The sequence below is a fragment of the Molossus molossus genome, unplaced genomic scaffold (assembly GCF_014108415.1).
Source record: "Molossus molossus isolate mMolMol1 unplaced genomic scaffold, mMolMol1.p scaffold_m16_p_11, whole genome shotgun sequence".
NCBI lineage: Eukaryota > Metazoa > Chordata > Mammalia > Chiroptera > Molossidae > Molossus > Molossus molossus.
The window spans coordinates 15937698-16081876 of record NW_023425346.1 but is presented as its reverse complement, the minus strand read 5'-3'; the positions used below and the strand labels follow the sequence as shown (position 1 = coordinate 16081876).

The following is a 144179-nucleotide window of genomic DNA, read 5'->3' as shown; positions in this document are numbered from 1 at the left end:
GCCCATGATGAGCCTTATGTATAAATTCCCTTAATAAACTTATACTGTAATACTGGAGTTGTCCACCTCTTTCTTTGGGCACTAGCCCCAAGAAATTTTACATGACAATGATAAATGAATAAATATAGATATATAGATTTGATGGGAGGTGACTATAATACAGAGAATTGATTCCATGGTGACCATGTATTGAGAAGCCAACTGGGGATGCTGAGGCAATCCAGAGATTAGCAACGGCAGGAAGCCGTTACCACTTCTAGGTCTGAAGGGACAATAGAAGGAGGTGGCTTTAGCCAAGCTTAAACCTGGAATCACCTAAAGTGAGTTAGAGCTAAAGTAAGGACTGCCCAACAGAAGCTGGGAGCCAAGAAAGGCTGTCTGTAGGAAGGAGGAAGCAGCTTGCCTTTCCCCTTCTTCCTCCCAGGCTAAGGTCAGTGCTGTCAGTGAGCCCACTGGCAGAGACTACCTGACCGCCAGCGCTCAAGGGAGCCTGGGAATCATAGTTCCCTTTTACAGGGGGAAGGGCAAGGGGAGAACAGTGCAGAGTTGACCATCTGTTTGTTACTGATTTGAAATTTTGTTATATTATGATCAAAGATTGTAGGCTATTTGATAATGATTATTTGATAACTCACTTTGTGACCTAGGACACAGTCAAATTATGTAAATGTTCTACATGTTGTTGAAAAACATGTATATTCTCTATCTTTTATATGTGTGCAGTGGCCCATATATGTCCATCAAATTCTGTTTGTTAAGTGTGTTATCCACACAATAAAGATACATCTTTATCTATACAACTATGTGGCTGACACAAAGTTTTTGAAACAAGTTTATTAAAAATCCCTCATTGTGATTGGGGATTTATCAAATCCCATGTCAGCTATATGGGAAATAGTCTATAAGGACCATGAATAAAAATAATTGGAAGGTTGGCACAGTGGTCCAATTCAGAAATGATGGTAGCCTGGCCTAAGATGGTAAGAATGTAGAAAGAAAGGGAAACAGAGAAATTAATGTTGATTCTGGCTCAGGTAGCTGGATGAATGTTCACATGCATGGACTGCCACTGACCAGCATTTTACCTTGCCCAAATTACATACACTCTCTGGACTTAGTTTTTTTTAATGTATAAAAATGGGTATAATAAATTGTATTTCATAGGATTATTGTTACGGTGAAAAGAATTAATATATGTAAAGCAATAGCACGATATCTAAATAACTTTAATGTTTTTATTATTACCAACTAAGATATAGTTAATGGAGAGAAGTTTGAGTTTGAGGTGGGAAATCAAGATTTCCTACTGAGGCTCATTATATTTGAGTTGTTTTATAAGTTATCTTTCAGTGAGGAGGGTCTAAGTCATCTCCGCAAACACTGCTATGGTATCAAAGAAGATAGAAGTAACAAAAGACCACTGGAAGGTCAAAGGCAACTTTCAGGAATTGGCAGAACCAAGGGAAGATTTTCTTAAGGTGGGGAGAGTGGATCATGGTTTCAGGCAGAGAAGAAGGAGCTATTTCAGGGGGAGATGCAATAACTGCCTATGTGTCCCTTCCTGTTGGAGTTTTGTTTTGCAGTGTTATGATGTGTTGTTGTCTGGCTTGGTTCTGGGTAAGGAAGCTGGTCTTCTCCAAAAGGCAGTAGAGGAGCAGAGCTCTAGAAAAAATGACCATAGTTAACAGAACAACATTAACTTACCTTGTGTGTGATTTATCATAGGATTAATATGCAGATTACTCTAGTGATAAATTGTTAAGAAGTCTGTATTAAGCTTTTGGTACAATAGGCAAAAGTGATTAACTTGACAAAGATTCATGAGCACATATGTTTCCAGCTTTGAGCTACTATGTGGAATAAAGACTAAAATTATGAATTTCATAGTATGCACTGTCTTGGCAGAGTCTGGTTATGTATGACTACACCTCTCCCACATGTTTGCACAGGCTTAGGAATTTTCTTATTAAGGTTGTTATAAAACTGTTGGCATACAAATGCATGAAAAAATATTCCCAGGCATATTAAACTTGACTTAGAATTATGTTTCCCCCTTCAACTAAGTTAGTGCCAAACATTTCCTGTTCTATATTGTTAAGGAGGAAAACATTACTTTTCTTTTTATTCCTCACCTGGGGATATGTTCTTATTGATTTCAGAGAGAAAAAAAAAAAGGAAGAGGGAGAGAGAGATAAAGAAACCTCGACTGATTTCCTTTCATACACACCCCAACCGGGGATCGAACCTACGACCTGGGTATGTGTCCTGACCAGAAATCAAACCCATGACCTTTTGGTGTGCAGGATGATGCTCCAACCAACTGAGCCACACCAGCCAGGATGAAAAACATCACTTTAGGATTATTGTAATCGCAGCCACCTTTCATAAACCAGTTTTAGATCTATCACAAATAAATTATAAGCTAGACTTAATTATGAAGCCATTAACACACTTCACATAAATAGAAAGGGAAAAAAAAAAAAACAAGTTCTGTGTAAAGACAAAAGATTTAACATGTACCTTCTTGGCACCCCACTGACACAACCAGTGAAGGCAGAGTTGAGGGCTGAAGCTCAATGAATGGAGAGAGTTGGAGAAAAGATCATCTGAAAAGTAGTCGAATACATAGTGATAGAACAAGCAGAGCTGAGAAAATTGAATCCAATCAAGCAGTAGAGAAAACTAAGGACTAATCCAATTTGCAGAATATCCAAAGACTTAGAAACTAATGACAGCAGGTACTTTGTGGAAAGAGGATAAAAGTGGTGTGCATTCAATAAGGAGTATTGGGAGGAAGTCTCTTTTAGAAGGTATTGGGTCCCTATACTCCTCCCCAGATCCATGCAGCATCCATGCCCCTTCTTAACTGACAAAGAGTGACGGTTCATTTTCAGAATGAGATCAAATAGATGGTGTGTATGAAAGCATACCAGTGCAGCTGAGGATGAGGGAACTATACTAACAATAGGGGATTAAATGGATGCATGCATGTAGCTTTGGAGACATAACATGCCACATCTGGTTTTCTCTGTTCTGAGTCCAGGACACTGAAAACTAGATTTTCACCTTCCTGACAAGACACTGAAAGAGTCTTTTTGGGGGAAATATGGCTAATTCATGATGAAACACATGACATTGAAAAGATACTGAAATTCAAAGTTCCCCATTAAACAGCCCATTCTGATGCTCCTACAATGGAGCTCACATCAGACCAGTGTCTCATATCCTCAGAGCTTCTAGCCAGTGTTCTATTGTCTCATTCCTAAATACTGTTGGATACAAAGACTGAGCTATCTGAGGAAAGCCTTTAACCTTGAAGATAAAAAATAAAGAGAAAAAAGTAATGTTGAAGAAATAAAGGTAAGATAACCATCCAAAACCTCACAAAGAGAAGTTACTATAACCATGAAACAAGAACAGAATTCCACCCCAATATAGAAGAATAAATAAATAAATAAATAAATGGCATATAATAAAAACATAAAGAAGGTGTTAGAAATTAAAATAATAACAGAAATGACAGTTTTTGATAGAAAAGTTGAAATATAAAATTGAGAAATTTTACTAACACAAAGAAAAAGAGCTGGAAAATAGGAGATAGAAACTAAGGCAATTAAGAATTGATCAAGGAAGATTAGCATTTTCAAAAATAGAAAATGGCCCTGGCTGGTTTGGCTCAGCACTTGGAGGGTTGGCCTGTGAACCTAAGGGTCATGGGTTTGATTCCCAGTCAAGGGCATGTACCTGGGTTGCTGGTTCAATCCCTAGCCCGGGTCAGGGTCGTGAGGGAGGCAACCAATCAATGTGTCTCTCTCACATTGATGTTTCTCTTTCTCTGTCTCCCCTTCCCTTCCTTCCACTCTATTTAAAAATCAATGGAAAAGTATCCTTGGGTGAGGATTAACAAAGAAGAAGAAGGAGGAGGAGGAAAGGGAAGAGCAGGAGGGGAGGGTGAGGAAGAGGAAGAAGGAGGGGGAGGGGGAGGAGAAAAGAAAAGTGCAATGCATCACATAAATCTCTTTGGCTGTGTCTACCATTTTTGTTCACACCAGCCCAACCTCCCAAGTGCCAGCACATAAATCTCTTTGCATAGGGTTTTTTATGGCCACCAGTGCCTGATCTACCTATCATGTGTTGACTCTCTTTCTTTCTTTCTTTTTTTTAACCTCACCTGAGGACATTTTTCCTTTTTTTTTTTCAGATAGAGTGGGAGGGAGAGAGAGAGAGAGAGACATGGACATGAAAGGGACACATCAAGTGGTTGCCACCCGCACGACCTAGCCAGGACAGGGGACAAACTGCAACCGAGGTACGTGCCCTCAGCGGGAACCGAACCTGAGTCTCTCTGGACCACAGGCCGATGCTCTAACCACTGAGTCAAACCAGCCAGGGCTGGATATTGACTCTTTCTGTCTTTGTGGAAACAGCCTTCAGTGGATGATTGGCAGGCACTGACTGCCAATTACTGATGAAAGTACTCTAATTCCCTTGCACCTATGGGTGGGATAACTGCAGTGCATATTCTTCACTTGCTCCCCAAACTCCCCAACAAGATTATACTTAATAGCCAAGGCATTGACTTGATTGATAATGAACACTTTTATTGGCTTCCTTTATTTTGGTCTCGATTCTCTACTCCCCTACTGGTGTTTTCTTGTATCACCTCCCAAATAAACGGCCTGCACTCAAATGAAAAAGAAAGAAACAAGCAAAGAAAGAAAGAAAGGGATGAAGAAAGGAAAGAGAGAGAGAGAGAAAGAAAAAGGAAACAGAAAAAGTGGAGGGGAGGAGAAAGTTAATAATCTGTTTCCAGACTGAAACATTTACCATGTGAAAACGGACTCAGGCTAACGCAAGAACACTGTGAAATTTCAAACACTGGAGTCAAAGAGAAGATCCTGCAAGACTATAAAGAGGAAAAAAATATCCAGGTCATGTACAAAGGATCAGCAATTAGTGAGAAAAAACAATGTTCCCCCATACTTAAAGACAATTGTTTTTTAGTCATGGTAATCAGTGGCCATCAAAACTTGGTTTTTAACTTATTTAACCTATCAAAGTTATCTCCCTTCAATGAACATGACTTTCCAAGCCAACCAATCTGCATCAGTCATTTGCTTCTGAACGCCAACCAGTCAGGGATAGACTCACTCCAATAAACACACCAAAGGAACTATAATTTTATAGATTGTGGCAACCCAAGGTACTAGAAAGAATGACCGTAGGAAGCCTCTGAAACTCCACCAGTCCCTGAATTCCATGCTTCCCAAAACCCAAGACAAGTTCAGCAGTCTGCTCTGCTTGGAGAGACTGAGCCTTAACAACATAGCTCTCCCTTACCACAACAAGCAGTAAATTCACCTTTGTCCTTGCATTTCAGATATTGTATGCTAGTCTGATCATCCTTGGACATAGATTAATTTTTAACCTCTGAACAGGAGCTTTGGAAGCTACAAAGCAATGGAGAAAGGCTTTCAAAATTCTGAAGGAAAATTATTTACAACCTAAAAGTCTACCCCCAATAAAAATGTTGTGTAAATATGAGAATAGAAAAAAACATATATTTTTGAGAAAGGTCCAAGATGTGGAGTAGGTGGAAACTGCACTCACCTTCCTAGGACCACATCAAAATTATAATTAACTTACAGAACAATCAGCCTGGATACCCATCTGAAGAGTAGTTGAGCAGAAATCCTATAACTAAGGATTTACAGAAGAAGCCACCTTGAGGCTTATAGAAGGGGCAGGGACATGAAACAGGCTGGACCTGCACCCAAGTGCAGTGGTTAGGAACCCAGAGGGATATCTGAGCTGCAGAAGTCCCTCCTGAGGAGTGAGGGGTCTAAATACTATGCTGGACTCTCCCTCTCCCCCCCAAGACAGGAACAACAATGCCAGGAAGAAGAGCCCACACATAACATTTGCTCTAAAAATCAGCAGGGATTCCATCTCCCTGCCCCCCCCCCCCCCCAAGATAGAAGATTGCTGGAAACCCTGGCATCCTCTTAAAGGGATAGCACACAAACTTTCATTTCCAGGCAGTTACCCTGGGTTCTGGCAGAGGGATGGCAGCTCAGGAGGTGCCAGAGTCACATAGGGAGAGACAGAGGTGTGTGGCTTTGGGACAAGGGCTGGAGGGAAAGCTTCCAGTGCCCCTGTGTTGAGTCCTGCCATAGCCTCCATCTTTCCTGGATTAAGCACTCCCCCCACAAGGCAGTAACCTAGTGAGCTACACTAGCTCTATCCTGACAACTCCCTGAGGTCCTGCCCTAACCAACTCAGGCATGGCCAGAGACTGTGCCAGCAGCAACTATCCTGAGCCTGCATTGCAGTATTTCTTAAAAAACTCTCCAGGAATTCTTGTCAAGCTCAAGGGGTGTCAGAGACACACAGGAAGAAACTGTTTTCTGGCTTCAAGGCAAGGGCCATCTTCTTGCAGGTTTGATGGGCTCTACATTTCCTGTGTTAAGCCTTCCCTATGTACGGCCAAATCTTAAATCTGCTTCAGCATGGGGAACTTGACTAGCTCCATACTGACAAATCCTTGAGACCCCTTGCCCCACTGCAAAAGTCTGCAGGCCCCAGGTGGGTGGTGGCTGGCCTCAGTGTACCCTAAAACTCAGATCCACCACTGGTGTTGAGTTTGAAACTATATTAATCTGGTGAACACCACTTGGTGACTCCCTGAAAACTTGTCTCATGTAACTTACATACTGCCCAAGGCTCTCTCATTGGCTGAGGCTAACAACCAGCCAGCAGTCAGCAGTTGGTCTTGGGGTGCCTTGGGCTTTTTGCTAATCTGCCTCAGGCCCAGTACTGGTGGCCTCCAACCTTGGTTCACAGCTTGGTCTCTCCCACATTCCACCAGGTTCAGCAGAAGAAGCTACCAATTATAAATCTCTTTGTAACCTGAACAAGTAGCCTGGGGCTGGTCAAAAGCAGCATCTGACATTGATCTGCACAACAGTCCCTCCAAAGGCCCCAGAACCAACACATCTTTGGGATGGCTTCAGACCACCACAGATCACTGCCCAATTATTTCACAAGCAGTACACCCAAAGGGAGATCTTGGTAGGCACCAGACCCTGCTGGGACAAATTCCACTCCATGGGGTCAGCCTCTGCATAGCAGCTCATACACTATGGTCATGGCCAGTCCTCACAACAAGTTAGCCTTGATGATCAACCCTACCCATGGCTGTGCCTACAACAATCAAGGCTCAACAAGAGGGCAGGCATAACACACACAAGGGACACTCCTGGAGCACCCACATGATAACTGCTACATAAGACAATCCTAAGAAGACTAGAAGACATAGCGGATCTACCTAATCCCCAGAAATAAACAGAGAGGCAACAACAATGGGGAGACAATAAAATATTCCCCAATTGAAAGAACAGGAGAAATCTCCAGAAAAAGAACTAAATGAAATGGAAGCAATCAATGTACCTGCTACAGAGTTCAAAACAATGGTTCTAAGGATGAAAAAGGAACTTAGTGACAACTTCAATAGCATAAAAAAGGACATGAAAATGAACAAGTCAAAAATGAAAAATATAATAACAAATAAAAAATACACTAGAAGGTATCAATAGCAGGTTAAATAAAGCAGAGGATCAAATCAGCAATTTGTAAGACAAGGTATCAGAAAACACCCAATCAGAGCAGAAAAAAAATTATGAGAGTTTAAGGGACACATGGGACAACATCAAGTGTAACAACATTTAACTCACAGGGGTCCCAGGTGTAGAGGAGAGCAACCAAGGGACTGAGAAGCTATTGGGGAAAATAATGACTGAAAAGTTCCATAACCTGGTGAAGGAGAAAAACATGTAAGTCCAGGAAGTGCAAACACAAGATGAACCCAAAGAGGCCCACACAAAGACACATCATAATTAAAATGGCAAAGGTTAAAGACAAAAAGAATATTAAAAGCAGCAAGAGAAAGACAATTACTTATAAGGGATCTCCCATAAGACACATAAATGTTTCAGGTCAGAAGGGATTGGCATGAAATATTCAAAGTAATAAAAAATAAGGATCTAAAACTAAGACTACTCTACCCAACAAGGCTATTATTTAAAATTGAAAAGATAAAGAGCTTCCAAGACAAGAAAAAGGTAAAGGAATCTATCACCACCAAACCAGTATATATCAGGATATATTCATATCCCTGATGAACATAGATGCAAAAATTCTCAACAAAATATTAGCAAACTGAATTCAGCAATACATTAAAAATATCATGAACCCTGATCAAGTGGGATTTATTCCTGGGATAAAAGGCTGATTCATTATCCACAAATCATTTAAACATGATACACCACATAAGCAATATAAAAGATAAAAATCATATGATTATATCAAAAAGCTTTTGACAAAATCCAGCACACATTTATGGTAAAAACTGTCAGCAAAGTAGGAATAGAGGGAATATATATCAACATAATGAAGGCTATATATGACAAGTCCATACCCAACATCCTACTCAATGTGCAAAAACTAAAAGTGTTTCCATAAAGATCAGAAACAAGACAGGGATATTCACTTTTATAACTCCTATTCAACATAGTATTGGAAGTCCTAGCCACAGCAATCAGACAAGAAGAAGAAATAAAAGTACCCAAATAGAAGGGAAAAAAATTAAAACTGTCAATACTTGCAGATCACATTGTACTATATAAAGAGAACCTTAAAGATTCCATCAGAAAACTATTAGAACTGATAAATGAATTCAATAAAGCAGCAGGATACAAAATAAATATTCAGAAATTGACTGCATTTTTACACACCAATAATAAACTATCTGAAAGAGAAACTAAAAAAAAATCTTATTTACAATTGCATCAAATAAAAATATAATACCTGGGAATAAATTTAAACAAGAAGGTAAAAAACCTATACTCAGAAAAATTTTAAGACATTGAAGAAAGATATTGAAGAATATACAAATAAATGGAAATATATATCGTGCTCATGAATAGAAAGAATTAAAATGCCCATACTACCCAAAGCAATCTATAGATTCAACACAATCTCTATCAAAATTCCAATGGTGTTTTTCATGGAATTAGAACAAATAATCCAAAAATTTATATGGTACCATAAAAGACCCTGAATAGCCACAGCAATCTTGAGAAAGAAGAACAAAGTTGGAGGTATCATGCTACTTGATATCAAACTATAGTACAAGACTATAGTAATCAAAACATCATAGCACTGGCAGAAAAACCTACACATAGATTAAAGAAATAGTCTAGACAGCTCAGAAATAAACCTAAATGATCAATTATCTATGACAAAGGAGGCGAGAACACACAACAAAACAAAGACTCTCTATTCAATAAACAGTGTTGGAAAAATAGGACCGGTACATGCAAAAAAATGAAACTAGACCACCTTTATACACCAAATTCAAGAATAAACTCAAAATAAATAAAGATTTAAATGTAAGACTTGAAACCATAAAAATTCTAGAAGAAAATATAGGCAGTAAACTCTCTGACATTTCTCTCAGCAATATTTTCTTCTGATATATCTTTCTTCTGATGTATCTATAAGAAAACATAAACAAATGGGTTTCCATCAAACTAAAAAGTTTTTGTACAGCAAAGGAAACCATAAACAAAACAACAACCTACTGAATGGGAGAACATATTCACCAATGGTATATCCTTTAAGTGATTCATATCCAAAATTCATAAGGAACTCCTACAATTCAACATCAGAAAAGCAAACAATCCAATTAAATCATGGACATATTCTGGCCAATGTGGCTCAGTGAATTGAGCATTGGCCCATGGACTGAGAGGTCTCAGATTCCTGGTCAGGGCACATGCCCAGGTTGTGGGCTCTATCCCCCACAGTGGGTATGTAGGAGGCAGCTGATTGATGTTCTTCTCTCACATTAATGTTCCTATCTCTCTTTCCCTTCCTCTGTCTCTAAAAAGAAAATCAATAAAAAGATATTTAAAAATAAATAAAAAATGGTCAGAGGAGCCCTGGTCTGTTTGGCTCAGTGGTTTGAAAGTCAACCTGCAGAAGGAAGGGTCATGGGCTCTATTACTGGTCAAGGCCATATACCTGGATTGCAGGTTTGATCCTCAGCCCTGGTCGCGGTCATTCGGGAGGCAACCAATTGATGTGTCCCTCTCACGTCAATGCTTCTCTCTCTCTCCCTCTCTCTTCCTTCCAGTCTATCTTAAAAAAAAAAAAAAAAAAAAATCAATGGAAAAAAAAATGAGCAGAGGACCTGAATAGACACTTCTCCAAAGATGACATATAGATGGCCAGTAGACATATGAAAAGATGCAAATTACAACCACAATGAGATATCACCTCACATTAGTCAGAATAGCTATCATCAATAAATCAAGAAACAGGTGTTGGCTAAGATGTAGAGAAAAGGAAACCTTCATAAACTATTGGTGGGAAAGCAGATTGGTGCAGCCACTATGAAAAATAGTATGAAGTTTCCTCAAAACATTAAAAATGAAACTGCCTAATGGCCCAGCAATTCCACTTCTGGGTATATATCCAAAAAAACCCAGAACACTAACTCAAAAAGATATATGCACCCCTATGTTCATTGAAGCATTATTTATAATAGCCAAGATATGGAAGCAGCCCAAGTGCCCATCAGTTGATGAGTGGATAAAAAAGAGGTGGTACATGTATACAATGGACTATTACTCAGCAATAAAAAAGAATAAAATCTTATTTTTTGTGACAGCATGGATGGAACTAAGTGAAATATGTCAGACAGAGAAAGACAAATACCTTATAATTTCACTTTTAAATTAACTATGTACGGTGCCAGGCGCATACTTGACTTATTGGGGAGAATCACTTTGTAAATTATATGATTGTCTAACCACTGTGCTATACACCTGAAAATAATATAAAATAATATTGAATGTCAACTGTAATTGAAAAATAAAAATTTTAAAAACATGCCTAAGGAATCCCTTTCTTTTGGTTGTAAAGGCTATGTGGGCCTGGTGATTGTTAGTGTGTGAAATGTCTGTTTTAGTCTAAACTGTATTTGACCATTCTCCAACAGTACTGTGATAACAGTTCGGAAGTGTCCACTCATAAGCTGCAGAAATGTTCAATTAGTCAGTTTTGGGGATTTGACTTCCTTTGTTTTTCTTTCTGTCTGCTTTCACTTTTAAAATAGATAATTTTGCTTAAGGTATTCATAATTAAAATGAGAAACCCAAATTAAAAGATCATAACATGTAGACAGGATGTTTAAAAAAATACTTTTCATGCCCTGGCCAGTTTGGCTCAGTGGTTGAGCGTGGGCCTGCGAACCAGAGAGTCCTGAGTTTGGTTCCTGCTTGGGGCACTTACCACAAAACAAAAACAAAACAACAAAGTTTTAAATACTCATTAAAACTTTATTTAAAAAAATACTTTTCAGGCATGCAACATCTTAAACAATTTACTTTTTATATACCTTTTCTTGGGAAGTCACTGGAAGAAAGCAAGCAAGAGGAAGATAAAGGTTACTAGAAACAGGGAATCCAAAATAGGAAAAAAGCAAAAGACAACTTTCAGGATGATGATGAAAAGAGTCCCAGTGTTATCATTGGAAGTAGAGTTCTTGGGGTGCCGTGAAGAAAAGAATTTCCTGAGGCTCTCATGGGAGGATGTGGTTTAGTGGAAAACTTTACTGATGGTGTAAAATTAAGAGGGTTCCCCTCCAAGATCCCATCTCCTTCTGTCTTGCCATGGAAGAAGTTCGATCTTGCCTTCAGCAGGGCCAGAATTAAGGCCACTGCCCAGAATTTCTGTTCCATATTAAAGCACAGTCCAGTCCAGCACCTGGCTAGCTTAGCTTGTGTTCCCAGCTGCAGTCCATTGCATGCGGGGTCTGCACAGCCATGGGCCGTGCAGCTGCTTAAGCCACATGGCTTTGGAGAGAGAACAGGTGAACACATGGGTAAGAATGGGTCATGGGGCAAGAGAGTGAGAGGGAACATGGCAGGAGAAAACTCTTTGGGGATTTTAACCTTCCAAATTTTGCTTGCTTTCAATGGATTCCACCCCTCAGCTAATCCATTGTTTCCCAGGCTAAACTGAAAGGCAAGCACCTTCCCTACATCACCCTGACTTCACTGTGCATGTGCCTGTCTCTGCCTTTGTTTGATCCCTTCCCCCCAATGATATGCAGGGAATGGACTGGTAGTTCCCTGAGAAGTGTGAAGCTGTAGCTTCCTGGTGAAGCTAACCAGATGACCATGGGTATAATGTTTGGCCTTACCTTTGCTTTCTTTGTATTATTAATATTAATAAACTGGCTAATTACAATAATAACACCAGGAGAGTAGTTATACACCAGAGCAAACCAGTCTACCTTGTGGCTTGTATCAGTTATTTAGTACTGCATAACAAATACACCCAAAATGCAGCAGCTTAAAACGCCCATTGATTGATCTCTTAATTTTGTTGATGATCTTGATGATCTTAGCCAGCTTCATTCATGCATCTGTGGTCGGTTGGCATTTCAGCTGGGGATGACTGGTTCTAGAGAGCTTCACACATGTCTGACAGGTGGCTTGGTGGTCACTGGGCCCTGGGGGTGACTGGGGATGACTGAGTTATGTTTCTCTGCTCACTCAACAGGCAGCAGAACTCCAAGAGCCCAAAATACAATGATTTTTCAAACTTCTACTGTGTCATGTTTGCTAACATTTCATTGTCCAAAGCAAATCACATGGTCAAGCTCAAAGTCAAAGTGGAAAGTACACTCAGTTACAGAGCAAGGCAGCATGGGCACAGGAAAGAGAATTGCTGTTGGCCATTTTGTTATCAGTCTATCACAGAGCTCATCAGAAGTTTCCAGGAGAAAATTCTTTAGGAAGATAAAATTGGTAAAACACACTTGATGTGTCTGAACTTGTTGAGAGATAATTTAGACAACTGTCATAGTTTGGTGTTGAATTCATGGTAAATATTAAGATAACTAGGCAAAGGGAAAAACAGGCAATTGTTAACTCTGAGGATAAGAAAACATTGTTTAGCAATTTAAAATAAGCATAGTTTGCAACAAATTTACTGGTAATTAGTGTTTACTTAGTCACAAATCAGACAGTTAACACTGAATATTGAACTAATCAACATTTCAGTTTGGCTGGTTAAGGAGAAAAATGAAATACAAAAAGTCAGAACAAATGGCAGGAAGGATGAAAAAGAGCTGAGTCCTACTCTTCACTCTTCTTTCTGAATGGCAAATCAAGAAATCACATCTACAACTAGAAAGTCAAGAAGTAAAAATGAAAGAATGGACTTCCGGTCAAGATGGTGGCATAGGTAAATGCGGTATTGCCTCCTCCCATAACCACATCAAAATTACAGCTAAACTACAACACAACCATTGTTCAGAACTGCCTGACATCAAGCTGAATGATAGTCCTACAACTAAGAAATTAAAGAAGTAGAAGCAGCCACATCAAGATTGGTAGGAGGGGCGGAGGCAGAAGGGCTGGTCCCACACCCATGTGTGGCAGATAAAAATCAGGGAAACCTCAACTGAGAAGGTCCTCCCAGAGGAGTGAGAGGTCCCCGTCCCACACCAGGCACCCTGCTTAGGATTCCAGTGCCAGGAAGAGAAGTCTCCATAACTTCTGGCTGGAAAACCCAGTGGGAACTGAGGCAGAGGGAGGCTGCGGCTGCTAGAGCCCCAGGCAGCTCCTCTTAAAGGGCCTGCACACAGACTTACTCAGACATGTTCCCTGTAAGTTTGGAGGGGAGGTAGTTTGAGGGGTGCCAGAGTCATACAGGGAAGAACTAAGCTGTTTGGCCTCAGGATGAGGGCTGGAGAGGCAGCTTTCTTCTGGACAGATGTGCTGGCGGAGGTTGATGTTCCTTTGGTGAGCCCTTCCCTGGGGCAGCAGATGGCCACCAGACCTGGGTCTCCAGCAACCTGGCTCACACTGTTTGCCCCAACCCTAGTGATTCCCTGAGGCCCTGTCCCACCCAACTTTTGGGCCCATTCAAGCTGTTTCCAAAGGCTTTACCATAGGATTGGCCTGTCTTAGATCCTGTTTCAGAGTTTCCTAAAATCTCTCAACCAAGCAGCATCTGGTCACAATGAGCTCCATACCTCTTATAAAGTGGCTGCAAGCCTGGCAGTAGAAGCAACCAGCCTTGATTCAAAACTTGGGTTTTCCTGGGTACCTCCAAGCCCAGCACAAGAGATAGCCATCAGCAGATCACTTTGTCACTTAAGCCAGGTGGCCCCAGATAGAACACAGGCAGTGGCTGACCTTGCCCTACAGCCAGCACACCCAGTAGACAGCTCCAGACCACATTGAAACACCACCACTCAACCACCTCTACAAGTCACACACTCAAAGAGTGAACTCAGTGGGAATCAGAGCCCTGATGAAGTAAGTCTTGCTCTGTGTGGTGGGCCCCTATACAGCTGATCCTCCAAGGTAGTCAGAGGCCAGTGGTCATTGGGTACAGCCAGTTTCACAGCTGATCAGCCTGAGTAAATCTCTCCCATTGACGTGACAACAGCAATCAAGACTCAATTACAACTGAAGGGTATACAGTCCACACTAGGAGTGCACCTCGAGGGCCCAGCTGGGGTGATCAGGGAGGCTGTGCCACTGGATCCTACAGGACACCTACAACAATAGGCCACCCTACGAAGCCTAGGAGATACAGAAACTCTACCTAATACAAAGAAACAATCGCAGGGAAGCAGCCAAAATGAGGAGACAAAGAAACATGTCCCAAATGAAAGAAAAGAGCAAAACTCCAGGAAAAGAATTAAACAAAATAGAGATAAGCAATCAATCAGATGCAGAGTTCGGAAAACAGGTTATAAGGTTGCTCAAGGAACATTGAAAGAACTTAGTGAGACCTTCAAGGAACTTAAGGAGACCTCCAAGGAACTTAGTGAGAACTTCAACAATGTAAAAAAGAACCAGTCAGAAACGAAGGATGCACTAACTGAAATAAAGAATAATTTACAGGGAATCAATAGTAGAGTAGGTAAAGCCAAGAAACCATCAATTTGGAATATAAGGAAGCAAAAAATGCCCAATCAGAACAGCAAAAAGAAAAAAGAAATTTTAAAAAATGAGGATAGTGTAAGGAACCTATGGGACAACTTCAGGTGTGCCAACATTCGCATCATAGGGGTGCCAGAAAGAGAAGAGAGAGAACAAGAAAATGAAAACCTGTTTGAAACAATAATGACAGAAAACTTCCCTAACTTGGTGAAGGAAACAGACATACAAGTCCAGGAAGCACAGAGATTCCCAAACAAGATGAACCCAAAGAGGACCACACCAAGACACATTGTCATCAAAATGCCAAAGGTTAAATACAAAGAGAGAATCTTAAAAAGCAGCAAGAGAAAAGCAGTCTGTAACCTACAATGGAGCTCCATAAAACTGTCAGCTGATTTCTCAAAAGAAACTTTGCAGGCCAGAAAGAAGTGGCAAGAGATATTCAAGGCGATGAAAAGCAATGACCTACAACCAAGACTACACTATCCTGCAAAGCTATCATTTGGAATTGATGGAATCAAGAGTTTTCCAGACAAGAAAAAGCTAAAGAAACTCGTCACCACCAAACCAGTATTATATGAAATATTGAAGGGTCTTCTTGAAGGAGAAGAACAAAAATATGAACAATAAAATGGCAATTAATACATATCTATCAACAATTGAATCTACAAACAAAATGAGCAAGCAGAACAGAAACAGATTTATAGATACAGAGAACTTTTTGTTGCTTGCCAGATGGTTGGGGGCTGGGGGGCTGGGTGAAAAAATGAAGAAATTATGAAGTACAAATTGGTTGTTAGACTGATGAACCTCAAAGGGAAGGGGAGAGCGAGGGTGGGATAAGATAAACCAAAGAACTTCTCTGCACATATGCATAAATAATGGACACCGACAATAGCGTGGGGAAGGCTGGAGGGGAGTGAGATTGGGGAGGAGGGGGTTAATGGGGAAAAAAGGGGGGACATCTGTAATACATTCAACAATAAAGATAAGTTAAAAAAATGCAAGAATGTTACCTAGAAAAATTAGGATAAATACCAAAATATCAGCTAAAAGAGGTAAAACTGATGCCTCTGGAAAACAGGAAATGAGTAGACAAGGGCCTGTTGTGTTTCACAGTAAGTCTTGGAGAACTATTTGTCTTCAAAAGTTTGTGGATGTTAACTTAAATACAAATTAAACAACAACAACAACAAAAAAGTAACCAGCATCTTTAATCTAGACTAATAGGCAGTAATCTCTAATACCAACTGTCAAAAAGCAAAATGTGGACTAGTTTGTAAGCTATTATTTTTGTTTTAAAAATGGAGGAAGTGGAAAATATAAATATATGCTTTTATATACATAGAATAATTAATCAGCAAGTTCTGCTATGTCTACCTTCAGAATAAATCCCGATTCCAACCCTATCTCCCTCCTCCATCACCCTCATCCACGGGAACGCAGTCACCTCCTGTCTCACTAGGCTGTTGGCCTTCTCGTTGCTTCACTGGCCTCCCTGCTTTTACCAGTCAGTTTAGTCTCTACACAGCAGCCCAAGGAATCCAATTAAATAACAATTTCATGACTTAATCTCCCATTCAGAACCCTTAAAGTTTTTTGCTTTGTTTTGTTTTTTTAACATGTTGAATAAAACCAGACTCCTCATCAGGGTTCCATAGCCTCATGTGATCTGGTTCCGACCTCATGCTCACCTTGTTCTTGTCCACTCTCACCTCAGAATCTTTGCAACTCACGGCCTCTCTGCCTAGAATGCTTCCCCCAGATATCTGTGAGCCTGGCCTGTCACTCGGATCCCTGCTCAACTGTCATTTCCTCAGAGACTGTTCCCAGACCCCTCACTGTGCCCTCTCTTCTTCAACACTATCTATCATTGTGTATCACCTCATCCTGATTTATTTTTCTTCATAGGACGTATCACCACTTGACATTTAAATATATTTAATATTTAGTTATTTATGCATTGTCTCCCCCAACAAAATGTAAAATTCCATGAGGGCAGCCATATTTGTCTGTTGTGCTTTTTGCATTTATTCCTAAGCACCCAAGACAGGGCCTCAGGCAGAGTAGCTGTTAATTTCTTTGGAATAAATTAATAAGCAATGAAATATGCATGCAGGATTAAAAAAAAATATTTCTTGTGGGTGCTTTGGGAAGGAGAACTGGAAACTTGAGTGTCAGGGGTGAGAGAATAAGGAAGACTTACTTTTCACTTCTTTAGGTCCCATGACCTTCAAACCTCACAGCAGCCAGAGTCCAGCAGCAATCTCCAGTGCTGCACACCAAAATGTTCCACAGGGTGGAAAGGACAAATGTGAGAACATCCACTTAGGATTACTGTTTTCCTAAAGAAAAAAGGCATTATTAACATCGCATTCATGGATTTCAAGTACATGTATATAATTTCTAAATTATATGACAGCCCCAGTTAGGAGGTGTTTGCAATCCTGCGCACCAAGGTTTTTCTCCTCAGCTTCCTGTGGGTTCTCCGATTCAGCTCATCTCACTCCCTGCAGGCATTTTAGCTTATAACCCTTTTCTGACTCTTTCTCCATTCAGCCAAATCATTTGTGCCCAACAGCAGTGAAAGTGCTGAATTTTGGTGATAGTTGACTTAAGAACAAAAAGATCGAGTTCAGAGGCATCCCTATCTTAACACTACTCTTACTCACTCAATCCTGTTGAGTGAGGTTAACAGAAATGGAGTAGATGTGGGCACAACCATGTTTAACTGGAAAGGGTGTCCCTATAAATTATAGTCCCTCGGGTGTGTCCTGACTGAGAATAGGCTAGGAACCGCTGATCTGTAGTCCACAAGTTTGTACCTTGGTACTATAATTACATACAGTCCTTTGGAACAAATATATTTATAGTCCCATAGGCACTTCTAGTACGGACTCCTTTGTGTACAGTACTTCTGTTCCTCAGAGTATTGTGTATTGAGAATATTAAATAAAAACTTGTTGGTTGAGTGATCAACATAAAAAGCAGGGATACTGCCATTAACTTATAATTATTTCACCACGGTTTGCATAGTTAAGTATATAGAGATAGTAAAATATACACACACAAACACACGTATGTTCATTTAGTAAAAGCAAGAAGAGTGTCTCAATCATTTTTGTTTTCCCATAGTGCATAGGGAAATAGCTTTGCTATAAGATGTATACCACAATAGCTGGATAAATGGATGAATAAATGAATGGATAATATCCACAGTATCCACCTTGATAATAATCATAGATACTATTCATTAAACATTAACTGTGGACTGTCCACTGGGCTAAGTCCTTATGATCATTTTCTCTTTTAATAATTATAATTATTTAATATTTACAATAATTACATATGGGCAGGTTTTTAAAATATTATAAGTGAGAAAATAGGGCTTAGAAAGATGAGAAAAGTAGTCCACTGCTCTACAATTGCTAAATGGCAGATTCAGGATTCAAACTCAAATCTAATCCCAAAGCCAGTGTTCTTTACTAAGCAAAACCAAAAATAAAACAAAACAAAATATCCTCTGGATGAAAAGATGTTGACATTTCTCCAATAAAATATTCCCATCCAATGACTTAGTTGTCACTGAAAATAAACTATAAAATCAGCATATTCTACAAGAGCAGAAGTTAAAGATATTATTAGCAAAATTAATAGGAGGAAAAAATGAAAGGTACTCGGAGTAGAACTCAGAATAGGCTTAAGAATATGGCCTAGCAAAGTTAAAACATTCACATTTTAAAACTTAACCAGAAGCTAGAGATAACCTTGAAAAACAGTAAACAACTGGAAATTGTTACAAAAACAGGAAGTTGCTTCTTGGCCACTTCTATTTATTGTAGATAAAAAGTAATAATGAAACAATTTTCTTTCTTTTTTTTTTTTTATCTTCACCCGAGGATATTTTTGCATTTATCTTCAGATATAGCAGGAGAGAGAGTGGGAGAAAGAGAGAGAGAGAGAGAAACTTCAATGTGAGAGAGACACATCGAGAGGTCGCCACCCACACAACCCCAACCAGGGCCGGGGACAAACTGCAACCGAGGTACGTGCTCTTAGCAAGAACCGAACCCAGGACTCTCTGGTGCACAGGCCGTTGCTCTGACCACTGAGCCAAACCGGCCAGGGCAAGAATTCTGTTTTATAAACAAGATTAAAACTCCGGTTTCATTCATCCAGCAGGAACCTTTCCTATTTCACCAAGGCACTGTTGGGTGAAAAAGACGTAAACAGTTTGTAGGCTTAGGCACCACTCACAAGGAGTTCATCATCCATTGGGAGAGCTGAGGAGTGCACACATGGCTGGAAGAGAATTCTAGGTCAAGTGAGGCCCAGCTGGTGGGTCCTGTCAGCCCAGTGGGAATTTTGGACTGATGGCTGTCAAATGGGAGCTTTGGAGCAGCAAAGGGTTAAGAGGTCGCTCTATGCCCAGGCTTCATATACCACTATGCTCTGTGTGCTCACCACTGAGAAAAAGAGATGTGGTAACCAGAGTCCTTCCTGAGATAAGATAAAAAGCTTAAATAAATTAATCAGAATTGCTCTGAACATGATAAGATAAGGGGTTTAGATGACAGAGAGTGAGGCAACTGCTGAATAAGAAGAGATACACATATTTCTCCAGTAGAGAAAGGTTATGTAGTTCAAGGCAACTTGTTTATTAGAAAGGAAAATATGCTAATTAGATCAAACATTGAGTGGTGTGTGTGTGTGTGTGTGTGTGTGAGAGAGAGAGAGAGAGAGAGAGAGAGAGAGAGAGAGAGAGAGAGAGAGAGAACAAGCAAAACAAAACCCTAAGCTGGTTAGCAAAGAATTAGTGAGGTAATGTGATGGAGGTTTTTAGTTTACTTTAAATGTTCTCATTTTTTTCTAATTGAAGAAATATATTTCTTCCTTGTGAAATTTGTAAAAGTTATAGGTCAAAGTAAAGTTGCTTCTGGCCACCTCCTGTCAAAATTTGAGCATGATGCAAAATAAAAAAAGAAAAGGTAATAATAGTGAACATGAAGTACGGCAGCAATAATCACATGAACTCCCTTTTGCCAAGCAGGTGCTGTACTAGATATTATTAATTCATTCAGCAATGTTTTGTGAGCAACTACTAAAAGCCAAAGACTAGCAATACAACAATGACCTCAAATAATTCATTACCACCTCCGTCCAAGCCTGGCATCATTTTTAACATAAACTGATAAGGAAAGCAAAACTGAGAAAAATTAAGCAACTCATTCAAGGTTGCTGGGAGAAAAGTGATGGTACTGGGATTTAAATCTTGGTCTGTTTGTCTTCTAAGGCTGACCCTCCTTTCACTACTACCCAATTGTTTTCAAATCATGTATTCTAAAAGCAGTCTTTGAAAACATTTTTTTAATAAAAATAAAATTATCACATTATAGCCCAATGCAGAAAACTGATAAAAGTGAAAGCATTTCATCACCCCAATAAATTTAATTTAAAAAATAAAAATAAATAAAAATTTAAAAAGTGGAAGCCTTTTGGTTCATTCACTGGCCTACCTATAAAAATACATTTGTTTCAGCCCTGGCCGGTTTGGCTCAGCGGTTAGAGCATTGGCCTGCGGTACAGAGAGACCCGGGTTCGGTTCCCGCTAAGGGCATGTACCTCGGTTGCAGTTTGTCCCCGGCCCTGGTTGGTCGTGCGGGTGGCAGCCACTCGATGTGTCCCTTCACATCGATGTTTCTCTCTCTCTCTCTTCCTCTCTCTCCCTCCTGCTCTAGCTGAACAAAAAATGGAAAAATGTCCTCGGGTGAGGATAAATAAATAAATAAATAAATAAATAAATAAATAAATTTGTTTCTATCAAGAAGACTGGATGGAATTGCTTAAGGATTAACACTTCAAAGGCCCAAGTCTTCTATTGTTGAAACAACATTAGGGATAGTGGCCAAACATTAATGTTGATAGAGATCATCAGAGCAAGTGGATTCCAAACCTAAAAATGCTTGGGAATCAGATTCTTGTTTCCCTCCCACAAACTCTAAACTCACTGGTGCTCTGAAATCTGGAGTCGTTAAAAGCTCCTCCTCCGTAATCAATGATCTGCTGGATTTGAGAAGCAATTATAGTACAACTCTGATTTGTTTAGTGATTTCTCTTTACCTTTCTGTTTTCTACCCATCCTCCCAATATGAAAATATTTGACCAGACTTGTATAATAGAGCCACTTTAGGGATGCCCAGCATTTGTAAATTATCCTCCTGAAATGCCTTGCTTTCCTCCCTTTTGCTTTGACTTTCATTTCTACCTACCCTTCAGTTACAAGCCCCATAATCCTTTCTAGAATAATGCAAGTCTATGATTTCTACCTCCAGTGTTATCTTTGTTCCCTAGTTACTGCTTTGATTTCTCATTCTTGTTGGTGAAATTTAATACTCTCTTTCAGGTAACACCAAGCCTATTTGTCTCCGTACCTGGGCTTCTCTTTCTGATGGCTGTGTCTGGGCAATGCTCTATGTCCACATCCATTGCCCTACCCATCTGCTCAGATCAATCCTGGCTCCATGGATTGCATATGCAGCAATTATTTTTACAATTTTCCCAGGAGCCACCATCCAAAGTCTGCTTATTTCTAGTCATGAAAAGCTTTCTTCATGAAAGAGCCTGGCCAGTGTTGGAGAGTAATGATTTAGAAAAAAGATTCTTCCAGATTTTTAGCTAAAACTAGCTATCCTATATTTTCTGCCCATTGGTTCTTCCCTCCAGAATAATGTTTCTCCATTTGGTCACCTGGGAACTAATTAGGAATGCAAATTCTTGGGCCCACTAGAGATCTATTGAATAGAAATTCTGGGGACAGGGCTCAGCAATCTGTATTTTTATAAGCCCTGAGATGATTCTGATGTACTCAAGTTTGAGAACTCCTGAATCAGAAAGCTGACTGCTCCTGGACCAACTTTCCTGGACCAACTTTCCTGGACACATTTAGTTTGATCTGGAGTTTTTAGTCACATTGATGCTACAATCTGCTGGTCTGATTCTCAAAAGACACTTTACCTTTTCTGATATAGTGTATCTCTTGGTCTAAGGGCATAGCATTGGTTATATGCTTTTGAGGGGTGGCAACAAGTGTACTTTCAGGTTTGTTTTTTTTTTTTTTATTTCTAATTATATAAATTATAACTAAGGTTTTTCTGGGGATGAAAATGTTTTTAGGCAAAGTTTGACATCCACTGGTCAGTTATGGAAAACAGCCAATATTTCTAGCATAAACACAAAATATTAGATCTTGATACTCAGTGTATCCTGTAAATATTTAACTGAGAGATGGTTTGCAAAACATGAGAGATATGATGGTTAGATGTGGCCAACATCAAGCTTGGTTAAGCAAAAGGACCTCCTGAGGGGCATGAAAAGTATGTTGAATGTTGACAGATGGTAGAAATACAATTCTTCAGGCAGAAATAGGGATAAGGTTAATGTTGAAGGTAGATGTTGAAATAATCAAGGCAGTTTAGTACATTGAGTCAGGACACTGGTTTTGAAATCAAAATGCCTAGAATTCTGCTGAAGCTCTGCTATGTGACTGGGCTTCACATCTGTAAGGTGGGAGTTATAGGGGTACCTCCAGGTAATGAGCGGAATTCCAAGATGGCCTCAAGATTTCTGCCCATGGTGTGAATGCCTCCCCTCTTGAGTGTTGGATGGCATCAATGAATATAATGGAATACCACTTCTGAAATTAGGTTATTAATCCGTTGCCTGGGAGTCAAGTAAAGAGAAATAATCTTGGGTAAGCCTGACATATTTGGGTAAGCCTAATCAGGAAGAAGGCGAAGACTCAGAGAGATTCTCCTACTCTACCACTGCCATGGAAGAAATCAAACAGACCATGAGGCAGAGACACATGGCAAGAACCTGAGGGTGATCTCTTGGAGTTGAAAGCTGTCCCTGCTGAGAGCTAGCAAGAAGGCAGGACCTTGGGCATCTTGCTGAAAGGAATTGAATGCCACCAACATGCAGTGAACTTGGAAGAGGACCTCAGATGTATTGCAGCCCCAGCTGACACCTTGGTTTCAGTATGTGAGATCCTGAGCAGAGGACCAGGTAACCTGTACCTAGACCCCCCCTGACCGGCCACAGAAACTGTAACAGAATAAAGCTGTGTTATTTTAAGCCACTAAGTTTATGACAATTTGTTATAGAACTATAGGCAATAGAAAACTAATGTACTACCTCAGAGGGTTTTAATAAAAAGGTGTTTCTAAAGTACTTAACATAGTGCTTCACATATAGTAAGTGTTTAATAAACCCTAAGTTAAAAACATGAGAAATGGTTTCAGATGACCAGATTTGAGAAAATAAGGCAATGAGAAGCAAAGGCCCCATGAGGAAAGCAGAAGTCACGTGCTGCTTTGTGAGGGAGCATGGTTAGTGATGCAGATGTGGCCAGAGGGAGAAGGCCTCTAGCCTCATGCTCTTTGGGGGCAACTTGGTAATACTGGAGAGATATAGCAGACCCAGGGGCAGGAGACTTGAAGCACCAGTGGAAGAAGTCGCCATGAGGTAGAGACTTAGGATCTCTGCAAGGCCACACTCTTTGGGACAGGAAGAGTTATTTCTCCTTTAGAAAGATAAAATATTGTATATGGGTCATTGTCCCAACTGTGAGGCCTGACAGTGAAGCATTCAGTAAAATTACTTCTTGATTAGCTGAGCATTGAGGTAGGGTTTCTCTCTCAGACTCACCCAAGATGCTATCCAGTGACTGATGCCTTCTCCTTGCTCCACCGACAAACACCTAACTTGACACCTGGTGTGTCTTTGCCCTAAACTCACCTTGCCAATCAAATGGACCCCATCATCTGCTCTCTGCCATCTTATTAAGGACCTGATCCTGAACTGACCTAATCCAAACCTTACCAGTAATGCAAGATGATTTTGACCTCTTTGGAACAACTTTAAGCATGTTCCATCACTTCCCTGGTTATACTTGATTGGGTTCTTGTTAGTCTGATTCAACATGGCCCCTTCAAAAAAAGAACACATATTTAGGAATTAACTGAACACAATTCATTGGTGGAAAGCTTTAAGATGGCTTGAACTTAGGAGAATCTAGATTAAACTGTCAAACTTAGTTATTGAGAACAAACGACACCCTAAGTACTAGATCAGATATTATGGACATTCAGAAAGTGAGAGGCATAGTTCATCTCTATCTACCCTATTTGGGAAATAAAACAGAGCATAAAAAATTAACAACACAAATCATACATAATAACTTAATATGGCAAAAGAAGACATGTTACAAAAGAACACATGGCTGATTACCAGAAAAAGGGTCAGGATAGTAACTTCCACACAAATTCAAGAAGGACCAAATTATTCTGAGCTTTATGCATCAGGAAACATCGTGGAGAAAGAGGAAATGTTTGATCCATATTTTAAAGTGTAGGCAGTATTATGGGCTGAATTGTGTTCTCCCCCCACCCCCATCCCCAATTAGAATGTTGAAGTCCTAACCCTCAGTATCTTAGAATGTGATTATATTTGGACATAGGGTGGGTATTTAAAGAGGTAATTAACTTCAAATGAGATCATTAGAGTAGGGTCTAATCTAATACAACTGGTGTCTGCATAAGAAGAGAAAATTAGGACATAGACACAGAGGAAATCATGTGTGAGGACATGTGTGGCCTTCTACCTGCCAGAGGCCTCAAAGAAAATCAGTCTCACTGATATCTTGATCATGGACTTCCAACCTCCAGAATCATGAGAAAATAAACTATTGTTGTTTAAGTCCCCAGTCTATGGTGCTTTTTTATAGCAGCCCTAGCAAATTAAGACAAGCAGGACCTGCTATCATTTGCCCTTTTCATGCAGGGGAATTAACTGAGTCTATCAGACAAGAAGGGAATAAAGGGGCAATAAAAGAGATTGGATAAAAACAAGATAAATTTCAGGAAATGGTATAGATAAAAATACTGAATAAAAAGTGGACAGTGATTGTCACGGTTAACTTTGTAGGGGAAAGAGTATCAAGATTACTTACTCTAGCAGAGATTCTCTTGTTTTGAGTTAACGGGGGAGAAAACTTCGTGAACTCAATGACAAAGAGGCAAGGAGGAAGTAGGAGGATAGGACTTCCAGGGAAATCCATGAAGGTACAGCCCAAAGGTAATGAGAAGCACACAGGAGGGCCTAAGTTACTGAAAGCAGAAGAATATAGAAAGGGAAGTAACATGAGTCCTGAGATGAGGGGAAGTAAAATGTTCAGAATCTAAGGAAGTAAAAGGAGTTTGAAAGCAGCCTAGAAGAGCTAAAAAATAACCATTACACATATGGGTCAAGTGCTATGTAAACCAGAAGCAGGTCATTGAGATAGCATTAGATCACTTAAGGTTAGAGTCACAGTGTGTGGAGATCAGAAAAGAAAGAAATAGAGTGTAATTTTAAAACAAGAAACAGAGTAATATGGGAACAAAGACTAGGTTTGGGCACCTACTTTTAAAACATTTTATGGATCTCTGAGCCAATAATTTCCCCACTTTGCACCATCTGAAACCAACCAAAATGATAAAATAACTATGAATGGAGGCAAAAAGAGTACACATTCCTTTTTGTCTATGTTGAATAGATTAGATGTAATCTACCCAAGGTGGAGCTTATGGAAAAGCCAGTCACCATACAGTCCCTTTTGGGGAAACCACACAGCCTGTGGCTCCCACTAAGAGGGTAGTCGTGTTTCACCAACTCTGCTACCCTTTCCTAACCCCCCAAACCCCAGTTCTCCCACCTCAGCTGACTAAAACTAGGAATGTTCATGCAACCCCAAGGCAACCAATTTTTAGGTGGGTTTATAGCTTATGAGGAGGTTGGCATAGAGCTTTTATTCAAATAGGGATATTGTCAGGCCCGCAGACACTATCTCCTAGAAATCTGACATGGAACTGACAAATTGTGAATAAGTTGAAGTTTTGAGTTATTAGAAAAGTTGAGGAAGCAGTTATGAACAAGCAGAAGTCGAGGTAAGCCAAAATCAAAAGGTATTTATTCATAGGAGAGTTGAGAAACTGGTGACTAAAAGTAGGAATGGTAGCTGTGCAGATGAAGGGATGCTGAGTCACCGCAATTACAGGCTCCCTGAACTGGCCAAGGCAACGAGGTGACTCAGATGCATGACTCTTCACTGCATGCCTTTAGTTTCTGAGTGACTGCCAGTGTCCTTGAGGCCCAGATCCATAGCTTTCCCTGAATTCCCAGGAGGTTCTTACAGTCCTCATTTCCACAAATATCCTCACAATACCCCTACTTCCATCACCCAAATGAACCATTGTTCTTTGTAGTGAAAAGATATGGACAAACATCTCAATAATAGTATTGGCTAACATTTATTTAACACGTATTATGTGACAAGAACTGGGCTATTAATTTTACGTGTTCAACCTTATTTAATTTTCTCAACAATCTTTGAGGCTCTATTCATATTCTTGCCAATTTATATGTAGAAAACCCTAACTTAGAGAGGTTATCTCACTTATTATTCGGTGGCAAAGCTTGTTCTGAATCCAAATCTGTACAACTTCAGAGCCCAAACATGTAATTATATTTAACTCCTATAAATTACTCTCTTTCTTTGGGATCTTTTTGGACTAGATAGTGGAAATCAACTACTCCAAGTCATAAAATTTGAAATGCGGTGATAAGAACTAGTAGAATAAGGGCAAAAAATTATTTCTATAAATATCATGTGCTATAAAATAAAATAATCATATATCTTGCTGAAATTTAATAACAGAGAAGTTCTGAAAAGTTCCCTCAAAGGAAGAAATGCTGAATGGAAATTAATTAGTAATTTCAGACGTATAATATGCTAGATGTATTACTGTATTTTAATAAATGTTAACAGAAAATATAAATTTTTCTAATTTAATTATAATCTTGGTTTCCCTAATTTTCCTCACAAAGTCTTAAGCTTCCCAACAATGAATTCCCTACAAAGAGGTTTTTAGAAACCAAACTTAGATGTAAGAGAGACTATTTTGCATTAAAAAAAAGAGAAATGAAACTGTAGAGTTTACACAATTTATTTGCAAGGAAAAGAAGCTGTGAAATATAAAGTGCAAGATTCCAACTCTTTTAATTATACTGAAGTAATACTTAAGATTTGTTTCTCAAAAATTGGAAATTTTGGCAAAGGTATATGAAGGATATATCTATTTGAAATGAATAATAATGCTGAATATATATTAGCCCTAGGAGGGCATACATTTTTAAAAAAATTTCCTTCACTGCTGGATTCTTAGAAGCTAGAATAGCTTCTGATATATAGTAGGTACACAATAAGTCTATAAACTAATGAATAAATGACCCAGACTCAAAAGACAGATTTTTGTCTGAATTCAATCTCTATAGTGATACATAAATTTGAGCAAGTCATTTATTAAGGTATTTTATTTACTTCTTGATTTGTGAGATTTTTGTTTGTTTATTTAAAAGGTATTAGAAGAAGATGGGATTTATCCTTCTAAATATCAAAATTAACAATATGAGACTGGTATGAGAATAGGTAATAAATCAGTGAAACAGACTAGAAAGTTTAGAGACAGATTCGTGTGTGTGTGTGTGTGTGTTGCTCCACCAAGATAGCCCACAAGATCACTATGTAAAATAAAATAAATTGGTTTGGGACAACTGGCTATTGTTTAGGAGAAAAAAATAATGTTAATTTCCTCTTATGCTATATTCTAAGCTAAATTTCTGATAAGTCAAGGACCTGAACATTTTTTAATAAAAAAGAAAATTATGAAACTACCGGGAACAATATTCACAGAAATGTGAATTACCCCAGGGTGATAAAAGTCTTTCTCAGTGTAACATTAAATCCATAAAAATATTAACATGTAAACAATTATAATTGTTTTACATTTAAAAGTACTATACACAAAGTTGGAGGTAAATGGCAATCAAGAAAATAAATTATAACAGAAAATAAACAATCATTAGCTATGCCCTGGCTAGTGTAACTCTGTTGCTGGAGCATTATCCCATGCACCAAGGGGTCAAGGGTTTGATTCCTGGTCGCACACCTAGGTTTCGGGTCAGTCCCTGGTTGGGGCGCAGATGTGAGACAACCGATTGATGTTTCTTTCTTACATCAGTGTCTCTCTCTCTCTCTCTCTCTCCCTTTCTCTCTCTAAAATCAATATACATGTCCTCAGGTAAAGATTAAGAAAAAAATCATTAGCCATAATATAGACTGCTATAGGTCAATAAGAATCAAAAACAACATATAGCACAGTAGGAGAACAGGAAAATGGAATAAGCAGAAATTTCAGAGAAGAAAAATCACACAAATGGCTAATACACATATTAATATATGTTTATGGTAAAGACACAAATGACCAATAAACATGGAAATTCATTGATCATTAGTATAAATTAATATAACCTTTTGCAGGCCATCTTGGCAACATGTCTCAATAGAATTGACATAACTAAAAATAAAAGTGTAAGGAGAGAGTACTGGTTTTTAATTTAGACAGTCTGATACTTACCTCTGCTATTTACCAGCTATGTGACCTTGAGCAAGTTGCTTAGTCTATCTGAGCCACAGTATGTGCATTGAAAAGAAGAGGGTGGCCCAGCCAGTATGGCTGCGTGGATTGAGTGTCATCCTATGGACTGAGAGGTCCAGTTCGATTCCCAGTCAGGGCACATGCCTGGGTTTTGAGGTCGATCCCCAGTAAGGGGCGTGCAGGAGGCAGCTGATCTATGTTTCTCTCTCACATCAATGTTTCTATCTCTCTCCCTTCCTCTTTCTCTAAAAAAGCAATAAAAACATATTTTTTAAAAAGAAGAAGATAATTGTGTCTCTAGGGCTTGAGGGAGGTTGGAGAAAATATATATATACAGACTCTGGCACCTAGCAGGAATTCAATGAATATAAGTTCCTCCTAGTCTTTCTCTCTTGTCCTCCTTTCTCCCCTCCTCCAAATCCCCTGTCAGTTTTTATTAAAATGAGGAATGAGTCCAGCTCCCCTTGAAAGAAAGTCACAGTTTGGTTAAGGCATTTTATATGTAAGACAGGGAGAACTTTCAAGGAAAGCAGCAAAGCAAAGTGTTATAGTGAGTGAAGAAAACAGATCAGAAAGAGCAAATTGCAAATGAAGATTTGGCAGCACCAAGATGATGAAAAAAATTTAAAAAGTCAAACAAGAATGAGAGTAACACCAAACCAAAAACTATAAAAACAGATAAAAAGGTGAATATGTAATTATGCACCTTGGAAGGCAGGATAAAATAAAGTGTGGTATGGAATTCGGAGGAAAAATTAGACACATGAAGATGGTACCAGACACTGAGGCTAATGACATTACTTTAAATTATTTCTGAACTTATGAAAGTAATATCACACTATCAAAACTTTAGGGAAGTAGAAGGTAGAAAAAATACTCCCACACTCGATAATTATCATTTTAGGTTATTCCCGTGTAGTATTTTTTATGGACTTCTTTTTAATTGAGATATATTTCATGTACCATACAATTCACTCTTTTAAAGTATATAGTTCAGACATTAGAGTATATTCACAAAGATGTGCACCCATTACCTCCCTCCAAGTCTACAACATTTTCATCAACCTCCACCTCCCAAGAGCTCCATTAGCAGTGACTCCCTGTTGCCCAGCCCTGGGGCCCCTGGCTGTATTTCACTATGTATTTGTCACAGGCATGCCTTAAACCAGTTGAACTGGCTTCCTTGTTTAACTTTATAGTCTATCAGAAACAAACTTTCCATAAATAGATTAATAGTTTTCAAATTTTTGTAGAGGGAAATCTAAATTTCTAAAATGTTTACAGAGCATAAAAATAAAAGAAAACAAACAAAGAAAACCAACTAAAGGGTAATTCTAGGATATCATTTGAAAGACAAAGATATGCCCTGGCTGGCATGGTTCAGTGGTTAGAGCGTTGGCCCATGGACCAAAGAATTGCGAGTTCGATTCTGGTCAAGGACACGTACTGTACCTCGGTTTCGGTTCGGTCCCTGGCCCTGGTCATGCAGGAGGCAACCAACTGATGTGTCTCTCTCACTTTGATGTCTATCTCTCTCTCCCTCTCTTTTTCTCTCTCTCTCCCCCTCCCACTCTGTTTGAAGATAAATAAAAAAAATATCCTTGGGTGAGGATTTTTTTAAAAAAGATGAAGATGTAAATAATGTATTAACAAGCAGTAGAAGTAAATAGTAACTTGAACAGATTATTTAAGAGAGGGACATTTTGGGGGTCTGATGATCTTACTACCGTGTTACCTTTAAAATAAATTTTAACCAAAACATGTTTACAAAAAAACCCCACAAACCAACAAAAATAAAATGGTGCTAAAGCACTTACTACAAAGGTTGATAATGTTTTGCTCCTACATTCCAGCCCTACCCCACCCTTTTGTCTCTCATTCAAACCCTAGACCCATACTTGAGAAGCAACCAAGTTTAAACTATTAACAACTACATTTTTTAAAGTTCTTCTGGGTGGTTACTTCCCTCTCTCAATAATATAATCATACTTCCACTTCTTTATTTATCGAGCAGACAGATGATCTGAAGACTTCCTTCCCATTCTGATAGATGAGATCTTAGCTCACTTACCCCTCCCCCCTTTTATATGAATGTCTCACTATTTTTAATTCCTCTCTTGCAATTTTAGGTAATGCACTTACTTCCGTTCTTTTTCACAACTTTCTTAATATATGTACCTTTGTTTCTTGTTTCATTAACTATAACCTGAATCTCTCTACTCCCCACTTTGTGTAGGTCCCTTCCCTTTCCACTTTCAAAACTCTCACACTGCTGTTTTCTGTAATTTCAATGAAAAAGTCCAAATGACCAGCACAATGGAATAAGAAGTTTTAAAAATAAAATTTTTAAAAAATTGTGAAATATTTCATACACACAGACAATAATAGAGACTGATTTAAGAACACCAGCATTCACCACTGAGCTTTACCAAATCTTAACATTATAACATATTTATTTGCTCCTCTTTTTAAAAAACATTGCCAATCCATTTAGGGCTCATATACTAATTACTGACTCTATTTCTCTTCCACCCTAGCATTTATGATTATATCAAAACCTCTTATTAACTCAGTGCTTTTTATTCTAACACATTATGTATTTTTGACACATACTTTGGCATCCATATATATCATATATTAATAATGACATTTTCAAAAGTAAAATGAAAGCTACTAGATTGCAGAGCATGCCGTTTTGCTGAGGAAGATTCTTAATTTTATCATTTGAAGACATTTACAAATGCAGAAAAAAACATAGCTAATAAAAACACAGATGAACCCAACCCATCTGTTGTGGCTCAATGGTTGAACATCAACCCATGCACCAAGAAGTCGCCAGTTCGATTCCTGGTTGGGGCCCATGCCCAGGTTGTGACCCCAGTCCCAGTGGGGGGCATGTAGAAGGTGGCCAGTCAATGTTCCCTCTCATTGATGTTTCAGTCACTCTCCCTCTCCCTTCCTCTCTCTCTCAAATCAATAAAGAAAAAAAAATACATGTGGACCCAAAATTAAACAATGTTCATCATATTAGTTTAAAATAAAGGAATATTCCTGCCCTGGCTGGTTTGGCTCAGCAGTTAGAGCGTCGGCCTGCAGTCCAGAGAGACCCGGTTCGGTTCCTGCAAAGGGCATGTACAGTTTGTCCCCGGCCCTGGTTTGGGTTGTGCGGGTAGCAGCCACTCAATGTGTCCCTTCCACATCAATGATTCTCTCTCTCTCTCTCTTCCTCTCTCTCCCTCCCACTCTATCTGAACAAAAAGTGGAAAAATGTCCTCGGGTGAGGATAAAAAAAAGGAATATTCCTGAAAAGTTAATTTTTCCTTTGGACCCCTTGGCAGTCACATGGGTGGCTTCTTATTGACTCCAAGGAACAAGGCAACTTGTCCCAAAGTAGTTTATGTAAATGGTGATAGAAGAAGAATGCGGAAAGACTTTACTCTTTAATGGATTGCTATTTCCAACATAACTGCAACAGCACTGTTTGTATAGTGCTTTATATTTGCAAAGTGCTTTTGTGGCCTGATAGTAGCAGGATGTGCGGTGAGCTTCCACTAGGACTGCCCACTCTCCAGGAGTGGGTGTGGAATGCTGAAGGTCACAGTAGGTAGGGAGGGCACTTACTGGAACTGCACAAAAAAGGTAGTGTCTTTGGTCCAGTTAAGGAATCGTTACCAAGTGACAAGACTTCAAACTCCTCCTGTTGAAACGTAAGAAGCAAAATCTCTTATCCTTAGATCAGTGCGACTCCAAGACCGTTCAAGGAGGGACAGCATTAGAGAGGTTGAAACTGAGAACTCTAGCACATAGACCGTTAACAGAAAATACTCTTGAGGGCAATCAAAACAACAGTGCAGGGCATAGAGCATCTCCTCCCAGTAAAGACAGCAGCACTTTCCAAAATGCAAGCCTGCTTGGAAGTTGCAGGATTGCAGGGAGCTTTGAAAGTAAGAACAGGGGCTGCACACTAACCCACAACTCGGGGCCTTTCCGGGTGTTTCTTCTAAGGGATTCTAGGGCATGCTGCTGAGTCACAGGCTGCTAATGCTGGTGAACTATACAGCAAGCATGGTGAGGAAAATACAGAGCAGAAAATAAAGATGGGAGTCTTAGACAGGAAGAAGGAAGGGAGTTTGGGGATTAATGTATGTAATAATATATATAAAATGCATACGGATGCCAGTTACAGTTTATTTAGAAGAAATCACCATTTATCTCTATAATGTAGAAGAAACATAGCTTTGAGCATATTCAGACACTTGGACATATGTCAGAGAAGCAGGAATAAGAGTCACAAAAGAAAGCACACTGTTTCTTTTTTTTTTTTTTATCCTCACCCGAGGACATTTTTCCATTTTTTTGTACAGATAGAGTGGGAGGGAGAGAGAGGAAGAGAGAGAGAGGGAAACATCGATGTGGAAGGGACACATCGAGTGGCTGCCACCCTCACGACCAACCAGGGCCAGGGACAAACTGCAACCGAGGTACACGCCCTTAGCGGGAGCCAAACCCGGGTCTCTCCGGACCGCAGGCGGACACTCTAACCGCTGAGCCAAACCGGCCAGGGCAGCACACTGTTTCTAATATACACACATACACATATATAAATACACATTTGAAAAATACAAATTTGTGAATAAGTTGAAAAGATCATTTAAGAAATGAAAGAATTAGGACAGACCAGAAACACCAATGAACTCCACCCTTTGTTTCATTTCCACAAAGTCACTGCTGGCTAGAGCGAGCAAGAAGACCCTGATTAGCATCACTATTACCCACGTGAAGCCTTGTCTTAACTCCCTCCCCCGTTACAGTTGACCAGTCTCCCTTTATGACTTTTCATTTTGAGTCTTCTTTAGCAGCAGTCATGATCATGATGTATTGCACTCTGTACTTCATTTGTCCTTCCCACGAGGCTTTGAAGTTCTTAGGATAAGGACTGTGTTCAGCTCACCTCCCATCTCTGGCTTCTGCTGCAGCATTTGGCCCTTGTATGCACTCCATACACGCGTGTAGAAGTCGAGCCCCTGCCTGTCACAGAGAAATCAGCTGTCCCATTGAAGCAACTTCTTTCTACCTTCCAGTCCAGTTCTCCCAGGTTTTCCTTTAGGCAGAGAATCAGCATCTGCCATGTCGTGTTCACAGGGGCTTTCCTTTACTTCCTTCTATAAGGGAATAAAGGTCACAGCTTTTCCAAAGAAGCTAAGACAGTAATTCCCCCTATGTGCTGCTAAATAAATTAGAGACCCAAGACTGAGTGTTGAGTGGAAAAGCTGGGAACTTGACCCAGAGGCACACATCTACGAACCCTTCAGGGATGAGATTTGGGAAAGGAGAAAGGGGGTAGATCTTCTAAAACAAAAACACCCAAACTGTTTCTGGGTGATGTTGTTTGGCTGGCAACATCTACATTTGTTGTTGCATAATTACAGGGCTGATTAGAAGGGTCTTCTTTGGGATTATGGTATGTACGTGTCTCATAACCTTGCCTAATGGGGATTATGTCACCCACTCAGGTGTCAGCAGACGCCCTGATTTCAGCAGACTTGGTAGGGTGGTCAGGGTTTAATAATGTCCACAAATACCCTGGGTAATTGTTTGAGGGGAGAGTTCCCATCTCTATTCTGTCAAGAACATCCACACCATCCCTTGTCATATAAGCTGTGGGTGATTTCGACAGTCTTCCTAGGAGGTAAGGAAGAGGGATGAACACTCGTCCAATGCCTACTGTATGGCAGGAGCATTGCTGCACTTAGAAACTTCACAAATGATATTAAATGGATATCACCACTTTATGGAGGATGCCACACAGCTATAAAGTGGTAAATACAGGGTTCAAAGCCAGGTCTAGTCTGGCTTTAAAACTTTGGCTAATTCCCCTGATGCCTTTAAACTGTCCCCACAGATCACAGTGGCTCTCACACTACCATGAGTGACTTGGTAGTAGCTGGATATTCACCCCAACCTGGGCTTTTTATTATGTCTTACAGGTCTTGTGTAAATTTGCTAAGTGAAAGACTCAAAATTTGGAAAGCAAGAGAACTGACCAGCAGCATAAATTGCTCTCTGGTCAGAAGAAAAGAGAAAGGAAAAATTAAGTGAAAACTAAAAGGTTGAGAATATTTAGCATATAAGAAACTCACTAACCAAAACTAATATTTATTTTACTGGTTTTGATAGTAGAAAAAGCACTGCGTAAAAACACACGATACAGAAAATGCCTTTTATGATAGAATCCACTGAAATTCAAATGAGGAAACCCGCAAAGCATAAAGTGCTATATAGTTGTGAGGGATTCTTTATGTAAGAAGAAACTTTTTATGAGAGAAGCTTGAAACATCCGTATTTTTGCCTCTCCTTTGAGAGCTAGAGAGTTTCTTCTCGCTGAAGAAACGAGTTGGTTTGTTTTCTCAGTTTGGCAAGATCAGGTACAGAACAAAATTAACCTTCAGGAAAGAGAACTCTGGATCTATACGAGACTCATAATCATACTCTGAACTGGGGCCAAGAAGGCTGAGTATAACTTTGTAAAGTATTTCTAGAAAAAATACACAGTGAGTATGATAAAGCTGTGTAATCTAAATTAAACATTAATGGCATGCCTGGAGACTTTGTACTATTGAAATATTTTTATTTAAAAAATCAATTTTTCAATTCTATCTCTCATAAGCATTCAATCTGATTCTGTTTCAGTTCTTTCTGCCCTGTCAAGTCCTCCCCTACCACCTCTCATTCATTTTCTCTTCAATCTTACATTGGCCATTGTACTTAGGAGAACAGTTATTTTACTATTTCTTTCTCCTAGAACTGTTTCTGATTCTTGAGGTATCAGATCAAATACTTTCCCTTTCCCTGTGAGTCTGAGTACACATTGTTACTCATTCCCTTTATTTTTCCCTTCTCCTTATTCCCTGTCCCTATCCCTACCACCTTAGAACTTCAAGTTCACACTGCAATTTCAAATAGAAAATGTTTTGCTGTTCTTCCCATAAGAGAGCTTAAAATGCCTCTAATTACAGTTTTCCCATCCGTTCTCTCCTTTGCAATTTAGATGCAGCATAACAGTACTGTTTGCTTAACTCTCTCCTCTCTGATTTGTCATTTCGTTTTGATAGATTTCTACCTTATGTGAGTCTTGCCTAAATAATGGTCCAGCACTCTGCCTGCGCCTAAAAGAACTGCTTCACAGGCAAAGCAAAATGGCCATAGAGCTGTAGTCACAATGGGCGATGCTATTGAAACAGTGCCAGGTTGCTAGTCAACGCTTGGTTGAAAAACCAATTTCAGTTTTTAACCATTGTTTTTCTTTATTGATTTTATAGAGAGAGGAAGGGAGACAGAGAGACAGATAGAAACATCGATGAGAGAGAACATTGATTGGTCACCTCCTGCATGCCCCCCACTGGGGATCAGGCCCAAAACCTGGGCATATGCCCTGACTGGGAATCTAACTGGCAACCTCTTGGTGCATGGGTCAACACCCAACCACTGAGCCACACTGGTGGGCCACCAATATCAGTTTTATTGGCCTTACAAATGTTCTTCTATTTTGTAAGACTTCAAACACTTATTTCAATCTGGACGTGTTCACAAGTGAAAATTAATGCAACCACATGGGTTAGCCTGTTTCTATCCGCCCAGAGTAGTATTCTCCAAATAAAGCGGGGCCTCTGAACCTCCTCCGGGCTGCTCGGGAACATCCTTACGTTTGAGAATTATCTGAGAAGCGGTCTTGAGAAAAGAACAACAAACGTATGTGGAAGGACGGTATTCTGAACATTCACTGATGTTTTCCTTTTTTGTCACCTGTTCTTTCCCATTATCTCTACCCATCACCTCACCCTCCCCCTTTGGGCTACTCATTATTTTGCCTTCATTGTCTTAAAGAAAAAATGGGGGGGGGGAGAACCCAAAGATGATTCTTGACTTTTTTTTTTCATTTTAAAATAGACTTTGAAACCATAAACATTGAGTAGTTTGAAAGAAGAGTCTGTTGAAGGCAAAAGATTAAGCTTTAATATTTCAAAGCCAATTCCTTGAAGGGACTCAAGGCTTGAGGTGTGCACAGTATGCATGTCAGAGCCAGACTTGTCTGCTTCCTGAGACGAGTAAGGGTCTGGACCCAGGAGCCCTAGTGAGGAAGCTAGTGGTGGGTAGACTTAGCGGTTTCAGAGAAAGTGGTCTGCGAAGTATACCTTCTGACTGAGGATACAGATGACGGGTGCCTTCCATCTGCGGTGAGGCAGGGAGCTACCGGAGGAAGGTGGGGTAGGCAGGACTTGGGCATCCAGGCCTGAGACACCCACTAGGCACAATTCTGGGGAATGAGTGGGAAATGGTGAGAGGAGAAAATCTTGATTTAACTGATGTCAAATCTCTGCCACGTGGTAGCATTTAAGGGCACATATAGGAAAGGAAAACTTAAAATTTCTTATACTTGTACTTTTTTTGGCCCGAAATTTATACCCACCACTCAGTGGAAACAGGAGATCAGGGCTCAGGTCCAGAGTCTCCTGCAAGCCAGACCCTTCCCCACAGCTCTCAGACTTCTAGCCTGTAGAACTATGAGACAATACATTTCTGTTTTTTAAGCCACCCAGTGTGTGGCACTTTGTTCTGGCAGCTCCAGGAAACTCATACATGGCCCATTACTGGTTGAAGAATAAAACTAACCCCTCTTGCAGCTCCTAGCTGTGCTCCATCTCAACAAAACCAGAAAAGGAATTACTTAATGTTGGACAAGATGAACTGAATTCTACCCATGATCATCTGAATCCTACCCATGATCATGAAAGCACAGCCTTCACCTTTCACAAAACACGAAAGTGTGATTTCAAAACCTATGTCAAAGGATGAGTCACTCCAAGGCCATACAGGCCACTGACAACTGCCCTAGACACTTTCATGAAATAAACTTAACAGCTTTTGTGTCATGGGAAGATCAAATTAATGCAGAGAGAAAGTTTCTGTGGGGAGAGCATCAGGGGTGTTCAGAGGGATCTTCCTTTTTATTTAACATTAACAGTCTTAAATGTACTTTGTTACTGAGTCTGGATACTGATTACATCTTTTCCTCCTTTGTGCAGGCAAATCTACTTGGAACTATTTTGGGCTCAGCGTGGGCATGATTCTTTGTTCACTCTGCTCCACTTCACATGGTTTCCTTATTGCTGGGAGTATACTAATGAATGAAGATAATAACTAAATGAAAGTGGCTTTAAAAAATTAAAGTGTGGCTCAGTGTTTGAGCGTCGATCCATGCACCAAGACATCGCTGGTTTAATTCCCGGTCAGGGCACATGCCCAGGTTGTGGGCCTGATCCCCAGTAGGGGTCATGCAGGAGGCAACCAATTGATGTTCTCTCCCATCCATGTTTCTATCTCTCTCTCTCCCTTCCTCTCCTTCTAAAATCAATAAAGAAAAAAGAAATGAAATTTCTCTTTCCATTGTATTATATATTTTCATTCCTTACATCTTTTACTGGATATTTTGGGATGTGAGCCTTACAATACTAACACAAATTCTTCTATGAGGATGACAGTTTTCTCTGCCTAACAACCTGCCATGTATTGTCACTTCAGTGTATGAAACGGGGGTCTGTTCAGAAATTAGAGCCCAAGTGAGATGGTTCAGTTGAGGGAATTTAATACTAGGAAGTAGTTACAAAGGGCTTGGAAGCGCCAGAAAACCAATCTGGGGAAGGAGGAGCACCCTAAAGAGTAGCCAAAGCCTTTACCCTCCACTTCTAGGGTTGGAGAGACAAACAGAGGAGCTGAGTACTGACCTCTGGAGCCACCGTCCCCGGCTCGACCTAGAATGGGAATCATTGAAGAGAAGCAGCCACTGTGGGAGAAGCTCCCTGAATCAAAGTGAGGAAGAAACACCTTGGCCGCTCCTCTTCTTCTGCTAGTGCTCCTACTTTACCCTTTTATCTTTCTTTGCCCTACTTCCTTTGGGGCATGGGCAAGTGAGCTTAACAAATAGAGTTGGCAGGAATCATTTTCCTTCAAAAGAGAATAAGAGAAGGGCAAGGAATGAATGGATCTGAAAGCAAGTAGGCAAATGACCAACCCATCAAGGTGAGAGCAGTGTGTTATATTCGGTTTGGATAGCAAAAGGTCAAAGCAGCTCAGAGAAACCCAAGCCAGGGGTTGGGCAAGGCCAGTGAAATGGGATGGATAGTGTATACAAAATACAGGGTCCTAAACAGAAGCTGAGGCAATATAGGGGATTAGCACGTACATATCAATTACAAATTGAGAAAACAAAAACAGTTTCCTGGAGATCAGGGGAAACAGGAAGTTATAGATTTTCCCAATAATTAGGCCACACAGAGGAGATAGAAAGTCAACCGGCATGGGGAGTAACTCAGGGTCAAACAGGCTAGAGAGTTACAATTTGTTATCTGTATGTAGGAATTCATTCCAAATTAGTTTGAAATGTAGGCAATAGAATTAAAAAAAAAAAAAAAAGTGTTTCTTAGTTTTTGCCACTATCTTTGCCGTTTTATATATTTTTGGTTATCTAAAGTTAATTCCCACACCTGCTTGAAAACTAGCTTGTCTACTTGTCACTGCTCTTTCTTAGGTTATAAAGGACAGTTGTTAGCATTGGAGTTTTCTGTTGATTTCAAACTCTGAAAGCAAGATATTTTTCTTAGTACTCAGAGGGCATTTCATCGCAATGAAGAAGGCAAAGAAAATGAGGAATAAAAAGATGAATCATCCAATCAATGAACAGAATAAAAGGTCATAGTAAAGGAACTGTTCTAAATAATATAACTTTCAAGTTAGTCTTACAGTTTCTGTCCTTTCATGGCAGTCTCTTATTTATTCCATCGTATGAGAAAAAGATAGATACTTTAAAGTGATCATACTACTCTACTTATAAATAATCTCTCTGAATCCATACATGCTTATTTGGATAACTGAATTGAAAATTATACCTAGACTTTAATTAATTAGATTGAAAGTTTAAAAAAATATATCTTTTTTTTTATTAATCAAACTCTTTTGGTGGAATCTAAACTAATATCTGTAGGAGATGCCTGGTTCACTAATTACACAGAACTTCTTGCAATAATTAATGTTTGGAGGAAAGCAGTGTGTTTTGCATACCGTTATTCATTATAAAAATGCTCAATTTGGAATGTAATAAAGGAAGCATGTAGAATTACAGAAATACACATTTATATAATCACACATACACAAATGAGGCTCAAAGCCTATACAGAGATATAATGAGGTTAGTGTAGCTATAATTATCTAGGTAATTAATAAAATTCATTCACCTGGAAATGTGAGCATCAAATAAGTGCAGACACTAGGGTAGGCTCTGAGAACATACAGGCTCACATAATTCATGGCTTCAGGAAGTTTATAAGCTAGAGAGAAAGCCTGAGAGGCTACTCTATGGGCTATGAGAGATGACTACTGGCAGGGACACGGGTGATACAAAGAAGGGAGGTGTCTCCCGGTGAGAAGCCATTAGCAAGTTTTCAACCTCAGGATTGGCAGATCTGAGCCTCTGGATCTTGGATAACCCAGTCTCAGGCCTTGGCCTCCTGCCCATGGGAAGCTCCAGTCTGGTCTGCCACCTTGCGCTAACATCACACTGCTGTATGAACAGCCATGCCTCCTACTAACCTCTCATGCCCAGTTCACAAGGGCACACTTTACAAACTAGAATTCTACCCCCTACACACACACACACACACACACACACACACACACACACACACACTTCCCTTCCCACATCAAACAGATTGTCTAGTCCTGTGGATTGCACTTCTCAGAAATAGCTCTGAACATTCACCTCCTCTTCACTTGTACTGCTCTGCTTGCCATTTCTTAATTTATTCCATCACAATGGTATCCTATCAGGTCTCCCCTGTTCCTGTTTTGACCTGTTCTACTGCCACTTTCCACTGGCAAAGAGCTATCTTTTTTTTTTTTATTTTAGAGAGAAAGGAAGAGGGAGAGCGAGATAGAAACATCAATGAGAGAGAACATCAATTGGCTGCCTCCTGCATGCCCTCTCTGGGGATTGGACCCACAACCTGGTATGTGTCCTGACCAGGAATTGAACTGGCGACCTCTTGGTGCATAAGTCAACGCTCAACCACTGAGCAGCAACAAGCTATCTTCACAAAACATGTTATTCTCTTTTCCAGTAGCTTCTGTTGGATCATCATTGCCTCCACACAGTGATTCTCAGAGTTGGATGTGTTGCAGAATCACTTAGGGAACTTTAAAAAAAAAAACATACACTCAATGCAGATTCCTCCAAAACCAAGATTTCCAGAAGTGGGGTGAGAGCAATCTGTACTGTTTGCAAGTTCTCCAGATAGCTCTTTACTGTCAGCCTGGTTCTAGCTGGGGGACCACGGTTTTGGGAACTACAAGACAAAGTCAAACTTATCACCAGTCATTCACATGTTCATATTGACTCTTCCTCCGTATACACCCTACACCACACCCACAGTTGGAACCCATTTCTGAAAACCTCAGGGTTCTTTTCAACTTCTGTGTCATTACACGTTATGCTCTCCAGAATTCCCTTTCACCTCCTTTTCCTCTCTGAAAGCATTCCCTACGCCTTCTTCTTTGAAACCTCCCTGGATCTCAGCTGAGTGAGCTTTGGGTCCTCCTTCTGCTTCTAAAGCCCTGTGCAAATCCCTTCTCATGGTGTACTTTAATTTTTACTTATGTTTCCCTTATTGCACTTTGATTCTTCAAGGGGTGGGGCTGCAAATTACTCATGTCTTTAGTGTTAGTGTCCACCCTTGTTCCTGATTCATAACTGGCACATATTATAAATGAATAAATGGACAAATGAATGAGCAGAGTTCTAGTTACACTATGATAAAAATTGGCTCTGTGTGAGGCTATTATTCTTTACGAACTGGATAATGATATAATTTCCAATAGAATACTATTAATTGTAGCTAGCACAAGCTCATCAGCCTTTGAGATGAAATAGAAACCAAAATAAACAAATGTTACTGCAAAAATATAATGACTGCTTTCCTGGTGCTGGACCATTAAGCATTTGATGTAATGTTTGGCAGATGTCCAACATTTTTATTTTTCATTTGCCTTTGTGTTCATTTATGCACTGACAATATAAACACACACATGCACCGAACCTTTTTTTTTTTTTTTTTGGCAAAGTCAACCATATTTTTCAATGTATGTCTACTTTTTCTGCTTTTACAGTATCCTCTTATTTAGTGTTGGTAGTATTTTTTAATGAAAATCTCGAACTCACAACCACCGAGCAAGAAATTAACTTAGTTGTGTAGGTTTATGATTCAACATAAATGAAATTTTAATAAACTTCTCTTGTTCTTACTTGCCTTACATGCATTACCTCTCTTCAGGTAATAAACACTTATTTTTTTTCCCCTTGTGACTACCCCTCCTGCACTTTCTGTCCATGTGGTTCTTTCTGGTGGGATTGGTGGAGGTGGGGGATTGGGGCATGTGACCCAGGTTTGGCCAACTGGAGTCACAGCGAAGTGCTCAGGAAGGACTCTGATCCAAGCCAGCTAATGGGAGTTACTCCCAATTCCTTTGTTGGGACCAGTGAGAAAGATGTATTCTCTGCACTGGGGTTAGAACATTAGCTATTTTTGCCCCTGGGTGAGTAAAGCTGCCAGGGAATGAAGTGGACACAGTGGCAAACAAAGTCAAAAGAGAAAGGCAGGTTTTGATGGTATTTTTAGTCTTTGCATCCAGCTTTGCCTGAACCCAATTTATCCCTCAGAATTTACACTTGGAGCTCCACTCACTTTAAAGGAAAAAAATTTCTGTTTATTCTTAGGCTGGTTTCAGTTGGCTCTGTTTCATTTACTACCGAAAGTGTCTTGGCCAATAAGTAGGACATTATGCCAGATTTTGTAGCATCATTAAATTTGTTTGATTCCACAAGAATTGTGTGAATTTTTAATATAGCTTTTATCTTCTATGCCTCTCTAGAGATATATTTAAGTAGAAGTACTCCAATAGTTTGTTGTGAAATCTTAAATAAGTCACTGATCTCTCTGTACCTCAGTTTCTTTATTTGCTAAACTGGGGAGTAAGGCTAAGTCCTTCTGAAAAATTACTATTCTATTTAAAAAACACCAAGACACAATGTTAGAGTAATTGACTGCTACTGAAGGATCATAACCCCCCAGGCATAAAGTAGCAATGGCGCATGGCATGCATCCGGCGCTCCTGGGAGTGAGGTAGGGAGCATAAAGAGAAAATTTGATAGATAAACCCCAAACAGTCAAATAACTTATTATTTATCATATTATCATTATTGGCTTCTTTTGGAAATGGAGAACTGTCACAAGTTGTCACATTTACCAAAGGGTGAAAATAAAAGATGTGTCAGAAAAAAAATGTATTCACAATCTAGCTTCTTCTCATTAAACTGGAACCAAATACATAGTTTCAGGTTGAGTTGAGAAGCCTGAACATTTTCAAACATCTGTCTTAAGGAGAATGGCAATGCCTGAGACAGAAGTAGAAAAAAGCAAACAATATTTAAAAATCTGAACTGCTCCAAAACTAGAACCAGTTTTAGTAAAAAACAACATGGTATGTTAAAACAAATGCAATGTATGCATTGGGCCACATTGTAATTCTGAAGAATTAAGAATGCACAAACAACAAGTGTTGGTGAGGGTGTGGAGGAAAGGGAACCCTCATGCACTGTTGGTGGGAATGCAGTCTGGTGCAGCCACTGTGGAAAACGGTGTGGAGTTACCTAAAAAAAAAAAAATGGAACTGCCTTCTGCCCCAGCAATTCCACTTCTGGAAATATATCTGAGGAAACCCAAAAAACTAATTTGAAAGAGTATATGTACCCCTATGTTCATAGCAGCGCTATTTACAATAGCCAAGATTTGGAAGCAGCCTAAGTGTCCAAGTAGATGAGTGGATAAAAAAGTTGTGGCACGTCTGGCTGGTGTGGCTCAGTGGTTGAGCATCGACCCATGCACCAACAGGTCACCAATTCAATTCCCAGTCAGAACACATGCCCAGGTTGTGGGCCTGATCCCCAGTGGGAGGCATGCAGGAGGCAGCCAATTGATGTTCTCTCTCTCATTGTTGCTTCTCTCTCTCTCTCTCTCCCTCTCACTTCCTCTCTCTGTAAAATGAATAAAGGGGAAAAAAAGTTGTGGTACATTTACACAATGAAATAGTACTCTGACGTAAAAAAGGAAGCGAATCTTACCCATTGCGAAAGTATGGTTGGACCTTAAGAGCATTATGCTAAGTAAAATAAGCCAGTCAGAGAGATAAGTGCCATATGATTTCACTCATATGTGGAATCTAATGAACAAAATAAACTAACAAAGAAAATAGAGACAGACTCATAAATAGAACAGACTGACAGCTGTCAGAGGGGATGGAGATTTGGGGGCTGGGTGAAAAAAGTGAAGGGATTAAGAAAAAAAAAGTACTCATAGACACAGACAACAGTATGGTGATTAACAAAAGAAAAGGAGGGTGGAGGGAGGTAGAAGAGGGTAAAGAGGGGATCAAGGGTGATGGAAGGAGACTTGACTTGGGGTGGTGAATACACAATACAATGTACAGATGAAGTATTGTAGAAATGTATCCCTGAAACCTATATAATTTTATTAACCAATGTCACCCCAATAAATTAAAAAAGAATGCACTTTTTTTTAATCTTTCATTAAAAAACAACAACAAAGGTATCATTTCCTATAACATTTTTTTTTATCCTGACCCGAGGACATTTTTTGCATTTATCTTCAGATAGAGCGGGAGGGGGAGAGGGAGACAGCGGGAGGGAGAGAGTGGGAAGAGAAAGAAAGAAAGATCTATGTGAGAGAGACACATGGACTGGCTGCCACCCACACACCACCAATGGGGGCCGGGGACAAACTGCAACTGAGGTACGTGCCCTTAGCAGGAACTGCACCCGGGACTCTGTGGTCTTCAGGCTGACGCTCTAATCACTGAGCAAACTGGTCAAGGTGACTAACATTTTTTTTTTTAAATCTAACTGGTCAGCAAATTTGTTCATATGTGACTTCCAGTTTATTAACACATAAAAATATCACTGCATCTTGCAGTGTGTTTGCTTTCCTTCTCACATCTGTTTTGTCTCTAGTTTTAGATATTAATACTTAAGTTAATGACCTCTCCTAAGATAGAGTGAATTTGGTCAGATTGAATTATCCTAAAAGCTTTCTTTATGTTGTGGCATTGGATTTGCAGTCCAGGCAACTTAGAAATTTCCTAACCTACTAGATTTTTTTAAATTGAAAAAATAATGTTTAGCCCTGGCCAGTTTGGCTCAGCAGTTACAGTGTCGGCCCTTGGACCAGAGAGATCCGGGTTCGGTTCCCGCTAAGAGCACATACTTTGGTTGCAGTTTGTTCCCAGCCCTGGTTGGGGTTGTGTGGGTGGCAACCACTCGATGTGTCTCTCTCACATTGATGTTTCTCTCTCTCTCTTCCTCCCTCTCTCTCTCCCCTCTATCTGAAGATAAATGCAAAAATGTCCTCAGGTGAGGATTAAAAAATAATAATATTTATTTATTTTAATAAGACAGAAAATATAGTTATAACAAAAAGTGAATAATCTGCCCAGCCGGTGTGGCTCAGTGGATTGAGCGTTGTCCCTTGGACTGAGAGGTCCCAGTTTGATTCTGGTCAGGGCACAAGCCTGGGTTTCGGGCTTGATCCCCAGTACAGGGTATGCAGGAGGCAGCTGATCAATGTCTCTCTCACATCGATGTTTCTATCTCTCTCTCCCTTCCTCTCTTTCTAAAAAATTAATAAAAACATATTTTGCCTGGCTGGTGTGGCTCAGTGGATTCAGCATTGACCCATGAACTGAGAGGTCCTGGTTCGATTCCCGGTCAGGGCACATACCCAGGTTATGGGCTTGATCCCCAGTGGGGGCGTGCAGGAGGCAGCCAATCCATGTTTCTCTCTTGCATTGATGTTTCTATTTCTCTCTCTCTAAATCAATAAACACATATTTAGAAAAAAAATTTTTTAAATAAACACATATTTAGAAAAAAAATTTTTTAATCTCATCCCTCTTAAGTTTCCCATTGTTTCATGTACAACTGTCCATGTCATCTCTGTTTATACTACATATAAATACATACGCATAGGGCCCACCCTTCCTTCCTGTTTTCCTCCTCTATTCCTCTTTTTTGGTATTTTTCCAAATATCAGATCACACTACAAATCAAAGGTCAGAAACTGATGGCTTGCAGTCTAGATATACCAGGGGAAATGTTTTGTTGGCAAAACATCACAGAAATTTAACATGAAAACTGGAAGACCCTGGATCCACATGCCTACATGATGATAATATTATTGATGCTGCACAGGCTTTCCAGTTTCCCTTCCCTATTATTTATACCTTAACTAATCCACTTTTCTATATTACTGGTTTGTCATCTACAAGCATTTGAGTTTATATCCTTCTGATATTACTCAGCAACTTGCTTTTTGGAGTAAACATATCATGGTATTATCAATTACGATTAGATTCAGCTGCATATAACTAAAAAAGCCAAATTACATTGGTTTAAAAACACGTAGGGTTTATTTTTCTCTCATGTAAAATAAGTCTAGGAGTGGGTGGTCCAGGGCTTTTATAGGCACTTGAGGATCACGAGGGAACTGATTTCCTACTTTTCTGCTGTACGTTCCTTAGGGCACAGCTTCTGGTCTCAGGCTTCGTTCTGAAACCCTTAATAATCCATAATGACTGAGAAACTTTAATCACTTTGTGTTTCAGGCAGGAAGAAGATTAGACACAAAACCAAAATGGCACTCTTCCTGAGTCCATCTTCTTTAAAGGCATTTTCCAGAAGTTCCACTCAGCTCTGCCCACTTGTGTTTCATCGGCCATCTCTTAACCACACAGCCACACCTGCCTGAAAATGGGACGGAGAAATGCAGACTTTTGGTTGGGCACATATGTAGCTGAATAAAATCCAGGTGCTGTTTTTAAGGAGATAGAATATATCAATCTCTATTACATATTTCTGCAAATTAAAACACACACATGGAAGAGATTGTGAATACCCAAGTCTCCCCTTCTAAGTTAAAAGAAACCTGACCTGGTCACAGAGGAACTTGAAATAAAAGATGTATTTCTAAACATTCAAATTTTAAAATAATTCTTAATGATAATAATCTTCTCTTATTCTAATATCTGGTACTTTAATTTTTTCAAGGAGTTGCCCAAATGGGATTTGTAAGACTAACATATACAAATTTTAGCTTTGAATAGATATCGATGGTAAACTTTGTAAGAGTTGTAGCAATTCACATTCTCAGGAACAGGGTCCATTTTCCTATACTTATCAGCACTGGATATGTTTTCTCCTTGTAAATGTTGTGAAAAATGGTATCTGTAATTGTCTAATTTGTAGTTCCCTTACTACCAAAATGAAAATCCTTTTTCCTCTGTTAATTGTCCATTTAAATTTCCTCTGTAGGGAGTTTGTGTTAATACCCTTTGCAAATGTTCCTGTTTGATTGCTTGCCTCTTATCATTTTAAAAAAACTGTTAGAGATATTAACCTTTGTCATATGTGATGCACATATTTTATTCTAATCTATAATTTTAAAGAATCTCTAGCAAGTCTGGCTGGTGTGGCTCAGTGGTTGAGCGTCAACCCATGCACCAAGAGGTCACCAGTTCGATTCCCAGTCAGGACACATGCCCAGGTTGTGGGCCAAATCCCTAGTGGGGGGCATGCAAGAGGTGGCCAATCAATGTTCTCTCTCATCGATGTTTCTATTTCTCTCTCTTTCTCCCTTCCTCTCTCTCTCTAAAAAAAAAAATCGATTTTCTAACTTTTATTTTCTTTCTCAATCTTTCTTTGAGAGTTATATTTTAAATAAACCATTCACTTTTTGCAGGTGGTGGGGGGACCAGGGTGATATCCCACAGAATCTCACCTCACTTTAAACATTGTATAGCTATTATCACTATATGAAATATACTTTCAATTGGATTAAACATATAATGAGTATAATGTTTTTATGCCAGAGAATACATGTAGCCATTGAGTAAAATCTTTCTAGAACTTTTTTGCAAATAGTCATCCCTGCATCAAGTATTTAAGTTGATTTAAAAAAAAAAAAAATTTCTCATTTTAAAATAATGGAGATTGAGTGACATGTGAATTTCTTGGACATTTTAAGATCCAGAGACATTTGCTAAGTTGACCTTAAATAATAGGACTACCCTAGAAAATCTCATGGTAACTGATAACCAGTATATCAGTAAAAATTAAACAATGCTTGCGGCATTATAATAAAGAACCTTGAAAAGGGGTCAGAACGGGTTTTGGTCTGGAATCTGTTCCCTAGCTTCTTTAAGATAGGAAAAATCACTTAAACTCTCTGTGCTTCTGTATCACTTAGGGTTCTTAAATTTGATGGAGGTAATGGAAACTAATTTAAACCCAAGGGGATTTATTGGAAGGATACTGCAAAAGCTCACATACGCTTCAAAGGTTTGAAACTAGGCTTGGAAATCAACACAAATGAAGCACCTGGTTGACCTGAACTAAAAGAAATCAGGGTGCTATTAAGGAGTAATGGATGTAGGATAGTAAAAAGACAAACAAAAAAACAAACCCACCCATCCACTATGGCTTTCCTTTGCGAATCTAATAAGATAATCTTTAAGGTGCCTTCTAGGCTGACATCTTCTGCTTCTCTGTATTTGGAGAAGGGTGAGCAGGAAGGGGACATGTGCAAACAGGGTGGCCAGAAATGCTATGGCTATCCTGTTTGCCTTCAGATGTGCCTCTGAAGGCTCTGCACAGCTGAGGAGAGCTGAGCTACCACAGCAGTACAGAGGCTGACCAATTTGGCATGTGCAAGCAGGAAACAGAAGGGCTGTTAAGCAAGTAAAGGGTTTGGGTAGACAAATTATGAGGAACAAGCATACATGACACTTCTAACAAGTGTTGAAAGATTCCAAACGCTTCTAACAGTCACTGCCTTTACAGACAAAGGGCCGTCTCAACTATAGTGGAAGGTTTCCTCATGTCTGCAAAATGAGATACAGTATGTAGCACCAACATGAGCTTCATATTTGAATGCACTGCACAAGTAAACATTAAACAGTCTTTCAAATCACAAGGTGAAAACTTGCAGCCCACAGGTCAGCTCTAGCCTGCAAAGAATTTGCTACCAACAGATGAAAATACAGATTTCTGACTTTCCTTGAAAAAAAGGAAGGCTCTGGCAACACTGGGCCTGCATAGAAAGTTTTCTACTGTCTTCTGTCAGGATGTGGGCTCTCCAGATTGCCATACCCTCCTCATGGCCCTCTTCACTCATAATGTCACCTGTCTGAACCCTTGGCAGAAGTACTTCCATGACAACCCAGTGAAGACCAGAATGTGGACTGTCATCTTGAAGATCTTCTAGTGTGGGCTTTCTTCAGTGACTGGTTCAAGTCCCTAACCCCTGTCCTTGCGACTCCTTTGGTAGGATCCCTTAGCTCCTGACTTATACCTCTAGTGCTGGGCATAACCATTTCCATCCAAGCCACATCTCTCTTCTGTTAGAGCCAGGCATCTGCTCTCCCAAATGGCCTTAAATACCAGATGGTGGAAAAGGCAGCAAAGGATCTCCATTTAGCATCTTCTAAAATGTAAGGAGAGAAACAACTGCACATCTGAAAAAAAGAACCACTTCTATTAGTTTTCTTGGAAGACAATCTCTGAGGAAAGCCTCCCTCCAGGGCTATTTGTTTATTTTCTGTGAGTAGCTATGGATGTGCAGGGCACTAATTGATGATGATGATTCTCCTAAGCGAGTCTCCTCTGCACATAGATGATCCTATCTGGATGCTACTCCTCACCTATTTCTATCACTGAACTACAGCACACAATGCAGGACAGAAACTATTCACTTCACCCCTTACTTTGTGCAATCCATTCCTTACAAAGCAGCCACAACATTTCCTTGCTTAAACCTCTTTGATGGCTTCCAAGTTGTTTTGAGGCTAAACTTTAAGATGCTTAGAAAGGTCTACAAATCCTTGCATTGCTTGCTTCTTCCTTAATCTCTCAGACTTTGCCCCCCTTTGCAATTTCTCTGGCTTACTTCACTTTGATCACTTGGGTCTTCCTTCAATTTGTGGAAGGAGCCAAGCTGTTTCCCACCTCAAGGCCTTGATGTTGTTTCCTCTTCCAGGAGGACTCCCCCTTTCCTTTTCCCTTACTCCTATTATCTTTCAGCCCTCAGCTTTTAAATCCGACTTTATCAGAGAAGCCTTCCCTCTCTTCTACCTCCCTCCCATTCTCCCACCTGTCATTTCCACTTCTTATAGCATCTTGCTCTATGCTATTATTCTTAACAGAATTTGTATGTTTCCCCACCAAACTGTAAACATTTTGTGCCTATTGAATATGCAGGGTTAGCATAATATCATCCATAATAGAGTAGGTGAGCAATATTTTTTTTTACTAAATGAATGAAAAACCCTCATTCCATTCCCGGGGCCAGTCAATACTACACTATGTGATCTTCTGGAGTGAGTTAGACATCTTTTCTTAGGAAAGATTATTTTATTACAGTCTCATATAAGCAAGATTATCAGAAGATAAATCTGGTAGAGAAGAAAGCTATTAAACGTCTAGTTTCACCAGGTGGGGTCCCAGGCCATCACCTGGGAATTTGGTAGAAAAGCAAATTATAGGGCTCCAATCCAGACCACCCAATCAGAGAACACCGGGGATGTGGCCCAGTAATGTTTTAACAAGCCTTCCAGGTAATTCTGATACACACTAAAGTTTGAAAACCATCCTTCAAGTCTTTCCAGTTTTTAAACTTTTTTTAAATGAAAAATGTTGGTCCTTAATCCTTCGTATAATTCTTTTAGTAGGATAGTATGATCTTAAATTACACCAGAGGGAAATCTCTATCATCATCCAAAGGCTTTATTTAATAAAGGCCTATTTATGTATATTACGTAGAATATATTCCCGAGCAGCATGCTTTCCTTGTGGGCAAAGTCCTGCTCGGTGGAGGCCTACAACCCCAGCACGTTGGAACCACTGTAACGGGCAATGCTGCAACAACGCACAAGGGTAAATGAATGAAAGCCCGGCACAAAGGCAGAAGAGCCAGGGTGCAAACCTTTGTTCATCCGTCCCCGGACTGCTCACCCCCAGTCTAATATCGCTTTTTCCACCCAGAAAAGCAGCCGCTCAGTTTTAAGAGCGATTGTGTGCCTCTGACAACGTTTTCAATTAGGCCGTCTTGCCCCGGGCACGGCAGAAGACAGTCGTGGCTGCGGGACACGATTCCCTCCCTTACACAACCTGGCAGGGAAGTAATTGAAAGTAAAAGCCCCTTTCAGCTTCAGAAGAACTGGAGGCACGGGCTGACTCCCCCGCCCCTACGCTCTAGGAAAACCTGAAGTGGATTTCATTTCCGTAGGGACCGGAGCGGCCGCCCGCGACGGCACGTCACTGCGCATGCTCTCTCGCCCCTCCCGCTCGGAGCCGGAAGGGGGAGCGCTCGCTGCCTGGGCCTGGCCTGGCCTGGGCGTCGGCACCGGCGGCCATCTTGGCTTCCCCGGGAAAGGCTGCGCGAGGGGAAGAAGTTGTAGGGTGGGGGCAGGAGTGAGGAGGAGGGGAGAAGGAGGGGGAGGAGGCCGCGGCGGGGCAGGGCGGGGACTGCCTGCCCGCCTGGGTTGCGGAAGTGGTAGCTGCTGACCGAGCTTGCAGCTTTCTCGCTACTGCTTCAGCTTCCCGGCTCCCCCACGGACGGAGAGGCGGCCCGGCTGTGGATGGTCAGATAGCGCCTGTCTTCCGCCGCCAATCCCTGGCCACAACCGGTACGGAGCAGACGGCGGCAGCGGCAGCAGCAGGCGAGGAGGAAGATGGCGGGACGGTTGCCGGCCTGTGTGGTGGACTGTGGCACCGGGTACGGGGGCTTGGAGCGGGGGTGGGGAAACTGAGGCTGCGGTAGGAAAATGGCGGGGGAGGGAGGAGGTCTGGAGATGAATGGTGCGGCCGCCGGCGGTGTCAGCCCTAGCCCGGTCGGGTTGCGAGGGGTGGGGCTCGGAGTGGGGCTCCGAGTGGCAGGGCCTCCCTGGTTCCCTGGCTTCACCCTCCGGGACTTGGGCGGGTGCGCGGGGCCGGGAACCCCCGCGCGGTGCATTTCTCGCTGCCCCTCCCGGCCCTTCCCCCACCGCGGTGGGCAGCGCGGCCCGGGAGGTGCGCGGCGGTCGCCTGCCCGGGCGCTCGGCTCTCCGTCCCTCTGCGCCCCTTCTGCCCGTTGGGTTGGGGTGGAGGGGATTGAGCGCGGGGATGGCTGGGCAGAGGAGCGAGAGGAGAGCAGCTCTCCTTGTGCGTTTTGCAAGATTGCTGTGACAACACTGCCCAGGGTGTGGGTGGGGGAATGGGAGAGTTGGGCTCTGAAATGGGCAGCCACATCGGGGCTTTCATGTGGCCACCCACCTCCTCCTCGTTTCCAGCTCCCGGTCTTTTCCGTCGCACCCTGCGTTCTACCCGGCGGACCAGGTCACATTTTAATTTGAGAAAGATGTCATGTGTTACTTCTCTTGCCTTAAAAAAGTCCCCCAGTGAGCAAGCGCGCTGCAACTTCCTTAGTTTTGTCAAAGCCGCTTCCTGCTTTCAGTCTTTTATACCCTTATAAGGTAGTTTTTCGTTTCCAACCTGAACACATCTTATTAGAACTTTCAGAATTAACCCGATTTCAAATAGACCGAGTTCCTGGCGCTAGGTATCAGTTATGTGCACTTAAAAAATATGTTTTTATTCTCCAGGGAAGGAGGCAAGGAAGCACCCGGGAAAATAATTTTAAGTTGTGTACATTCATTCTGTGACGGTGTCTTAAGGTATATAAGGGACTGTGCTTGCTTTTCAGAGAGCTGTTTATCATAGATCTGTAGTGTCGTTTACTAAAATATAGAATGGCGTTAAAAAGTGGTCTTTCCTTTTGTTTTATCAGGCATTTTAGAGAGTTATACCACACTTTGGAGTTACATAGAAAATACTGCCTATATTTTAGTGTAGAATGACTACTTTATGTATAGTATTGGAATTTTTCTTTTTGTGGGTGTGTCCTGTCCTGATTTATTATTACATTTGTTTTAATTCCCCAAATACTCCAATTTTGGGGGTGGGAGAGGTGGATTGCCAACCTTCACCCCCCTCCCCCGCCCTTTATTATTGGGCAAACTATTCTTAAAGGAGCTCCTCTATTTGCTGTCTGCAGATTCCAAAATCCCAGCCACACATAGGGAAACAACCCATCTATTAATATTTTCCCTTGGGAAAAATTAGCCTAGTTTAGCCTTGGAACTTATATGTATTTTCTTTTTGGTGAACAGCTTAGTAAAGCTACTTTTTTTGTAATCCAGTCTCACTTCCTTGAACCAGTATTTTTTTTTTTTCTCCCTTCTTAGTCTAATTGGTGAATAGTTTTATGTTGAGGGTTCTAAATTAGATTTGGCCGGAGTGAGAGGGAATTTTCAAGTGTGTTTTGTTAAACTGAAAAATACTGCTACCTAATTAATATTTTGTGCTTTAGAAATTATTGGGTTGTCAATAAAATTAGTGTAGATAATTGTCGCCGCAATAAATAACATCTTAAGTAGGATGTTACTTTTTCTCACTTTTTTTTCCTGTTTTGAAATACAGTTTTGGTTATTTTTGAGTTAGTATACTAGATATTTCATTGAGGTTAACTGTCTTTAAGTGACCTTTCTGATAGGTCATCCTTCAATTTAAAACACCCAAGGAGTGACCAGGAGGTGTAGAGAGGGTTCAAATCTATATTTAGGATATTTTTGTTCTAATATTTCAGTTATTACTACATTGTTACATTTTGCTATATTACATTAGTTTTACCTCATAAAGAGAGGTTGTTAACTGGACACTCATAATGATTTGAATGGAACTGATTAGGCTTCCCCATTCATTGCCCATTACTTTCTTTTACCATCTATCACGATCTAAAATTCCATCATTAGAGATTCATTTATTTTGATCTTCAAAAGGCTTTTTTGGTCTTTCAGTTGCCTATTAATGCAACTCCTGGAATAGTACATCTTCAGCTTTAGTAGCACATAGAAGATATAGCTCATTGAGATTGGATCCTGGGACACACATTTCTAAGTAAGGCCTTACTAGGGAATTTTAGGCTTCAGAAAATTGTGGTCTCCAGATGGAAATTGTGCACCTATAATTTCTGTTTTCCTTTGTGTGTTAGAGAATGCATTGATGTCTTAGGTCTATAATTGCAGTTACCTACTTAATGTAAGTGGAAAATGAAAACCTTAATCAGGTTGCTCATTCCTTTTCATTATATAAATTAGGCAAAAGGTGACTGAAAAAGTGGGCTTCTATGAAACTTGGTGGTCTTAGATAAAAGCTGTAAGAGTTAGGAAACATGAAGTTTAAATCCCAGAACTTAAAGATCCTTCAGCAAAGATCCTTTATCTCAACATATGAAGAATCACTAAAGCACAGATCATAAAAAAAAACTCCTTTTGAAAAGAGTTTAGAAAGAAATAGTTCTTTCATACTGATACCCTATCTGTATTAGAATAGTGCTGTAGAATAAAATTTGGCCACAGAGATTCTCATTGATAGAGCTGGTTGCTTAAGAACTAAATTATAGAACTCAAAGCAACAGCCAGTGGTGAGGAAAACATTTAAGAAAAATAAAACAAAACAGTTCTAGACACATTGTAACACTTGAAATGTTAAAATAATCTGTTATTTTTTGCATGTTTTCACTCAAATTTCTTCAACAGTTAAGCCAGTACTTTTATTATGTTGTGGCTTGGTTACAGAACTTTGCATTGTAAAATTTCTTTTTCCCCGCTATGTCTTTTATTTTTTCCTGATATTTACTGAGTCAGTAAATTATTTTTGATTATGATAGCACAGGTTAATATAGCCTTCTTTTGGAACTATTGAATATATTCAAATCGAGAATGAATTAAGGAATTTCTCTAATTGACTTCAACTTTTTATCAATCTTAAAATGCAAGCATAAATATTTTAATGGAGTCCACGAATGAAGAACTTACTTTATTCATCCTTTAACTACATTCTAGCAATAAGTGTAGATGGGATGACCTTGAGAGCAGAGGGGAAGGAAGGGCTGAGTACACAGAGGAGAACATAAGTGCAAAGTTCATGTTTCTTACATGAATTCTGGAAATACTATTTTATAATGCTGTTTATTTTTCCAGCCATCTTCAAGGGCAAAAACATTCCCTATGTGTGTTTCCAAAAAAGTTCATTAAAATTTTTATTTCTTCATGGGTCAATTTTGCATGCTGTTTGAAGTAAGTGTAACAGACGTGTTCCTGTTGAGAAGTTAGTCTTATTTAGATATTCCTAACATCTCTCCTTTTTTTTTTTTTTCCAGACTATTTTGTGTTAAAACATTGATTTTGGATTGCGCATATATTGTATATGAACTTTCCAGCCTCATTGTAAAATACAGTTCAGAAATTTTATTTTTAAGCACAGAAAGGAAAGATGTACCCGTAGAGGACTTGCTGGCCAGGCATTTTATTTACCTTATCTTCTTTAATCTGGTGACAACTATTTTTTTTTTTTTAACCTTATTTTACAAGTGAAAAAACTTATTAGACATTTTATTTTTATTTATTTATTTTTTCCTTTATTTATTTTTAGAAGAGAGGAAGTGAGAGGGAGAGAGAGATAGAAACATCCATGAGAGAGAACATCAATTGGCCTTTTCCTGCATGTCCCCCACTGGGGTTTGGCCCACAACCTGGGCATGTGCCCTGACTGGGAATTGAACCAGTTACTCTTGGTGCATGGGTCGACGACGTTCAGCCACTGAGCCACACCAGCTGGACCAGATTAGACATTTTAAATTACTTTAAAAAACTTACCTAGTGTATTTTTTAAATATGTTTCTTTAATTGATTTTTTAGAGCGAGAGGAAGGGAGGGAGAGGAGAGGGAGATAATAGAGATAGAAAAATATCGGCAGCCTCCCGCACTCCCCCTACTGGGGATCCAGCAAGAAACCTGGGCCATGCCCTGACTGGGAATGGAACCAGTGACCTCTTGGTGCATGAGCCACACAGGCTGGGCTGAATTACTTTTTTAATGTCATGTAGTTAGCAGCTGGTGAGAGTTGCTATCTGCACTTAAGTTTTTCTGTGTCTAAGCCCTGTGTTTTTTCTATTACACCATGGGGACTTGGCCCTTTTTCAGAACTAAAGACTTTTATTTTTATTAGTAAGGTTAACTATTCTTGTTTTAAGTAATAGCAAAAAAAAAAAAAATCTTAGCATTATGAATTTGATTTAATTAATTAGAGAAGCTTTACTGTGCAAATCTTTCAGACTTAAAATTGTTTTCCGATATGTGGATTTCAAGACTTATTTCCTTGTAACTTTGCTTAAATTTATTCTCTAGAAAATTTACTTTCATAAAAGACAGAGAGAGATGAAAAAAAAGACAAAAAGGTTTTGTTTGTCAGGTAGTAAGAGCTAATATTTATCAAGAATTATGTGTTAGGCCCTGTGCTAAATGCTTTATATTATCTCATTTACATTTCACATTAAGATGAAAAATATCTCCATTTTATAGACAAAATTTTTTAGGTTGAGGGAAGTTAAAGCACTTGCAAAGGTATTGTAGCAAATAACTGATAGAGCCACTATGCAGGGCGGGGCAAAAGTAGATTTACAGTTGTGAATACGCAAAACACAAGAGTTTCTCTCTCTCTCTCTCTCTCTCTCTCTCTCTCCCCCTCCCCCCCTCCCTCCCTCTCCCCCTCTCTCCCTCTCTCCCTCTCCCTCCTTTCTCCCCTCACCTGAGGATATTTTTTCATTTATCTTCAGATAGAGTGGGAGGGAGGGAGGGAGGGAGAGAGAGAGAGAGAGAGAGAGAGAGAGAGAGAGAGAGAGAGAAACATTGATATGAGAGAGACACATCGATTGGTTGCCTCCCAACCAGTACTGGGCAACTGTAAACCTACTTTTGGCATACCCTGTATAATAGTCTTACATAGAGGAAGAAGAGCCTTTGACAATTTTGAATCATTTAGGTATTTTTGAGAGAATTTATATATGATGTTAATAAAGGCAGAAAGCAATTGTGTTAGTAGTTGAAGAAGTACTTTGCACAGGTGGAAAGTGGTATGTCAAATCAAGGCTTAATGTATACTTAGCAGCAGGCCAGGCACTCTTGGAAATATAATGAAAATGCATAATACAATCTGCTCTCAAGAATCTTAATGAGACGAGCTAAAATCATTAAAAAAATTAGAGGTTGGTGGAAGATTACATTAATCAAGCGTTAAGATATTTAACTTTCTGACAGCAATAGCTATTCTGTAGGTTGTAAGGAAAGAGATTTTTGTAGTCATGAAGAGTCAAGAAACATTTAGTGAAGGTAGGATGTGAGCTCTCCTGTTAAGGATTTGAAAGGATGCAGTAGAAGTAAACACATATATAACAGAAAGGGGAGAGAGTAAACGGTTCTTGTCTTTAGCCCTCTTGGCCTGTGTTGCACCCTTCACCCCCCACCTTATGAATTGACTGCATAATAACATAATGCAGACTAGGTTATGTAATGTGGAAAGGTACTAACATTTATTGAGGACTTTCTGTGTACCCAGGTATTTATTATATGTCAGCAAAGCTTTGATTTGAAATAATTTTACTTGATAAAGAATTAAAATCTAGGAGAGGGGTGAAGTATTGAAAATAGAGGTTTCAGAATATGTTCAGGATGGAATGCAGTAGGATCATATGTAAAAGAGGTATTTGGGACAGTTATAGGACTTGGCACAGAGTGGGAACTCACATCTTTGTTGAGTGAATGAATGAATGAATGAATGAAGAATTAGGGATCTGGTTTAAAAAACTGCTTCAGAAACACCCATACCCAGTGACTCAGGATCTCCAGAGGTTAGGTCTAGAAATATTCATTTAAATAGGCTTCCTAGATGATTGTTCAGCAGTCCTCTAAGCACTAGCTTTGCAGAGAGGGCTGAGATAAGGTTTTGGCAGTGGGAATGAAGTAGAATTTGGAAAAGGTTGCCTTTCTTTTGGCAATTATGTTGTTTTGGATAGTTTATGGTCAGCAAGGTCTTTGTAGTCATAGTTATTTTTCAGTTCAAGTGCTACCATTTAGTATAACCTGAAGCTGTACGCTCCAGGTGCTACAGGTATTATTTTTTTCCATCTGTTATTTGGAGATCACAGTATCAGTTTATTTTTATTTTTTCAGAGCTAATGAATGAAAGGGGTTCATCATGGTGATTGGCACATAGTAAGGGCTCAATACATTGTAATTATTTCAGTTATCAGTTAACTCCCTTTTTACTGAATTGAAGTTTTTAAGGAAAGGAACACAGTAAGTATCATGCTTGTTTCCTTATCCTCCAGTGTTTTGCCAGCACAGTTCTTTGCATAGGGGAGCTGTCTAAGTAGGATCTGGCAGTTGATTTTAGTATATTGTAAATAGGCATCAATGAAGATTTCAAGATTGTGAGTTTGAGCTCGGCCACTGTGGCTCAGTGGTTGAATGTCGAACCATGCACCAAAAAGTTGCCGGTTCGATTCCGGGTCAGGGCGGCCAATTGATGTCCTCTCTCATCCATGTTTCTATCGCTCTCTCACTTCCCCTTCCTCTCTCAAAAAATCAATAAAGAAAAAATATATAAAATAAAATAAAATAAAATAGATGTGTGAGTTTGAGTGGGACAATAAGGGAGCTGACTAAGAATTTGTAAAAATTGGAATTTGCTACTGATTTTGTGATGATGATCAGTAATTGGAAATGTTCTAGAGCAGTGGTTCTCAACTTTCCTAATGCCTCAACCCTTTAATACAGTTCCTCATGTTGTATGTGGGTGTATCTGCATGTGGGCAGACCCGCATGGAGACTGATAGAGGAGCGGTGTCTCGGCACCTAAGACAATCGGAATTATGTGTTTTCCGGTGGTCTTGGTGACCCCTGTGAAAGGGTCGTTTGACCCCCAAAGGTGTTGCGACCCACAGGTTGAGAACCGCTGTTCTAGAGGAAGTTAAAAATACGGGAACTTCAGGAATGAAGGTGGGGCTTTGCCAACCACCGCTATAATTTATACATTGAAGCTAATAAAACGACAATTTAAAAAGAAGACAAAAGACTGAACATTAATACTTCTTTTAAAAAAAATCTTGGCTACGTGGTCTGGCTTCCTGAACATCATAATGAGAAGCATGAGTGAGCACATGTAGCTTGAAGTGGTGAGAGATCAGCTATGTTGACAGCCACTCTTATCTCATCCCATTTTTTTCTCCTTAGGAGAAGAGTTTGCTCAAAATAGGGCTAATTCTTCCTCCAGTGTTCCTCCTTGTCCAGTATGCTCCCTCCTCCAACTTCTAGAAACTGATAAATGCTTAGACTAGGGGCAAAACTGTGGACTGGTTAAAATGTAGCTCCAAGCAATATGTTTTCTGAAACAAAATTCCTCTATAAAAAAGCATTTGATTGCTCACCTGTAATTCTCTTGGAACTTGTAGCCTCGTTTATGACTCTACTGATCTGTAATAGCCACTGGCATAAAGAGGCAAGAACTGAGTAGTTAAGTAATAACACTACATTAACATGCTTTATAGCTTACCAAGCACTAATAAATACATGCATTATTTAGTAACAGTGCAAGATTAAGGTGATGTTATCGGATTCAAGTTTTAAGTTTGGTTCTTCAAAATAGGATAGTGATTATTATTACTTTGTGTGCTTTTTGTTTTATATCTTTATGTGGGCCTTTATATCATAAAATATATAAAAGATTGAGTAATACCAGAGCAAAAAGACAAATATCCTAATTTTTCCAAAGGACCATTTTGTGGAATTTTAATAATTTTCTTTTTTAAATTTTTTCAAAACCATTCCAACTGTTGATTTAAACTCAAGTCATTCTTACATACTCCATGTAACCAGGAAAGGAACAGCCTTGGTTTTATGTGGTCAGATATATTCTTTTTCCCTTCTCCCTACCCCTAACACATACACATACCTCAAAAAAATATTTTCTCCATCTGTTCTGCTGCTGAATATTCCATCTTTAAACATTCTCTCCTTTAAAAAGGGCTTCTTGCCCTTTTTGAAGGATGTCTTTAAAACTTAGTGTGAGTGAGCTGTTGCTACAGGGAGAATAAAAATCTTAAAAAGGAGAACATGCAGTTTAGGGTTGGTTTTTGAAATTATTTAAAAATATAAACTATATAGTATTTGGTTTGTGATGAAATACAAGTATTTGCTTATTTAAAGTTTTAGAGCTTAGTCTAATTAAATACAGTGCACTTTTCTTCTATATAAGCGATTTTAAAATTCAGTTACTTCAAGGCCGCAAAAAATAGCATGTAACATGTATTTGTGACACTTACTTTTGTGAATTAAGGGAAGTGCCGAATGACTCACTTTAAATTATGGAGTTGAAAAAAAATTGAGAAATAATTTAAGCCACTCTTTACAAATGAAATAGCGGTCCAGAGTTGAGAAATGTCTTTCAGGAGTGTTCCTAGTTATTAATTAATAGCATTATTGGATTCTCTTAAATTTTCTTTGGAGTTCATATTCATGGGTTGTAGTAGTTGTAATTTCTTATTAGTAGTTGATATAACATAAGAATGCTATTTATAGTTAAGGTAGTTTTTGTTTAGGCCCAGTGCATCACCTATATCAGAGTTTTTTAGTGTTTTTGTTGTAATACAAACATTATATGAGAAAATAAAAAAACTATAATTTTAGGTTCCTTAACATAACATTTTAAATCAAGTTAGAAAAAATTTTTGTAACTCAGTGCTCTTTTTAAAGAAATATGCTTTTTATTGTTTAGTCATAAATATATTTATTTTAGTTTTTGGATTTCAGTTACTTACCTGGGATGTGTACAAATGAGACATTTCAAGACTAATGGTTTTGTTTTTGAGATGACTGTTTATAACCTTTTTTGTTTTTGTTTTTCACCTGAGGATATGTTTTTATTGATTTGAGAGAGAGAAACATCGATTGGTTGCCTCCCTTACGCGCCCAGACCAGGGATCAAACTCAAAACCTTGGGTATGTGCCCTCACTGGGAATCAAACCCACAACCATTTTTTGGTGTTTGCAATGATGCTCCAACTACTGAGTCACCTGGCCAGGGCTGTTGATAACTTTAAAAAATTTTTTTTTCTTTACTGACTTTGTAGAGAGAGAGAGAAACATCGATGAGAGAGAACATTGACTGGGTGCCTCCTGCATGCCCTTCACCAAGGATTTGGTTCACAACCTGGGCATGTGCCCTGACCAGGAATCGAACTGGTGAACTCTTGGTGCATGGGTTGATGCTCAACCAGTGAGCCACACTGGCTGGGCAGCAGTTCCATTTTTAATTTTTTTAGGTAACCCATACTGCTTTCCACGGTGACTGCACCAATCTGCCTTCCCAGTAAGGGTGCACGAAGGGTTCCCTTTTTTCCACATCCTTGCCAACACTGTTGTTTGTTGGTTTACTGATGATAGCCATTCTGAAAGGTGTGAGGTGATATCTCATTGTGGTTTTAATTAGCATTTCTCTGATAATTAGTGATGTTGAACATCTTTTGTTATGTGTGTTGGCCCTCTGTTTGTCCTCTTTGGATAAGTGTCACTTCAGGTCCTTTGCCCATTTTTTAACTATATTATTTGTTTTTTCTGCTGTTGAATTTTATTAAGTTCTTTATAAATTTTGGCTATTAACCCCTTATCATATGTATCATTGGTGAATATGTTCTGCATTCATTGGGTTGTCTTTTCATTTTGTTGATGGTTTCCTTTGCTGTGTAAAAACTTTTTAGTTTGATATAGTCCCATTTTTTTTTCTTTTGTTTCCCTTACCCAAGGAGATCAGAAAAAATATTACTATGAGAAATTTCTGAGATTTTACTGCCTGCTTTCTTCTAGAGTTTTTATGGTTTCAAGTCTAACATTTAAGTCTTTAATTCATTTTTAGTTTATCCTTGTGTATGGTGTAAAAGGTGGTCTAATTTCATTTTTCTTTGCACATGTTTGTCCGGTTTTCCCAGCACCTTTTATTGAATAGACTATCTTTGCCCCATTGTATGTTATTGCCTCCTTTGTCAAATATTAATGGATCATAAAGGTGTGGGTTTATTTCTGGTCTCTATTATGTTCCATTGATCTATATGCTTGTTTTTATGCTAGTACCATGCTGTTTTGAATTCTATAGACTTGCACTGTAGTTTGATATCAGGTAGTGTGATATACCTCTAACTTTATTCTTCTTTCTCAAGATTTCTGTGGCTATTTGGGATCTTCTGCGGTTCCATATAAAGTTTTGGAATATTTGTTCTGGTTCTGTGAAATATGCTTTTGCTATCTTGATAGGAATTGCACTGAATCTATCAATTGCTTTGGGTAGTATGGACATGTTAATGATGTTAATTCTTCCTATCCATGAATAATGGTGTATGCTTCCACTTATTTTTATCTTCTTCAATTTCTTCCTTCAGTGTCATATAATTTTCTGAGTACAGATCTTTTACTTCCTTGGTTAAATTTAATCCTAGGTATTTTATTTTTTTATTCAATTGTAAGTCGGATTGTTTTCTTAGTTTCCCTTTCTGAGAGTTCATTATTAGTGTATAAAAATGCAGCTGATTTCTGGATATCTCTTTTGTAATCTGCTACTTTACTGAGTTCATTTTTCAGTTCTGGTAGTTTTTGTGGTGGAATCTGTAGGATTCTCTTTATACAGTATCACGTTGTCTGCAAATAATGACCATTTTACTTCCTTTCGAATTTGGATGCCTTTTATGTCTTCTTTTTTGTCTGATTGTTGTGACTAGGACTTCCAGTACTAGGTTGAATAAGTGGTGAAAGTGGACATCCCTGTCTTGTTCTTGATCTTTTTTTTTTTTTTTTTATCCTCACCTGAGGATATTTTTCCATTTTTTGTACAGATAGAGTGGGAGGGAGAGAGAGGAAGGGAGAGACAGACAGAAACATCGACGTGAAGGGACACATCGAGTGGCTGCCACCCGCACGACCAACCAGGGCCGGGGACAAACTGCAACCGAAGTACGTGCCCTTAGCGGGAACCGAACCCGGGTCTCTCCAGACCGCAGGCCGACGCTCTAACCGCTGAGCCAAACTGGCCAGGGCCTTGTTCTTGATCTTAAGGGAAACACTTTTAGTTTTTGCACATTGAGTATGATGTTGGCTGTGGGTTTATTGCCTTTTATTATGTTGAGGTATGTCCTTCTAATTTCACTCTCCTGAGAGTTTTTATCATAAATGTATGCTGGATTTATCAAGTGCTTTTCTGCATTTATTGATATGATTATGGGGTTTTTATCTTTCATTTTGTTTATGTGGTGTATCATGCTTATTGATTAGCGGATATTATACTATCCTTGCATCCTCGAAATAAATCCCACTTGATTGTGGTATATGATCTTTTTAATGTATTACTGGAACTGGTTTGCTAATATTTTATGGAGGATTTTAGCGTCTGTGTTCATCATGGATATTAGCCTATAATTTTCTTTCTCTGTCGTGTCTTTTTCTGGTTTTGGAATTAGGAAAATGCTGGCATCGTAGAATGAGTTTAGGAGTCTTCCCTCCTCTTGAATTTTTTGGAATAGTTTGACAAGGATAGGTGTTAGTTCTTTTTTGAATGGTAAAATTCAACTGTGAAGCCATCTGGTTTAGGACCTTTGTTTGTTGATTACTACTTCAATTTCATTAGTTGTAATCTGGCTATTAAGATTCTCTGATTCTTCTGATTCAGTTATAGAAGATTGTGTGTTTCTAGGAATTTATTCATTTATCCAGATTGTCCAATTTGTTGGCATACAGTTTTTCATAATATTTTTAAAAAATCCTTTGTATTTTGGTGGCATTGGTTGTTACTTCTATTTCATTTCTGAGTTTTTAAGTTTGAATCCTCTCTCTTTTTTTCTTGATAAGTTTGGTTAAAAGTCTTGTTCATCTTTTCAGAGAACCAGCTCTTGCTTTCATTGATCTTTTAAATTTATACACACACACACAACTTTTTTTTTTAGACTTGTTTATTTCAGCTTTGGTCTTAGTTATTTCTTCTGTTCACTTTGGGCTTTGTTTGTCATTCTTTTCTAATTCCTTTCGATGTAAAGTTGGGTTGTTTGAAATTTTTTTTTGTTTCTTGAGCTAGGCCTGCAATGCTGTGAATTTCCCTTTTAGGACTGCTTTCGACGTGTCTCTTAGATTTTAGATTGTTCTCAATTTTATGTGTTTCAAGGTATCTTTTTATTTCTTTCTTAATCTTACTGTTAACTCATTTATTGTTTAGTAGCATGTTCTTTAGCCTCCATGTTTTTGTGTGTTTTTCCATTTCATACCAGTATAGTCAGAGAAGATACTTGGTATAATTTCAGTCTTCTTAATTTTATTGAGACTTATTTTGTGTCCTAGCATGTTGTCTGTCCTAGAGGGTGTTCCATGTGTACTGGAAAAGAATGTATATTCTGCTCTTTGGGGTGAAATGTTCTGAAGATGTCAATTAAATCCATCTGATTTAGTGTGTCATTTAAGGGTGCTGTACTCTTGTTGATTTTCTGTCTGGAAGCTCTATCCATTGATATCAGTGGGGGCACTATGACTGTATTACTGTTGCTCTCTCTTTATGCCCATCAAGATATGCTTTATATATTTAGGTGCTTCTATGTTGGGTGCATAATTTATAAGGATTATATTTCTCCCTTTACCATTATGTAATGTTCTTCTTTGTCTCTTACTATAGCCTTTGTTTTAAAGTCTATTTTGTCAGAATAAATATTGCTCCCCCAACTTTTTTTTCATTTCCATTTGCATGAAATAATCATTTTTCATTCCTGAGAAAGGAGTTCCTTTTAGTCAGAGAAAAAGTGAGAGAAATTTTTTTACCATCTACTTGTACAATTTCTTCTCTGTGGTGGCTATCAAGAATTTTGAGATTTTACCATAAAATGCCTTAATCAGATCTGCTGTTTCAAGTATGAAAACTGATATAGTTAGGTTAATGGAAGTTTATATTTGAAAAGTTATTATTTGATAGTTTTAAGTAAATTATTTGATATTTTTTCTAATAACTATATATAAAGAAAATTTAAATGAAGATTTTAAGCAAACCTTTTATAGCTATATCCAAGTCCCTTTCAGTTTATTAGAATGTGCTCTTCAAATATTAACGTATTTTATATGCATTGATATGTATTCCAGTTCATACTTTTAGACTCAGTCTCTTCAAATCTTCCTGGAATCTTTTCCTTTCGTCTCCCCTCCTTCCCCTATTTAAATGCTTCTATTCTCTGCTCATATATGAGCATTAAAATGTCTTTTTTAAGTTTCAGAGTTCTATAGTCCTATTCTGATTTTTTTATTCTGACATATTTTCTAAACACTTTGTGAACTTTGATTCTGGACTTTGAATTTTAGTATTTTCAAAACAATTTTTAAAATTTCCTAATAGTATAAGAGTGTTCTTAAAATGTCCAGTTCTTATTTTGTCATCTATTACTTTGCTCTCTCTCCACCAGAAAAAATGTGACTTTTCGAGGGTTCAGCCTAACTCAGCAAGTCTTTTCCAGATTTTAGTATATGACTTTCTCTATTTTTTTATTTATTTGTTTTTGTTTTTTTTTAAATAATTTTTAAATAGAACTTATTGAGGTGACATTTTATAGATTTCAGGGGTACAGTTCTATAATTGTATAATAAATACATCATCTGTACATTGTATTGTGTGTTCAGCACCCAAGTCAAGTTTTATTTCATCACCATTAATACCCCTGTACCCTCTCCCACTTCCCTCCACCTTTCTATCCCTTTGGTAATCACCATACTGTTGTCTGTTAGTTGGTTTTTTTTTTTCCCTTAATCCCATCACCTTTATGACTTTCTCTATTTGTTTGATTGTATTCTATATACTACATTTTTCTTTTAGCCGGGAACCAAATTAACTTTTAGAGGCGAAGTAGCTAGAGGCAAAGTGAACTAGGACATGTCCTCTCGTATTTTAAAAAATTTGATTGACGTCTTTGATAATCATTAAATACTATAACTTAGTGATTTGTATCTACTGTATTCAGACTTCACACAATTTTGTTCTTTAGGAATATTATTTAAATTTTAAATTCAAGGCAGTAGAACATTAGTAAATATATTTGGCTGTCCTAACCCCCCCACCCCAATTTAGAAAATTATTTTATCGGTTTTAAATATGGTAGAAATGATTAGATACAGTGAGGTATCTATACAGTTGATGTGCTTTAGTTTTTTTTTTTTGGGGGGGAGGTGCATACTTATTACTTGCTTTGACTATTTGTATTAATAAGTTCATTAGATCCTTTTTTTCGTGTTTGTTCTGAAAGAAATTTCTTGCTGAATATGCTCAACCTAGGGAATTTGACTTTGACCAAGAGTATAGATTAATATGGTGAATTTGTTAAATGGAGGTTTCTTTTTCTTTTTTGTAAATTATTATTAAACCTCCAACCTTCCCCTCACCCTCCCCTCAACAGGCTGGGCCAACCAAACAGTATCATATTTGGGAGATGGTATTTACACATAAAAATAATATAGGCTTGTATACAGTGGCAGAGCTAAAGAGTTTATTGAAAGGAAGGATAACTAATAGTTAAAATGATCAGGAAAAACTTCATGGAGGAGTCCTAAGTTGTGAGAACTTTTTTGAGAAGGTGAAGTGTAAGCACAGATAATATGTGGAAGTCATGTAGGGAAAAATGAGTATGCTTTGAGTTGTGTTCATGGAAGCAAATGATGGGAGACATGGGGCTTATTATGGAGAACATTAATACTCAGCTGAAGAAATCAGAATCATTATATTTTGTCTGGAAGGGACTTAAGGAATTATTTACAATTAATCATTTTATAGAAATGGGCACAATTTTGTACTTAATTTTCTAAGCAGTACAGCCTCATTTGAAGATTTTTTAGTTAAGCAGTGAGTTTTGGGGGAGATTATTCTAGACTTGTTTGTAGGACTCATAGAATTGGAAGCAAGACATTCTATGTATTGTCTTTTTAGGATATTGTATTATAATGAGTTGAACTGCTGTGGTGACCAATGGTATTAAAAGTGGAGGGATTAGCAGAAGGAGTAATTAGGTATTAATCCTTCCACTAAGTGTTGGTCAGACAGTAGACTTTTAGGGCTTTGTGGCTCGGACAGTTTTAGGCAGTGTCTTGTTTTAAACAAGTCTTTATTTTGATAAGGCACAGTCAGTTCTACTTGTCAGAGGGGCTAAGTATACTGTTGGATCTCCTCTCAGGACACTGTAGCCACTACATTTTGGGGTACTGTTTTAACTGATTTTGTACTCTTATTTCAGCTAGGTTACAGTTGTTTTCAAGTAATTCAGTGGGAACAGATTATTCATATTAGTTGATGTTGGTTTTGTGCATTTGAGTAATTCTAATTTTTCCATCCCCAAACCAGAGAAATGTGAGCTCTTCAATCATGCTGACATCTGTCTGTTTCCTGTGTTACTACACACACAGGTTTCACATTAATATGATACTGATTTGGAAGAATAAAAAATGTTGGCAATGGAAGGGTAATCAAAATATATCAGATATGAGCTATAACATGAAAAATCTTCTACAGACTGACTTTGGTTATGGGTAAAGGGATAATTTGTGTCATAAGTATAAGCATTTTAAAGTTCATGTATCTGTGTGACCTTATCTGATTATTGGAGGAATGGAAAAATTGGGAGAGAGTGGATGAAAAGAATAATTATAATTAGAGTCGACAGGCATTGAATTTGTACTCTGTACCAGGTCCTGTGATTAATGCTTTATCTTGTTCTCTTGTTTAATACTCTGCACAGTCTTGAGTTACTTTTCCTTATTTTACAGATGAGGGAGTCTTAAGACTTAGGAATTATTATTAAATAAAACGTGTACTCACAAGGGCAGGGGTATCAACTATCTGGGAGGTTATGAAAGTTTTCGTATAGAGGCAATGATATTTAACCTGAAATTTTCAGGATGTGTAAGAACTTAGACATTGCAATCAGCATTGAAAGGAGCTCATTTCCTGTAGTTAGAACACTTTTAATAGTGTCTCTGTGGCCTAAAATGAGTTGGTGCCTGCTCAGAAACTCAGCAGGTTTATGGCTAGAGAGGGAGTCTGATGTGTGGTGTCAGGGCTGTTGAGCCAGATGTGAAAGGGCTCTTTTGTATGCCTTGCAAAGATGTTTTGTTTATTATTTAAAACATGGGCAGTGGGGAATCTTTGAAGGAGTTTAGTCAGTACAGTAACATCACATTTTGAACAGTATATATTTTTCTCTTATTTTTAATGATTTAGTCTATTTGGCACTCTCAGGTTCTTAAATGAAGCTTTGGGACTAAAATACTCCCCAAAGAGATTCCCCCTCTTTTATATTAGAAAATAATTCCGGCGGATATTATTAGAATACAAGAATGTCAGCAGTGGGTTAGAATATGGAATAATAAAATATTGTTAAGTTTTCTTTAAAGCTTGCTAATAATTAGTAGGTTTTCCTGCATAGCCCAAAAGTGTCCAGCTCTCTCCTGAGTAGTCCCCAATGTGCTGCTTGTTATTTATTCTTTATTGTTGTAAGAATATAGGCTGAATTCACTGTGGCAAAACATTTAAACAATTGTACTTATTTTTGAATAATCATTCAAATGGTATGAGATGACATATGCTGTTAAATTTTCCTTCTCACCCCTGACCATCACCCTAGTTTCCTTCCCTGGGGACAACTACAGTTACTGATTTTTTTGTACTCTTAGAGATACTCTGGGCCTATACAATCAGCTATTATTTTATATGTTTTTATCCTTGCCCCTTTACCTTTAAATTGATACAGAATACTTGAAACATTGTTTTGTATTTTGCTTTTCTTCAGTTAACCGTACGTTTTGGAGAGTGTTTCTATAGTACATAGAGCTTCTTCACTCTCTTTTTTTCCTCTTAATCCTCCATGAGGGTATTTTTTCCCACTGATTTTTTTTTAGAGTGTGGAAGGGAGTGGGGAGGGGGGAAACATTGATGTGAGAGAGACATATCCATTGGTTACCTCCTGCAAGCACTCTGACCAGGGCTGGAATCGAACCTGCAACCCTTCATTGTGGTGGGGGGTAGAGGAGGAGCAGTGCTCTAACCACTGAGTGACACTGGCCAGGGCTCCAGTCTCTTTCATAGCTAGGTAATATTCCAAATATAAATTTAGCATATTTAACTGGCTTCTCATTTGATGATTATTTAGGGCATTTCCAGTCTTTTGCTGTTATAAGCAAGATTGTAACAAAAATTATGCAATATATACATCTACATACATTTATATGTATAATAATATGACCTTATATGTTACTTCACATATGTGTTAATATCCTTACAGGCTCAGTTTCTAGAAGTGGAATTTCTTTTTCAGAGCTATTGGTATATAGTCTGGCTCAGTGGTTCAACATCGACCCATGCACAAAGAGATTGCTGGTTCGATTCCTGGTCAGGACACATGCCCAGGTTGTGGGCCAAATCCCCACTGGGGAGCATGCAGGAGACTGCCAATTGATGTTCTCTCTCATCGATGTTTCTCTCTCTCTCTCCTTCTTACTTCCTCTATCTCTAAAATCAATAAAGGAAAAAAAATAAAAGCTATGGGTATGTATAATTTTGAAAGTAGAGATGTTTCAATGAGTTGAAGCTATGGAATTTTATGTATTATTTACCCACCATGGAACCTCACTTTATAATAAATAGAAATCTAAGAATTAAATTCATAATTACTAAGATGTAAATGAATCCTTTTAAAATTATTATTATTTTTTTTCAGGTATACAAAACTAGGATATGCTGGAAATACAGAACCACAGTTTATCATCCCTTCCTGTAAGTGTTTCTTTTAAGCCACAGATAAACTGATTTAAAGATCTTTTCTTAATTAAAGTAAAAGATAATCATTTCTGAAACACTGTAATATTTAATCCTTTATATGGTTTGCAAAGTTTAAGTGTGGCCTTATTTCTGCAGCTCTGTAGCTTCATTTACCAAATCTTCCAAATATCTTGTTATAGATAAGAATGATGGAATTAAATAATTTTCTGCTTTAAGGATATTGCTGTTAACAGTGTGTGCTTGTACTAACTGTTAAAGAAGCGTATCCCCCATCACACATCTATGAAGACTGTCCTTTGGTTTGTTGATATGATTACTATTTGCAGGGCTTTGTGTTTGTTGACATCCCTGACAAGAGCTCTGTTTCAAAATAAGTACATCATCTCATCTTTAGAAATGTTGACTTCACCTGTTCTCTAATATCTTATAACTACACAGTGTTATTTTTCTGTCCTATTTTTATTTAATTGACCATCAGCTTTTAGTAGTTTTTAAAAAATACTCTCAAAGTTGGTTTGTTAGTGCTTTTATTTGTTAGCATGGATTATGTATGTGGTTCTTGGCATAATTTTGTACTTTTGACTTTCAAACGATACAATTTTTTCATGCTCTGCAGTAACACCTTTGATCTGCTTGTCCTACTACTGAATTAAAACTTGGCTTACTAGATGACAAACCTTTTGAACCTTTGCTTGGTGGGGCTGACTCCTAGAGAATTTAATTTTGGGAATATCAGTAGTTTTGCAAAGTAGTATTTATGTGATTAAATATTTTTGTGTATTATTAATTTATGAAAAGAAAGAAATGAAAAAATAAACATGCAGAGAGTAGTGAAAGCAGCTGAGGTTTTAGAATTAGTGAAGTTGACAAATAGGTAGAAATTATTAGGCTTGTCAAAGACTGCAAATCTTTAGTCTCAGGTAACCTGTTCAATAACATGAACAGGTTATTGGTATGCTTTTCTAGGAATTGGTTTTGTAAGAAATTATAGGTCTAATTCTTTAATATCTAGAATGGAGTTTAGGTGACAGTGAAATAGCTTATTCATGCGAGTACTGTGATCTTAGTTTGGCGGTACTGTTGTCTTGGACATGTTTGCTTTTCTTTACTTTTCCTCATATTTATATATTAATTAATTTATTTTTTCCTTTATTGATTTTAGAGAGAGAGGAAGGGAGAGGGAGAGAGAGAGATAGAAACATCGATTGGCCACCTCCTGCATGCCCCCGCTGGGGATGTGGCCCAAAACCTGGGCATGTGTCCTGACCAGGAATCGAACCAGCGACCACTTGGTGCATGGGTTAACGCTCAACTGCTGAGCCACACCAGCCTGGCTTGTTTACATTTTTTAAGTGGCTGTGTTTAATCTTTGTTGGAGACCCTTATAATCTTGATCTTTTGAACCTTCGGTTATCATCACCATTGTGCCCATTCTCTATTTCATCTCTGTGCCAAAATATGCAGTTTACGTTTTCATTCTTTTTTTTTTTTACAGTGTACATTTAATGTTATTCTGTGTTAGTTTCAAGTCTGTACAGCATAGTGTTTAGACAATCATATACTTTTATAAAGTGTTCTTTGATATTTCCAGTTACCTACTCAGTAGTTTCCATTGTCTTATGAAAAGATGCAGCATGTTAAAAATTTATTTGCCTTCTGAACGAAGGTTTTTGATTTTGGAGTTTTTCACCCAACCAGTTTTAATGCTGCAGGTGCAGTGTTTATAATCAGCAGATTATAAACTCTGATGAGCATGGATATTTGATCTGGAAAAGTTTTAAATATGGTTCAAAGTTCTTTTTATATATCTTCCCCCTTCTCCCCCGGAAATTTATAGTGAATTATCTGGATGTCTATGTACATTATAAATGAATTGTTAGTGCAGCTTTCTAATATTTAGAAGGAGTAAACTGTGGATTTAGAATTTCTTTCCTTCAGTATTTTTTACCTACCTTATTAAGTATGTAATTATTATTAAATGAAAGTGTAACGGTTGAATGCCAGATTAAATGTATACAGAGAATTATTTTAGATATTACATATAGGTGTTATGTATAGGTAATTATAATAATAAGGAAGGACAGCTTTACTTGGAGGATTCAGAAATATATAACTTAATTAAGAAACATGTAATGAGTTTTAGGTCTAGAATTGGATACTGAATTTCTGAAGTTATTTAAGGGGATTATTGTGTGTTTTACCTAAATGATTTGAAATTTTTCTTGTATATGATTGAAATTTAATAGAACCTTATGTTAATGTTATATTGAAATTACTAATTCATAATAGTGCAAATAGGATAGAAATTTTTTTCCAAAAAAATCCCCTTGCAGTTTTTATATTGTCATTTGTTGGTGTTTTTAAATTTTTCTTTCTGGCCGTCCATTACACATGTTGATTTGGTGGAATTATAAAATCAAAATAGATCTTAATGTAGTTTTTAAAAATATAACAAACACTCCCAGAGCTGTACTTCTTTTTTTGGCTTTTAATATTTGAGGCCTTGTCTCTGGGTTGAGATTTCACTGTGTTAAATGAATTTTGTCATTGGTTTCTTATGACCTATGTGCTTTAGTTTGACTATTTAAATATGCCAGATCATGTTTTGTTTAATAACATTTTATAATGGAAGAAGTATTTTAAAAATTTGTTTCACATGGAAATAATACAATGTTTTGACATGTATAAATAATTTTTATTTTAAAGGTATTGCTATTAAGGAGTCAGCAAAAGTGGGTGATCAAGCTCAAAGGAGGGTGATGAAAGGTGTTGATGACCTAGACTTCTTCATTGGTGATGAAGCAATAGAAAAACCCACATATGCAACAAAGGTATATTTTATGACTTGTAAAAAATAAATAAGATTCTTTAAAAAAATTAATTTGTTTAATGATTGTGCCATTTGGGATTCCACTCAGTTAAAGCCTAATATCCTCAACCTCTTCACAATAGAAATGTCTCCTTCTCTGTGGCCCCTTCCAACTTAGCAGTATTACTTTTTCATACCCACGAGATCTCAGAACTATCAATGTGATTGGCTTTCTCTTACCTCCACATTTCCACATTTAGAGACATTTCCCATCACTATTCATTCAAACCCACACCATTTCTCTCCTTTTGGAAGCTTATGTCATCTGAAAGTACCACTCTCTTTTCCTCTTGTCTTTATTATCCTGCTCTTTTCCCCTCCTCCTTTTTATTGAAGTATAATTTATATATAGTAAAATAGGTAACTTAATTTTACAGTTAAAAAATTTATGACTCTTATAAAAGTTCAGGGTATAGAGTAAATCTAGTAACAGATGCTTTTCTTGTGCCTACTCCTATAATCACTACCCCAACCCATACCTAAAGATAAACACTATTCTGACATTTATTATCTTATTTTTGAACACTGACTTTGCCTCATTTGCGAATTTCCTCCTTTGTACCTCATTTCTTCTCTTCTCGTAATTTATTCATTAATGAATATGTAAAAAATGTGGCTAAGTGCTGAGACTACAGTGGTAAATAAGAAGTTTTCCTGATGTTGAGGCAATTATTATGTTGTGGAAAGGAATACACTGAACCCTAGTGTAAACGGGTGTTTCAAAACGGAAAATATAGGATACTCAGGGAATTATTTCAGGAGTAACTAACCTAGTTTGTGGGCTCAGGAAAATCTTTGAGGAGTAAATCTTTTAAGCTGAGGCTTGAATAATAAAATAGGAGTTAGTTGGGTGAATTGTGTAGGCAAGGGTGTTCTAGGCAGGGACTCCAGTATTCAGAAAGGCTTTAAAGTATGAGGGAGCCTGGAACTGAACGGCCAGTGTGCCTGAAGCATAGAGAATGAGGTGGAAAGAAGTGAGGAGGCTGGATAGGTAGGCCAGGATAAAATGTTGAAAGTGTTGTTAGACCATGTTAAAGAATTTAACTCTGTCCCTTGGGCAACATTAATGAGTTTAAGTGGTGATTAAAAGCACAAATATTGAAGTCTATCAGCTTGGGCTGGAATTCTGGCTGAGCCATTTTCTAGCTTTGTGATAGCGTTCAGTAACTTAACTTTTCTAAGTTTTTGTTTCTTCATCTGTAAAATGGAGATAGTATAGGATTGTTGGGAGGCTTAATGAGATGATGCATATAAAGCAGTTGTTATGGTGCTTTGTACATCATGAATACTAAATATATATTGACTGTTTTTATTATTTGGAGACACACAGCATCATTCTGGGAAGACTAGACTATTGTAATAGCTAAGGCAAGGAATATTAGTGATTTGGACTACAGTTATGGCAGTGGGGATAGAGAGAAATGGAAATTGTGTGTGTTCACACAAACATTTAACTTTCATCATGGGGACTTCAAGTAAAGATGGCAGTATAGGTAAGCATGGTACTTGCCTCCTTCCACAACCACATCACGTCAAAATTACAACTAAATTACAGAACAACCATCATTTAGAACCGCCTGAAATCTGGCTGACTGGAAGTCCTACAACTGGGGGAATTAAAGAAGAAACCACATAGAGACCAGTAGGAGGAGAGGAAATGCCAGAGGGGCTGGCCCCATACCCACATGTGGTGGATAAAAATCAGGAGGTGATTTTTGATTACTGAAGTCCTCCTTGAGGATTGAGGGGTCCCAGCCCAGGGTTCCAGTGCCAGGAAGAGAAGTCCCCATAACTCGAGGCTGAGGGAGACAGCAGGCTGCTGGAGTACCACACAGTTTCTCTTAAAGGGCCTGTGCACAGACTTAACTCGGACTCTTTTCCTCTAAGCTCTATCATTAGGGCAGCAGCTTGAAAGGTACTAGCCCTGGCCAGTTTGGCTCAGCGGTTGAGCGTTGGCCTGCGGACCAGAGAGTCCCGGGTTCAGTTCCTGCTAGGGGCACGTACCACACACACAAAAAAAGAAAGGTACTAGAGACATACAGGAAGGAACTGAATTGCCTGGCATCAGGGCGAGAGCTGGGGCGGCAGCTCTCTCTCAGAAGTGCTGGCAGAGGCCATTATTTGTTTGAGGAGCCCTCCCCCTCCTCAGACTTATCTGAGTCTCCATTAACCTGGCTAATACTGCGCCCCCCACTTCCCCATTCCCTAAAGCCCCACCCCACCCAACATCGGGACTACCCAAGCTGTTTCCAGTAGCTTTTCCATATAAATGGCCTGTCTTGGCTCATGCTTTAGATTTTTCCGAAAAATCTCTCAAACAAGTAATCCCTGTCCCCAGCATGCTCATGCATCTTACTAAGTGACCCCAGGCCCAGCATTAGCAGCAGCCAGCCTTGGTTCACAGCTTGGCCTTTCCTCTGCACCTCCAAGCCCAGCATGAATAGCAGCCATTTGCAGGTTGCTCATGCCAGGTGGCCATGGGTGGAACACTAGTGGCAGCTGACTATGGCCTGCATCTCCTGGGAGGCCCCAGAGCTAGCACACCCAGTGGATAGCTTCAGACCATGTCAAAGCATCACCACACAAATAATTCCAGAAGTGACACACTCAAGAGATAAACTTAGTGGCACCAGAGCACTGCTGAAGGAAGTTCTGCTCTGTGGGGTGGGCCCCTGCATAGCTGATCTCCCATGGTGGTCAGAGGTCAGTGGCCTGTGGTTGTAGCCAGTCCTTGCAGCTGATGGGCCTAGGGGTAAATCCCTTCTATTGATATTCCAACAGCAATCAAGGCTCAACTACAAGAGGAGGATGTACAGAGGCCACACAGGGGCAACCTCAAGTGCCCAGCTTGTGTGATCAGGGAGGCTGTGCCACTGGACCCCGCAGAAAACACCTACTACATTAGGCCACACTACCAAGCCTGGGAGACATAGCAGCTCTACCTAATACATAGAAAGAAACACAGGGAGGCTGCCAAAATGAGGAGACAAAGAAACATGTCCCAAATGAAAGAACAAAATAAAACCTCAGAAAAGGAACTAAATAAATTGGAGACAAGCAGTCTACTAGATGCCGAGTTCAATACACTGCTTATAAGGATGCTCAGTGAACTTAGAACTACAACAGCATGAAAAAGGATCAGTCAGAAATGAAGGATACACCAAATGAAATGAATAATTTACAGGGAATTGACAGAAGAGTAGATGAAACAGAGTATCAAATCAGAGATTTGGAAGATAAGGAAGCAAAAAAATACCCAATCAGAACAGCGAAAGAAAAGAAGAATCCAAACTAATGAGGATATTATAAGAAGCCTCTGGGACACTTCAAGTGTACCAACATTCACATCATGGGGGTGCCAGAAGGAGAAGAGAGCGTGCATGGAATTGAAAAAATGATGACAAAACTTTTAATTTGGTGAGGGAAATAGACATACAAGTCCAGGAATTACAGAGTCCCAAACAAGATGAACCCAAAGAGGTCGACATGAAGCCACATCATAATTAAAATGCAAAAGGTTAAAGACAGAATCGTAAAAGCAGTGTGAGAGACAAGCAGTTAATTGCCTACAAGGGAGCTCTCATAAGACGGTCCGCTGATTTTACAACATCAACTCTGCAGATGGGATTGGCAAGAAATATTCAAAGTGATAAAAGAGCAAGGATTTACCACAGAGATTACTGAGCAAAGCTATCATTTAGAATTGAAGGACAGATAAAGAGCTTTCCAGACAAGAAGAAGCTAAAGGAATTCATCACCACCAAACCAGTATTACAAGACATGTTAAAGGGTCTTTAAGAAAAAGAAAAAAGAAAAAAAAAAGATAAAAAATACGAACATTAAATGGCAATAAATGCATATCTATCAAAAAATTAAATCTACGAAAAAATATTAAGCACAACAGAAACATAGATACAGAGAACATTTTGACGGTTGCCGGGAGGGAGGGAGGTTGGGGGATGAGTGAAAAAGGTGAAGGGATTAAGAAATACAAATTGGTTGTTATAAAATAGTCATCAGGATGTAAAGTGCAGCATAGGGAATAAATGTAACTATGATGTCAGATGGGTATGAGATTTATCAGGATGACCACTTAGTAAGTTATGTAATGTCTAATCACTGAGGTGTACATTTGAAACTAATATAATAATGTCAACTGTAATTGAAAATGGAAAAAAAAAAACTTTCATCATGGGAAACTTTTTATAAAAGTAGGGGAAAGAATATAATGAACCCCCAGGTACCCATAGAACTTCAGAAGTTATCAACCTGTGATCAGCCTTGTTTTATCTGATTCCCCCTTCCCCCCAGATTATTTCAAAGTAAATCCCAGATATTATTTTACCTACAAATACTTATCTTTAAAAAATAAGGACTTTTATATCCTGCTCATTAGCTCAGCAAGGGTCCAGATTTGATTCCTGGTCAAGGGCATGTACCTAGGTTGCAGGTCCGATCTCTGGCCCCAGTCGGGGTCATGTAGGAGGCAACCAATCAGTGTGTCTCTCACATCAATGTTCCTGTTCTCTCTCTCTCTCTTTCTCTCTCTCCCTCTCTCTCTCTCCCTCCCTCCCTCCCTCCCTGCCTCAAACTCCCTCCTTCTCTCTCCCACTCTCTAAAAATCATTGGAAAAATATCTTCAGGTGAAGGTTAACAATAACCAAAAAAAGATAAGGACTTTAAAAATATTTTTTAAAATATATCACCCCTAAATATAGTTGCAGTTTCTTAATATCATGTAAAAGCTAGTCAGTGCTAAAATGTCTGATTATTAGTTAATCTGTTTGAATCAAAATTCAAGCATTATGCACTTACTGGATTTGGTTGATAACTCTCTTCTATCTGTAGGTTCTTTTCTATGTGTATGTTTCTTCTTGCCTTGAAAATTTTTAGCCCTCATCTGAGGATATGCTTCTTGATTTTAGAACAAGGGGAGGGGGAAGAGAGAGAGAGAGAAACAGAGAGAAAGAAACATTGATGCAAGAGAGAACATTGATTGGTTGCTTTCCATTTATTCCCCGCCCAGGTAGTGATCCTGCAATCTAGGTATGTGCCCTTGGAATCGAACCCACAGCCCTTTGGTATATGGGACAATGATCCAACCAACTGAGCCACACCCGCCAGGGCTGTTTCTTCTTGCCTTTATCTATGGAAAATTTTTTGTTATTTGTCTTGTTAAATGCCCCATGTTTTGGATTCTGATGATTGCATCCTTCTTGTGTCATTTAACATGATCCTTTATTTTCTATATTTACATGGGGGAGGGGTATTGTAAAATGATAGTTAAATCTAGAAGTCTGATTAAATATGTGTAAGAAAAAAATAGTAATAATAAAAATTTTATTTTGGCCAAGAATAAAATAGTGGATATTTAAGGAATAACAAGGAATGATTAACAAGATATTGGTGATACTACTTTGTACATAGTAATTGCCGATAATTCCCAGCTCTTACATAGTTTTTTTTGCTCCTCCTTATTTCTTGAGATTGAGAACATTTGAGGAAAAACACTTTTAACTGGGATGTGGTGAGGGATAAGTTTAGTTTTTACCAAGTTGTGTTTTAGGTATCTAAGAGACATCTGATACATTGTTAGACAAATATTTGGCTTTGGAGCTCAGAAAAAAGTTACAAATATTTGGAAGGTATCATTTACCTCTGGAAGGGTTGAAATTACTTAGGGAGGAATATATATCAGGGAAGAAGCCTGGGACAGAGCCTGAGCAGTGCACTATTTAGGTTTGGATAGAAGAGGAAAACCTTGCAAAGGAGACTGAGAAAGCATGGTTAGAGAAGAGGTAAACTGCAAAGTGGATAAACAGCATGGAATGTTGCTACGATATCAAGTCACCTGGAGCCCATATATTAATTGCTGTCATTGGCTACAAGGATGTTATTTGTAACCTTAATAAGAATAATTTTAATAGAATTAGCAGTGTGACTGGATTGTGAATGATAGGTCAGGAAAAAATGTCAGTATTCATTGAGGTTTGGCTGTGATTGGGAAGGAGAGATAAATGAAGAGACAAGTTGTGAGTTTAAGATAGAAGAGATGTTTAAATGCTGTCGTGAAAGAGCCATTAGAAAAAGAGATTAAAGTAACATATAATCCTGGTCTCTGAGAAAGCTAGAGGGATGGGGTCCAGAGCACAAATGATCTAATTGATATGTGGAAGATGCTCTTCTGGTATTAAAAAGTGAAACAATTAAAGAGAAAAATGAGTATGTGTGGAATCAGTTTTATAGATTTGGTGAAGGGATTTGTGACTGTTGGCTTCTGCTTTCTCTGTGAAATACATGGTAATATCATCTCTGCTTCCCAGGGACTAGTGAGAGGTGAAATTTGAGTGATAAGGAGAACATTTGAAATCATTGTGGAGAGTAAACATGAAGAGAATAGATAAACAGATGGCTTGCCAGGCAAAGTTAGGTCCATTTGCTTTTCCTGATTTCTTGAGATCAAGAATATTTGAGGAGAAACACCTTTAACTGGGGTGTGGTATAGGGAGGAGAGGATAAGTTTAGTTTTTACCAAGTTGTGTTTTAGGTATCTGAGAGACATCTGATAAAATTATTAGACAAATATTTGGAATACCAATCTTTTTTTTTTAATCCTCACCCGAGAACATTTTTCTATATTTTGTTCAGATAGAGTGGGAGGGAGAGAGAGAGAGAGAGACATTGACGTGAAAGGGACACATTGAGTGGTTGCCACACACATGACCCAATGACAAACTGCAACCGAGGTACATGCCCCTGGCGGGACCTGAACCCGGGTCTCTCCGGACCGTAGGCCAATGCTCCAACCGCTGAGCCAAACCGGCCAGGGCTGGAATACTAATCTTTTGTTAGTTATATGTGTTACAGAACTGTATTTTATTGCAGAGATTCACAAATTTTATCAATGCCTATAGTGTCTCAGTAAAATTGTTTACAGTGCCATCTATAACAAAATAAATATTTAACAATTGGCTTATTAAGTAGCTAGATCTAAGTAATTAAATAGTCATTTGAAAAAAAATAAGACACTTATTTGAAAGGAAAATAAATATTTTAATTTAATTTTTAAATAATCACAGTTCTATTAGGATGCTTGTGCCTGTTAGGCAGCTCACAGCTTCTCTCACCTGGAATCAGATTGCACATTGCTACCTGAATTTCTTATTTCACATGAGGTTTTGGCAGGAGGTGCTTATTTTTATTATAGTAACTATATAGAAACACAGTTTCTCAAAGAGGTGATGTATTGAAAAGAATATAGTATTACCTAATGTTGAAACTTGAACCTACCCTGAACTAGTAAGATATGTATGCAATGTTGAACTGTTTTGAGTTGTTTTTGAGTTGTCACTATTTTCCTGGATAATTTAAAGTACTAGTGTTGTCTCTGAATTTGCTGAAAAGCCGTGGGGCTCAGTTTCGGAAGCATGGTTCTGTACAAATACATACAATTTTTCTTTTAATTTGGAGTGCTTGATTTATGATTATTCTTGATACATACTTATGAACTGTGTTTTATATAGTAGGCACACAACAAATATTTGTGAAAGAGCTAATCAATTAAAAATTAGGGAAATTGTAATAAACTATAATTTTCATGGGTTTAAGTTTTTCCCTTATAGAATTTTCAGAAATTCAGAAAGACTGGTACAATGATCTTTCATCTAGCTTTACAGTTTTTAACATTTTGACATGTTTGTATTATATTTTTAATTGAATCATCTGAAAATGTGGAGATAACTTTATTTCTAAATACTTATGTATGCCACCTCCTAAGAATGATCTGCAGTTTGATTATCACACCAAAAAATGCTCTCCTCATCTAATATCCACTCATGATATAGTATTCCCTGGGTTTTTAATTTTTGGTAGTTTTACTTATTTTGATGTTAATAATATTTAATTTGTGTTTTATTTTTTGTTTTAATAGTGGCCAATTCGCCATGGTATAGTTGAAGATTGGGATTTGATGGAAAGGTTTATGGAACAAGTGATCTTTAAATATTTAAGGGCAGAACCTGAAGACCATTATTTTCTTTTGGTAAGTACAAATTATAATTTCACTGAGGAAACTTTTGAAGAAACTCAATGTTTTCATCACATGTTTTATTGTTTATTTAATTGTCATATGTCTGGAAGACTTTGTTAGAAAGCTCTATCATCTTTAAGACTATCCAGTTCTGGGATCAAATAGACTAGTAATATGTTGAAACAGTAAAATTTAGGCACTTAAGAAATTCTTTTGATAATTAATATGTAATCTTTAAAATTTTTTTTTTCTTTATTGATTTTTAGAGAGGGAGGGAGGGAGAGGGAGAGACAGATAGAAACATCAATGAGAGAGAACATTGATTGGTTGCCTCCTGCATGCCCCCCACTGGGGATCAGGCCCACAACCCCGGGCATGTGCCCTGAAGAAATCGAACCGGTGACCTCTTGCATGGGTCAACACTCAACCCCTGAGCCACACCGGCCAGGCAATATATAATCTTTTTGATAGGAATAGTAAGGTTCAGGAAAATGTTGGAAATATAGCACTTACCTTTTTTATATCTAGTCTAATTATTATTTTATTTGTACTTCTTGGCAACAAAAATACAATATAACTTAATTTTTGAACTTTGTCTTTTTTTTTTTTTTTTACCAAAGTAGTTGTATGTTCATAGCTTTAAAAAAATTAAATGGTGTAAGATTTAAAACAAAAAATAGCACTCTCCTTCCTCCCCTCTTCCAACCCTTGATTCGTATTCCTCAGAGGCAAACATTTTAAAGATCATCCATAGTGTTGTTGAGGATACCAATAATGTGTTGCTTTTTTTTTCTGGATTGTATTTCATTATTTGAATATGCCTCACGACATTTTTCCAATGATGATCACCTAGGCTGTTTTCAGTTTTTTACTATTAAGAATATTTTGGCTATTGGCAGCATTCTTACAGATCTTTTTGTGGACATGGGTTTTCATTTCTTTTGTGTAAATACCTAGATACAGACTTGCTATAGGTAGGTATATAATAGTTTTTAAAGGAAACTTTCAGAACTTTTCCAGAACCTTTTTGTGCACTCACCAATAATATGTTAGCGATTTGGTTGCTCTACGATCTGTCAAGCATTTAGTGTGTCAGTCTTTTTCGTTTTAACCATTTTAGTGGGTATGTAAGATTTCTCATTTTGGTTTTAATTTACATTTTCCTGATGACCAATGACATTGAGCACTTTTTTGTGTACTTACTAGCTATTTGTATGTTTTCCTTGTGAAGTTTCTGATTATATTTTATGTAGAACTTCTGTTTGTCTTAGTTTATAGTTTAATTGCCTTGTTTTTTTAGTTTGCTTAATCTTGTATGTACTGCAGAATATTTTTATACTGATTAACATAGTTCTAAAACTCTCTTAAGTTCAAACACATTAGGCAGTTTAGCTATTAAAAGTTTTATATATGAAAAAGTCTACTCCTGCTTAGTTTTTTTTTTTTTTTAACTTTCCTTATATTGTTTTTTAAAATTGAAAAAAAAGATTTAATTTGTAATGAATTCAGGTTTTATCATTCTTTTTTTTGGTAATTTTTGGTCTTTAAGGAATCCATGCCTTTCCTCAAAGTCAAAAAGATAATTAATTCTTCTGTACTAAGTTTAAAAGTTTTGCCTTTCAACTTTACATATTTGAGATAAAAAGGATTGGATTGTCATATCAGACTCATAAGAATCAGAAGTCTTAGCCAGTTTCTGACTTTAATGTTTTAAATTAATTCAGTGATCATGAGACATAAGCGAAACATGAAGTCCAGGATAACCAGTGCTGTTCTCTGGGTCCTTTTTGCCTCAGACTTAACCCACAGGTTTCTAAGTGATGTATGCAGCCACATAGCTTAAAATGAAGAGAACTGTGTAAACATCTCCATTTTATACTTGCTTAACAGTTATGTAACTTACATAACATTTTAAAGGACTCTGTGTCATAAATTTGTAGAATCTTGGCTTATTTACCAAATTTGTAGACAGACCAGGTATAGCTGCTATAACATTGCACAGATGAGGATTCTTCCACTAGCAAATACCATTAGTATGTTTGCCTTGAAGTCTGTCATTATCATGTTTACAAGGTAATTTGATTGGGTCTCCTCCCTTCCTCCCTCCCTCCTTCTCTTTCTCAATGTTTACTTCTTATGAGTGGTGTGATACAGGAATTCAGTTTCCTTTTTTTTTTTTAATTTGAATAACCACATCATTTTCTCATGTGTTCTCTAGAGTTTTTCTTTGGTCTGTGTCTGTTTTTACCTCTAAGTTTAATGACTTAAATACAATATTTGAAATAAATTATTTCTCATTTAAAATTGTCTGTAAAGTTATCAGAATAATCTGATATTATCTATTTAAAATGTTATTCAATTCAATAGACTGAACCTCCTCTGAATACTCCAGAAAACAGGGAATATACTGCTGAAATAATGTTTGAGTCTTTCAATGTTCCAGGCTTGTACATTGCTGTGCAGGTAAGCAAGTTCATAAGTTAAGATAAGCTGGATTCTTAAATTTTTATCTGGTTTTAAATTCACTCTTAAAAAATATGTATATATATTTATATGGATAAATATATCCTTAAAGCTTATCATAGTTCTCTCCTGAATCGATAATTTGGAAATCATATTATAGGAAATTGAGTTATATAGTCGGCAAGAGAGAATTGTTAAAGTTAATGGTTTTTAATTGTTAAAGTTAATTCAAGGCCTTTTATAGGACAGAAAAAAGGAACAAGTGTTTGCTCCATGTCAAGAACTTCATATATATATTCATATATCCTTGTAAATTCATTGTGTCCTTTTTTTTACAGTCTGTTTTGACTGATTTACTGCTAGATATGTTTGACCACCTTCTCCTTTGTGCCTCTCTGTATCCCTTATATCATACATCCCTATAATATTTCATTGCACTTAATTTGTATGTGTATCTGTATGGTACAGCTCCTGTCCCATCCCTCAGGATCAGAACTCACCTCTTCTTTTTAACCCTGTAGTAAATGTGATAACCTGGCATATCACAAATGCTTAATGAATATATAAACTATTGTATAGTTCTGTTAGCCCATGATGATTGTGGTGTGATCCTGTATTAGAATTGGAGATCGGCCTAGATAACTTTCCAGGTCCCTTTCAGCTATTATATTTATATTGCAAGTAGGTAAGTTAAAACCACTTTTGCTGTTTTTAAGTATTAGTCATCTATTTTGTTTGAGGCTTGGACTGTATGAAATTTAGATTTTAAAAAATGAACTCGCTGTGTTAATTTCTTAATTTGCAAACTCCTTTTTTTTTTTTTAAAGAATTGTACTTTATTGCTCATGCCACACTTTTTCACAGAAAAATGTTATCCCATCAATTTTGTTTCCTAATTAAACCATAGTATTTGGGAGTGTGCAAGAGCTATTTCTGTGGATAAATTGTTGCATATCCCTAGATGCGTGTTGCACTTGGAAAATCTGGATTTAATCTTATAAGAGTTACTTATTTATAGTCCTTTATGTATTGAATAACTCTAGTGGTTGGTGGTGTGCTTCTTCTACTTTGTTGGTGATAACAGGCTATCCCATGTAAACACAGTTTTAATCTTAGGACTGTATAATTTCATGTTAGTCTTCCACATTTTTGGGCTTTAGGACAAAATGGCTCTCACTAAAATATGGAATATTTATAAATTTGTCCCTAAAAGCAAATATAAGCCTGCAAGTTTGTCTTAATAAAATGTAGGATGTGAACAATTCGATTGCATAGAGTAAATTAATTTTGTGTATTTTCTTTGCAGACATACTATATTTAAAATGGAATAAAATACTCCAGTAAAAAAAATATATATTTTTAACTCTTTGTCTTTGTGTTATTTTTTGCCTGTCTCATTTCTTTTTATTCAAGGCTGTTCTTGCCTTAGCTGCATCCTGGACCTCAAGACAAGTAGGGGAACGGACATTGACTGGTACGGTAATAGACAGTGGAGATGGCGTCACTCATGTCATTCCTGTGGTAAGAATATTTTAAATTACTGAACCAGGACATCAATAATGTATCTGGCAAAGTTAAATCATATGAATTAATACTACTTTCTAAAAACTTCAAATATTATACTTTAAAAATTTTCTGTAATTTGGCTAGTTGTTCAATTATTGCTGTATGTTGCTCAAATTATTGTTAAAATTTCATAAACAAATTCTAAAATGTTTCTTTTGCTATAGGTTTGTGCTAGTATTAGAAAATTATTAGAAATAGTTTCTAGTTCATAATAAGGAAATGGTGAATTAGAGTATCTGGAATAGAAACATATATTTTTTTCTTAAATTTGGAATTTGTTTTCAAGTTTGTTGTGTCTTGGTGTGTATTAGTCAGTTGATAGTCTCTCTCATCCTTAATTAACACATTTCAGAATGGTATGTGCATTAACTAAATGACAGTTGTGAACATATGACCATTAATGACTTTTAGGGAACTTTTTTTTTTTTTCCTCACCCGAGGACACTTTTCCATTTTTTATTCAGAGAGAGAGAGAGAGAGAGAGAGAGAGAGAGAAACATCGACATGAAAGGGTCACATTGAATAGCTGCCACCTGCACGACCCAACCAGGGCCAGGGACAAACTGCAACCGAGATACATGCCCTTAGCGGGAACCGAACCTGGGTCTCAGGACCTCAGGCTGACGCTCCAACTGCTGAGCCAAACTGGCCAGGGCTGAACTATTTTTTTTGTTTGTTTTAAATAAAAAGCTCAATATATAATTGTACTTTATGGTTTGAATTTAGTAAAGCATATTAAGAAAAATGCATTAAATTGGGTTATTGTCTGAAAGAGCATTTTCTGCCGAAACCTTTGTGTTTCTTTTTTTTTTTTTTTTTTTATTGATTAATTTTTGTTACAAATGATTCTCCTTTTTTCCCCCAGTGGTTCCCCCCTCCCCGCCCCTTCCCCCGATTGTTGTCCATGTCCACTGTTCATGCCTACATGCATATAAATTCTGTTGTTCATCCCTCTCTCAGCTCCCCACTCCTTAGGGGATTGTCCTCAAACTGTTATGTTCATTATATTCCAGAAATCAGTGAGATCATATGAAATTTGTCTTTCTCTGCTTGGCTTGTTTCACTCAGGATGATACTTTCCAGGTCCCTCCATGTAGTCTCAAAGGACAAGAGATCTTTCTTTCTTACCGCTGCGTAGTACTCCATTGTATATATGTACCACAGCTTTTTAATCCATTCGTCTACTGATGGGCACTTGGGCTGTTTCCAGATCTTAGCGATTGTAAATAGTGCTGCTACAAAGATGGGGGTACATATATTCTTTCTGATTGGTGTTTCAGGCTTCTTAGGGTATATTCCTAGAAGTGGGATCACTGGGTCAAATGGGAGTTCAATTTTTAATTTTTTGAGGTGACACCATATTGTTTTCCATAGTGGCTGCACCAGTCTGCATTCCCACCAACAGTGTACTAGAGTCCCCTTTTCTCCACACCCTCGTCAACACTTGTTGTTTGATGATTTGTTGATGGCGGCCATTCTGACCGGTGTGAGGTGATACCTCATTGTTGTTTTGATTTGCATCTCTCTGATGATTAGTGATGATGAACATTTCTTCATATGTCTCTTAGCCATTTGTATGTCCTGTTTGGAGAGGTGTCTATTTAGTTCCTCTGCCCATTTTTTAATTGGATTCTTTGTCTTCCTTTTGTGGAGTTGTGTGAGCACTCTATATGTATTGGAAATTAACCCCTTATCTGATATATCATTGGCAATTATGCTCTCCCATACAGTGGGTAGCCTTTCCGTTTTGATGATTGTATCTTTCGCTGTGCAGAAGCTTTTGAGTTTGATGTAGTCCCATGTGTTCATTTTCTCCTTTGTTTCTATTGCCTTAGGTGATGTGTCAGTAAAAATTCTGCTGCTTATGATGTCTGAGATTTTGTTGCCCACAGTCTCCTCTAGGATTTTTATGGATTCATGGGTTACATTTAAGTCTTTTATCCATTTTGAGTTTATTTTGGTGTAGGGTGTAAGTTGATGGTCTAGTTTCATTTTTCGGCAAGTAGCTGTCCAATTTTCCCAGCACCATTTATTAAAGAGGCTGTCCTTACTCCACTGTATGCTCTTGCCACCTTTGTCAAATATTAATTGAGCATATTGCCTAGGGTCCATTTCTGGGTTCTCTATTCTGTTCCACTGGTCTATATACCTGTTCTTGTGCCAGTACCAGGCTGTTTTGATTATGGTGGCTTTGTAGTATAACCTGAAATCTGGTATTGTGATCCCTCCAACTTTGTTCTTCCTTTTCAAGATTGCTGTGGCTATTCGAGGCCTTTTTTGGTTCCATATGAACTTTTGAAGTAATTGTTCTAATTCTTTGAAGTATGCCGTTGGTATTTTGATGGGGATTGCGTTGAATCTATAGATTGCTTTGGGTAATATGGACATTTTAATGATGTTAATTCTCCCAATCCATGAACAGGGTATGTTCTTCCACTTTTTTACATCTTGCTCTATTTCATTTTTCAAAGATCTGTAGTTTTCTGCGAATAGGTCCTTTATCTCTTTGGTTAAGTTTATTCCTAGGTATCTTAATTTTTTTGCCGCAATGGTAAATGGGATTGTTTGCCTAGTTTCTCTTTCTGTGAGTTCATCATTGGTGTATAAGAATGCCCCTTTGTGTTTCTTAATGACAAGTTAGCTTTATTTTGCTGGGCCTCATAGCTTCAAAATGACAGCTCAGATTTATACTGATCATTATTTCCTTACTTTCTTTTGAATTAATGGGTTATTTTAATAATTCTATTTTATCTTTTTTTATTGACTTGTTAGCTATGCTATACTTTTTTGTTAGTGTCATTTTCTTTTTTCTTGATGGTTGTTGCTCTAGGGCTTATAGTAAATAGCTTTACCTTAATCACACTCTAACTCCAAATAATATTCTAACATTTCATAATCCTTCTAGTCTTTATTGTCACTTATTTTACTTCTCATGTTATTTCCTCAGTAGTACATTAATTTGTCTCATTGTGAGTTGTATATTAGTTTTGCTAGGGTAGTCATATCAAAGTACCACAGACTGAGTGGCTTAAACAATAATTTTTTCACAGATACGGAGGCTAAAAAGTTTGAGGTCAAGATGTTGGCAGGGTGGACTTCTTCTGAGAGCTCTTTCTTTGACTTGTAGACCACATATTTTCTCTGTGTCAGTGTCCCAATCTCCTTCTCTTAAGAACAGCACTCATAGCGATTAGGCCCACTGTAATCACCTCATTTTAACTTAATTACATCTTTAAATACATTATCTCCAAATGTGGACACATTCTACGTTATTGGTGATTGGTACTTTAACATAAGGATTTTGGGGAGGACAGGTCACATAGAAGTCAGCCTATAACAAATAGTCATCCTTAAAAGAGATTTTGAAAAACAAAATTTTTTTATATTTACCCAAATACCATTTTCAGTGCTCTTTATTCCTTTTTAAAGGTCCATATTTTCATCTAGCATCATTTCTTTCTGTATGAATGATGCTTTTAATATTTCTTATGGTGCTGATCTACTGGCTATGCATTCTTTCAAATTAGTACATCCTTTGAAAAAGTTTTTATTTTGCCTTCAGTTTTGACAGATAGTTTCACTTGGTGTAGAATTTTAGGTTGCCAGTTTTCTGCCGTTTAGTATTTTAAAGATGTAGCTCTACTATCTTCTTGCTTAACTTTGTTTCTGAAAATGTCTGCTATAATTCCAGGTTTGTTCCTTTGAATATGTGAAGTTTCTTATCTGGCTGCTGTCAAGTTATCTCCATACATATTTCAGGTTCACAAGATTTCAGCAATTTGATTGTGATGTATAAAAACGTGGTTTTCTTCATTTCTTCTCATTGAGCTGCTTAAATCTGTGGACTTGTCGTTTTCATCATATCTGAAATGTTTTTGTCCGTTTTTTCACATAAGTTTTCTATCCCTCCTTTACCTCCTTATCTTTTGAAACTAATTACATGGAAATTAGGTTGTTTAAAATTGTCTCATAGTTAACTGATACACTTCAGTTTTTTCTAACCTTTTTTTCCTGTATCATTTTGGATAGTTTCTATTTCTGTCTTCAAGTTCACTATTTTTATTCATTGTCTAATCTTCTATAATTACATTTAATGTACTTTTAATTTCAGATATTTTGTTTTTGTTCCTAGAAGTTCTGTTGGGGTCCTTTTATTGCTTCCATTTCTCTGTTCCTCATGTTTCAATTGATCTTCTTGATCAGATGGAGCATATTAGCTGTTTTAATATCCTTGTCTACTAATTCTATATCTGATATTTCTGTTTCTTTCTCTAATGATTTTTCTCCTGGTCAGAGGTTGTATTTTCCTGGTTTCTTTCTTGCTCACACTTTTTGATTGGGTACTATATATTCCCATTGTTATGTCCAAGATTTTTGGACTTCTTTAAATATTTTAAGGTTTTTTCTTGGGACACAGTTAAGTTACTAGGAATCAGTTTGATCCTTTAAAGCATTATTAAGCGTGTCCAGAACAACATTTTGTCTAGACCTACTGTGTCCCCAGTAGTGAGATAATATTATTCTGAAGACTCTACTAGGTGCTCTATGTTTGAGATCTTTAAACTCTGACTAGTGGAAACATAAAATATATCCAGCTATGTATGAGTTAGGGATCATTCTGCCTACTTTTTTTTCAGAGGTTCTTTCTCTGGCCTTGATGCTTTTCTAACATACACATGATGATTACTAGTCAGCTAAGGTGATAATGTCTTCAGATCTCCAGAGCTCTCTATCTGTGTAGCTTCTTCCACTTTAGTACTCTGACTTGCAAATTCTCTATCTTCAGCTTAATGAGACCACCAAACTCTGGGTTATGCCTTTCATTATTGCTGCCTAAGAACTCTCCCTAGGCAGCAAGATGGGGTGTTTGTAGCACTCACCTTGTTTATTTTCCTTTCTTTTAGGGATCACTGCCCTATTCTGCCTGCTCTCTAATACTGAAAACCTAATTTCATATCATTTGACCTGTTTTATTTTTAGGGAGAAAGGATGAATTCAATCCATACTATGCTGTCATAGGCAGATGAGGACTCTCTGATATTGTTTGTTAATGAAAAAATTTATAATTTTGCTACATTATTCTTGATTCTTCAAATTTGTATCAGTAAATTTAAGAACTTATTCTGCAGAACTTAATTATTTGACATTATTATGGTACATGGAATATCTCAGGCTTGTGAAGTTGGTACCTACTTTATTGGGAAAAATGATAGCCAGTTTGTGAGTTAATGATCAAATTTCCTACAGTGCAATCTAAAATTTTCTTTTTTAAATCTTCACCTGAGGATATCTTTCCATTTATTTTTAGACAGAGTGGAAGGGAGAGAAAGAGAGACATTGATTTATTGCCTCCTTCACGACCCCTACCAGGGCTGGGGACCGAACCACAACCAAAGTACGATGTGCCCTTGATCATAATCGAACCCACGACTCTTTTGGTGTGCAGGCAGGCGCTCTAACCACTGTGCAAACGGCCAGGGCCAATCTAAATTTTATTGAAATTATAGAAGATTTAGAAATTATCTTATTTCGCCCTGACTGGTTTGGCTCAGCAGTTAGAGTATTGGCCTGTGGACCAAAGAGTTGCGGGTTCGATGCTGGTCAAGGGCAAGTACTTTGGTTGCAATTTGGTCCCGGCTCTGGTCAATGTGTCTCTCTTACATCAATACCCCCTACCCACATCTGAAGATAAATGGAATAATATCCTCAGGTGAGGATTTTTTAAAAAATCATCTTATCTGAAATCTCTTATCCAAAACATGCACTATTTCTGAAAATTATTATTTCTATGTTACTGACTCATTTCAGTCTTGGTTATAAACTGTCAGTGGGAGTCTAAGTTACAGGCCATTCTTGTTACTTGTACTGTATTATAAATGTTATGATAAGTAGCTATGAGGAATATAGTTGAGAAATAAAGACTAGAAGAATTATCCTGGGATAAAGAAATACTTAAGATACAACTATACTAGCCTGAGGTGTTCATTGGTCTTTTATAGCTAATTATTTAGGTTATATTAATTTTGAAAACATTAACAGGAAATTTGATACGCTTTTTTTCCCCTCATCTAGGCTGAAGGGTATGTGATTGGCAGCTGTATTAAGCACATTCCCATCGCAGGACGAGATATAACATATTTTATTCAGCAATTGCTGAGAGACCGAGAAGTAGGAATCCCTCCAGAGCAGTCCTTGGAAACTGCTAAGGCAGTAAAGGTAAAGAGTGATGAGAGTATAATTCAATTAGAAATTAAAATAAAATTTATAATGCTACTTGAAAAATTCTTAAGAACAGTACTTAAAAAAAAACTTTCTAGCCAGTTACGGATTATTACCCTTAATTATATATATATATGTTTTCTCTGTATTTCTTGTAAAGAAATTTGGGGTTATTATCAACCCTTTGCCTCCATTTCTTTCACATCTCAATATTTGAGAGGACTAATAACATTTATACCAATTGATTAACATATTTTCATGATTATTTCCTTTTGTAAAATAATTTTGTTCACTTTAAAAGTCTCACATATCAATTTCTTCACTAAATTCCTTATTTTAATTCTAATAGTTTTTTGTTACAAATTTTTTTGATGTAATTGATTTGGCTATAGAATAGTTGGCTCCAGTGTTATGGCAAATAGAGTGTGAAGGCTGTGTAAAGTATTTTAATAATTTGTATGCTACATAAACCTTTATTATATCAGTTTCATACAAACTATCAAAATACTTACATACCTAAAAAATTTCAGTGGGCCTAACACATATGTTTTGAATGTGTAAAAGCGAAACTGCCCTGGCAAAAATAACTTGCCTAAATTTGCATGATTATAAGGTTTTTCTCATTATTTAAAGGTTAGGAATGAAAATGAATTTACTACTTTCTAGGTAGCAAAGGAATTACTAAATGGCTGCTAAAGTTGGTGACATCATTATTAATTATGTAAAAAGTTAATACGAACACTACTGTTTTAACATCTTTGGGAAATGTATGGAGACTTAAATCTATTCTAGAGAATACTGATGCTCAGTTTGAATGTCTTTTAAGGATCATCGTTTTTCTGTAATTCCTACTTATAAGATTTGGAGAAAGAAGACCTAATATAACATAACCAAATTGTCTTTTGTTTTCTAATACTCTTTCCCTTTATGTCCTTTGATTATCAATAATAATGTTTGTATCTGTCTTGGGTAGAATCCTTGATGTGAATTGTGTATTTTTCTTTAATAAAAAGAAATAATGAGGTTGGCGTTCAGGAGTCCATAAATTGCAAATAGAAGGTTATAACCCATAATATTTTTGAATTGCATTTTAGATAACTTTTACTTGGGACGTGTAACTAAACATGCAGCAATTCAGCTTTGCAGGTTATAGTGAAAAAGAATAGTTTATATTTTCAGCCTTTGTTCTTTGCTTATTTACTTAGACCACAATCAGTTTTGTTCCTCCTAAGGATCTACATTAATTTGTGTGGATTTATCACTTAATTCTTCAGTTCTGTGTGTATTTTATGCTTTCTCTTCTCTAGTCTATAGACTCCATTAATTCCCGAAACAGTGTTACATGTTGCATGACATTAATGAACATTTTCTTGAAATAGTAGAACTTGATGCTTTCATTTGTCAAATCATAGTCTATTCATATATAAAGCCAGGAATTATGTGTAGGAGATGAGCTGTTTATTTTTCCTACACATACATTAATGTCCTAACATAAAATTTTCTTAAGCTTAATTTTCTAATTTTATTTTCTGAAGATTTCTTTTTCTAGTTTACTGAAAAGATGCCATTCTTTCTTACTTTTCCTAAAACAAGAGGAATAAATTACTTGTTTCTTTGTTTTCCTAGGAGCGCTATAGTTATGTCTGCCCAGATTTAGTAAAAGAATTTAACAAATATGACACAGATGGATCAAAGTGGATTAAACAGTATACTGGAATCAATGCTATCTCAAAGAAAGAATTTTCCATTGATGTTGGTTATGAGAGATTCTTGGGACCTGAAATCTTCTTTCATCCAGAGGTAATTTTTTTTTAGATGGAATTGTTTTAAAATATTCAGCAGAAAATATAATCAACTATAAGATTATTCAGGGAGTCCGGCTGGTGTGATTCAGTGGTTGAGCGTCGACCCATTCACCAAGGGGTCACCGGTTCGATTCCTAGTCAGGGCACATGCTCAGGTTGTGGGCCCAGTCCCCGGGGGGGGGCATGCTGGTGTCAGCCAATCATTGTTCTCTCTCATCATGTCCCCCCCCCTTACTCTCTCTCTAAAAAAGTCAATAAAAAAATTAAAAAAAAAGATTATTCAGGGAGAGTTAATCTCAGGAACTTTCTTTTGTATACTAAAATGCTATAGTGAGTTATATTGTTCAAGAAAAAAAAAAATAGCCTGTGTTAAAACAGGCTAACCAGGTACTATTTTTCGTATATTTAGAAAAATGAAACCTTTAATATTTATAGTTTATGTGGGGTCATAGAAAGAGGGGAGTCCTTAAAATTTAGATCGAGGATGAGAAAGGAGATGAGAGAAAACGAATAGAGTCAACGGGGGTTCTACAACACTGTATAGTCCTCGAGCTTTTCAAAAGATACATTCAAACCATACTTAATTTCTTTCTTTTTTTAAAAACTTTTTTTTGGTCCTCTTTATTGATTTTAGAGAGAGAGGAACGGAGAGGGAGAAAGAGATAGAAACAGCGATGAGAGAGACATTGAATGGCTGCCTCCTGCATCCCTTTCCACTGGGGATCGGGCCCACAACCTGGGCATTTAATTTCTTTCTACATCAGAATTTCTGTAGGTGGATCCAGGTTATATGAATATTTAAAGGTTCTGTAAATTTTTCATTTTTGTGTATTCTTGATTAAAAACTGTGAGAAGGGCACAGAGACATAGCACAGGAATGACCCTATTTCTGCTTTTTACTTGCTCACGGTATCACATATAAACTATCTTAAAAGTAGGGAAAGTATTATGGGAAGGCTACTCTTGTGTGGGTGTAACAAAAGTCGGTGTAAAGAATTTGCAAGTTCTATATTAACAAGTTGATAACATTTTTTAAAATGGATATTATAGAACATATTTTCTGTCAGATTGTTAATATTTTTGTCCAGGTTTTGAGGATTAAATCTCAAGCTGTTGACAGGTTCTTAGGTTGTAGAGGTTATTTGAGGAAGCAGGTAAGTTTGTGTTATAACATACCTTTCATATATATATATATACATATATATATATATATACACACACATATATATATATATTTAACAGACTGGTTAGTGAGGTAGATACAAGATGGAAAGTCATTTGACAGTTTAAATCATTATGGAAATGGAATGAGGTTAAAAAATAATAATGGTTTTTACCCCGGCTGGTTTGGCTCAGCAGTTAGAGCGTTGACTCGCGGACTGAAGAGTCATGGGTTTGATTCCCAGTCAAGGGCACGTACCTGGGTTGCAGATTCAATCCCCTCTCCCTGCAGGAGGCAACCAATCAGTATGTCTCTCTCACATTGATGTTTCTCTCTCTCTCTCTCTCTCCCTGTATCTAAAAAAGTCAATGGAAATATATCCTTGGGTGAGGATAAAAATAATAGTAATAATAATGTTTTTAAAACTAAAATTTTATTGTCATATTTAAGTCATTAGTGATCTAATCTCTATTATATATCAAATTTACTTTTCAGTTTGCTAATCCAGACTTTACTCAACCTATCTCAGAAGTTGTAGATGAAGTAATTCAGAATTGTCCTATTGATGTCAGACGTCCTCTCTACAAGGTCAGTATTTATAGCTAAATTATTATTCAAGGTCATACTTTTAAAACCTTCTTTATTTTCTGTCCATTGTCAAATGTTACATTTAAAACACTTCTCTTGAAAAGGATATAATAAAATTTTTATCTTTCCTTTAAAATAAACGTCATACTTATTTATTTTTTTCTATTAATATAGAATATTGTCCTCTCTGGAGGGTCAACCATGTTCAGGGACTTTGGACGTCGCTTGCAGAGAGATCTGAAAAGAACTGTAGATGCCAGGCTGAAATTAAGTGAGGAGTTGAGTGGTGGTAGATTGAAGGTTGGTTTTTTTTTTTCTATTATTGGCGGGAAGGTTGAGGGTGCCTTGATTATTGTAATGGGGATGGGAATTGTCTGCCAGTTTTTGCTTTTATTTAGGAAAATAAGAAGAACCTGTCAGATACTCTAATGAAAAGTGGTTAATAGTAGGGATTCACATCTATATTCTTGGTCATTTGATTCCTCTAGGACAGCGGTTCTCAACCTGTGGGTCACGACCCCTTTGGGGGTTGAACGAACCTTTCACAGGTGTCGCCTAAGACCATCAGAAAACATGATGGTGATTGATAAAAGAAGCAAAATTACAGTTATGAAGTAGCAACGGAAATAATTTTATGGTTGGGGGTCACCACAACATGAGGAACTGTATTAAAGGGTCACGGTATTAGGAAGGTTGAGAACCACTGCTCTAGGATATTGTCTACATTTCTGGAAAAAATTCTTGTAGCTGTGAAAGAGATTATGTTTCATGTTATTAAATGTAGAATATTGAAACAAAACATCAATTCAGAGGATATGTTGGTAAATAAAATACATTATATTGAATTGCAAAATTACAAAGAATAAGGGATTCATTTGAGGGCATAGTCAGAATGACTTAAATGTAAAAGACAAGACTTTCGACTTTGCTGCCTCTTGCGAAATTGCGTGGCAGCAGACTGTTCTCAGCCCATAAATTTTGATTATCTTAATCTATCCCTCGTAGTTTATTTAAAAAGTAAGTTCAAGTAGTTCAGCAATTTTTCAACCTTTCTTATCTCATGGCACACATAAACTAATTACTGAAATCAGTTTTTTTTTTCCGATCTGACAAAAAAAAAATAGGTATAATTTTGATGCATTCAGATAGCTATTGTTCTGCTAATTGTTGTCATTTTTTATTTGACAATCTAAGGGAAAAGAGGTCAGTGCTCCTGGCTAAATAGTCAGTTATCACATGTTTTAAAAATTCTTGTGGCACACAGGTTGAAAATTGTTGGTTTAATTTGTAGTTACTCATTATAGCTACATGAAATGAAAAAAAGAAATGCTGTTTTTTGAGTATAGTATTTCAATAAAGTAAAACTGTTTAACATATTCCTAAGCTTCTGGTACATTTCTAAATAAGAAAGGAGGACTTTTTCCCCCATTGTTGCTGATCAGCGCTGTGTTGACATCTAGTGATATAGGGAAAACTTGATACAGGATTCTGCCTCTTTCCCTTTTATTTTACTCGATAGTCCTTTTATAGATCTTCATAACATATTTATGTATCTGTATCTAGATCTGGCTTTATTTCTTTTCAGTCTTTAGTTTTTAATGGCAATCAAATAGCTTTTCTTTAAAAATTAATTTTTATTAATTTATTTTTGTTATAGGTATTTCTCCTTTTTCCCCCATTGACACCCTCCTCCTGATCCTGCCTCCCACCCTTACAGTATTGTCTGTGTCCATTGGTTATGCATATATACATACAAGTTCTTTGGTTTATCTTTTTCCTCCTCTTCGCCTCCCTCCTCTGAGGTTTGTCAGTCTGATCCCTACTTCTCTGTCTCTGGGTCTATTTTGTTCATCAGCTTATTTTGTTCATCAGCTTATTTTGTTCATTATATTCCACAAATAAGTGAGATCATGTGATATTTGTCTTTCTCTGATTGGCTTATTTTGCTTAGCATAGTACTCTCCAGGTCCCTCCATGTCCTCTCAAAGGATAAGAGATGTCTTTCTTACAGCTGCATAGTACTTTTTTAACATAGCATTTTTTTTTAACAAAGTACTTGTCGGAATTCCTATATATTGTTCACCTAGATTCCCCAATGTTAGTATTTTATATTTGCTTTATTTTTCTATTTCTATAAATATATGTATATACACACAAACATTTTTTTCTGAACTGTTTGGGAATGAGTTGCACATATGGTGGCCTATTAGTGTGTATTTCTTAAAAACAAGGCATTACAATTTTATGTATTTATTTATTTATTTTTTTCATCTTCACCCGAGGATATTTTTTCCATTTATCTTCAGCGTGGGAAGGAGAGAGAGAGAGTGAGAGAGAGAGACACATCGATTGGTTTCCTCCTGTACAGCCCCAGCCAGGGTCGGGGACCAAACCGCAACTGAGGTACATGTCCTTGACCAGAATCGAATGCATGAGTCTTTGGTCCGTGGTCTGATGCTCTCTAACCACAGAGCCCAAACAAACCCACTCAGGGCAGGACATTACAATTTAAAAAAAAAAACCAGGAAATTCATCTTGATACAATATGTTATCTAGTTATAGACCTGATTTAGATTTTACCAGTTCTCTTATTATTGTTTTTTTAATAGCAAAAGGAAAAAAATACATATTTTTTTCTGGTCTAGGATCCAGTCCAGGATTTACATGTTTGAATTAGTTACCTTGTCCGTTCAGTCTGGAACAGTTACTTTGTCAATTATAACCATTAATGTTTTTTAAGAGTACAGGTCATTTGTTTTATAGTGGTTCTCGTTTTGGGGTTGTCTGATGTTTCCTCATGAATTGGTTCAGACCATGCACTTTTGGCAGTAATACCACAGAAATGATATTGTATCCTTTACATGCATTTATCTGTAGACACACATGATTTGTCCCATGTTAATTTAGATCACTTGGTTAAAGTTGTGTCTTCCAGGTTTTTCTACTATAAGGTTATTATTTTTTTTCCTTTTACATTTGTTAAGAATCTTATGGAGAGATAATTTCATACTGTGTAACTATCCTGATTCTTAACATTTTAACCACTGATTTATTTATTTTTATTTTTTATTTTCTTTTTTAATTGACTTTAGAGAGAGAGGAAGGGAGAGGAAGAGAGAAATAGAAACATCGATGAGAGAGAACATCAATTGGCTGCCTTCTGCATGCCCCCCACTGGAGATTTCACCCACAACCTGGGCATGTGCCCTGACTGGGAATCAAACCAGTGACCTCTTGGTGCATGGGTTGATGCTCAACCACTGAGCCACACTGGCTGGGCTTAACCACTGATTTTAACATCCATATTTCTTTCCTAAAATAGTTATTACTATGGTAGTTGGCAAATGGTATTTTGCAAATTCCATCATTCCTTTATGTTTTTTAGTCTCATTCTATTTATGGAAGAGTTTTCCCTTCTCATTTATTCATTAATCCGATATTCAGTAATATCTGTTATTCCATAGGCTGTATCATTAATTTTGTGATTTAATATCAATATTATTAATATCATTAATTTTGGTGCTCAAATTTTCTCAGATTTGGCCAGTGGGAGCCATTCCAGGTAGCTTTTATGATGTGGTCCCAGTATTCTTCAAACACTTTCTTACTTTCTGGCACAGCAAGATATTCTAGGCTCATCCCGTACATTCTCTTCTGTAATCTAGGAATCAGCCTTTTTCTTTTCACAAGGTACCCTTGTTCATTTTAGTAGAGAAGTCTATTAAGAAATCAAGTTTTGGACACTAGGTATTGCTACTGGATGTCACTGCTTTTAAGTCTTCTTGGTGGTCAGCGCTAGGATGTATTGTGTATGTGTGTGCCTGAACATCTGTTCTAGTTCTCTTTCTAAATTAAAAACTGAATTCATACTGATACTGTCAGCCCTAGGAATAGTAGAAGATTCACTCTGGCCTTCTACCTTTTCATATTTGTAATGCTCTCTGACAGGGAGAAGCCTGACTTTGGTTATCTACAATATATTTATGTTTTTGTTCAATCCTAGAATACATGTTTATAGTAGTTTCAGAATTGTTGATTCATACCACCGTGAGAAGTAGTTCTACTAACTAGAGTTTAATATTGATTTCGTTTTTATCTTAAGCCTAAGGGCATAGTAATAATCCTGTGTTCACAAGTTAACTTGGATTAGTCAAGTTTTATTTATTCATTTTCGATAAAGTGAAACCTTATATTTGATGTATGTAAATTTAAATTTAAGGCAAGTGATACAGAGAAACTTAATTTATGGTTGAACTTATCTTACTATGTCTTTTTTAGCCAAAACCTATTGATGTACAAGTCATTACACACCACATGCAACGATACGCAGTTTGGTTTGGAGGATCGATGCTGGCTTCCACGGTAAATAAATTGAGGCTTACTTTTATAATTTGAAGAATCCTTTAACACTTAAAAAGTTGAGAAGAGCAAGAGAAATTTTTTAAAATGTTTTAAAGTTTTGAAATTGGATTTAAATGTTTATGGTATTTTTTAAAAGTGCAAGTCCTTTGGATTTAATGTTCTTATTTTTCTTTGCTTGCCAGACTTATAGAATGAGCATTTAGAGTTTTTAAATTTATCTATAGGGAAAACTCTTTTAACCCTGTGGCATACAGATATCAAAAGGTCATTGTTGAGTTAAGAGTAATGTTTTACTGTATAGGAAGTACCATGGTTAAAACTAAGTAAAGGGAATTCTAAGAGCCTTCTTCCCAAACCAAAACATCTTAAAGCCCTTTTAAAAGGTATTTTAACATCATTCACCTATTAAATATTGGTGCTTTGAGTATTAAATAAAATTAAGGTGCTTTTATTTGAATTATTAAAAACTATGCAAACTTGAATTTAAAACTATTTAAAGCAGGGCCAGTGTGGGTCAGTGGTTGAGCATCAACACCTGCACCAAGAGGTCGCCAGTTCAGTTCCTGGTCAGGACACATGCCCAGGCTGTGGGCCAAGCCCCCAGTGGGGAACGTGCAAGTGGCAGCTAGTCGATGTTCTCTCTCTCTCCCCCTCTACCTTCCTCTCTCTCTAAAATCAATAAAGAAAAAAATTTTTTTAAATAAAATAAAACCATTTAAAAATAAGAGATAAAACGTATTTTCTTTCTTGATTTTAGTTGTCTTTGATTGTGCCATATAACCTAGTTGACTTTGTAGCTTTGCCCTTTTAGAAATGAGATAACTGAGAGTATCGAATAGTCGGTCTGTACCAGACCTTGAATGGGGAAAGCAAGTTGACTAAGTTTTTGTAGCATGACTAAGAGTGGTTTATCTGTACTTCAGATTAATGCTGCTTCTTTAGGTTATTGATCCAGTATATAGTTTGGGAAAGTCTCAATAGAATAATAGTCTTGGCATTTGAGAAGCAACCTTCCGTTACTCAAAATTTCAAAATCTAGGACCAATAAGTGTTGAGGAGGTGGAAGGACGTGAGTTAAATGCTCCTTTTAAATTTTGATTTAGATTTATTTTATAGGTGATTTTAAGTCATGGTTGCTAGAAATTCTAAACTTTGTTCAAATACTGTGGATGGACTAATAATAAACATTTCAGATTTAACAAATCTATTTTAAAGCATATTGAAAAATATGATAGATTTTTAACCTTTATGAAAATATTTCTTTTTATTCTCAGCCTGAGTTCTACCAAGTATGCCACACCAAAAAGGATTATGAAGAAATTGGACCTAGCATTTGTCGTCACAATCCAGTGTTTGGAGTTATGTCATAAAATTGACTTCAGAGTTATTGGGGTTAGGGAGGAGGGAAAGAAATAATCTTTCTGATTACTTGTTTTGTCTCTATGGCTGGTTTTGAGGTTTTAAACCTGACTTGAAATAATAAGACCAAACATAATTATACAGGAGTATTTTAATAAATATATCAACATGCGAATGTAGAGGAGAGCCAAAATTCTTGTGTTTTTCTTTAGATTAAATATTTGAATCTTATGTGTAACAAAAAGAAGTGGGTTTTAGTTCTTTCTGTGCCCTGATATTTTGTATATTATTGAATTATCCAAGATTTGATGGGATTTATCGGTATGTAGATAGCTCTATAATGCTTGAATTGTACACTTCTAAGTGTGCAATGCAAGAGCTTGTTTATATTTCATACTTTTTATACTTTGAGGAAAATGTCAAAGAAAAATTAGTATTTGAGTACAAAAACATGACCAAGTAAAGGATAAATTCAAAAAATTAGCCTCATGAGACTTGATGTACACACATGCTCATGGGATTCCAGTTATTATGAATTGCTGCCATCCCCCTGTGCTGCCCCAATGGTTTTCTTTGCAAGTGCTTTTGGAACTAAGAAGCTAGTATCTTGGATTAACTGATGCCTGCTAGTGCTTTCTGATTGCTTGCATTCTGTTTGTCGCTTTAAAGGAAAAGTAAAGACAAGACTGTTGGACCAGTATTGCAGTTCTGTAGTGTCATTTCTTATAAAAAATGAATTACCAAAATTCATATATTTAAAGCCTAACACCATTCTAATAAAGGCACAACTTTCTTTTTAATACTTGTTTCAACCTCTTTAATCTTTTGTTAACTATTTTCTTCAAATCTCTGCAATAGTCCTTTAAAATCACAACGGTTGGTTAGTAAGCTGACTTTTTTATGTGCTCTAAACAAATAATTGTGAACTTTTAATATGTTGAGTGCTTTCATTTTGATAACTGGATCTCCATTTGATATTTGTATAACTCATTTGCAGTCTGAACATTTTTTTAGTGCCAGTCCCTGACATATCATGGAAAGTTAATTTTCTTTGCATTTTAAAATATCTGGATCATGAAGAAAACGTGATGAAAATAAATTAAAACTGAATTACCTTTTCTAATGGTTTTTTTTTAGAAGCAGTGTCATTCTACTTTGCTTATGTATTTCATCTGATTTCTGTTTCTGTCATAATAGTGGGATTCATTGAAATCTCCATGATTTCTTGTTAACTTCAAATTGTATCTGGTTATTTATAGAAGCCAAAATTGGGAGATTTTACAGGCTTTTTAGAATTTAAGCAATAATACCAGTGAACACTTGAACTTCATTACCCATGAAAATATCACATATGTTTAGTAATGTCTCTCTCCAAAAGTTAAAGACCAGAGTGTTTTTGTTGTTTGTTTTTAATATAAAGATAGAATTGGGGCATAAACTTTATTTTCTATTTAGAATGAATGTGGATATTTAAAATTATTGTACTAATTTATATGAATCTTAATTCTTTGAGTGTGAAGAACAAATTATATGTCTTATAGTAGTAGTAGTACCAGTATCAAAGGTCTTTTTTTACTTGAAAAATATTTCATAAACATTATTTTAAAAACTATTCAAATAGTACTGAAGAGTAAATAGTGGAAGTAGGTTTCTTTCCCACACTAGTCTGTCTCATTTTTTTATTTATTAACAAATTTTAATGTTGACATTATTGAGGGATTCCCCTTTCCTCCCTGCCCCCTTTTGCCCATCTTCACTCACCTCCACTTCCCTCTCCTTGGCCTTCACCAAACTGGTCTGTCTCATTTTCTCATCATTACACTGTTAGAAATGTCTGTGTGTCCTTGTAATTTTCTGTGCATATTGAAATGAATATAGCTCCCTTATTATACTCATATAGGAGCTTACTATATATACTGTTGCAAATATTTTTTGATACAGAGCTAAATTGATAAGCATTAAAGATTTCATGCTTCTGGCTCAATAAAGTATCATTAGCATTGTCATAAATGTCTTTTACACCTGGGATGGTTGAATAGTAGATAAATAAGCCCGGAAGACACGTTTACAAAGCTGCAGATTACAATCTCATGCATACTTAAATAAATATGTTCTTAACTGATAGGAAAATGTGAAATTCTTTTAAGGTTATGCTTATTTGAGAAAACAAGAAGACTCATGATAGGCTTTTGATAGGAGTGAGCCATAATAAGATAGAAACAGTGCTCTTATTTTTTTACATCTCTCCTGTCACTGTAGATCGTTTTTTCAATTTATAGTACCTTTGGTTTTATGTGTAGAAGTTGGCCAAGATGAATTCAGATCTGTAACACTGATTTGATGTCGGGCTGCATGAGCATGGTACATTGGAAAAACACCAACCAGTCCAGCAGTTGAAATTTTTATTCTGATTCTACAGATAGGTGATACAACTCCTTCAAGTTTGATTTGTTTTTTTGTTCTTTTTAAAACATAGGAAACATTTGTGCAATCTTGGACAAATTCTTTGAACTTTCTGGACCTTAATTTATATATAAGGTAGTGGTGATATTTGGATTAACAGTGCAATTTTTACGAGTTCTGAAAGTGTAACCTAGCTGTCTTTTTTAACAGTCAAGGCTTTGATCACTGGGAAATATTAATGGATGGTTATCTAACTTGATGCCTACTCTTATAGGAAGCAAGTTTGCACAACGTAATTCTTAAATATTGGTAACTGGCATATACTGCAAGTAATCACCCTCTTCTTACCTGTCTTCCCTTCTCACGAGGTAGCGCAGCTGTCTCTTCTGTTGCCCAATACAACTTTTTGGTTTATTTTCAAGGTTACTTTTACAGATGTAATAATTATTCTTGCGGTTATTTCTAGAAATATTTTTGGAAGTGATAATATGAATTATAGGGATAATAGGCTATTATGTTCTTTATTCTTTCCTTAGTTTATACAGAGAAGTCTTAGAAAATACATTTGTATAAACAGAAACTTTCAGATAATCCTAAAGATGGCACCAGATTATTTGTAATCTTGAGGAAATGAAGCGTAAAAATTTGTACCATTTAAAGAGAGTTGTCATTCCTTTAAATACTGGACTAATTTGTCAGTAATAAAGTCTGGTGTTTCTTTGTTAACAGCTTAGTTTTGACTCCTGTGACCCCCCGCTCCCTGATCTGTTGTAGTTCATAATCAGCAGGCATGAGTACCTTGGATAGCCCTCTGAAGTATTCAACTGTTAGCACCCAGATGCCAATTTAGGGCACTAATATATTCGCTAAAATACAATCCAAAATATGTGCAGACTCTGGGAGTGAAACTTTCTCCCACTCAGATTGGAATCCTGTGTTAGAACATATTTCAGTGTAAATAGCACTTAGTCTATACAGATGGCTAAGGACAGAGTTGTTACCAAGAAGTTATGGGGAACTTGTTACTATTTTTAATTCTCGATATGGTTATTACTAGGTTTTTTTTTTGAGAGAGAGAGAAACATTGATCGGATGTACCCCGACCATTGATCTAATTTGCAACCTAGGTATGTGCCCTGACAGAATTGAACCCGCAACCTTTTGGTATACCAGATTGGGTGGCGCTCCAAACATCTGAGCCACCTGGCCACGGCAGTAGTAGGTTTTTCTAATTAGGTATACAACCACATCTAAGTTTAGATCTGTTGGAGGGTCTAGGAAGTATTTAGACCTCTGAAAAAGAATTTCTACTACTGATTGTTGATAATCCCTCAGTGTCATGTAAATGTTCATCCCTCTCCCATAATTTATTTTTCAGCATACCAGATTTTTTGTTACAACTTGCTTGATCTTGATAGAATCCTAAGAACAACAAAGAATTAAAGTTTGTGATTGTCTTTGGTACTCTCCATGCCATAACCCAGTTTAACTGATGCATTTGGAACTCAGGAGCCGAAATTAACACCATTTCTCTAAATTTAAAATTGTATTAACATTGTTTCAGTTATCACAGGAGCAGGAAAAAGGAACAGAAATAAAATAGAACAGAACAGAAATAAAAATGAATAATTTAGAATAAATCAGAACTGAACAAAATTAAAAACCGTAAGAAAAGTACTATTTTTGTTATTTTGATTTAGCGAATGTTTATTCTGTACTGTTTTCCAGATTCCATCACTTTTGGTTACTTTTATACGTTATATGAAACCATTATACTGATCCAAAATAGTTTCATTTTTATTCAAACATCACAACTCGTTTATACTACCTATGTAGTATCAGGTTTTGGGCCTCTGATCCCAGAGGCAACTTCGTGATTGTGTACTGTGAATCCAAGCACTGCATGAAGATAAAACATTCTGTCCTGAGCTTAGCGGCTGCTCTGATAGTAAAGACACATTTTTCCCAGAGATGTGAGATCTTACTAAGCTTAGACTTTCTCTTCATAAAGAGGATGGTGTTTCTACTTTGTAAAGTATATGATTGTCTAACCACTATGCTGTATACCTGAAACTAATACAAAATAATATTGAACACAAACTGTAATTTAAAAAAAATTAAATCATCATTTAAATGGTTTAAATGAGGGGAAAAAAGACTCAGGTGAGGTGCAAGTTAAAGTGTGGTTATGGCTAAATACTTGTGTGCACTGAAATTATTAAAATGATAACTGTTACAACAGTAATTGAAGAAAGTAATTCTTGTCTCACTCATTTGTTATTACTCATTTTGCCTGGCACATAATAGTGGTTCAGTGAGTGTGTTTGGTTGATGAGTGAATGAGTGAATAAAATCAGTTTTCATTTTGAAATTAAACTTTGAAATACTTGAGCATACAACTTTTGTTCCTTTAAAAATACCCATTTTTATCCAGAAAATAAGACCAGGTTATTACATGTTTCTGTTAACACTAGTTTTTGCCATAAACAGTGACAATCTACATAAAACAGGATTATTAAATGATCATAAGTTTTCTGATACAAGTCTTCAGTAGTTCCTTAATTAGGTGTTTGACCATTTTGAAATTTCCATAGTGTAAATGTTGGTGTGCTTTAAATCAGCATTGAAATGCCCTTAAACATTTTTTAACATTGAACATTAACAGTAGAAACACTACTAATTTCCAGCTCTGGATTTTTTTTTTGTTGTTGTTATTAAATCTTACCAGAGAACATTTTTCCATTGATTTTAGATAGAGTGGAAAGTAGGAAGAGAGAGAGAGAAACATTGACATGAGAGAGGCACATCGATTGGTTGCCTCCTGCATGACCCCAACCAGGGCCAAGGATTGAACCTACAACCCAGGTACTTGCCCTTGACCAGAATTGAACTCACAACCCTTCTGTCTGTGGGCCAACACCCTTTTTAAAAAAAATTTTTTCCTCTTTATTAATTTTTAGAAAAGAAGGGAGAGGGGGAGAGATGGAAACATTGATGAGAGAGAACATCGATTGGCTGCCTCCTGCATGTCCCCCAGTAGGGATTGGGTCCACAACCTGGGCATGTGCCTTGATGAGGAATGGAACTGGTGACTTCTTGGTGCATGGGTTGATGCCTAACCACTGAGCAACACAGCCAGGGCCCAGCTCTGGATTTTGACAATTTTGATTTCCTCTCATCTAGATCCCATTTCAAACCAATTAATGTAGAGATGACTTAAAATTTTCTCCGTTTTCATTGAATAGTCAATGATGCAGTAGATTGCTAATATTAAATTGGAGGTTTAGTAGAAAGTTGATAAAGGAATTGGAGCCATACATCTTTTCTCTTACTGAGAGTACATGGTATTTTTCCCCAAGCAAATTCTTAATCTGTTTAGAGGATTGGGCAGTAAGAAAATCTGAGACTTGTTTTTGGTGCCATAATGTGTACTTGGGATGTCATATACAATCATGAGCTGACTAAATTATATAGGGCAGTTTTATTGGAACAGACTGATTTCTTTCCCAAGACCTTGGAATATGAAGAAAATTTTTGATAGATGGGAGTATATAAGTGGGAGGAGGATTTAGGTACCAAAGAAACAGCCTGTGTAACAATTAGTAATTGGGGGGAGGTATGAGCATAATGTGACTGTAAGCAAGCTGGGAGAGGAGGGGAAAAGCTGGGGGTATCTTCCACTCTCAAGCCGTAATGGGGAAGAACTGAAGATTGGATGCAGTCAAGGTTGAAATCACGCACACCCTCGACATAAGTTACACTGAAATTTTCAGAGTTTGGTCTAGTCCAACTACATTTTACAGCTGAGAAAACATGTTTCAAGGGATTTGGCTGGCAAAGGCCACATAAATAGTGGCAGAATAGGACTTATTGATAATAAGTCTTTTTATGGTTTATACTGAATAGCATATGGTTTATTAAAATTATTTAAAAAATTTGGCAACATTGCTTAGCCACTCTGACCCATTTTTGGGGGGAGAGCAGACAATATAATGCTGCTGAGGAGAGGGGTGTTACATGACCTACATATCTGTCTGCCAGTCGTGCATGAGGACCTTAGTTATAGGCTGAAGTGCCGAGCTCATGGCAAGAGCCTAGAACTCAGTGAGTCTGTTTGAGGCTGATTTGGGAAAAAAAAGGACTACAGAACAATAGTTTGGAACTTGAGACTACCCTTAGCTAGGCCAAGTGGCATATTTGAGCTCTTGCACATTTGGGCCATGAATCTCCAAACTGGTGCTAAATTTGTGTACCCTGCTTCAGATCTCACTGATAGTGAAAGTTGAACTTACTAGTGATATAACTGGATTTTTGTGAATCAAAGTATCTCAACTGATTTTAGAGACTGAGGCTACAAATAAAAGTAAGGTTTGTGATAACGTTATGAAATACAATTCTTGAGATGCTCAAATACTTGTTGAATAAAGTTATCTTGATCAAAAAAGACTTGTAGAAATGGTATTTCTGATCTATCACTATTTTGATCCAGTAATTAGAATGTATTTTTAAAATGTCACATATTTGGCACAAATTAAAATTCTGTTTACACAAAATTTATCTCTTTCAAGACACTCCATTGAAAACGTGGTTCAACCCTTACATATACATATATTTTAACGTCAAGACAAGGATCTGCTAATCTCACATTGGGTTACATTTGAATTGTGTGTCTGTGAATTTGCCTGCCACTGATACATCTCAAAAAATAAAGTACAGTGTTAGATCTGAGTTGTGCTATTTTTTCGATTTCTCTTTCTTCACCTTTATAAAATGGAAAGTACACTTGGACATTATCCCTTAAGGCATTGGAAGCATGAATGAAAAGGTGTTAAGTACTTTTTTTTCCCCAAGGGGAAGGGAATGATTTCTTACACTCCAGGTAGCAGACTTTTTGTTCAATCATTAGCATTCTAAAATTCTTGGAATTGAAGTAACTATTTGTTTTGACTTATTTCACAAAGAAGACACATGACTTGCAGACATTTAGTAGGAGATGGAGAGGCAGATGTGGGTTTTGAGTTTTGTCTTTCAATCCATCCACTAGGTGTCTCTTCTCTCCCCTCATCCATAAATGAATATATTTCAATTAGATTTACTGCTATCAAAAGCAAATTGGATATGGGTTATGGAATAACACATTTTATTTTCCTAGTTAAAGGATGTATTTTTCAGCAATAAACCTGTGACTTCAGTAAAAACAAAAAGTTTCTTAGGCTGAAACAGTAATTTTTTTTTTTTGAATTCTCACCCGAGGATATTTTCCCATTTATCTTCAGATAGAGTAGGAGGGACAGGGGTGGGTGTGGGTGTGGGGAGACATGAGAGGGATACATCGACTGGTGCCTTCCGTACAACCCTGACCAGGGCTGGGGATGAACCTCAACCGAGGTACGTGCCCTTGGCTGGAGTCTAATCCAGGTGTCTCATTGGTCCCGATGCTCTAACCGCTGAGCCAAACCAGCCAGGGCAGCTGCAACAGATTCAATGTGGGATTCATTTATACAGCATTATCAATTTGAAACATTTTATATGCTAAATACTTTTCAAGGTGCTAAGGATATTAAGCAAAGAAGACATGTTTGCCTTCTGGAACTTTAAAAGGATGTGTAAGCCACAGCAAATTATATTAAAATTTCAATATCAGTGCCAACGTCACTTATATCCTAGCATTAAGGAAAGCCAGAAGAGGTAAGGGATTGGATAACGTGGTAAGCTTGTTTTCATCCTTAAAGTTTCATTTTTAGCAGTACTTGTTAGTGTTCTCTCTGCTTCTTTTAGGTAGGACTTTTTACAAGTTCTCCAGTGATATAGATAAATCATTGAAAAGTCTACAAAGAAATGTAAGACTGATTTCCTTAAGTTAATATGAACACAATAATTGCCTTTAATTTATCACGCAGATTTGAGGCACCTGTCAACTTATGTCCCACATTTTCCTATTAACATATATAGTATAAATGAAGGTTTCTTATCCAGAAAAAAAGCTCAAAAATTATTTTCACTTTGCAACATGCTATCCAGAACTCTGTGAGTGGTATCTTACATCTATGCATGAAACTAGCCAGTTGCTTTTACTATTTTAGCATAGAACTAACCACAGGTGTCCTGATCCTGAGATATTCGAGCTTTAGCGTGGGAGAAGATTGTAATTTTGATTTTAATATTCCAGACTATATTTAGGATATACCTGCCTCTATTCTGTATTCTGATAATTTGAATTGGTTAGTATATCCCACTGAAAATCTCTTTTTTTAAAAAACTGATCAAAATCATGACATTATAACAAGAACTGAGAACTTATGGTGTTCTGAGACCTGCCCATTGTGCGCCCTGGGTCACCTACCTTCTTGGCTGGACCATTCCCAGGCAGCTTCCCTGCTCGGGCCCGTTATCATCTCGGCAATGAGCAACAACAGCAGAAGGAAGTGATTAAAGTTTGTTAAGTAGAGGGCCTGGGCCATTTTAGCCTAAGTAGCAAAGAAATGGACTGAACAAAAAAATCATTCTCTGTGGAGTATCCTCCTAAAACCTGCAAAATGGACTCAGCACAAGCGTAGAGAGCTAACGCTTGAAGAATATCTTCCCTATCCCCCAAGGTTATTGTGAGTTTGGAGGGTGGCCCTTCAGATTGAGATTAAAACTGCCTTTTGAAAAGTGGAGCAAATGTCCATGTATTGTTTTTACAGTGCATATGTACTGTAGGTAGTCTTGGATCCTTTGGAGCGAGGGAGTTTTCCAATCACACGAATCAGGGCACAGCTGTGCTAATGCATGTGCCATGTCGCTCTTGTTCTCGGGAGGGGGCTCCACACGTTGAATGAAAAGAAAAGCGATGTCACCCACAGAGGCCTTGCTGACATTAGTTATCACTGCTCCCCCTGATTGTGTTTTATGGGTCTGCTCTAAAATGAGGGCCAGTCCCCCAGATGTGGCTGATCAACAGGACATGGTGTAACATTCGGTGAGCAATGCTTTTCAAGAAGGTTTTCCTTTAGTAATCTGGACTTAGTTTTAAGTCAGTAATCTAAATGTTGACGAATGAACTCTTGATTGCAGTGTGGTGCAAAGTGAACTGCTTTATTGGGTGAGAAGTCTTGTGTTCACCAAACCCCAGTAAGTTTATCTTAGAATTATTAAATGTGGAGATTCTTTACATTAAATGTGTCGTGTCTTTAGGTCTTGTGAACAACAGCTCTCTGTTCTCCGGGTTACACCCACCAGACCAATTCACAAAGAACTCGGCAGTGTGTTGACATTTCATGGTTTGATGCAGTAGAAAGTGTTCCTGATACAAAAGCCCATTACTTAGGGGCTCCGCAGGGTTAAGAACAGTTTCCACTCCAAATGGTTTTATTATGTTCTCTATAATGGGTGTAATTGTTTAATAATGACATATTTGAGCTGAGATGATTGAACATGTATTACTTGAGCAATAAAAACTTGTTAGGCTCTGCTTTTTGAAGCACATGTATGCCTAATAAGACAGCAAAAAGGCTGATTATTGTCACCGCTCATAAAAAGCAAAATCTGAAGTCACAGGTTTGAAAGTACATTGTTCCCAAGCAGGATTTACACAGAAGACTAACTGGGTCTATTTCCTTGGACAGTTATTGGGTTCCTGTTGAAATCCTGTCACAATCATGTTTCTTCCAGTGAGCAGGAATGCCCTGATTCAGTTTCCCAAGTGCGGACATCGTCGTCTTGTGCAAGAGCTCCCCAACCTCCACTGGATTGGCTGAATCTTTGTTCTACCTGGGCCTGATGTGCCATCTCTGATGAACTTGAAATGTTATTTCTTGGTAATCAAATTCAGTCCATGAAATATTTTTGAGCATCCACCACGTAAGAGACTGTGCTAGACATTGGTAGGACACAGAGTACTGTATTTATAGCCTAGCACGGAGATAGCCCTGAACATTGCTAACCGAAACGCAGTGTGGTATGTGTTTTGGGTTGTGCTGGAGGTGAGAGAGCAAAAATTAGCTCAGACTGAGAAAATATAAACATGCCATGCCCTTCATCAGACACACATAAAGCCAGCTGCAGTTAGTAGGAAACAATATTTCTCCCAAGGACACGCTGCAGCTGTAATATGTCATGACTCCCTCTGAGTGACTATTGGTTACTTACTTGCTTTGAAGCTTTGCTCTCTGAAATCATAGACTATCAAAAATTTTGCTATTTGAAAGTATATCAGTAAGAATGAAATGAAATATTCCCCTGTAACATAGTTTACAGAAAAATTGCCTCGATTCCCAAATGAGGCGCAGCGCCTCAGAAAGGGGGGTTTTGGGGACACAACATTCCACATCTAAACTTTGTAGTTTCTAAGGACACGGGACCCTAGGGTCAATTTGCTGTCCACCTGAGTTCGTCCATCTCCACACAGCCCTGCTTTGCTCTGAGCCCACCACAATGCTGATGTATTTAAATTTCACCCTCACCCCTGTAAACCAAGATTAATTTTCGACTGTGATGACAAATAAAGAAAAAGTTTATTTGAGCACAGAAGGAGCTGCAGCCCAGGAAACACAGATTCAGGTAGCCACCTACATTGTTCCACCAATACAAAGGAGAAGCCTCCTTTTATAGCGAAAGTTTGTTTTATGTAAATGGGGCATCCAAATTGTGTGGTTCTGATTGGACAGGGCAAGTCTCAGTTTCTTGGTCGAAAGACAAAACCAGGGTTTCCCTGCAGTGATTGAACAAGTGGGGCATAGTTCGAGGAGTGGAGAGTTCAGTGTGCGTTCTTCCTGGGGACAGCTGTGAGGAGTCCCTGTCAGCAGATGGCGCTGTGCTCTTATTATTCGTAAAATGTTTGTCCTCAGTTGACCATGGCAGGTGTCGGGGGTAGGGGGGTGGTGGTGTCTATCTCAGCAGATAATTTCCTTCTTGGGGTTTACATAATGAATCTATCTTCTCAGGGTCCACACCCCAAATCTTGTAAGTTTTACATTTCCTCCAGGTGTAGTCCATCTCCTTCATAGTAATGGTCAATAAACTTGACTTTCTCAAACTTGGTTCGCTCCTGAAGTCTTAAGCTGTTGGGCTAGAACAGTAGTTCATTCCGAGTGTAAAGCACAGAAGGATGGAGAAGCTGATTTTAACTAAGTATCAGGAACACTCCAAGAAAACAGTTGCATTAATAATTTATTAGATGTTACTTTTTAATAGTTTATTTAATATTATAGATATGAGATCAAGTAAACTGAATTGATTTTTTCCATTTTGGCAGATCTCAGTTTATCATTAATTATATGTATTTCATGTATTTATGTATTTTATACATTGCACATATAACTGTATCCTGTTTTCTCATTTTTAATGGTTTTGTGTGTAGATCTTTTTGTTTTTTTTTAATCTTTTATCCTCACCCGAGGACATTTTTCCATTTTTTTTGGTACAGCTAGAGTGGGAGGGAGAGAGAGAGAGAGACATCGACGTGAAGGGACACATCGAGTGGCTGCCACCCGCACGACCAACTAGGGCCGGGGACAAACTGCAACCGAGGTACATGCCCTTAGCGGGAACCGAACCTGGGTCTCTCCTGACCGCAGGCCGACGCTCTAACTGCTGAGCCAAACTGGCCAGGGCTAGATCTTTTTCTTTCATAAAGTAATTATCTCTTCCTAGAGAGTGGAGTCTGTGCTTAAAATTCCACATGATTTTTTTCAATGTCTTGACCATATATAGATGCTCAGAAAATACTTTCCACATTGAATCACAGAAGCTTCCTGTCTTAGCAATTTCCTTGAGTCTTTACCTAAGTTTGAAACCTAACAGATGGTGGTGTCCCCTTTATGCAATCCCACCTCTGCCTAATCAGGTACAAATTACCCTTTGGCAATGAGGCAGCACGAAGTTGAAGCTCTTCAAAGCTCCATTTGTCTGCAGTCATGTAAATGTCAATGGATAGATGTGTTTGTCATCATGTGCAGTGAGTGCAAACAGGCCCCCATTAGCAGAGGTAAAATAGATGTGCAGGAACTCAAAGAGGCGATAAGCCGTCAGATTCCACTCTAAGGAAACACGGATTGTCATCTGCAGTTGAAAATGGGCGGAAGTAAATGCACAGTCTCTCACTCAACTTGATTTGTTTTTCAAACCTTTGCATTTTTACTTTTGTTCCTCTACCACTTCTATCGACGCACAGTGACGCAAACCATTAATTAGGACACAGCTCAGGGAAACCACTGACGACATCAGTAGATCTGAGTAGAGCAGCGGTCTCATTTTACTCTCTGCACTGCAGGTGGGCTCTGGCCTCAGGCAGAGGACTTGTGGAGGGGCAGGACCCGGGCTCTCTGTGGCTGGAAGGGGATCTGTCCCAGTGACTGACCTATACCTGAAGTAACACTTTGCCTTACTTAAAACTTAGGTGTGCAGGTATTCACAAGACCAGCAGAAGCAGGAAGTAATAGGAAGAAGTAGGTAGCCAGAGGCGATTTGATAGACGTCCACGTTCTGAAGGAGCCATACTCTCTCCTCACCGGTCCGCTCAGTTCAGGCTGGCCAGACGTGCAGGCTCAGGGCTCCGTTATCCGGGATTTGGTCCCCCAGTGAAAGCCAGTCTATTAGATTTTGAGCTAGTGACAAGGGCCTTACCTGTGTTCCTGCCCCCACATTCCTCTGGGCTCACTAACCGGTGTGAAGGAACCGGGAAGAAGTGAACCCCGGTCTGCTCAGTTCAGTTCATTATGAACCACCATTTCGTGGTCTAATACGGTTACGAAAACTGCAGTCTCAAGTCATTTCAAAACTCCTGTCCTTGAGCAAAGCTCAACTTGGGTGACGCTGCTTGGGCAGCTTGGAGCGGAGATGTCCAGGGCCCTGCCTCTCTGCCCCAGCCCTTTCCCTGCTCCTGCTCCTGAGGGCTGGGGGTTGGGCATCTGCTGTCCTCTTCTCCGTGAGCTGTTGCCGCCAGTCTGGGCTCCGATCCTGCAGGTCCATTATGGCCAGACGGGAATGGTAGGCCTTGCTGACAATGGCCGGGCTCTGCCGCAGTGGTGAGCCCTGTGTCTTCTGCCTGGAGGCGTCATGTGCACCGTTCTCCGAAGCTGACTCCTGTTGTGGCAGCCCCGACAAGCTGTGGACCCCCACCTCAGGTACCTCTGGTGGCCAGACACCCAGCTGGAGGGTGAGATGCACGTAAGTCCTCAATGTCATCAATAGGTTATTGGAAGCTATGACTTTAAGTGAAGCCAATTCTACCATAGGCTAATCTGAGAAGGCAAGCCAGGTGCAGCCCCTTAGGCAGTGCAGGGACCCCACCCTTGGCTTTTGTAATCCCCTTACATCCGCCAACTGCCTAAACTACAGCGGAACTAGAAAACCCCCAAATACCTGGAAGCTTATCATGTATAAAAGGCGGCTGGAACCAGGCTCGGGGCTCAGCCTTTGGAGGTGACTCCCCTGGGCCAGCACCGGTGTGTATTAAACAGTCCTTTCCTAATCCTCCGAGTGCATGTAGTCTGTCTCTTCCCATTGATGGAATTTCTGCCACAACATTTTGGTGCACTGGCCGGGAAGCCGACAGCCGTGCTGGCCCCTTGAGCCACCATTGTTGGAAGCTGGCGGGAAGGAGCCCCTAATTTAGGGCCCCCAAGAAAGAAAAGAAGGTGTACCACTGGTGATTTCACTGGACCCTGACCCTCACTGGGCCTGACTGTAGTCAGCCACCGCTGCACTCAAACGGACTCCGGGGAGGACAGAAAAGCCTACCAGGACATCGGATCAGTAAGTGTCCCCAGGGACCCAGGACCGAGTTCAGGCTCACCTCTGAGGTGGAAGGGGAGCTTGATCATCTCCCAGGCGGCACAGACACTGCACAGGATAGGGACGTCCTGGGTGGAAATTTAAATTCTGTGTGACTGTGTGTGTGAGTGACCGTGCTCCACAACGCCTGGTACGGAGCCTATGTGAGTCCCAACCTGTGAGTCTGTGGTGACTTTGTACGGCTAAAGGCAGTGTTGGGTTCTTGGGGACATTGTCTCCACCAGTGAAACTGATCCGAGTCAGGGGCTTATACTGACCTGCCAATGCCAAGAGGTGCCTAAGTCCCTGCGAGGGGACTGGCCAGGTGGACAAAACAAGAGGTTCCTCCTGTTTGTCTCATGACACCGTTCACTGGGAGGTTTGCTTAACCATCTCAGATATCATTATGGGAGGAAGTTCCTCTAAACCCACTGTTCTGGAATGTATGATAGAGAATTTTACAGTGGGGTTCTCAGGAGATTATGGGGTCAAACTGACCCCTGGAAAATTGCGCACCCTCTGTGAGTTAGAATGGCCCACCTTGGGTGTGAATAGCCCTCTGAAGGCACCCTTGATGTCCCCACAGTCCAGGCCGTGCATAGGGTAGTCACCGGAGACTCTGGCCACCTGACCAATTTCCCCACATAGACCAATGTTTGGAAATCGTCCAAATCAGGCCTCCTTGGGTCCGATTCTGTGTTACTAGTCAGGGACAGTGTAAGGTCCTTGAGGCACAAGGTGACAGGAAGACTTCACAACAAATTAAGTGCCTCCTACATTACAAGGGGACTCAGAAGTGGTCTCTCCACTGCCACTACCATACACCCCACGACCTCAGGATGGGAAACCTCACCTTCTCAACAGCCCACCTCCATCCACCTCATCCCCACAACCGGCCAACGCACTGCCGGAGCCAGGGTCCCTGGAGCCCGTGGGAAGACATCTCAGGTCAGCGACCCAGGGACCAAACCCCCAGCAGCACTGCAATCACCACTGCAGGAGACAAGGGGTCCACAGAGAATGGGCCTTGACAGGACCCTACAAGAGGGGGACAGTCTTCCAGACTCATCGCCCACCTGGGTTGACTGTAAACAACTAAGAACACTGGCGGATTGTCACAGAAGCCAGACGGTGGCTCTGGACCCAGGCGCCAGCTGGACAGCTAGACACAGAAGCCCGGGCCCGAGAGGCCTTACCATTGAGGAGCCCTCGGGGAGACCAGCAGACACAGAGACACGGGAGAGGGCCGGAGAGAGACAGACAAAGACACAGAGGCGAAGCCAGAGTTTGGGGTGGACAGAGAGAGACCAGAGAAGCTGTGGGAGACAGAGGCAGGGAGACAAAGACGCAGAAGAACAGGGTTTGCAGGAGCCGGGCCACTAGGCACCTCTCCCAAGCCAAGGGGCAAGTTTTCTCCATCTCGTCTAAAGGTCCCCAGCCCCCCTGAAACTCTGGCTCTGACCCTGGTGCTAGTCCGAGCCCTGGGCTGCAGAGGGGAGCTTTCCACAAAGCCAGGGTGTGAAGGATGCGGTGCCCAGATGGCCTCAGTCCCTCCCAGCTTCAGCACCCTGTCATGTCCCGGCCGGGCCCACGTCCCAGGAGGGGCTGGACAAGCAGCTGGCTGTGGGGAGCCCAACCCCGTCTGCTGCTCCCCACTGTGTCCTTCCCTGGGCTGGTGTGGCTGCTCCTGCTGCTGCCGGCCTCCCTCCTGCCCTCAGCCTGACCAGTGCGGCTCAGTGGCTGAGCGTCGACCCATGCACCAAAGAGTCTTGGGTTCGATTCCCAGTCGAGGGCACATGCCCAGGTTGTGGCCCAATCCCCAGTGGGGGGCAGGCAGGAGGCAGAAAAATGAGCGCCCCAACCACCAGTGAGGAAAACCAGGAACGTCTGCTCCACCCAGACTACCGGCCAGACTTAGGTTTCACGATCCCCCAAGGCAAAGGAACGCTGGGGCGGACAGGAAGCAGGCGGTCTGCGCCATTCCCGTTCCCACTTCCCGTCGACAGACTCGAGAATTCCCGGGAGCAGCAGGGGTCTGTGGAATATGGATACCCGGATTTCAGAACTGACAAAACCCTGTATGAGGTCCTGAAAGAGAAGAAAAGGCTCCCCTCGTCCGGGGCCGATCGAGAAAGCATTTACCAGGCTCACGGAGGCACCAGCCTTAGGACTCGCGGACGTCCCTGGAGTCCTAACCCAGGAGCGTGGGCCTTCGCAGAGACCGGTAGCTCACCTTTCAAAGCAAACTGCCCGGGTGCGGCAGGCTGGCCAGCCCCCTCGCCTGGGAGGAGGACCTCATGTTTCCCGAGAAAGGCAGCAGCAGCGTCCTGCCTGGTTTGGGCATCCCTGCTAGGCCGTGGTACCGTTTGTCTGCCTTTGGGGAGACACTGCTGCTAGAGCCGGAGCAAGACCTGGGCGTGCGGGTCGAGGGGCTCACAGCGCAGGACCTGGGCCAGGCAACTAAGCTGCTGGGTGGGGTGGAGCTGGGCACCTACCTGACTGGTACCATCAATGGAGATCCAGAGTCGGTGGCATCTCTGCACTGGGCCAAGGGAGCCCTGTTAGGAGTGCTGCAGTATCGGGGGACCAAACTCCAAAACAGTCCCTGGAGGGAGGCACCCCTAATCTGCAGGGGGGCCTGGGGCTCACATCCTATGCTGGGAAGAGCCCCACCAGTGGCCAGGGCCCCATGTGCAGCGTCAAGACTCTCCTGGGAACCCCAGGCCCAGCCCCCGAAGAGCCAAGCCCTTTGCTTCCTGAGTAGGTTTGTGGAGACCCTGGTGGCGGCAGATGACACGATGGCAGCACTTCACGGCACAGGGCTGAAGCGCCACCTGCTCACAGTCTTGGCCGCAGCCAAGGCCTCAAGCATCCGAGCATCCGCAACCCTGTCAGCTGGGTGGTGACTTGACTAGCGGTTCTGGGGCCAGGAGAGGAAGGGCCCCAGGTGGGACCCAGCGCTGCCCAGACCCTGCACAGCTTCGGTGCCTGGCAGCGAGGACTCAACACCTCTGAGGACTCGGACCCAGATCACTTTGCTGTTTAACCATCAGGACCTGTGTGGGGTCTCTACCTGTGACACCCTGGGCATGGTGACGTGGGCACTGTGTGTGACCAGGCTCGGAGTTGTGCTCCATGTGTCCGTCTGAACGACCTGGGAGCACCTCTCGTCATGTCACGGCTCCTGTGATGGCACAGGTGGATCCCAGGAGCCCTGGTCCCCCTGCAGGGCTCACGTGGATCCCAGGAACCCTGGTCCCCCTGCAGGGCTCACGTGGATCCCGGGGAGCCCTGGTCCCCCTGCAGGGCTCACGTGGATCCTGAGGAGCCCTGGTCCCCCTGCAGGGCTCACGTGGATCCTGAGGAGCCCTGGTCCCCCTGCAGGGCTCACGTGGATCCCGGGGAGCCCTGGTCCCCCTGCAGGGCTCACGTGGATCCCGAGGAGCCCTGGTCCCCCTGCAGGGCTCACGTGGATCCTGAGGAGCCCTGGTCCCCCTGCAGGGCTCACGTGGATCCCGGGGAGCCCTGGTCCCCCTGCAGTGCTCACGTGGATCCCGAGGAGCCCTGGTCCCCCTGCAGGGCTCACGTGGATCCTGAGGAGCCCTGGTCCCCCTGCAGGGCTCACGTGGATCCCGGGGAGCCCTGGTCCCCCTGCAGGGCTCACGTGGATCCTGAGGAGCCCTGGTCCCCCTGCAGGGCTCACGTGGATCCTGAGGAGCCCTGGTCCCCCTGCAGGGCTCACGTGGATCCCGAGGAGCCCTGGTCCCCCTGCAGGGCTCACGTGGATCCTGAGGAGCCCTGGTCCTCCTGCAGGGCTCACATGGATCCCGGAGAGCCCTGGTCCCCCTGCAATGCTCATGTGGATCCCGGGGAGCCCTGGTCCCCCTGCAGGGCTCACGTGGATCCCGGGGAGCCCTGGTCCTCCTGCAGGGCTCACGTGGATCCCGGAGAGCCCTGGTCCCCCTGCAATGCTCATGTGGATCCCGGGGAGCCCTGGTCCCCCTGCAGTGCCCGCTTCATCATGGACTTCCTGTCTCTTAGACAAGCCAGAGGTTCCCCAGCACCTGCCTGTGACTTTCCCTGGCAAAGATCATGACACAGAACGCAGTGCCAGCTGACCTTTGGGCCCGACTCACACCACTGTCCACAGCTGTCGCCGCCCTGTGCTGTCCTCTGGTGCTCTGGGCATCCCAATGGTCATGCCATGTGCCAGACCAAGCATTCAGCATGGGCCAATGGCACCCCGTGTGGGCCCTCACAGGCCTGCATGGGTGGCCGCGGCCTCCATGTGGACCAGCTCCAGGACTTTAGGATCCCGCAGGCTGGTGGTGGCTGGGGTCCTTGGGGATCCTGGGGTGACTGCTCTCGGAGCTGTGGGGGTGGTGTCCAGTTCTCCTCCCGGGACTGCACACGGTCCAGGAAGAAGAATGGGCACAACAGGAGGAAGAAAATATAACAAAGAAAGGGTGATGGTTACTCCCAGACCACAGAACCTATGTGCCAGAACAATTAGCCCAGCAGTTAGTCCTCCGACAACATGAACTCACCCATCTGGGAAAAATCGCCTTATTAAGCCAGTACTACCTGATTGCTCGACTTCCATCCCTCTGTGCCTTGGTCTCCCAATGCTGTCTCCTCTGTGCTCAGAACAACACCAGACAAGGCCCCACCAGGCCCGCCAGGATCCAGCGCTGTGGCCAAGCACCCTTTGAAGATCTAGAGTTGACTTCTCGGAAATAGGACCCAGTAGAGGAAATAAATATCTCCTGGTTTTCATCTGTACTTTCTCGGGCTGGGTTGAAGCTTACTACACACATACAGAAAAGGCAAGAGAAGTAACCAAAGCTCTACTGAGACATCATCCCCAGATCTGGAATGCCATTGACTACAGGACCAGACAATGGCCCAGCCTTCGTAGCAAAATAGTACAGCAGGTGCTAAAGCTCTGGGCGTCGAATGGAATTTGCACACAGCCTACAGGACCCAGAGCTCAGGGAAAGCAGAATGCATGAATTGGACCCTTAAGTAGACCATGGCAATACTGTGTCAAGAAACCATTCTTGAGGTCCATAAGTGGGTAACCAATAGAATACCCATTTCCCTGGGAATAACTGGATAAAAGACTGGAAAAGGGAACCCCTCAAACCAGCCTGGAAAGGGCCCTGTTTAGTTACACTAACCACTCCCACAGCTCTCAAGGCTGCACGTCTGATACCTGGATCCACCACTCACCGGTGAAGGCAGCTCACCTGCCACACGACAACCAATCTGCCCGGAGAGTGACCACCAGCCAGGACAATCCTCCGCAGGTCACCCTTAAGAGGACAGTGAAACCTGCTGGTTGGTCTACAGTAAGTGCCTGAGGACTCCACCTGTAGAATGGATGGTCATCACCTGCTGGACTGTCCCAGCACTGGGCTCTGTATCCTGAGTAGCCTTACAGGATCAAGTAGACTCCTTAGCAGCAGAACTATTACAACACAGAAGGGGGTTAGACCTACTCACTGCTGGAAAGGGAAGAATATGCCTCCTCTTAAACAAGGAATGTCGCTTTTATGTTAATTAAGCAGGAATAGTTAGAGACATGGCCCAGCAGTTAAAGGAACAAATTACAAAAGACAGGAATTAATTGGAATTTTGGAGATTCTGGAGTAACATATGGAACTGGGCATCTTGGGTACTCCCATCAGCTGGTCCTCTCTTAATGCTTTTTATAGTGCTCCTGTTTGACCCTTGTATTCTCAACATGTTAACCCATTTCATTTCCTCTTGCTCAGAAACAATAAACTCCAAATGATGCTTCAAATAAAGACCCTCAACTACCATTACTCTCTTCTGAATGGTGATGGACTCTAGTTGCTGCATCCCACCCCTTCAACCCCTATTCAGCAGGAAGCAGTCAGAGAGATCATGGCCCCTCTTCCTCATGAGGCACTAAGGGAATTCCCAGTCCAAGATGTTCTCTAAGTCTGCCAGGAGCAGCTTGAGAATCAAGAGGGGGGAATGAGAAGGCAAGTCAGGTGCAGCCCTTAGTCAGTGCAGAGACCTCACCCCTGGCTTTTGTATTCCCTTACATCCGCCAACCGCCTAAACTACAGTGGAACTAGAAAGCCCCCAAATACCTGGAGGCTTATCATGTATAAAAGGCAGCTGGAACCCAGGCTCGGGGCTCAGCCTTTGGAGGTGATTTTGCTGGGCCAGCACCAGTGGGCATTAAACAGTCCTTTTCTAATCTTCCAAGTGCGTGCAGTCTGTCACTTCCCACTGACCAAATTTCTGCCACAACAATTGATATAAACAAGAATCAAGTTCCTATTGCATATCACCAAACTTTTAAACAAAGACTCAAAACACTTCTAATATTAAACATTGCGTAAATGTGAACTGGGCATGAATTTGAGAAAGATGAATAAAGCCTGGCTGGTGTAGGTCAGTGCGTTGAGCATCATTTCATGACTGAGAGGTCCCGGTTTGATTCCTGGTCAGGGCACGTGCCCAGGTTTCAGGCTTGATCCCCAGTAGGGGGATTGCTGGAGGCAGCCTATTGATGTTTCTTTCTCACATTGATGTTTCTATTTCTCTCCCTTCCTCTCTCTAAATAATCAGTAAAAACATATTTTTAAAAAAGAAAGATGAATAAAGATAAATAAGGTTATGTTCTAGCCTGTGTATTCTAGTTTAGAGTCACGATGGCCTATCTTGCCAGCTCAAGGTGCCAGGTGCGACCCACCTTGGACAGCACCCTGTTCCTTTGTGCCCCCTTCCTGCCAATCCTCCTCCCACCCCAAGGCAGCCATTCTTCTGCATTCCAGCCCCATAGACTGGGGTGCCTGTTCTGGAATTTCATATGGATAAAACACTGTACCTTCTTCCACCCAACATGCCTGTGTGACTCCCCCACGTTGTTGTGTGCGTCAGCGTGTATTCCTTTTCTGTTGCTTAGATTACTTTTTTGTTGTTGAATAGTATTCCACTTGCTTTATTTTTTAAGTATTTCCTGGTCTCTCCTCTTCTTTCCTTACAGCGTCTCCTCTCTCCTCTTGTTGCCCTTGAAGGCATTAAGCATGCTTTCTCCAATAAAGACCACTAAAGCTTTTCCTGGGGGCACAGGTGCACAAGATGCTTAGCCGACTTCAAGGAATGGAGGAGCAAAGAGGCGACAAGGAAGCACACAGATCTATAGCACAGTAGGTTAGCCTGCCTCAGCATCCCCGAAGAGACACGGGCCTGGGCTAGAGTGGAGCAGGGGGCAGGGAGCAGCAGTAGGCGAGGCCAGCGCCGAGGCAGCCTCCCTGGAGGTGGAGGAAGGATGAAGCGGCCAGCCTCGCCTGGATGGTGACTAAGATGATGGGGGTGAAATGCATGTTGGTGCCAATGGCAAAGATAGGCATTGAGTAAGTTTAGGATGGAAAATAATGAGTTCAGCTTGGTGCCTGTTGATTTTGAGGGTGTATAGAAGGTAACAATGGAAATGCCCGCTCGGCAGTGCAAATAGAGATTTCTATCTCAATAGCATCTTCAGAACTGAAGGGAAAGATTAAGCATTGTCCAGTCACAAAGAGGCAAATGCTGAACTATTGAGAAAGGAAAGTTAAAAGAGAGAAACATGCGATGGACAGAGCTTTGTAGAATGCCATGCAGACGGAGTCAAAGGGGTGGTCATGCTATTAGGATGAGCGTTGCAGAGAGCGGAGTGTCCTGGGAACCAGGAGAGCCGAGGACATTAAGAAAATAGCTGGCAGAGCCCAGCAGCGTGGCTCAGTGGTTGAGCGTCGACCCATGCACCAAGAAGTTGATTCCCGGTCAGGACAAAGGCCCAGGTTGTGGGTCCAAACCCCAGTGGGGGGCATGCAGGAGATGCCAATCAGTGTTCTCTATCATCAATGTTTCTATCGCTCTCCCCTTCTCCCTTCCTTTCTCTCTAAAATCAATAAAATAAAAAATTAAAAAGAAAGTAGCTGGCAGAAATTGCACAAGCTGCAGAGTTGACCAAGATGACACCTGAGTCAAAGGTTATTAGGTCTCCCAATTGGAAGATTACTGGTGGCTTCTGAGGAATCCACTTCAGTAGAGAAATGGGAACGGAAGCAGGTTGCAAGGAGCTACGGGGTAAGAGAGGGAGCTGAGGTCATTGACGTTTGGTCATTGTAAATAGCCTTTCCAGGAAATTGGTACTTAAGGAGGAACAAGGGGCTCCATGGTGGGAAGGTGGAGGGAAGGAGGGAGGACAGGCTGTGTGGGTTTGTTTGCCCAGCGAGTGCTGAGCATGGCTGGGCTCCGGAGAGAGAGCTTTCTGACTCGAGTTTCAGAAGAGCTCAGACCCAGTGGGGTGGAGAGTGAGAGGGGTGGGTTAGCTCCGGAAGAGTGGTGGGCCGGTCCTCCTCTCAGAAGCAGTAGAGGAGGAGAGGTGGGTGAGACAGCCCTGGGTGGGAACGGAGCCGGTTCAGCTCTAGTGGCTTGTCCTCAGCATGACCTGGCTCCTTAAGACATTTTTTGGTTCTATTCACTCTGAATATGTGTAGTTTATCAAATGTCTTCTTTAGGGTTTAGGAGGTTGGATTTCAATCCGGCATATACAGAGAAGGCTTTCCAACTGCTCAAGGCTGGGTGGTGGAGATCGGCCTCCCAAGCGCCAACTATGATGCCCTATTGTATTGTGGCAGATGGCAGCAAGCCGCAGGTTAAGAACCAAACCATGCCGTGTTAACAAGGGACACTGGGCACACATCCTTTGATCGGATTAACCGGGGTGGAATTACCCAGCATTAACTATTGGGATTAGCACTGGCTGAGGAGGTTGGCAAGGCAAGCCTGGGGCATGCCAGACTTTGAATTCAGAAGTGCTTCTTGTTTGTGTTCATTTTCAGAATTATAGCTGCAGCACAAAAGGGACTCTCAGAAGACTGAATGGGCTTCACAGTTATTATGATGATTGTGAGCACACGATTTGCCCAGGCTCCACGACGCTGTACTCTGAGAGCACACCAGCTGGTGGCACAGAGAGGCAGCGATAGCTTTCACTTGAACTCCAGGCTCCTGGTTGTGTTCTGGAGGGTTGAAGTTGCTGGAAATCCTGCTACTTCTTTTTTATTTTATTTTATTTTATTTTTTTATCCTCACCCGAGGATAATTTTCCATTTTTTGTACAGATAGAGTGGGAGGGAGAGAGAGGAAGGGAGAGAGAGAGAGAAACATCGACGTGAAGGGACACATCGAGTGGCTGCCACCCGCACGACCAACCAGGGCTTGGGACAAACTGCAACCGAAGTATGTGCCCTTAGCAGGAACCGAACCCGGGTCTCTCCGGACCGCAGGCCGACGCTCTGACCGCTGAGCCAAACTGGCCAGGGCAATCCTGCTACTTCTTAAAGGGGATGTTACTTAAAAACAACAACTACAACAACAACAACAAAAACCCTAGCAAGTATTCTCAGTGTGGCTAGTGTAACAGGCCCAAATATATGCAGACTGGAACTAATGTAAATATATTTGTTGACCTTCTAAGTAGAGGACACTGGTCCAAGTCTGCTCCACCCATCCACATTGTGTTAGTTTCTTTATTTGTTACTACAGATTTGATCACTGATACCTCTAGGAAAAGTGTCCCTCCCTACCTCCCTTTCCTATACCTGTGCATCTTAAAGATTTTTTTGTTTATTTTCCTGTTAGCCCGGCCTCACAGAGGGTGCTCTGGGTATTAACATACAAAAGAATGAACAATATATCTAGGAGGCTCTCTTCTGGCAGATGACTCAAGGACACTAAGTTTTCTAAACGTTAAGAAGTCAATTCCTACAATTCTGTCCATGAGCACTGAGTGGGGATAGTTCAGAAATGAGGCTGTAAGAGTGTGACTCCTTCCAGCTTCCACTTTCCTTCTCCCCTCCCACTGAGACCCTGGGCTCTTCCACAGGGAATGGCCCCTGCCTGGCTCTGGGAGCATACTCTATGGCAGATGGTGGCAGATGAAACTGGCCGTTGGAAAAGCCAGCGCCTCTGCTGGCCCTCTGCTGGGGGACTGATTCCAGATGGGAGAGGCAGGGAGGACAAACAGCGGGGAAGTGGCCAGAAACTTCCAGTGCTCGGAGTCAGTTTAGTCAATAAACACTTCTTGAACCCCTATGTTTCAAACGGTAGGCGCACTCGCAGATCGCAGATTCTGTCCCTTGTCTAGTAAGACTGCAACACACAGGGGGCTCAGGAGCAAGGCTAGGCGAGGGAGAAGTGGAAACAGAGGCTGATGTGAAGGTGAGCTGAAAGTTGCAGCGGTCCGCATTGGTCCTTGGCTTCACTTTCCTTGGTTTTAGTTACCTGTGGTCAATGAATATCTGAAAATATTTAATGACAAATTCCCCCAAACAAACAATTTATACATAGGTTTTAAATTATGCCATGTTGGTTATCAGATTGACTGTGGTGGTATCGCAGAGCTTGTGTTCAAGTCACCTTTTTTCTCTCAATAATGGCCTCAAAGCACCAGAGTCTGGATGCTGACAGTTCAGATGTGCCAGAGAGGAGCCGGAGAGCGCTTTCTAGAGAGAGCAACCACATTTACAGAACTTTTATCACAGTATATTGTTACAATTGTTCAACTATTTGTTACTGTTTCAAGTCTCTTCCTGTGCCTAATTTATAAGTTGAAATGTATTATATGTATGTACATATGTCTAAGAAAAACACGTCTATATAGGGTTCGGTGCCATCGGAGGTTTCAGGCACCTGCTGGGTGTCTTGCAAGGTATGCCTGCAGGTAAGGGGGCTGCTGGGCTGTCGTAATGGGCGGGGAGGGGTAGCTCTTGAATGACATAAAGAGAATGAGAGAAACAAAATTTGGGGGGCAGGAAAAGACACTAAGCCATCCCTCCAATTTGAATATGAGGAAACTGAGCTCCTCCTCAGCAACATGAAGTGCTTTGTTCAAGGTCAAGGTCAGTGATTAATAGTACCACCTCTACTAGTACTAATAACGCAATGAATACTAACAGGAATATTATTGTGAATGAGAGTAATAAAAATAGTACTAATACTACTACTAGAAAGAGTCCTAACAGTGCCACTAATAGCTGAGATTATGGCACACTGACTACATAGCAGCCACTATTCTAAGTGCCTTAGTTACTACTCACAGTGCGTGACACCACGTTCACCTCCATTACACAGATGGAAAAACTGAGGCAGAACAGGACACGTATCTTGCCCAAAGTCATAGAGCCAGCAAGTGGTAGACTGAGACTCACACCAGGAAGTTGGGCTCTAGGGCTTGTGCTGTTCTTAATTTCTGAGCTACACGATCTCGGGGTCTTTGACTCCTGTCTAGTGCTCCTTGTCCTTGGGCTGGGTTTGTAAGGGATTGAGGAGACACTGGACATGGGAGGTACATGCCAGCAGTGACAGGTGTTGGTGTGGGTGGCTTCAGTGGCCAGGTTGAACTAGAGAAGAAATGGAGAAGGGAGACCAGATAGAAGATCGTCTAAATACAGTTGTGATGAACATCTGGACCACAGCAGGAACAGAGAGGTTTGCACTGGATAGGAATAATTAGTTAGCAGCATTCAGTCCACAGTATGAACCAGTCTGTCCTGTTGTTATCTTCTTAGGAAAGAAAAACTCTGACTGTAGAAGGAGGGATGGAGAGAGGGTAGAAAACCAAGAAAGAGGAGAAATAGTACAATGAAGGGAAGGGGCAAAGGAGCAAAAGTAGAAGTGGAACAAATACTGGGGACTCTCTAGTATTCCTTACATAGGGCGGGTCTTTTGGGGATGGTTTAATTTACTTTCTGTGAATTCCAGTGCTGATTTCTCATTGAATGAGGCTGAGGAAGAAGAGAACAGGAGAGATGCCGTATCTTAGTGGGAATGAGACCTTAACACGGGGGTGAACACTACATTAGGACCCCGGCTGGTTCTTACAGATCAGGGACTTCTTCAGGGAAGGACTTGTCACCCCACTGCTAGGAGTCCTGTCCGCAGACAGCCTTCAGCTGTAGAGAGTCTCTTGCCCAGGGTCCAGGCCTTTGCCAGGTGACCCACATCCAGTGACTGACTCTTGTCTGGGTATAAAGGCCAGGACATCTTGGCCCCACGCAGGCAACCTTGACCAGCCAATTACACTCCAGGCTGCATGGAGACAGCAGTCTTGGGCTGTGTCACAGCTGCATCCCCCTCTGCCCACCCCTGGTTCTTACCCTGTCCACCACCTGCCCACTCAACTGCTTCCCTGGGAACCCAGGAACACTCATGGACTCTCTTCTTCTGGCTGCCTCCCCTGTCATCCGACTGAGAGCCCGGTGGGGAGGGAGTGTGTCCTTCCTCCCTCACCACACACTTCCTCCCCCCCCCCCCCTCGACCGTCTGCACCAGGGACGATGATCAGAGAAAACGTGCTCATCAAACAGACCTGGGGCACATTGGTTTATCTCACTGTTGCTCTCAGATGTTATGTATTATACAGAGTATGAAGTCCCTCAGAAATTTGATTGGAAGCGATTTTTCATTTCCGTGAAGTCCTGAGGTCACTGTATGTGTGAAAAGCCCCTGACTCCATCAGGGGACCTCTAGGGTCTGAGAGCTCAGGCTTCAGGATCTAGCAGATCTTCGTGTGCATCTTTAACTGTAAGTAACCTTCAGAGCCCGTGTCACTAGAAGAGGGGTCGTCACTGTTAGACACAGTGAGACCCATGAAGTTCCAGGGCAAGCACCAGTCGAGGGCATGGGATGCTCTGCGGGCAGGCCCAGGGTCACCGCAGCTTGCTCTGCCTCCGGCTGCTGTGTGCTCTGGGTGGCCAGCCTTGGCTGCCTCCCTGTGCGCCTGGTGGCCACCGCCCCTCAGCCCTAGAGTCCGCCTCACACAGATTTAGCTTCACTAGGTCATGATTTCTGAACACTGGTTCCAAAACCCAAATCCCAGGACAACGAATATCCGGCCACTGAGCTTGAGTGAGATGCCCACACCTGCCGCCGGCCATGTTGCACAAACGGGCAGAACCCCTGCCTCTTTAGGGTGCACAGGCTCAGAGCACGGGCTATGGTAAGCTGGGGAGGGGCCTGCAAGGCCAGTGCGTGACTGTGTCCCTGGAGGGTTGGACTCCACAAGAAGAAGCTTCTGAATGAGGTCCAACCAGATCCCTTAAGACACAACTCTTGCCCTGGCTGGTTTGCTCAATGGTTAGAGCGTCAGCCCATGGACCAGAGAGTCCTGGGTTTGGTTCCTGCTAAGGGCATGTACCTCAGTTGCAGTTTGTCCCCGGCCCTGGTTGGGGTCGTGTGTGTGGTGATCACTCGATGTGTCCCTTTCACGTCGAGGTTTCCCTCTCTCTCTTCCTCTCTCTCCCTCCCACTCTATCTGAAGATGAATGCAAGCGTCCTAGGATGAGGATAAAAAGTAAAAAAACATACAGCTCTCATAGAGGAATGTCTAGGATAAAGAGGAACAAGAATGATACTTTGGGAGGAAGAGAACAGACAATGAATAACTATTTTAATTAATGGCAACTAGACCAAGGGGGCCGGAACAGAGAAGACAGCCAGCTGATCTGATTAGCTTTGTGGCCAGATGTTCGAGGGAATCAGTCCAAATCTGAAGGCTGAGCTCTCACCCCGACCTGAAGTAGTATTTCCGTTGGCATTCTGTTCGGACAGCTGCCCTCTTATGCTCCTTTTCAAACACAGGACGCGAGCAGTTTCTCAAACATCCACCAGATGGTAGCTTCCTACCAGAAATTAGGTTTCAGGTTGTGGAAATCCAGACAGCTGTGGAATGAGATGTGTACTCTGGCTGCAGGGAAAGGAAGAGACAGACCACGAGAGGGAATCCTGGGGCAGGGGCAGAAAGGGGAGTGTTTCTATTTTCAAGATTACGGAACAAGGTGAAGAAGGCGGCGTAGGTAAACGTGGTCTTGCCTCCTCCCACTACCACATCAAAATTACCACTAAACTACAGCAAAACCATCGTTCAGAACCACCAGAGATTGAGCTGAATGGAAGTCTGACAACTACGAAATTAAAGAAGCAGCCACATCCAGACTGGTAGGAGAGGTGGAGGTGGACGGGCTGGTCCCACACCCACGTGTGGTGGATAAAAATCATTAGGACACCTCGGCTGGGAAGGTCCTCCTGGAGGAGTGAGGGGTCCCCGTCCCACACTAGGCACCCAGCTCAGGGTTCCAGTGTCAGAAAGAGAAGTCCCCATAACTTCTGGCTATAAAACCAGTGGGAACTGAGGCTGAGGGAGGATGAGGCTTCTGGAGCCCCAGGCAGCTCCTCTTAAAGGACCCCTGCAGCGACTTACTTGGACTTGCTCTCTCTAAGCTCAGAGGGGAGGAAACTTGAAAGGCACCAGAGACACACAGGGAAGAACTGAGCTGTTTGGCCTCTAGACAAGGGCTGGAGAGGCAGCTTTCTTTTAGACAGATGTGCTGGTGGAGGCCTTTGTTTCTTTGGTGAGCCCTTCCCTGGGGCAGCAGGTGGCTGCTATATTTGGGACTCCACCTCACACTGTTTGCCCCGCCCTGGTGATTTCCTGAGGCCCCGCCCCCCCAACTTTCAGGCCCACCCAAGCTGTTTCCAAAGTCTTTGTCATAGGATTGGCCTGTCTTGGATCCTACCTCAGAGTTTCCTAAAATCTCTCAAACAAGCAGCATCTGGTCTCAGCAAGTCCCATACCTCTCATTAAGTGGCCCCAGGCCTGGCACTAGAAGTAGCAACCTTGGTTCACAATTTGGCTTTGCCTGGGCAACTCCAAGCCCAGCACAAGAAGCAGCTGCCTGAAGATCACATTGTAGCTTATGTCTGGTGGCCCTAGGTAAAACACAGGTGGAGGCTGACCTTGCCCTAGAGCCAGCACACCCAGTGAACAGCTTCAGACCATGTTGAAGCACCACCACCAACCACCTCCACAAGTGACACACTCAGTGAGCGGACTCAGTGGGTACTAGGGCCCTGATGAAGTAAATCTTGCTCTGTGTGTTGGGCCTCTGCACAGCTGATCCTCCAAGGAAGTCAAAGGCCAGTGGCTAGTGGGCACAGCCAGTCCTTGTAGCTGATCAGCCTGAGTAAATCCCTCCCATTGATGTGCCAACAGCAATCAAGACTCAATTACAACAGAAGGGTGTACAGTTCACACTAGGGGTGCATCTCGAGCACCCAGATGGGGTGATCAGGGAGGCTGTGTCACTGGATCCTACAAGACACCTACAAAAATAGGCCACCCTACAAAGCCTAGGAGGCATAGCAACTCTACCTAATACATAAAAAACAATCACAGGGAAGCAGCCAAAATGAGGAGACAAAGAAATATGTCCCAAGTGAAAGAAAAAAACAAAACTCCATGAAAAGAATTAAACAAAATGGAGATAAGTATCAATCAGATGCAGAGTTCAAAACACTTGTTATAAAGTTGTTCAAGAAACTTAGTGAAACATTGAAGGAACTTAGTGAGACCTTCAGGGAACTTAAGGAGACCTCCAAGGAACTTAGTGAGAACATCAACAACATCAAAAAGGACCAGTCAGAAATGAAGGATGCACTAACAGAAATAAAAAATAATTTAAGGGGAATCAACAGTAGAGTAGGTAAAGCCAAAAAAGCAAACCATTGATTTGGAATGTAATGAAGCAAAAAACACCCAATCAGAACTGCAAAAAGAAAACAGAATCCAAAAAAATGAGGATAGTGTAAGGAGCCTCTGGGACAACTTCAAGCATGCCAACATTTGCATTTTGGGGGTGCCAGAAGGAGAAGAGAGAGAACAAGAAATTAAAAACCTATTTGAAATAATAATGACAGAAAACTTCCCTAACTTGGTGAAAGAAACGGACACACAAGTCCAGAAGTACAGAGAGTCCCAAACAAGATGAACCCCAAGAGGTCCACACCAACACACATCATCAAAATGCCAAAGGTTAAAGACAAAGAGAGAATCTTAAAAGCAGCAAGAGAAAAGCAGTCTGTTACCTACAAAGGAGCTCCCATAAGACTGTCAGCCGATTTCTCAAAAGAAACTTTGCAGGCCAGAAGGGAGTGGCAAGAGATATTCAAGGTGCTGAAAAGCAATGACCTGCAACAAAGATTACTCTATCCTACAAAGCTGTCATTTAGAATTGAAAAACACAAGAGTTTCCCAGACAAGAAAAAGCTAAAGGAGGTCATCACCACCTAACCAGTATTACATGAAATGTTGAAGGGTCTTCTTGAAGGAGAAGAGGAACAATAATATGAACAATAAAATAGCAACTAATACATATCTATCAACAATTAAATCTACAAACAAAATGAGCAAGCAGAACAGAAACAGACTCATAGATACAGAAAGCTTTTTGTTGCTTGCCAGATGGGCGGGAGCTGGAGGGATGGGTGAAAAAGATGAAGAAATTAAGAAGTACAAATTGGTTGTTGGACTGATGAACCTCAAAGGGAAGGAGGGAGGGAGGGCGGGATGAGATGAACCAAAGAACTTCTATGCATATATACATAATCAATGTATACCGACAATAGACAATAGTGTGAGGTAGGCAGGAGGGGGGCAGGATTGGGGAGGAGGGGGGTCAATGGGGAAAAAATAGGGGGACATCTGTAATACATTCAACAATAGAGATGAGTTAAAAAAAATAAAATGTTGAAAGAAAAAAATAAAAAAAATATGGAACAAAATGTGACGTGTTCTTTTTCTGGTGGGGAGCCGCTTGCAGATGAGGGGAGCAGTCACAGAGAAGGCTGGTGGAGGTGAGCCCGGGAGGGCCTGGCTGTAACAGTCCTCAGTGGTGCCTTTGTGTTAGCCCGTAGTTGCCAAATACCTTTGCGTCTGCACAGGGCTGCTGCCGAGCTTGGCAATTCTACCAGCTGCGCTGTAAAAGAAAGGCTTTGTTGGAGAGATCTGCTCATTTGTTTAACAATTTGGGTTCTAAGGCCCAAGATAATCTCCCCAGATTGTGTGGCGTCCTTGGGGAAGACCACTAACCTTTACTGAAGGGTAACCATTGTGTCCTGTCTTGCCTGGGACTTGCCTACTTTTAACACTGAAAGTGAAGCAAACCCACGTGGTTGGTCTTCCTGGTTGCCTGGACGGTACACACTGGGGACACTGCTAGACCCTCACACCGTTCAGTGAGCTGGGACACTGGGGCAGTGCACAATATTTTCACACTATCAATCATTTTATTGCTGCCATCTTCTCACCCGATGCCCTTGTTCCGTTTAGTAGGTGAGAAGTGTGTCAGGGAAGGCAAAGTTCTGGAGGAAAGGGAGATCTTTGTGACTTCTGAGTTTCAGAAGTTTAGGCCTTCTGCAGTAGAGTCGGGTGGATCAGGACCTGTGGTGGATCGGTACAGCCTTCCCAGGCTGGGGAGAGGAGGGTGGGGGTGGGGAGAGACTGGGCGCTGGCAGCCCTGTGTACAGGGAGGATATTTTGCTCTCATCCACCCTTGGCCAAGTTCCAGGGGAGGGATGGGTTTGTGGGACCTCAGGTGAGGAGCCTGTGACTCTTTAGGGGAGACCACGGGCAGGGTGTAAAGATCCCAGAGAGCAGCAGGCCGTTCCCTCGCCCCAGAGCAGAGGGCCAGAGAGATCCAGGTGTGTTTAAGAAGCATAGAACTGCCCGGCTGGCGTAGCTCAGCGTCTTCCCATGGACTGAGAGGTCCTGGTTCCATTTCTGGTCAGGGCACATGCCCGGGTGGTAGGCTCAAGCCCTAGTAGGGGGCACGCAGGAGGCAGCTGATCCAAGTTTCTCTCTCACATCAATGTTTCTATGTGTCTGCCTTCCTCTCTTTCTAAAAAAAATCAATAAAAACATAAATATATATAAGGAAGCACAGACCCAGCAGGGAAATCTGTGGGCTTGCAGGTGCCTCTGAAAGTATACTGGGTCACCTCGCTGGTGTGGCTCAGTGGTTGAGCATCGACCATACACCAAGAGGTCATTGGTTCGATTCCCGGTCAGGGTACATGCCTGGGTTGTGGGCCAAATCCCCAGTGGGGGGTGTGCAGGAGGCGGCCAATCAATGTTCTCTCTCATCGATGTTTCTCTCTCTCTCTCCCTCTCCCTTCCAAATTCCTGTTCACCTGGAACCTCAGAATGTGGCCTGATTGGGATATAGGGTCTTTGCAGATACAATCAGGTTAGATGAGGTCATACTAAGATGAGGATTAGATGAGGATTAGGGGACTTTCATCTAATGGGTTAGTGTCCTTAAAGTAGGAGGAAGTTCAGCCACAGAGCCTGGCACACAGACACAGAGCCTTGCACACAGAGCCTTGCACACAGAGGGAAGATGGCCATGGGAAAATGGAGGCAGAGACTGGAGTGAGGCAGCCACACACCAAGGAACACCAGGAATCGCCAGCAGCCACCAGAGCCAGGAAGAGGCAAGGCCGTTCTTCCCTAGGGAGCGTGGCCCTGCGGTCACCTTGATTTCAGACCCAGCCTCTTAAACCGCGAAAGGGTATATTGCTGTTATTTTAAGCAGCCAGTTCCAGCAGCCCTAGCGAACAACAGGAATAAGGAGGACGGAGAGGCCGTCAGTGAGGGCCACGCCTGAGGAGCAGGTGCAGAGAGAGGTCTCTGCAGACCGTAGTGCAGAGAGGACGCTGAGCGCGGGTGGGCCCAGCTGAGCGCAGGCTTTGGCGGCAGAGCCCCGAACTACACGAGATGATGTTTCCGACACCAGGAAGACTGAGGCTTGAAACAGAAATTGAGTAAGAAAAAAGTAAACATCCTTTTTAAACTTCTTTTCTTTTTTACTGTTTGTGTTTGTAGACGACAATTTAATACCAGTTACAGAACCATCCTCTTATTTAATTCTCTGAAAACTGAAGACCATCACCCACGGTTGATGGTCAGAGAGCCGAGGCCCAGGGAGCCAGTCAAAGCCACCAAATGGGCTGCGAGGCAGGGGCATGAGCCCACCTCCGCCTGCTTGCCACGCCCTCCGCTGTTCATCATCCTTTCCGGTTTCCGGTCGCACTGAACTGGGCCCTGCACCCTAAACACAGCCCTGTGCTTTCCCCTCAAGCCCTTAGATGAGGCTGCGTCCTTTCCTGTGTCCTGTCAAAATCCTACCTGTGACTCCAAGCCCAGCCCCTGCAGCCTTCCAAGTTTTCCAAACGAGTTGTCCTCTCTCTTTTTTTAAAAAAACTCTGGCAGGGGTTTTGGAGTATTTTGCTGGCAGCACCCTCTCCCACTTTTCATCATATTTCTTTGTGCACCTGTGATAGAAGCATGGTACCCCCACTCCATGGCCGGTCTCACAGGACGGGGGCACCATGCTACTGTTACAGGGACATGGCTTGTGTGGTGTAATCATTGCTAGAACATGACTGTGTTCCCAGTGCACCAGGGACAGTGCCTCTGGGCTTGTGACTGCGGCAGGCACTGGATGAATTGGAGTGTTGTCTCTGGCCCCAGCGGCACCAGTCCAACGGACAGAAGGCTCTGTCTTCAGGGCCAGAATATCATAAGCACTTATGGGTGTGACCTGTGACTTTCCAGAGAGGTGAAGGAAGAATAAGCATCTGGGGCTCTGTCTGAGGACTTGGTGTGCCTGCTGCCCTGATGTGGACACTTCTCACTCTCACATCTTCCTCTGTCTGCTGATGTCTGAAATCCCTTGAACTTACCACACACGCCTGCATTCTGCAAACAGAGATAAGACGGGGAAGGCAGGCTTTCCTGGGAGGGAAGAGAAGTAATTTAAATTTTCACTGAGGTCTAAGCTGCTAATAGTAGATGCTTTCCTGAGAATAGGTTTCAACTAGGGGTGGGGGCTGGGCAGGGAGAGAGCTGGGTGAGCAGAAAGGAAGAGCAGTGGGCAGTAGGAAAGAAGACCTGGGACTCGAAGGTACAGTTTATCTACTCCCTCTGCCCTCCCCCCTTTTTTTGGTCACGAGTCCTGTCTGACTCTGACATTCTCCACTAATGGATCTCTGACTTTTGATTTCACAAATCTGAAAAGTAATTTTCTAAAAACATTCTGGAACACCAGAAGGTTGCCATTATTTATTTGATTAAAAAATAACATTAACAGTACACAAACTGACCATAACCCCTACCACATATAGTCACCACCATTTCATAAAAGAAAGGATGGTTTAATGACAAAAAGTCATAGGGAAGGACAATCAGAATAAAGAATATTCCTTTAAATTGCATAAATACAGGTTTATGGGGGGAAATGACTACTTTGCCCCAATCTGTCTTCTTTGGCTGAGGACCTAGAAAAATATCAGACACAGACTGGCATCCTGGTATCAACTGATTTTGAGAATCACTGAATCCACCCTGATTCTGAAACTCAGTTTATAGTTCAAAATGTCATGCTGCCCCTGGTGGCCAGAAAGAGAAGCTGTAGTGGCTAATGGGGGTCTCACAAAATACTTCAGGCCTTATCTCATTAATTACATTCTCTATATATTTTGCCCACCTTTCACTGACCTTGGAGCCCATGAAGATAGAGACAACCAGGCTCTTGCTATCAAGGAGCTCTCCTAACACCTATGTTTCAAACCAAAGTTAGCAAAAATGTTTGGATTTGTGTGTTGAAATGTCAACTCCCCACTAATGTGACTTAACTTCACGTCTGGGTCTAGAGGCCCAGAGTGGTTGCAGGCACCTGTGTGGTGGAACACATTCAATCTCTCAGCATCAAAGCAGTCCTGTGGACTTGGGCCCAGCTGGCTGCCTACAGCCTTATCTCCAGTCTTGCCCAGAAGCGTGAGCCCACACGTGCCAATAAAGCTGGTCATGACAGGGCAGAGCAAATGAGGCCATGCCGCCTCCCCATGGGCATGGCTGCGCCCGGCTGCCTGTCCACTATCTGAATATCTCAGAAAGAACAGGGATGTGCCAATTTGCACACAGGCTCTTGAAGTTTGCTTTTGGAAGTAATACACATCACTTCCAATCCCATTTCTTTGGTCAAAGTGAGTCATTTGACCATTCTTAACTTCAAAGACATGAGACATGCAATTCTACCATGTGCTCAGGATGAGAGAGTTTCAGGCTATTTGTGAAGAATCCAAATTGCTAGCCCAATTATTTATTCTGGTAATAGCTGCTAAGAAAATACTGCTTTCTGAACCTTATTATACTGTAATAAATAATATCAAGCATAATCTTTATCCTTATGATTTCTATCTAATGGTTTCTACTCATTTCTAACAAGCAGACAAAGCTTTTCATATCCATTTAAATAGGTGAAAACAACTAAATGTTCCAATCATCTCTTCTTTTCTGCATTAAACAGCTCCCCATTTTCCCTAGTCTTGACTCTTATGATGTAGTTTCTAACCCTTTACCATCTAGTCACTGTTTACTTAGTGATATCTGACTGTTAAGTGAACGTAGTGAGAAAAAGTGGAAAAAGTAATTTCTTATAAAGAGAAATCAAAGGTGACCTTTTGTTGAATTCTCTGTGTTCAAGGGCATTGTTTGCAGAAGGTCAGCAGTTTCTCAGCCCTCAGTTGCAACAGAATCACCTGGAGAAACTGACCAGTGAGCTATGGGCTTCTCTGCGAGGAATTCTGATTCACTGGCCTTGACAGGACCTGGGTGTATGTATTTTTTCCACAGTTTGTTTATGGCTACATAACAAACCAACTCAAAATTAAGGGGCTTAAAGCAAAAGTGTTTTTATTATTGTCTTTTCTGGTTGGTTCTGGAGGCTGACTAGAATTAAACATATAAGAAACCAACTAACATTTTAAGAGAATTGTATGGGCAAATAAGCTATGAAAATGGAGTAAAATAGACTGTCCACTTGATGCTTAAAATGACCTTTGCATCCCCAACTTTCATAGATAGAAAGGAGTCTGAGAGCCCTGTTCATCCCCTAAAAGTGACCATATTCTTTTGGAGCTGTAACTAAGGAAGATAATGAGAAAAGAAGGAACTTCCAATGGACAGAGCCAAGGACCACAGAGTACAGCAGACTGGGAATTTCTTCGGGGGTATGAATCAGTGGGGGCTAATCAAGGAGTATGCCTCTCCCTCAGGAAAAGCTGCTGCTTACAACATCTGTCTGGGGGGGGGGGGGCTTAGAATTACTTTGAGTCAGGGCCTGCTGTGTGCTCCCAAGGTTCCATTTCCAAGTGGAAGTGATTATTGTGTCCTTATTTCTAATTCCATATTGGGTTTGTTTGTGGGAGCAGATTACTTGTTTTCTAATTTCTTTCTTTTTTTAACCCTTTTTTTTCTTTATTGATTTTAGAGAGAAGGAAAGGGAGAAAAAGAGAGAGAGATAGGAACATCGATTGGCCACCTCTTACATGCCCCGCACTGGGGATTGGCCCACAACCTGGGCATGTGCTCTGACCGAGAATTGAACTGGCAACCTCTTGGTACATGGGTCAATGCTCAACCACTGAGCCACACCAGCTGGACAAATTTTTTAATTTCTTAGGTGTCCCCACCCAAGTAAAGCACATCCAACCTGCCACAGTGCTAATCCTGGCACGTCCACAGATGCTGACCTTTGAGCTCAGAGCAGTACCAGGAGGGGAGTTTTGGGTCGTTTCTTTTGGGGAGGGGCAAATGTCCTTTCATGTGGGAAGGGGAGAGAATTGCATGTTTGGTGTTCAGAGAACAGACTATGGTGGATTATGTTACTATTCGCCAGGTAGTGTGGTGTTCTTCTGAGTAGAACCTCTCCCTGTGGTGGGAGGATTCCACATCCCTTTAAATTCAGTGTGACAATTTGACTTGTTTGACCAATGACACGTGAGTGTGACAGGTGCCACCTCTGACCAGAAGCATTAAGAATCACTGTGTTCATTTTTAACGTTGCTGTGACAGTTGGCAGTGTTCCAGATAGAAGCTGCTTTCTAGTGCAGGTCAAAGACACAGGCAACCCACAATAAATGCAGCATATGAAAAACGGAAATTTTATTGTTGTAAGATCCTGGATGCTAATTAGTAATGGAGAAAGCTTGGGGACCCCGAGAGGTCTTGGGATCCTCTTGCACAATAGCTACCAACTACAGAGGGACACAGCTGTTCAGCTGCCCGATTTTTTGTCTTCTTTGAAAAAGATTGATTCCCTCTCCACACTTCAGCAGGCCTGCCATCAGGAAAGTGGGAGATGACAGAGAGTACCCTGGGGAGTGCCAGTCTCCAGACAGCCTCTCGTCCATAGTACTTGTCTCCTTAGAGCGGAGACTGTAGGGGTCTTTGGTTTTCTAGATTCCAGGCTACTGAAAGGTGGCTGGACACAAGCAGGTGTTTAAAGATGGTGGCAAGTCAGAGTATACTTACCTGTTGAGGTGCTCTGTTGTCATGGTGACATCTCAGTCTTGACTTCCTCATTGCATAATGAGGTATTGGTATGACATTAGAAAGGGTAAGAGGATGGAAGAGTTAGTACCTGCAGCTGATTCTGCAAAGCAGAACTGAGGCTGAAGTATCGAGGTAGCTTAAAGATGGATGGAAATTCTTTGCTATTCATTCCCTTGATTCTGAACCAGCCTTGGTGGTCCAATAGAACCACTGGATCAATAGGATGTGGCCCAAGTCATACTGTATTACTTCCAAGTCTAGGTCGGAAGAAGCCCCGAAGCTGTGTAAGAGGCTGACTGCCCGAGGCTGCCGTGTTGGCATGGCTTGTCGGTGTTCCAGTTGACGTCCAGCTGGGCCCAGCCTTCTGGGCAGTCTCAGAATATGAATGAAGCTGTCTTGAACTCCCTGGTTCAGCCTAGCATCTAAATACCACAGACTGACCTCAGTTGATGCCATGTAGAACTGAAACATCACCCAGCTAAACTTGGCCTGAATTCCTGATCCACAAAATCACAAGATATAACAATGTGTTTGTTGTCTTGAGCAACTAAGATAATGGAAGTGATACATATACACTTAAAAGTCACCCTTAAGTACCCGATTTTCCTTCCTCTTTACTTAGATCTTTCATGCTGCATGCCTGGATGCTCTAACCAGATTACATGAGTGGGTAGATATGATTAGCCTGGGATCTCCATCTTCAACAGGGATGGTCCAGATAAACACTTTATTCAAACGGTTTGGGCTACACTACAGGTCCAAATTTGTTCTCAACTTAAATCTAAGAAGTTATCAATCCAGTGTTTAGTGAGCACCTCCGTGGGGAAGGGAGCTGTGCTGGATGGTGACATAAAAGGTCTCTCTCTCTCTCTCCATATATACTATATATGCATATGTGACAAAACAACTCACTGCAGTTTAACAACTGCATTCGCATGCTTAATTAATTTGATCCTTAGAGTTATCTTCTGAGGCAGTATCTTTTTATTACACAGATGGGTACATTGAGGCCAGGCAACAAGAGCAGTAAGTGCCAGAGATGGGATTTGAACTCAGGCTTATCTTCCAGACAGGCTACTGTGATTTATAAAACCTTCAGAGACAGACGCACAGCTTCATTTTACAAATGCGAAGATGGAGGTCTAGGAAGATGAAGCGGTGTCACTGCTCTGCTGCATTACTAACCACTAATTCCCTGCCCAGTAAGACTACGCTGGCCTGGAAGGCTCTAGAGTGTGGCCCAAGCTGTGTTGAGCAAGTGTCTTCAGGTTGCTGCTTTAGGGAAGGAGAAACCAGGGATGATATCTGCACTGCCCTTGCTTGTGTGTGCCCAGGGAATGAAGCCTTTGGTCATTCTCCTGTTTAGCTCCTGGCGTGGTGGGTGGGAGGCTGCAGCTTGGCTGATGAACAGTTGGTGGCCCAAAGTACTAGGTGGACAGCATGAGCTTTTCTCTGGAGAGAGCATCTCCCCGTGAAACCATCCATCCCTGTGGTCTGCCATCAGTCACAGAGGTAGTGCCACCTTTGCTTCTCCGGAAAAACAGAGGAACAGTACATTGGTGGGGCTGTTTGCAATTGCTCAAAACCGTTCCTGGCTTGTCCTACTCCTCAGTCTGCCCGAATGGCAAGATCCCATCAGCACCCACGAGAGCATGGAGAACTGGGAGGAGCACAGTGTGGAACATGGCGTATCTACAAATCGAGCAGGGACCCTGAGTGACCTGGATGCACAAAAATCCAAATGGAGTCAGAAACTCTAAGCTGGAGTCTCTCTGGAGACAAGGTATTTGTGAAGCACTAGCACTTTGTACTCACAAAGCGAGTGTCAACCATTTATCATCTAAATTCACACTATCACAGTAACATGTAAGGATTTGTGTTAAGGCTAAAGACACAAACTTGAACTGCTGCCTGTAAAAAAAGGGGACATTTTTATGCACTTGGGAACTGCTTTTCATGCTATCGTGAAGCAATATCAGGGATTTTTGGAATAAGTCCCCGAGTCTTGATCCAGACACATCATTATCATGCAAGCTATAATTCTCTTCTATGGCGCTTCTGAAAGGTCTGTCTCTCTTGCTGGCAGGTAGCAGTGAGAGGTGGATTCTTCCTAATGAATCTCTAATAACTCTTTACTCTTTGTTCCACAACATGATGATTTGTCTTTGTGTAGCCCTTCATGTTCCAAGACGATCAAATGACATTGGGACGTTGGTGATTTTGAATACCTGTATGGTTGAGAAGACAACACCAATTCGTTTTTATTCAGAATTCAAGGTGAAAGTGCTTTGCATTTTGGCAGCAGAAGCTGCTTGCAGAACCTGGGGCTGACTGTGGCGCTTTCTGAAACCACCAAGAAGCTTCTAAGAGGTTATTGCTGCATCTTATTTCTTTTCTATCTGTTCAAATGATCCCACTTACAGATAGACTTCTCTACTTAATCTACCCTATCTCTCCAATTGTCTAATACCCCACTTCACTTTTTAGTTAGAATTATTGACCATAGCCTCTAAAATAAATTTTATAGATCATTTGGCTCAACCCTCTCTCTCTCTCTTTTTTTTTTAATCCTCATCCGAGGACATTTTTCCATTTTTTTTTTTTTTTGTTCAGATAGAGTGGGAGGGAGAGAGAGGAGGAGAGAGAGAGAAACATCGACGTGAAAGGGACACATTGAGTGGCTGCCACCCACATGACCAACCAGGGCCGGGGACAAACTGCAACCGAGGTACATGCCCTTAGCGGGAACCGAACCCGGCTCTCTCTGGACCACAGGCTGACGCTCTAACCGCTGAGCAAAACTGGTCAGGGCTGGCCCAACCCTCTTATTTCACTGAGGAGGAAGTCCAGATTCAAAATGTTAAAAGAAAGACTAGAATCCAAGTGTTTCAAGTCTCCCTTCCAACTCTCTATTTCAGAATCTTGTGCTGTTTGATGTTATTAAATGTGCTTCCACAGCTACAATACATACTTTGCACAGGGCTCATCTGCAGCACAGCCAATTGGCAATTAAGTGGTCATGGCTTTCTGGAAGGCTGTGTTGAGGGGCAGTCTGTCTGATCGGTGTTCTCTGGCTGGGCCTCTCTCCCTGGTCCCATTTCTCCCCAAATGTGACATCTACTAAGATGACTGCTAGCTACTAGCTAAAGTGCCTTTCTTCCCCATCCTCTGAGCTATACTCTGTCTCCTTCCCCCGGGCCTCACATTATCTGAAATGATCTATCTTGCTTGTGAATTGCCTTCTTCCACTAGAATGTAAGCTCCAAGAGGGCAGGGACTTGGTTTATCTGGTCTACTGCAGTGCCCGCTGTGCTCATTAGAATGCTGATAGGTAGAAAACACTCAGTAAGTCTTCGTGGAATAGACAGCCAGACACTGTAATTGGTTTGCACTGTTTGCCATGGGCATGGAGCACATGTCATGATGTCAGTGCCAAGCTCTTGTCATCACAGGACTGGTTGTTATTGGCCAACGATTCTGGAAGCATACTGATTTACTTTTGACATTCTACTTGATTCTGGTCCATTTCCTGCTGACCAGTTATTTGGTACTCTAGAAATAGGAATTCCCCTTAATCACCAATAAGAATTTAAACAGAAAAGAGCTGTTATCTTCTTTCCTTAACAGGATAACTGTGTCTTACTCATCACAGAACTTATAAGGCATAACACAATTCTTTACACAATGAATATTTATGTACTGACTATGTTTTTGTTCAATGTCATTTTAAAGGGATTTTTGACTTTTCTGTTAACCTGAAATAGCTGCACAACAGTACACGCTACACAGTACACAGGGCATGTTGGTGTGACTAACTGAGACTTGAGTGTACAAAGCCATGAGCAAAGTCCAGGAAAATATCCAAATTAAACTGCTCGAAAGTAGGTGAGCAGCATCTATTACCTTAGGCCTGAATATTGGCTGTTCTCGACCCTCCTTTCTTGGGAGTTAATATTCCAAATAGGCTAGTGGGAGGCAGCAGAGGCTTGCGAAAAATAAAAGACCAAAGAGGGATTTGGTACTTAAATGTATTTACAAATTCATCTATACTTATTTTTATCTATTTTTAAAGAATTGTGGCATATTTGGAAATATTTGTAACAGGTAGAGGTTTTGGGAAATTGGGTCATTTTTAATCCAACGGATGTCAAAAGCAAGATAGGCTGCCATGCTCTGGTAAACCTGATTGAATATTTCCCTGGGCCCTGGGGTTGTGTCATTTATACTCTCCTAAACTTAATAGTGTCAGGATGTCCTGACATTTAATTATTTGCATAGTCTATTTTTTAAAATATGATTTTATTGATTTTTTAGAGAGAGAAGAAGGGAAAGAGAGATAGAAACATTGATGTGAAAGATATAGATCAGATGCCTCCTGCACGTCCCCTACTGAGGATCAAACCCGCAACCCGGGGATGTGCCCCGCCCAGGAGTTGAACTGGGACCTCTCAGTCCATGGGACAATGCTCAGTCCACTGAGCCACACTGTTCGGGCTAGCCTAGTTGAAATTAAAATAACAACAGGCTCTGAGATTTTTTCAAAATTTAATACTCTTTAAAAAATTTTTTTTTCATAAATTACTTTGCTGTCTGGCAAACCATCACATTCTTCAGTTCCTGTAATAAAAGGGAAACGGTGAGTGAGAACGTGAAATGTGGAAGAGAACAGCATGGTTAAACAAGAGCAGACGCTGGTCCAGTCCATTAATCAAAGTGCCTTTTAAATCTCTGCAAGTGTGCATTGTAGCATCCAGAGGTTTGATTGAAGAGGAAACAAATTGGCAGGAGAGGCCAATGGCTGCCTGGGCATGTCACCCCTCACAGCCTCCGATCAGAGGCCACATCTAAGTGCTGTTGTTTTCAGTGGGATCTGTTTTCCCTGGGTCATCTTTTGGAGTTTATTTGCTAAGAAAAGATGGGTTTGAGCTGCAATGTCTCCTCATGGCTATTGGGAAATCACCAAATCAATATTACAAGAGCTTTCAAATCTTTTCAGGCCAGTATCTTATATCTTTTCATCTTTCGAGTAGCCTGACCTATCTTGTTAGGCCACTAGGCATGGAAGGGAAGAGTCTGAGCCGCCTCCCAGTTTCTGGCTCAGGTGAGTGGGCGGTGGCTGTGCTGTGCCTCCTCCGCAGTGGTGAGCGCCACAGAAGGAGCAGGGTTGGAAAAGGGTGGACACTTTAGTGTGTATGAGTTTCAGCGGTTTGTGAGACTCAAGGAAATTTAGATCTGGATTTGGAGTTTGGGTCTCTCTGGAACATATTTGAGATTTTAAAAAGATGAAGTAGAAACCATTGATGTGTAGAAGATGGAGACTGTGTAGGACATCAGGACAGAAATCTGGAAAATGTTCACATTTAATCAGAAGAAGAGGATTATTATGGAATGAGTGTGTTCCCTTAAATTCATATGTTGAAATCCAAAGTGATGGTATTTGAAGGTGGTGCCTTGGAGAGTTAGAGCTGGATTGGGTCATGAGGGCGGAGCCCTTGTGATGGGATTAGTGGCCTTGTCAGAAGAGGGAGAGAGAAAGATCTCCTCACCCCCTGCATGCACCACAGAAAGGCCACGTGAGGCACAGAGAGGTGCTGTCTGCAAGAGGGGAAGAGAGCTCTCACTAGGAACTGAATTAGCTGGCACCTTGATCTGGGACTTCCAGCCTCCAGAACTGTGAGGAATAAATGTATGCTGTTCAAGCCACCCAGTCTATGGTTTTTGCTGTGGCAGTCTGAGCTCAGACCAGGAGTTGATGAAAAAGCATGCACAGACTGACAAGAAGGCTAAGGGACATGCATGGGATAGTGCCTCCTTGGGTCAAAGGGTGAGACAGAAGAAATGGTCTAGAAAGATCCCAACAGGAGGTGTCTATTTCACTTTACAAGTTTATTCTGAGCTTAAAGCTTTGTGTTGTTGTCTGTGTGTATGACATATAACACTTGCAGGTGGAATAAATTGATTAAGAAACACTTAAGGATGTTTCTTCCTTGATTGTGCCCATTCTGATCACCAAAAATGTTTTGATAAAAATTTTATAGCTTTTCTTTTTATTGAATGGTAGCAATTATTCATTATAGAAAAAAATTTAATTAGGATAAAGAAAATAAAAGCATATATTAAAAAAAAAACACCTTTCATAATATTACTACCTAGAGAAACTGCTCTTAAAATCTGTTAGTGTAGCTGGGCCAGTGTGGCTCAGTGGATTGAGCATCATCTCATGGACTGAGAGATCTGGTTCAATTCCTGGTTGGGGCACATGCCCGGGTTGCAGGCTTGATTCCCCAGTAGGGGGCTTGCAGGAGGCAGCTGATAAATATTTCTCTCTCACATAGATGTTTCTATCTCTCTCTTCCTTCCTCTCTCTCTAAAAAATCTGTTAGTGTATATCCTTTCTTGCCCTTTTACTGTCTTTTACATTTATATATGTTCTTATACATGCATATACTATATAAGTACAGGGGGATCATATTACTTTGTAACCTCCTTTTTTTTTTAACCTAATGAACTCACTCACTCATTTTCAATAAATATTTATTACAGACTAATTTTTGAAATGGCCGAAGCCAGTCTCTGATTGTTGGACATTTACTTTGCTATTCTAAATGATAATATAATGACTATCTTCATGGCCAAAATTTCACATTATTAGTTAGTTCTTTTGGTAAACTGTTTTAGAGTACTGTAGAGCTGAAGAGTGCTGCCCAGATTTTTAAGAAATCACAATTAGTGCCCATCTGGTTATGTGCTATATATATGGAACACCAAGACGAAAGTGCCTGCTCCATCACCATTTTATTGAGACCTATTTATATAACATGAAAACGAAAAGATTTACAG

General features: G+C 40.2%; 1 protein-coding gene and 1 pseudogene across 1 annotated transcript; both read left to right on the top strand.

Annotated features, from left to right (window-relative positions):
* Positions 1–51147: 51147 nt before the first annotated feature.
* On the top strand, positions 51148–101036 carry ACTR3 (actin related protein 3). The gene is made up of 12 exons (XM_036253325.1): positions 51148–51510; positions 69439–69494; positions 72207–72331; positions 80300–80410; positions 82766–82861; positions 84275–84382; positions 90500–90643; positions 92273–92446; positions 94109–94201; positions 94376–94501; positions 98480–98563; positions 99838–101036. Exons 1-12 carry the CDS (start codon positions 51467–51469, stop codon positions 99931–99933), a joined length of 1257 nt encoding a protein of 418 aa, XP_036109218.1. The 5' UTR covers positions 51148–51466; the 3' UTR covers positions 99934–101036.
* A 14568-nt stretch (positions 101037–115604) lies between these two features.
* Positions 115605–117269, top strand: LOC118625570 (annotated as a pseudogene).
* Positions 117270–144179: the final 26910 nt, after the last annotated feature.

Bases quoted from the DNA above. Each gene is read 5' to 3' on its own strand.
- ACTR3 (XM_036253325.1), top strand. From the start codon at position 51,467: ATGGCGGGACGGTTGCCGGCCTGTGTGGTGGACTGTGGCACCGG. The intron at 51,511-69,438 runs GTACGGGGGCTT...ATTTTTTTTCAG, and splicing joins GTGGTGGACTGTGGCACCGG to GTATACAAAACTAGGATATG. The intron at 84,383-90,499 runs GTAAGAATATTT...CCCCTCATCTAG, and splicing joins TCACTCATGTCATTCCTGTG to GCTGAAGGGTATGTGATTGG.